Source organism: Pseudochaenichthys georgianus, chromosome 5, assembly GCF_902827115.2.
Source record: "Pseudochaenichthys georgianus chromosome 5, fPseGeo1.2, whole genome shotgun sequence".
Lineage (NCBI taxonomy): Eukaryota > Metazoa > Chordata > Actinopteri > Perciformes > Channichthyidae > Pseudochaenichthys > Pseudochaenichthys georgianus.
In genome coordinates this window covers 37,117,924-37,262,102 of record NC_047507.1, presented here as the reverse complement: position 1 = coordinate 37,262,102, position 144,179 = coordinate 37,117,924, and the positions used below count along the sequence as shown (strand labels likewise).

General features: G+C 42.7%; 1 protein-coding gene across 1 annotated transcript; it reads left to right on the top strand.

The window, feature by feature from the left end:
* Positions 1-73,859: 73,859 nt before the first annotated feature.
* LOC117446089 (gamma-glutamyl hydrolase) lies at positions 73,860-133,829 on the top strand. Its single transcript, XM_034082089.2, has 9 exons — positions 73,860-74,235; positions 80,389-80,503; positions 82,366-82,416; positions 83,385-83,469; positions 83,701-83,839; positions 122,678-122,784; positions 129,171-129,261; positions 130,903-131,040; positions 131,158-133,829. The coding sequence occupies exons 1-9, from the start codon at positions 74,124-74,126 to the stop codon at positions 131,277-131,279; spliced, it is 960 nt and encodes a 319-aa protein (XP_033937980.1). The 5' UTR covers positions 73,860-74,123; the 3' UTR covers positions 131,280-133,829.
* Positions 133,830-144,179: the final 10,350 nt, after the last annotated feature.

Sequence of the window (144,179 nt, the reverse complement as noted above, 5' to 3'; positions counted from 1 at the left end):
TATGTATATGCATGTATTTTTGTTTAGTTTTTATGTTTTTATATATGCTTGTATTTTAGTTTAGTTTTTATGTTTTTATATATGCTTTTATCATAATATAAGTATCTCTGTTGAATGTTGTTTTCCTGATTGCATTTACCTGTTATTTGAAGTGAATTTTTGTTTTTAGGATGACTTTCAACATCTTTCCAGGGACTACAGACGAAAAATAGCCTGTTGGCTAACTCTGGTGCATTTACAGAAATGTCAATCAATGTGCACTGTCCCTGTCAAATAAATATATAAATAAATAAATAAATGTCAGAAGGATTACCTTTTAACAAACGTTGTAATGCTTTTCTTTCATTTCAATTTGAATAAAACATTGAAGATATAACATTGTATTGTTTTATTTTTACACTGACTCAGATATAATTAAAAGACTACGTCAGAAGAAGCTCAGCGTTGGTAAGGAAGAGACAGGACACGCAGAGAGAAAGAGAGAGAGAGAAAGTGATGGAAGTCAAGGAGGAACTGCAGGTACAGTCACACAAAATAATGTAGGCTTAATAACCCCATCTATTTATCTATCTATCTATGTATCTATCTATAACAATAGTCTTCATTTATAATAGGCATCATTTTTAAACAACATATATCTATTACAGTTATGATGTCATAATAACATACAATTGTATAAAACACCATTTGCTTACATCTTTGTTCTCTTTTGAGAATCAAACAAAACAGATTTAAATAAAAAATGAATGCAAACAAACGAGTGAAATTAACTAAATTGCTGAATTGCTTTTAATTCACTGGCAGGAGCAACAAGTGAGGAGGAGCAAACATTTAACAACGAGGGAGAGATTTAACAAAGAGAAAGGGTAGAGGACAGAGAGAGTAGTGAACAGGAAGAAGACAGAGAGACTAAATAAGATGGAAGAGAGGGGGCAGGTTATGGAAAGGAGAGAGACATGGACAATGAGTGTTGACAATGTTTTGTGATCATTTTAGCCTCTTCTGCATGTCCAGATCATTAATAGAAACAATCAACTGATTCTTATGTATTACACTTTAAAAAATAATGTATGCACTGACATGGTTTGAAATCAATGTATTATCCAATTTGTGACAGGACTTAAAAAGCACCTAACTAGATCATGAAAATCCCAAAAATCTCGAACCCCCCTAACACCCCCCTAACACATAGCCGCGGGAAGTCATTTTGCTCAGTGGTTGCTGCCAAAAGTGGAGAGGAGGGCTGCTTAAAAAGAAAAGAAAAAGGTGGTGCCGGGACGGGCCCGGCTGTCAGCAATACGAGCCGCTTAAATTGTTTGTTAAAGGCGAGACACGGCAGGCAAAAACATCGTTTTTCATGCACTGGTCAATTTTGAGATGTTGTGCTATCTTTCAGGCTTTTGGAAGGAAAACGTACAAAATACACATTTAAGTGATTATTCTCCTATAGTTTGTCTATTTGCGTCTGTAGATTTCTCCTAAATTCACCAAAAGTTAGCATTCTAACGTAACATAAAGTACCGCGACCGCTGTGTGCACCATGTCAACAGAGATATCGTTGGAAAGCTCCGTCTCTCCTGCACAATCTCATCAGATCCAAATATGGTCATTTCCTTTGTATCAGCAACCAATCGTGAAAGCACAAAGGGGTATTAAACCAAGAAACGAAATCTCATTGGCTGGTGTCAACTTCTGACTACGTGATTCGTTCAGATGCGTCATGTGGTGTGCTAAAACACTTCCTGGTTAGCTTTCCGCTAGAAATTGAAATCTCAAAATGGCAAAAGAACGGCGAATAAAAACGTTCACAGAGAAGACGACAACAATTGTCACTTGCACGAAGCAAGATTATATAAAAAACAAATGACCCCGAACATGAAATACCTTCACGGAGTGCGTCGATGCGCAAGCTGTCATCCAGAGAACAGGAGGGTTTAGCTAGCGCCTCACTGCAATCTTTAAAGGTCGTTTTCTCAAAATGAGTTTTTTCTCCTACTCTGAGTTCGAAATGTCAACTTAAGTAGCACGTAGAGACACCAAACCTTCCTATCAATATTATGAAGGCTTTTACAGAAGGGTTTGTTCATATGTCATTCATAGCCTGAATTATACAACATTGTATACCTAAAAACATGGAGAAAATTGATATTTTAGGGCTGTTGACAGTATTTTCTGATTTATGGAGTGATAAAAAAAGATATCCAAAATCCCTTCTGTAAAAGCCTTAGATACTAATATGACTACAAAATGAAACAAGCATTTTTAACCTGGCTTTATCCAAAGTTCAGATTTCGGTTCCTGAAATGTGTTAAAAATATGTGCATATTTAATGAGATAATGACTCATTTGCATATTCAGAAAACTTGTAATAGAAGAAAAAATTGACTTATTGTAGGTAATTAACTGGAGAAATGTCTAGCTGATATGTTTAAGTAAAACAAAATTACCCTATTCACCTGGGGTGTCTTGCCTTAACTGTTAGGCTTAATAAACCATTATAGACCTACATCACTTAGCAACAGCTGCACATGCCCACATGCTAACTATGGGTCTTACAAACCTACATAACATTACAAATAGTCAGGAAATATTATTTACAATATTAATAAAACTATGAATTCAATTTTAATGAATAATGTTAATAATGTTGTTTGACAAGGCAAAACACTGCACAGCAGCAGCAGCATTAAAGGAAAAATATCGTCTTACCTTGTGTTGGGGCTTCACAAAACTCCAAATGTAGCCTTCCTCTCTGGGGTGGCACTAATGAAGACCCTTATTAGAGCAGATACATCCACATTGTCCAAAATGTTATTATGGACATGCATCAAAGTCAGATGTGTCAGTCTCTTCTGTGTCATATTACTCTAGTTGTAGAGGTGGTGGGCTGAGGAGTAGCTGGTGGTCCACTCTTTTTATTGGGTTGTTTGTTGGAGAAAAAAATCCAAAATCCTTTTTTGCGCCATTCTAGAAAGTTGTCACTCTGCAGTGTGTGCGTCGCGTCAATTATGTCACTATCCCACGACCTACGACCTAGATGACTCGGATTTTATTTATTTGGAAAATAAATTCAAGCCACCTGACTGATGCAAATATATACCATGACTATTATATGCTACTGTATACGGCTAATTTTATTTTAAGTAAAATCATAACTATTTTATGTAGTTTAATCATTTTTATTTAGGTGGTCACTCAGTTTTTCAAATGTACACCACTCGCCAACAGGGGGTGCTGCAGCACCCCCAGCACCCCTACTTCCCACGGCTATGCCCTAACATGTTTGGACCTCGGTATTTAGGAAATCCTGGATACGGCCCAGAACACAACACGAGCGTAACGTGTCATCACGTGGTGTAGTGCTGATGGAGAGCACCGGAACGCCGCTCCAGCAGCACTTCAGACATGTCAGTACCCATAAGGAGCCGTACACATGCCGCAGTTTTTGCGTGGCTGTGTCTTTAGTTGTAAGCCCAGTGGCGATCTGTTCATCTGTCATACTGATCATACAATAATGCCATCGAAGATAATATGCTACATTACAGTACAACTACTTCTGGGTCTTTGTGTGTCATTCAAGCTTGGCTCTGTGTGTGTGGCACGAGCGTATTTTGCGTGAGCGAGCAAGAGAGAGAGAGCGGTACCTGAGGATTATTGTTATTAGCATCTGGTTAACTAATAGCTAGCTATGCTAACGGATATAAAGAGCTTTTTCTACAACCAGGTGGAAGACAGCTCTCTCCTGACAGACTGAGAGGCTCTGATAACCTCAGCTCAGTGAGGTACAGGCACACCATTATATGATCATTATAGTTATAACAAAATAAGACAATACATTAAAAACAGGTATACAATACTATATGACAGTAAAACAATTAATAAACAAGAACACAGTTTGAAAGGGGAGTGATTTGTAAAATATCCATATAGAAAAAGAAAATCTGTTTACAGTTCTGTTTCATATGGATGTTGAGAGATGTTTCCATAGATCTCCTAATGTTGCTCTCAAAGTGCACCAGATTGATGCTTTCAACTTCAACATTTAAAAAATAATCTTCCCGGGGGAGCATGCCCCCGGACCCCCCTAGAGGAGGTTAGGTCCCCCCCCCACTTAAATCATGTTCACATGGATAGGAAACTAAATACATTTGCACATTTCTTGTGTCCATATCTTTCTGTTTTAGTGGTCATGTCACATGCATGCACGTGCACGGTTGTGACATGACCATGCATGTCATAGTGACTGTCTGCATTTTGGTCCTTACACCTTTTACACACTCTCCAAAGTATAACATAAAAACGTTGAAAATGAAACGGAAAGATGTCTGGATTAAGAGGTTGCTTTCTCTTTGCACAGCATGAATGGGCTGTGATTTTAGTTTTCTTTAGTTCAATAATTTGCATACGGCCCTCTGAGGATGTTGTAAAAATTGAAATGGCCCTTGAAAGGAAAAAGGTTCCCCACCCCTGCTATAAACAAACCACATCACAATAGCATGTCTGAACATCAACACTGCTAAGCTAAATGTGGGATCTTGTCAGTGTGATGACGTTTAGTAACTAGTTTACCTAGTCACAAGTGAGGTATTAACCCGACGTATTTGATGTCCGAGAACACGATACGATAATCTCTTCAGCGTGTGTTAACCACAGAACTAATTTCAGGCATCTAACGAAAAACACGCTCAAAAAACGACTTTGAGATGAGGGAACATGAAGTGGTCAAATGCTAACTCATAACCCGGGTTTTAGGACTCATTCCTGCACCACTCAATATGTGTACCAAGACTGAGAAACAAGCAAAGAAAGTGTCTGTCTTAATCTCTGCCTTTTTTACAGCTCTCCACACAGGATGAATGGTCCCATCAGAAAGTGTTTTTCTGACAAAGACAGAGCAATAAAACATGAACCCTGTTGTCTTGTGTTTACAACCCCCCCCTCCCCGCTTTCTGGGACGGGCTCATGAATTAGATAAGGTGTCTGGAATAGAGAGATAGAGCTGCTTCTGTTGTTATTAGAGAAATAGCATCAGATCCACAGGATGGATATTTTTCTTCTGTTACATTGGTGAAGAATTCTGATTTAGACCTAGCATCCTGGATGAGTGAATGTTAGGCCTAGTCTGACGGTATGGCTTTGCTAATATGTGATTTGCAAGGCTGATATATACTGTTTGGATAACTAAAGTATATATATATATATATAGTTTTCTAAATAATGTTTTGGTTTCAAAAGACTCTACAATCACTAGGAACATGAATACAATTTATATTCCGTAGCACATTTTCACAGTGTAGTTACAGTTTTACACTTTAAAGCAGTTGAATTGAAGAAGTCAAGAAAGCCTGCAGAAATATATCATCTTCAAAGCTCTAACCCCTTGAAAATAATAGATGAACATTGTCTGCAAAGAAGTAAGATGTTAAAACAGAACCTCGGGTCAAATAATTTATATATAACAATATGTGGTGAACTCTGCGGTTTTGCCCCCATTTGAAATATGAAATCACATTCGTGAGTTTTAGGCTCTTAGGGTTCGGGGACAGGAGAGAGGAGAAGAAAGGAACATACTGTAATGCAAACTGAGCAGTTACAGAAAACGTACTGAGGGGCATTTAAACACTTCAGCTCCAAAGAGAAGAAGTCTGAAATGAAATGATGAAAGAGTGACATGCTGTTCCCTCTCCCTGCTCTAAGTCACAGTCTGACCGGGACAGAACTCCGAAAAATCCGAAATCTCGTTTAACATGTGGTTTAAGACATTCCTAATCATGGCTAAATGTATGTTTCTGTCATTGCTTAGGTTACACATGTTTTTAGGAGGACTACAGAAGTCAGTTCACATGTGCTGTAATAGCTTGATACTGTATTACCTTTATATAGCATACAATTGAGCACAGCATGAAGGTTCAAATATCAAATGCCAACTGTCGTCTTTAATTCACTCGAGTTCATATACCATAAGCTCTCAGATGGTTTTGCGTTATGACTTAGACGACCTAGAATTGTATTCGAAAAATGAATTTACTTCTAGAAGAATACAATTGCTCACCAACCCTCCTGTTGTCTTCGGGTCAAATCTGACCGATTTACTACTTTCATCAATCATAACTTTTTTGTTTTACGTTCGATTGCATTAAGGTTTATGATATCCTTCACAGTAGACATTGGACATATCACATTGCTGATCCCCACTTTCATTTTGGATGATTTAGTCAACTTTGTAACACCATGCTGTTCCCGGTCAAAAATGACCGCCATAAAGAAAAGGAATTAGTAAGCATCCGGATCAGATAAAACACACACCCACACTCTAGATGTGTCCCCCCCCCCCTTATGTGCCCCCCCCCTTATGTGCCCATCCCCCCACATGTGATCACACCTGGCACACGCAATACATGTTCAGTGTCTGTTCTTTGTATATTTACTGCAGTTCTTCATGTATACCAGCAGTCTGATACAATATGTACAGTTTGAAAGGGTGTTAAATGAAATGTGGTGATGATTAATGGTGTTTGTGTTAATGTAATAGCAGTTAAAACAGGACCGGTCAAATTTTACCGCGAACACCAAAGTAAGGGGGGGGAAACGAAGACAATAGGAGGGTTAAGAAATCTTCTGAATAGACTGTAAATGAGTTGAATGATGTGAGGAACCCAGCGTCACAGTTAACAGAGAGAACCCAAGCATATTGAAGGTAATTGGGTTGATGTTATTCCTCACCTTTTATGTGCTTTATTCAAAAGTAGCACTAAAACAAAGATGTTGAAACAATTATTGCTGCACTTTTCCCAGTTAGCAATTCATATATAAATATATAGTAAAGTGGCATGTGACTTATTGAGTGTGTAGCATTACAACACGTGCGAGAAATAATAGCACTGACTTTTAAAGAGGACAGATTTGTCAGGGTTTGACAGGAAGTGGGGCCCAAGTGCAGTAACAAATGAAATGGCAGTAGATTCAATAGAAAGCAAGCCTATTAATTACAAAACAATGTACACACGTACATGTACTAACGATGAGGGAAACAATCAGGAACACAAGGTACAGGAGCACAGGGGAAACCAACAGGACCATTGAAGGGGCCTGGGACGACAAACCTCTGACGCCAACAGAGAACACTGGGAAGACTAAATACACACAAGGCACAAGGGGAAAAATAAATGTCAAAATAAAACAGGAAACTAAACATAAACACACAAATCATGACAATATTCTGCTCATTTTCAGCTTCATATTTTGTGCTTCTACTGTGACATGTCTCTTCAAAAAGCTACTCTCTGTGCTGCAGCACCTCTTTTCACCCTCTGTCTGAAACCAGAGCCCAGTCTGCTCTGATTGGTTAGAAGTAAACAAAGGAGTCCAATGGAGGTTTTTAGGCAGGGTGGCAGAGAAAGTCCCTCTGGAGGGAACACAGGGAGTGTAGCCTTTGCAGACCATGTACATGCACTACAACCTATAACACGCTACAGGAAAGAGAACATCACTGGTGTCCAGAAAGGATAAGGTCCAAACATGCGACACCATGATATGGTCAAATTAGGCTGTTCGTGCAAGGTGCTAAGATAAAGGTTCTATCATTAAGATATTCAAGGTTCAAATATGTATTTGTTCCTAAAGAGAGGTAGATGAGGAAGGAAAACTAAGTAGATCAGGCAGAATGATGATGAGAAGAACTTCATCTATTTGATATGCATACAAATCAGCCAGTTCAAACTTCCTCTCTGATGATTTAAATGCAGTACATGAGGAAGACACCGACTATTGAGTACCAATAGTTACTTGACCATGCTTCCACCAGTCACAGCAGAGCAGCTTTGATTGATTTCAAAGGAAATGGTTCCTGCCACGGCTGATGGCTGTACGGAGACTGGTGGTAAGTCGATGTGGATGAAAAACTGCAGCTAATGTTAATATAATGTAAAGAAGGATCTGAAGGTGGTCGGTGCAGGTAGAGGGGACGGACTCCTTTGAGTGGAAGTCTGAATCCCTGCTGCTCTTGGCCTTTGAAGTCTGGATGAAATGGGATTCTGTTTATCGGGCACATTGGGATATTATTCTCTCTCTCCTTCCTCTTCTCTTCTCCACCTTCTTGTTTCTAGTCCTTCATCTAAGTCTTCCCTTATTCCGCCTCTAGAGATGTTCTTTTTTGGGGTCAGGCCAAAACACCTTTTTTAATCAACAACCAATATTGTAATTGTTTTAAAAGAACAATCAGTGCTAGAATGGCACTTGGAGAGACAGACATGTTTCCAACTTTGTTGTGTTGCGCTTTAAGTTGTAATGTGGAAACAACATGGACGCTTATTAGGTGTGTTGTATTTTATTACAGAGATAAAAAAAAATGTTGTGTTAAAGTCGGTTTTGTTTTTTGTCAGTTCTTGTCTCTGACTTGAGGCGGTTTTCAAAAGAACGTTTGAAGTTGGAAACATGTTTTTCTGAGTATTTCAACACCACGTGAAAGGGCCGCAAAGCTTATTCCTCAGTTCATTTCTCAATGCCTCATCGCATTAATGTGAAATTAGCAGAGTCACTAGTGTCCAAATATAATTGGCATTAAAAAGGAAATAATGGTAATTGTCTTTGTGTTCTCTCTCTGTGTGTGTCTGTGCTTCAGTAGACGGGTAAGCTGCTAGACAGAGAGTTGAACTGGAACAGAGATGTGACACGCACACACACACACACACACACACACACACACACACACACACACACACACACACACACACACACACACACACACACACACACACACACACACACACACACACACACACACACACACACACACACACACACACACACGCATTCACTCACACATGAACAAGCAAATACAGGCAGTTACAAACACAGACAGAAACACTTCACAGTCTGTATCAGCCTTTCTTTCTCAAACACACAAACACACACTCACGCACACCTACTACAAGGGTGGATAGATGTCTGACGTGTCAGTAAAAGATTAGCATTGCAATAGACTAGGAGAAAGACCTTTCATTTGGTATTAATCGCCTGGATATGTGTTCAATTATAAAGCCACAATCAATGACTTTATCCGACAGATTACAGCTCCCAAATACAAACACCTTGTGTATCAAATCAAATCAAGTTTTATTTATATAGCACATTTATAAACGATTTTTGGTGGAGCCAAAGTGCTGTACATATAATAAAAATAGCCTACAGTAGAGACACTTTACAGCAAATACAAGAGCACAGATTGTTCAGAATATCAGTATGAGAAAAACGACACCCTCTGTCCTTGTACCAGTATCTCATGGGGAGCTGCTAGTATGTCATACCAAAAAAAGAAATCACAGTTGTCTGGTCATTATTAGTATTAAAATGCACTGTGACATTTGAAGCAAAAAGTTGAATAACTGCAAGGCTAAATTATTCCAAGAGTATGATAAATAGAGAAAGTGCATTAGAAGCCAATTATATTGGTATTCAATATGTGCATAAAGTCTATGGGTTAATTATGTTTGTATTCATCTCCTAAAATCTTAATTCTTAGCATTTGTCAGGGTCACTTTTGACATGGATTCTATAAAAAGTTGTGCTCTGCTCGCACAAAAGGCACAGCCCCACCTAGTGTCAGCAGAAAGTAATTAAAATAATAATTCCAAAAATATAAAAAAATATATCTTAAAATATATTTTAAGATCATGTGTAGTCATCTGATACGTCTGTACATTGCTGTTTTAGTCTGCGTTCTTGCAATTAGTGTCTATGCCTATTGAGCGATGTGGGGCAAGCCCCGATCGAGCCCCTCTCTCTCGCTGTAGAAGTGAATGGGTGCTGTAAAAACTACACTGCGCATGGTCAGAATTTTTTTGTATTCAATGTGTGCGGCAACAAAGTAATCACCAGTGGGGCAAAGTGCTGGAACCCCACCAAAACGTGATCTCATAATTCAGAGCTGATTGGCTGTAAGTACGTGTGCCGCGAAAAGTGTAGTTGTGAAGAAGAGACGAGAGAGAGCAGCTTATAGTGGAGAAAATGAATGAAGTTGACCGTCTACTTCTGCTGGATCGATTGATATTGTGACACGGTATTGTTAACATGGCCCACCAGTGCAGAAATACCTGGATGTTGACAAGCAAGCCTCTATCACGACTAGTGGTTCACTAGAACACACATTTTTGTGGAGAATATGAAGATTTGTTTAGTTCTTGTAAAGCAAATGTATATGTACTATGTATGTTACTAAAGAGGTTTTAGATTGGCCAGTGTCCATGTGAAGTTATTGTTTTTCTCTCGGCGTGAAAACAGTATTTCCCGTGTCTGCGTTTTCATAGTAACGTGGTTGCTAGGGACGCGGCTCTCGCTGCCGGAAATGAGTATTCTCGTCACTGTCCAACACATTCTCACTCCCAACTCGTCCTATATGTCAGGATCCCTTAGAGTCACTATCAACGCAGTGCGGAGGCCTATAGCGGCGCTTTTCAACTTTCAGGGAGTCCCATTTACTTGCATAGAGCGACACCCCCCTCCCTCTCTCTCTCCTATCGGAACCATGGATAGCCAGCTATTTGTTTACGTGTTTAAAAAATCACCAGAAGCTTATATATAAACATCTAAGTTTTTCATGCCCCACCATTTTTGTACATATAACAACGCCACTCTCTGTTTCCCGCCATAATATGTGTTTGCCAAAATCCAACATATTTAGATTGCAGTGATGTTTCTCTTGAATGTGTTCCAATGTTGAGGAGGGATCAGACATCTTAAAATATCAGATTGTGGCCAAATCTGAGGTAAGGTGTTAGGAATGAAAAGGAATAACCATTTGTGTGTAACTGCAGAGAAATACCAATTTAGCATCTTTAAAGCTTCTCAAACTAAATGTTAGGTTGCTTAATGTAAAGAGTCATAGAAGCATTCCTTCCATCTCCCAACTGAGAGGCTGTGAAGCATTGAGGACTACTGCAAATTCAAAATCAATTGATGGAGCTTAATTCTAAGATCCATGCGACGCCGCATCAGCACAAACCCTCAACATATGTGGTCATAAGAAAGGCTGGTGTATGTCTCAGGAAGATGACTCTCGAGTTGAAACATAAATATGAGATAAAACAAGACCTAGATACTTCATCTGCTGCTCGATGTTAGGACACCACCAGCAGAATGGCTTGCGTGCTCAACAATGCTGCAGGAACAATGACGGTCTGTCCCTTACCTTTGCATGTTAGGCAGCCCATAAAAGATTGAAATCTATGCATGTTATATTTCACAGAACAACCAATCAGCCAGGTGACAGCAGGAATCGAAAGGTGCCATGATCCTCTGATATTACCTATAGTCAAGTGCATTAAAATACAAGAGCACTCTGATGTGGCATTAGGCTTAGTAGTAGTCTTCCTGAAATGGAGTGTATCAATACACTTCTCTTTGCTCCATTTCATTATCTTTTCTTCCTTCCTTTTAATGTATAAATGAAGTGGGAAGTTCACTGAGAGCAGTCCTTTATCTTTGAGGATCACATTTACACCAGGGAGCAGCCCAGTACCACCAGTCTGATCGACGGGCCACTTTCACCCCCTGACTTGATCCCTGCCGGTCCTCAGATTGAACCAAACTGATCAGAAGATCCTCTACAAGCTAACTCGCTAATTTAGCCTTTATGACATAGGAAGTTATAGAACATTTGAAGGCCAAGCTTTTAGTAGGACTGTCAATTATTACGCATTCTAATATTTAAAAAGAAAACACACTCTCCATTGTTTCCACACCCATATTTACAGAAAGGTGTCAATGTAATAAGTCCAGAAACATCCCGAGGTTTTCCTGTTTGGAAAGCAGACAATACTGTTGACAACAATGTAAATACATATTTTAAATCGACTACCGAATTCTAAAAAGTTTGTCAAAAAAGTTGCAAAATACTGGATTAAAAGTCAACATGTGACCAATACTATACCTCGCCATTACACGCAACCAAAAACACCACAGTGACACAGACTGTTAAGTTGATTGAAACTACAAAATGTTAAACACTTCTTGTATAGTGTCCAACTCAATACAATATAATTGTTAATCTTGCATAAAATGTTTACATATTATACATATAACAATGAAGTTAGGGCAGATTGTTGGGATGTTCTGACCTATATGTGCTAAAGCCAGCAGATGTGACAGAGCAATGATCGTTCAGAAAAAGATGGGAGGTGTGGAGGGAAGAGCTGCCAGGGTGAAGACATGCCAGAGCTGGCAGCTGCACATGCGCACACACACACACACACACACACACACACACACACACACACACACACACACACACACACACACACACACACACACACACACACACACACACACACACACACACACACACACACACACACACACACACACACCAGGTACAGTAGAGGAGGTGTGAACATGCGTCTGCTCCCTATTGCTCTTCTTATTTAATTGTATATTATAGTCACAGCCTAGAGAATTTGATTTTCACCTGTAGCGAGCACTACTACTACTACTAGTAATACTACTACTACTAGTACTACTACTACAACTTTAGTCACATCGTAAAATGTACCAGATAGATAACAGTCACCTCCATTGGAATCCTTTGTTTACTTCAGTAACATAGTGACATCACTTTGTAACACTCTTGCTTCTATTGGCTAGTGATCCGACACATTTTATGAGATAGGCTAGGGGCGGGACATATCAAAGCGGTTGACCAATCACAACAGAGCCGGCCAGCTAATCAATCAGAACAAACTGGGCTCTGGTTTCAGACAGAGGGGGAAAAGAGGTGCTGCAGCACAGGCAGCATGAGAAAAATACTTTAAATTCTTCTTTAAAAGAATACCTTCAATACTAACAAGACCATCTGATTTGAGAGTCCCCCTGGATGAACAAACAGACAAAAAAAAAGCACAAAACACATGGTCGCATCGGTCGAGGTGGAATACGCCAACATAAGAAAACCACTCTAACGGTACGTCCACACAGCAGCTTTAAACAAATCTTCCAACGCTTCTCTGCCCATTGACTTTGAATGGGGATGACGTCACTTTGCCTCGCTTTTCGCCGAACTGCATTGTGGGGGAGCGAAGCGAAGATCTCCAGGATTTCCAGGATTTTCAGGATTCAAAAGTTGAGCAATGTTCAACTTTTGAAGCTGAGCTGGAAGCGTCAGCCAATCAATGTTGTGTAATTAACAAGCATAATCTGGTGTTTTTAGTCGATGAGTAGTGGAGATACTGTAAAATCAATCGACTGTAAGGGGAATACTTACTTCCGGGTGTACAATTCTCCGTTATCCAATGAGAATGGACGCTCAAATCCCGCCGCAGATGGGAATACATTGCAATCAGTTGAAAGCTATTTGCGTCCCTTTATGACGCTGAAGGAGCCTAGGAGCGTCACAACTGCACGCCACGGACACTGACCAAACGTCGCTCCTGGACGCTTAGGGAGTGAGAGTGTGTTGGTTATGCTGTAATCCATTAATCCACAAGCCTGAGTACACTGTGCAATTTAAAAAAGACACATGTGAAATGTAGAAGGAGGAGAGTGTATTCTGTCCTCTCATTTTTAATTGGTTAGTAACGAAGTTCATATGCAAGTAAGTGTGTTGTAGTCAAATTCTTAATATGTCGCAACAACCCAAGCAATTAAACTAGTAATTATGGTTTGCAAAGGGTGGGTTGTAGATTTGAACATCAATAGGCCACTGTTTTACTACAAATAAAGAAATAAACACACAGCACCCTATTACTCATTCAACACCATGGCAATGATTAGTTTGGCAGCGTGTGAGAGTCGAGGAGCGGCAGGCAGTGAGACATGCTGGGGAGCGGTAGAGCACATGTGTGTACTGAAGTGTGTGTTACTCATTTTCAAAGCCCACGATCAGTTTAGCCTATAATTGACTTAAAAGCTGCGTGTGGGTGTGCAATTAACTGAAACCTAATTAAGGAACTGCCTGAAATCTGCATAAGCGGTTAAGCCAGCATCTACAATGGAGCCTTCCTTTTATAGACTCTGGTTAAACAACTACACTGACATTTAAATTAGGGCTGTTATTGACGCGTTAATAACGCGTTAACGCAAACTATTTTTAACGCCACTGATTATTTTAACGTCCGATTAACACATGTGTATTTGTCCTCGGCCCGTCCCGTAGTTTCAGAGCCCAAAGGCTTGACGTTGTTGTTGTTGTTGTTAGTTGGATGGTGGGAGAAGGGTGCTAGTGAACTGTTAACGGGGGGAAGCCTCGCTGCGGGGAAACGGCGGACCTCTGTGTGTGTGTAATGTAAGAAACATCAGAGTAAACATTTTATTTTCCGTCGGGAGTTAAAAAAGTATGTCTTAATCTAAGTCTTATTCTTAAATATTATATGGACATTTAAAACGGGATTACATTACAATTCTTAAAAATTCCCAGTCACCTGATGAGTGGAAATGTTTTTTCAAGCTCATTTGAAGCTAACAGTAACTCACGTTGTACTCGTGTTCGTGGGGGTTAAACCATGGTGACAACACGTGAGCTGCAGCGGGGATTGAACATGCGACCGTGGGATGAGATATCTGCAGCCAGCAGGCCGCTGAGCGATCACAGCGCAGATACTGTCAGAATAAGAGGCTCCAATACTGATCCTGTCGATACTAGGCATCTGAGCAGGGGAAGCCAAATGGGAAACTAACTGTGCGTGGTTTGATTCTATTTGGACAAGCAGATGGCAATGCCAAATGTCAGGCTGAACATATTGTATCTTAGAATAAAGCATGTTTTTGTTATTAATAAAGTGTATATCTGAAAAAGGATAACACGCTACACAGACTTAACCACAGCCATACAAAGAGGACATGTTTGGCTTGAGATAAAGAAACACATAATAGTGAACACTGAGTGGGTCACAAACACGCACGCACGCAGAGAAAGACACTTCTAAACTGACATTTACAAAGATATCACACACAGCAAAGTCACGTGCATGGACTGTGCATTCACCAACAGACACACATTCATAAATAAACACACACAAATGAGACACAAAAGCATGTACACACTCGCACAGTCTTGCAGAAAAAGGCCATAAGGCATGACTCTCAGTGGAGGTGCCCTGTCTGTCTGTAGGTCAGCCAGCTAGAACTGCAGAGCAGAAGGGGCCACACATACATGTACACACACTCATGTAATCATGGAGCGACAAACACACACATTCACACTCTCGTCTCACACGCTCTCATCCAAAGAGAGCAACGGTCACACACATGCACACACAGAGGGGAATGCTAGTTCACAGCCACTGACAGACACAGTTTAGGATACAGGAAGCTAATCCACATGCCTGCTGCCCTGCAGACTGAACACAATGTCAAGAACCACACACACAGAACATATTTTTAGATGGATAGATGAGTCAAAATGTGGAGGAAAACAAATTAAAATCTATAAAATGTTGGTTTTTATTCTCATTGAAATAAAAATAATGTGCATTTTTGGGGGATTTGACAAAAAGTGATTTTTGTTCTCAGATTAAAATCAGAATTGCGAGATCGAATTCAGACTCTGTTTAGGATTCAGATTTTTTTGTTCAGACTTTTTTTCTCGGAATCCTGTAAATGTTGTTAATTTTTGCTCATAGAAAATGTTGTGTGGTGATAACCCTCTTCAGTATGTACGTGACTGTGGTAGTTGTGCAATGATGTAAATGTGCCAGTGGCCTCTCTCAGATGTCTGTCAGGTCCCCATTCCGGTTGTACGACCATGAGTTCGGCAATGGAACAATAAATGTGTTTCCTCCTCAGATGAAAGTAGGAATTATGGCCAATATGATCTGAATTCCAATGCAACACTCCTAGTAGTGATACATTCTTCATATGCTTCACATGTGTCTCCTTCCATGAGGGAGCCGATTTATTCTCCTGAACCTCACCTGAACTCAGTTTTATTTTGTGATATTTACTAAGTTCAGACAGTTTGATAGTTGGGTAGAGAAAGTCAATACAAGTATAGCCTCTGAATCCGTCCTTGTGGAGTTATTCTTTTGTGTTTCTTGTATCTAACAGGTGGAAACCGTGCGATAATTCCTCTTCAGGAGCTTTTCTGATCTAGACACGGTTTGGAGAGCACCAGTGTTGCTTGAATAGGACAGTTCAACTTTCTTGTTAGATGTGTGTGAATGTCAATAATACTGGTATGTATGTCAATAATAATAATAATAATAATAATAATAATAACTGGGATTTCTATAGCGCCTTTCAAGGGACCCAAGGTCGCTTTACAGGAATAGGGCAAGCACAAACAAAACAAAACAAAACAAAGGTTAGACAGACAACACAACAGATAGATTTAAGGGCCGAAAGCCTTGATGAACAGATGGGACTTGAGGGCCCTTTTGAAGGCGTCCAGTGTGGGGATGTTGCGAATCTCCGCAGGGAGAGCGTTCCAGAGGGTGGGGGCTGCCACGCTGAAGGCTCTGTCCCCGAAGGTTCTCAGTTTGGTGCGGGGGGTGGTAAGCAGGCCAGAGTCTGAAGACCGCAGGTTCCGGGGTGGGGCATGCGGGTGAAGGATGTCCGATAGGTACTGGGGGGCAAGGGCATGGAGGGACTTGTAGGTCAGGAGGAGGACTTTATAAGTTATGCGGAACTTGACCGGCAACCAGTGTAGGTGGATGAGGGTGGGAGTGATGTGCTGCCAGGGCTTTGTGTGTGTGAGGACCCGAGCTGCACAGTTTTGGACATACTGGAGCCTGTCCAGGGTTTTGTTGGGAACCCCGAACAGGACACCATTGCCGTAGTCCAAGCGGGTGGTGACAAACGCATGCACCAGGGTCTCGGCAACCGACTCCGAGAGTGACGGTCGGAGTCTGGAAATGTTCCTTAGGTGGTAAAAGGCCGATTTGGTCACAGACTTGACGTGGGAATGGAAGGAAAGGGTGGAGTCGAGGATCACACCCAGGTTGCGGGCTTCAGGAGATGGGGAGATGGAGCAGCCGTCGACCTCAAGGACGAAGTCACCAACCTTCTGGAGCAGTGCCTTGGGTGCCACAACCATGAGCTCTGTTTTATCGCTGTTCAGCTTCAGATAGTTTGATGACATCCATGTCTTGATGTCAAGCAGGCAGTTGATGAGAGACTGAGGGGGGAGCTGGGAGGATGGAGTGGTGCTGAGATACAGTTGGGTATCATCAGCGTAGCAGTGGAAGTTGAGTCCATGATGTCGGATGATCTGGCCGAGGGGGAGCATGTAAATGGTGAACAGGAGGGGGCCAAGTACAGAGCCCTGGGGTACACCGTGGTGGACTGGGGCCGGGGGTGAGTTTGAGCCACTGATGGAGACAAACTGTTTCCTGTTGTGGAGGTAGGATGTAAACCAGGACAGCGCTGTGCCAGTGACACCCAGGAGGTCTGAGAGGCGGGTGAGGAGGATGTTGTGAGAGATGGTGTCAAACGCTGCAGAGAGGTCCAGGAGGATGAGGATGCTGAGGCGGCCAGAGTCAGCAGCAATGAGGAGGTCGTTGGTGATCTTGATGAGGGCGGTCTCAGTGCTGTGTTGCTGTCTGAAGCCGGATTGGAAAGGCTCATAGAGCTCATGGTTGGACATGTACAGATGGAGTTGTACGGCGACCACTCTTTCCAATGTAGCTCTGCCAGAAGTTGAAGAGGCCCTATTAAGCCTTTTTTGGGTTTCTCCATTTCCTGTAATGTGTTACATAGGTTTTAGTGCATGTAAATGGTCTGCAAAGGTTACAATCCCTGTGTGGCCTCCAGAGGGAGTTTCTCTCCCACACACTCTGGTTTCAGACAGAGGGTGAAAAGAGATGCTGCGGCACAGGCAGTATGAGAAGAATAAAGACCTTTTTGAACATTAAAGCATGGAGCCATGTTACAGTAGAGCATAGTTCAATAACCGGCGGACCGCGGTCCGGATCCGGACCCAGACGCCGACCTATACGGACTCGGACCTATAATCAATACATTAATAGGGGATTGCAATATTGACGGGGCGATTCTATTTGAACCGCCGCCGACAGGGGGCGAAAGAGAGGAGTGAGCGATACAGGGAGAGAAACAAAGAAGAAGAGACGAGAGAGTGATACAGGGAGAGAAACAAAGAAGAAGAGACGAGAGAGCGATACAGGGAGAGAAACAAAGAAGAAGAGACGAGAGAGCGGCAGAGAGAAGCGGAGGAGGAAAGTGAGTGAAGAGAATAATTAGCGATACAGGGAGAGAAGCGGAGAGGAGAGTGAACAGGCGTGTTAGCAGCAGACAGGGAGAGACAAATAATGACACATGGCGCTCCCCAAGAAGAGGAAAGTGGACAGTGAGAACAGAGCTTTTAACCCTGAGTGGACTCATTCATTGTCAGTGTGTCTCATTTGTTCAGAGACCGTGGCGCTCATTAAAAGTGCCAAAACGCCACTATGAGAAACACAAACAAACATTCCCTCTCAAGTCAGAACTGAGGTCACAACAAATAAGCAGTCTCAGAGCTCAATATGATCAGTCAACCAGGATCAAAATTAAAACTAAATATCGTTCCAGCGCAGGCTAACCGAGGCTAACCGATGAGAACCTGCATGTGTGTATGAGAATGGCCCTGACACCATTTCAGCCCAGATTTAAACTCCTGGCAGGACAAGCTCAAGATCTATTCTCACACTGAATTAAAAAAAAAGGTGAGTGAGGGACTGCAATATAAGAGGAAAGAAAGAGAAACTTTGAAACTGTTCAATTGTTATGATGTGTAAAGACTGATATTGTTCTATAATCGTCTGAAACTGTTAAGTCATGATGTGAAACGGTTAACAAAGAAAAAGGGAAACTCAAGCTGCTGCTACACTTTATTTTATTTATCCCCTCTCTTATAAACCTTGGAGTGACCTTTAACAGCGCCTTTAAATGTGATAAGCAGGTTAGCACTAGTCAACCTGCTTTTCCAAAATACGACTATTGGCTAAGACCAAGTCGTTTTTATCTTTTAAAGACCTAGAAAGGGTTATTAAGAGCCTTTGTTACCTCGAGACTGGATTACTGCAACGCTCTGTATGTGGGTATGGACCAGGCCTCAATTAGACGTCTCCAGCTAGTTCAGAACGCAGCTGCACGTCTTCTCACTGGCCATAAAAAGCACGACCATATCACCCCAATCATGGCTTCATTGCACTGGCTTCCAGTTCGGTTCAGAATAGATTTTAAACTCCTTTATTTGTTTTCAAAGCCCTAAATGAGCTGGCTCCTGCCTATATAGCCGAACGTCTCCATCGCTACACCCCAAAATGCTGCGGCTCGTGTACTAACCAGAGTTAGGAAAAGGGACCACATTACTCCTGTTCTGGCTGCCTTACACTGGCTCCCTATAGAACACAGGATAGAATTTAAAATTCTTCTTCTCGCCTACAAAGCCCTTAATGGGCAGGCGCCATCTTACCTTAAAGAACTCATTATACCCTACTGTCCTACTAGGGCATTGCGTTCCAAGAATGCAGGGTTGTTGGTTGTTCCTAGAATCTTTAAAAGTACAATGGGAGCCAGAGCCTTTTCTTATCAAGCTCCACATTTGTGGAATCAGCTTCCAGTTTGTGTTCGGGCGGCAGACACCCTATCCGTTTTTAAGAGTGCGCTTAAGACCTTCCTTTTTGATAAAGCTTATAGTTAGGGCTGATTAGATTCAGCCCCTAGTTTTGCTGATATAGGCTTAGTTTGTCGGGGGACATCTTACTTCTTCCTTCTCTCTGTCTATACCCGTGTACACTCATGTTCCGATTAACCCAGCTTCCCCAAATGTCTTTCTTTTTGGTGTCTATATACGCTGGGATCCGGAGTCATGGATGATCCTGCGGTCCTGTGTCCTGGATCGCGAGCGCTGGATCTTGAGTCGTGGCTGTGGTCCTGGATCATAGGTCCTGGATGGATATCCTCGTGGATTCATCTTCCTATTATACACACATGCATTTCCAAACATTTGGACTACCTATGTTGCAAATGTATTATCTTTTCAATTTACACACGGCATCTATTGCACGTCTGTCCGTCCTGGGAGAGGGATCCCTCCTCTGTTGCTCTCCCTGAGGTTTCTCCCATTTTTCCCTTTAAACTGGGTTTTCTTTGGAAGTTTTTCCTTGTACGATGTGAGGGTCTAAGGACAGAGGGTGTCGTATTGTCATACTGATATTCTGTACACACTGTGAAGACCACTGAGACAAATGTAACATTTGTGATATTGGGCTATATAAATAAACATTGATTGATTGATTGATTGATTGACCCCAGGCAGAGCCTTAAGGTCAGCTGATCAGCTGCTGTTGATAGTGCCTAAGACCAGGCTTAAAACCCGAGGGCATCGAGCTTTTGCAGCGGCTGGCCCTAGGCTCTGGAATACTTTGCCCCTCCATGTGAGGTCGGCCCAGACCCTGGGGTTTTTAAATCTACACTTAAAACTCACTTTATCTCTCTGGCTTTTGTTTAATTATCTATTTATTCATTTATTTAGTTATTTATTTATTCATTTAGTTCTTTAATTTAATATTTATAACATAACATAGGATTTCATAAAGTATTTTTAAAATAGTTCATACATTATTCGAATATAGGAATAGTAGATAGGATTACTTAAAATATAGTACCTTATATTTCATCTCTTTTCCCTTTCGACACCCCCCATTTTCCCTCTGCTGGTCTATGGTCTTGTCAGTGATGTACCTGAACGCGTTCAATGAACGATCGTTCATGAACGCGTTCATATTTTGGGCGAACGTGAACTGAACGTACTGTATTTCCGCTAGATGAACGTAATTGAGAACGCGTTCATTCTCAGCGCTGTATAACGGCGTTCAAAAGTGCGTTCATTCTCAGCACTGTATTATAACGGCGTTCAAAAGTGTGCCAGATTTCATATGCCTTTCAGCCGAAAACCCAGTTAAAACACACCGTAAACAGGCTTCAAAATGCCTGTGACGCGTACGCGCCTGTCACCCCTGGCTGTCGCACTAAAATATAAATATACTAAATATATCAGACTCCTCACAACAAACAATGTGGAACCGCGGAACCGGCGAGCATTGAATGAATGAATTAGTATGGACGAAGCCGAGAGCAGCTGCAGCAGCACTCGCTCAGAGTGAGACTCTACGGCAGGGGTGGGGAACCTCCGGCCTCTGTCCGTATACGGCCCGCGAGACAATTTGGTACGGCCCTCGAGGTAATTTATAAACACACGCAAAGAATAAAAAAATGAAAGAAATCTAGACCGCAAAAAAATTAAACAAGCTAGTGCCTGTTTTTCCTGGCCAAGGTCAGGGTCCTTGAACACAACACGAGCCTAACGTGTCATCACGTGGTATATGTCTCGACTGACAGGGGTGCAGTTCTGACGGAGAGCACCAGAACGCCACTCCAGAACTTCAGAAATTGCAGTACCGATAAGTCCATACACATGCCGCAGTTTCTGCGTGTCTGTGTCTTTAGTTGAAAGCCCAGTGGCGATCTGTTCATCTGTCATACAGTCAATAACTGTGTTGTTTTCATTAGCATCTGGTTAGCTAGCTATGCTAACGAATATAAGAAGCGTTGTCTCCAACCAGGGAGGTAAAGGCACATCTTTATATGATCATTATAGTTATAAAAAAACAAGAGAATAAAGTAAACAGGTATAAAATACTATATGACAGTTATTAATAAAGAAGAATACAGTTTCAAAGGGGAGTGATTTGTCAAATATCCATAAATTAAAAGAAAATCTGCTGACAGTTGTGTTTGGGTGTTGAGAGATGTGTCCATAGATCTCCTAATGTTGCTCTCATAGTGCAAACAATCTTGCCAGGGGAGCATGCCCCCCGGACCCCCCTAGAGGAGGTTAGGTCCCCCCCACTTAAATCATGTTCACATGGATAGGAAACTAAATACATTTGCATACATCTTGTGTCCATATCTTTCTGTTTTGGTGGTCACGCCACACCCTGCACGTGCATGCATACGCGAGTCATGGTGAGATATCTGGATTAAGAGGTTGCTTTTTCTTTGCACAGAATGAAATGAATGGGCTGTGATTTTAGTTTTTTTAAGCAGAGGTCAATAACTTGTACGGCCCTCTGAGGATATTGTAAACATTTAAATGGCCCATTAACATCGTACAGGAGACAAATAATAGCTTGCAGCAACGTATTGAAAAAAGAACTATGAACTATAAATTAGTTCATTTTTGAAACCATGAACTTTAGTTCAACATTTTGAATTATGAACTATGAACTGAACTAGTTCATTTTAAAATGTGTGAACTGTGAACTGAACTAGTTCATGTAGAAAGTGAACTTTCCCAACACTGGGTCTTGTAGAGGGTAACGGGGTACAGAGTCGCTTAGATAAGCGGGGGAGTGCATCTGACGTAGGCTATTTTTATTATACAGCACTTTGGCTCGACCAAAAATCGCTTATAAATGTGCTATATAAATGTGCTATATAAATGTGCTATATAAATAAAACTTGATTTGATTTATCTAAAATTAAGCACTTTTAAGATGCACACATTTTCAAAAGCTATTTTATTTATTTTCTCTATTTTATTTGTAAATGCAGCCCGAGAGGAACATTACACATATCCACAGTATTTACTGTATATCTGTATAGTTCAATGTTAATTGACAATAAATATTGTTATTTTTGAATTGTACTTTCTTTATTTGATTGGCAGTCAGTTGTTGATTAAATGCAGACGTTGATAAAGCTACAGGTCACTTCAATATATATCACACTAATGCATAAAGCAAGTTAGACATTTTGATGTTCCGGACCTTGTGGAGATTTTCTCTAACTGGACCTCGTTGAATTTTGGTAGAATACCCCTGCAGTAGAGACACAACGTACCAATATGAACCAACAATTTTCATAATATGTGCTCTTTAAGTTGTCAAAAAACTTCAACTTTGTTTAGAAAATTCAACAAGATCTATCTTTGAATGATACTAATCCCTTTACAGTCAAATTATTGTACACAACAGTAAGCTGCCAATTGAAATCACATTGTATTTCCGGTGCCCAAAAGCAGCACCAGTGGAGATTTAGGATCAAGTTCTGCTTTTCGACACATTGAAATGCAGTTGTTCCGTTCTGCCAGTTGATCGATAAAAGTGCATTTCAAAATTCGATTGTCTTTTTTATTTCCATTTTCCCTTTTACACCCGCTTCCTTTCAGCATTCTCTCACTCCATTTCCAGCTCATTCCTTATTCCCCCATCTCTCCCTGACATTGTACTCACCCCCACCTTTATCCCACCATCACTACACACTCGCACACACTCAATGCTCTTATCCGCTGTGGTATTGCTGAGCTCTGGCTTATGTAGTGGGACTTGCAGCAGGGTTTTGGAGTGTAATGGAGAGGGTGTAGCAGGGATATGTAGCAACACTTCAAACATATATTTTACAAAATATGATACAAAAGGATGTTGTGGTTTTCACATCAATCAAGAGCGGTTGAAGGGTAATAATAAACCCCTTCAAAAAGGAAAACCAGAAGACCCGAGACTGAAGATATACATGCATACCTGTTTACATTTGCTCAAAGCAGTGTTTGCCGATCAGTTTCTTGACATTCTCGCCCACTAATTATCTGACGAGTCGCTTATTAACTTCTTATGGGCCTTTCTACAGAAGTCGAGGATTAGCATCTAGTTCATCCAACGTTGACACCATAGATCAGAGGTCTGCTGTTGATAGAGGAACTATCAAACTTTAAGTGGTAAGGTTTATTACACAGCTTAATTGAGTACTCAATTCTGATTGGTCAATTTGGACATTCCAGTGGTCTGCTATTTTTGGCAAGCAGACCACTGCTAAGGAGAGCAGACCTTGCTAAGGAGCATGTTCAGGCATATCAATCCCGAGAAAGAAGTCTGGTTCATCTAAAGTCAGCTGTGGACAACCAACACACATTTTCATCCATCAGAAAACACCATTGCATACTTAAATATTCATTTTTATATTTGTGGAGAGCACCACATGTTGGATTCATGACACTTAAGGGAACAACAGAAGAAGACAGACAGGAAGTAGACACTAACGGGAACACAGTATTGGCTCTGGTCGTGCTTAAGGACTGTTTCTTGGGAAATAAAGTGTGAACAGACCTGGACAGTTGTAGAAAACCTCCATCAGTGCTGCCGTCATTTTAAGTTACGTCCAGCAGTGGAACTGGCTATTTTTCTTACCGGAAGCAACATAATCATATTGTAATCAATATTATGGTCATTGGTTTATATAATAATTGGCCGTGTAATAGGCGGGATAATGTAGACAAAGGTGGTCATTAATGAAAAAGAACACCATGGTGGGATTTGTTCTTGTTTCATTAACGACTGTCTGGCTGCATATTATCCCTGACATAGTATTTTTCTATGTATGTTTATTAACCTGAACAAAAAGAAAGTCAAACTAAAGTGAGACAAGGTCAACTATATTATGTTTTGCTAATGTTGGCCAAAGTAAAACTGGAGGGTTTAACAATAGTTAATAGCAGACCAGAGAGGGGTATACAAGCCAATAGGCAGGTACACAGTGTTATAGCAGGACAGTTGAAAGAAGTATAGCAAGATATACATGAGGGTCGTAGATGCAGGTAGTAGATGAGGGAATGGATTTGATCAACCATTTAAAGCCATTACAGTCTTTAAAATCAGGTATAAATTACTTTCATCAACCATTATCACTCGATTGCGATTAACTAACCATATGCATTCCAGAAGCTGGGCATCTGCTTTGCAGTATTGCACAGTATTGCTGTAACAAGGATACGATGGATCATTGGGTGGGTTTTTCAAAGGTTTGACGGAATACACAAGAAGGAAGGGAGAACAATGTCAAACCAACAACAGAATAGAGGTTTTATCAGAGAATTATAGGGTGAACATGAACATGAAAGAACATTGGATGATTAGAGCAATAGGTCCCAGAGAACAGGAATCATTATAGAGGGCATTGCAGACAAACAACGTTGATGTAACAGAATGTTGCTACTGCATGGAAAGGGTATGCAGCAATTTAAGTATAGGACACTAAGGACGATTGAACGGGATTACAGATGACGCGCCCTTCTCCAGACGAATGATTGCCTCTTCCTACAGATGATAACATGAAGATAATCTAAAAAGCAAACATGTATCGGAGATGTCGGTGAGCAATATATTGGATGTGTGTGTTTGTTTGAAAAGAAGGGAGAGAAAGCATTGGATGTTTGTTTCGCATTTTCATTAGAAAAGAAAAAAAGACTGATAGATAAAGTGTGCTGAAGTACCAAAGAAAATGAAAGAGAGGAGGACGGGGCTGAGAGCAACACTGACACAGGGAGGAGATAACATCGATTGATTCATAGAGGCTCCCTGGTGACCTGGCAGTTTGCAGTGGAACAGTGTCACCCTGAGATCCTGGGTTTGAGTCCGGTCAAGAACTTTTGTCACCCCTCTTTTTCTCTGCCATTGATCGTAAACAATTCAGAAGGAATACGGCTGCACTGAGGCTGGGAACGTGAGGGAAATGAGAAGGACAGCTAATACAAAAGCAAGGGAGAACAGATGAGGTTCTGAGATTGACAAATTGATGACCTTGCTGATACGGGAAATGAGGGACTTCTACAGGCTGCAGTCGACATTAAAGACGTGAAATGTGAGTAAAACAAATGGAGTCGAGTGATAAAACCAGTCCTATCAATAAAGAACATTATTTTGTGGTACAATGCGTTACACCCTTTTAAAAACGTCCCTTCTGGGTCACACACTTACACAACTATGATTCCGTGGCTCATAAATCTCTCGTAGGCTAATCTCGGTTTGTTGAAGGAAACTACACACCTCTGCAAACATAACATGTTTCTCTGGGGATAAAGAAAATAAAACGTACCGATACCGGTGGGTTTGCGAGATTTTGACAATATGAAACAAATGGGTTTCAAAGGCCGAAGGATCATAAAACAAATCAACACAAATTGCCGTTGCTCTTTGTACAGGAGGCGATGTGCGCTGCAGCTCAGTCACACAGAGAAGTTCCCGAGAAAGCAATCAACCCAGGGCAAACACAACAGACTGTAATCAAGAGTGAGGCAGAGAGACAGGCAGCGGGTCACTTGTACTGTTGCATCACCCAAGCATGTATGTGAGGGTCTGCAAGGTGGGAAACAACCTGCAGTGGCTCTGTCTCCAATGCATCCAACTGCACTCTGTCCGTTCAGTTTATGATTCACTATCTGAGCTTCCAGACATGGTAAAGAGCAGGTGATTGACTCATCTTTAGGTAATTGTCCCCAGAGGAACGAGACATGACTGTGTTGGAGGTGCTTGTGTCTGAGTTAGATAAATGTTGATGTAACCGATGCAATGTCCTACTTGGTTTGCACTTAGTCCAGTAAGAGTGGATGACACAAAGCGACTGTCCGTAGCCTGGTTCGAGACCGGAATGAGTAAATACATACATTTGTTCAGCCATCCAACCAGCAGTCTTGTCTGGTGACTGGCCTTACGTGCCACTATGTTATGCTTAGGAACAACGAGCTGTTCTGTGTGGAGAGCATGCACCCTCAAATCAGCTGTTCTTCCCTTCCATCAGTGCTCCACCTGGTGGAGGATTTACGAGTGGGGACCCGCCACAGACCTGATGATGCTTGACGTAATGAATTACCTCTTTTCCCCCTCTGTCTGAAACCAGAGCCCAGTATGCTCTGATTGGTTAGCTGGCCAGCTATGTTGTGATAGTTCAACAGCTAAGATGTGTGTCGAAAATGTCCGTACAATGTGTTGGAGCGCTAGCCAATAGAAGCGCGAGTGTTACACAGTGATGTCATTATGTTATGGAAGTAAACAGAGGAGACAAATGGAGGCGATTCAGATGAGGGGGGAGTGTGTGGGAGAGAACTGGGGAACTTTGGGATTTGAGCCTTTGCAGACCACTTACATGCACACCATCCTATATATACATGTACATGAGAGAAAGACCCCAAAAAGCCTCATTAAAAAAAGCAAAACATATGTTTATTATTATATGGCAGCAACCTAAGGGTAGGGGACAGCATGTAGCATGGATGCCCCTCAATGCCTGCCCGAAGCACCAGATCAGCATAGGTGGAATTAAAAGTGGCATGCATTCATCTCATGAATGAAAAATAGCGGCAGAAAAAGGCAACGGTGGAGTGAGGATAATAACGTTAGTCAGACCACAGATGGATGCTGTCCACACTGGGCTAGTAAATGGCTTTATGAACAGCAGCAGGAGGGACAACAGCAGAATCAGACTGCAGCTGTTACTGAAGAGGTGAGCTGAGCAGCAGCAGTGTGGTCGCCAACAGGGAGCGCAGCCTAAATACACCACCCTATAGCAAATAGCTATGAGAGTCTGCCATGTTTCAATGTAGTTGTGTGGCTGATGGTACTTGCACACTGTGTTGTGAAGCATTTTCAATTCAATACACTGTATACGCAGTGAGCAGCAGCAAATGAGTATTTTGTGATGAGAATTAAGGATGATTTTTGTTCACATGATCCTCAGATCCATTGAATGGAGGTCGTATTTTCTCAATTCTTGCAATAATTGAATACATTTAAAAATAAAATACACAAAGCTAGCGGCATATTTTGGTTAAAAAGAATAGCTATGCAGGCAGGAACACAATTACACTTTGTGAGATTGAAGAGAATAAGAAAAGACGACAAGACATTAAAAAAGGGGAAGAGACAAGAAGAGAAAAGATAATAACAAAGACAAAATAAGCTGCCACAGGAGAGGAAATCTACTAAATAAACGTGGGACGACCAGAGTAGGCAAGACGAATACAGGAGATAGAGAAGTAAAGGGAAGTAAAGCAACTAGAGGCAAACAATGTAGACGCAAGAGGGAATGATGCATGATGAGATAGGAAAAGAGAGATGCGGCGGAGGAGGGACGATGAAAGAGAGAAGACAGTCACAGAAAAGAGAAAGGAATCAAAGGAGACTGGGACAAGAAATAAGAAAAGGGAGCCTGAGATGAGACGGTGAAGAGGAAGGGAAGAGGATAGTGTTTGTTGTTTCTGCTGTGCATGAGTCATCGTCAGATCCTATTATGACTGAAGCAGCTTTACCCCTCGCCCACTGCTAACCTACGGCTACATGGCTTCTACACGCATCACACACACATACTGTACATAGACAAACATCGCCCCTGCTATTTTGTATGGATTTTTTAAGTGTTTACTCGTCAGAAAGGTAACCACTTTCTTTTGGTCCACAAAAAGACATTAACAAGATTACAGTTTACAGATACACTACTAGGGGTGCAACAACTAATCGACTTAATCGATTAAAATCGATTACCAAATTAGTTGCCAACTAATTCAGTCGTCGATTCGTTGGTGACGTCATCACGTGTGTTTTACGCGCCGTTAAGCTCTAACTTTATTGGTCTTTTTATCGGTACTGGAGACATTTAAAACATATATGTCATGTATTATTGCTACAAAGACATTATATCGCAGTCTTAGTGTCGCCAACTCGTTTCTAATATGCAAAAAGACAAACAAATGCGTCTATGATGTATTTTCGATCTTTCTCTCCCCCGCCTGCTTGCGAGGGGGCGGGGCGGGGCAGTTTACACACGGGCAGCTGCAACATGCAGCAACACACACACGTGGGAGATGGCGGAGAGAACGTGCTCCGAGGTGGTTCAACTTTACCCGTCTCGATGTGGAGAATGCTCGTTGCCAAAAGTGGAATAAGAGTTTAGCATGTAAGGGTGGTAACACAAGCTATTTGTCTAAACATTTAGCAAAAGTGCCCCACATCCAGACGGAGGAATGCACCGGGTTCGACTGTCTTTCTAGCAGCTCTGTAGCCCCGTCCACGAGTAACGTTTTCACGTCAGGTGTTATGTATGCTAGCAGCAACACACGGAGTTAACTACATTATACAAACATGATGATTAGAGGTAACAGAGTTATTTAGTTTGTTAACGTTTCAGCTATTCTGTTCACAGTTCTGTCATCACATTATTTAATACGATTTGTTAAAACACTGTTGTTTCTTTTGATGTGAAATATTATTTATATTTATATATATTTATATTTATATATAGGGGGCGAAAGAGACGAGTGAGCGATACAGGGAGAGACACACAGAAGAAGAGACGAGAGAGAGATACAGGGAGAGAAACAAAGAAGAAGAGACGAGAGAGCGATACAGGGAGAGAAACAAAGAAGAAGAGACGAGAGAGCGATACACAGAAGAAGAGACGAGAGAGCGATACAGGGAGAGAAACAAAGAAGAAGAGACGAGAGAGCGATACAGGGAGAGAAACAAAGAAGAAGAGACGAGAGAGCGATACAGGGAGAGAAACAAAGAAGAAGAGACGAGAGTGCGATACAGGGAGAGAAACAAAGAAGAAGAGACGAGAGAGCGATACAGGGAGAGAAACAAAGAAGAAGAGACGAGAGAGCGATACAGGGAGAGAAACAAAGAAGAAGAGACAAGAGTGCAATACAGGGAGAGAAACAAAGAAGAAGAGACGAGAGTGCGATACAGGGAGAGAAACAAAGAAGAGACGAGAGAGCGATACAGGGAGAGAAACAAAGAAGAAGAGATGAGAGAGCGATACAGGGAGAGAAACAAAGAAGAAGAGACGAGAGAGCGATACAGGGAGAGAAACAAAGAAGAAGAGACGAGAGAGCGATACAGGGAGAGACACACAGAAGAAGAGACGAGAGAGCGATACAGGGAGAGAAACAAAGAAGAAGAGACGAGAGAGCGGCAGAGAGAAGCGGAGAGGAAAGTGTGAAGAGAATAATTAGCGATACAGGGAGAGAAGCGGAGAGGAGAGCGAACAGGTGTGTTAGCGGCAGACAGGGAGAGACAAATAATTACACATGGCGCTCTCCAAGAAGAGGAAAGTGGACAGTGGGAACAGAGCTTTTAACCCTGAGTGGACTCATTGATGTCCATCCTGCCCACTGGGAGCACAGAGCCAGTGTGGCTCATCTGTTCAGAGACCGTGGCGCTCATTAAAAGTGCCAAAACGCCACTATGAGAAAAAACACAAAGTGTTTGACCAAACATTCCCTCTCAACTCAGAACTGAGGTCACAACAAATAAGCAGTCTCAGAGCCCAATATATCAGTCCACCAGGATCAAAATTAAAACTAAATATGGTTCCAGGGCAGGCTAACCGAGGCTAACCAATGAGCTAACCGAGGCTAACCAATGAGCACCTGCATGTGTGGATGAGAATGGCCCTGACACAATTTCAGCCCAGATTTAAACTCCTGGCAGAACAAGCTCCAGCTCAATTCTCGCACTGAACAAAACAAAGTGAGTGAGGGACTGCAATATAAGAGGGAAAGAAAGAGAAACCTTAAAACTGTTCAGTTGTTATGATGTGTAAAGACTGATATTGTTCTATAATCGTCTGAAACTGTTAAGTCATGATGTGAAACGGTTAACAAAGAAAAAGGGAAACTCAAGCTGCTGCTGCTACACTTTATTTATTTATCTACAATTAAGCACTTTTGAGATGCACACATTTTCAAAAGCTATTTTATTTATTTTCTCTATTTTATTTTAAATGCAGCCCGAGAGGAACATTACACATATCCACAGTATCTACTGTAGAGTTCAATGTTAATTGACAAGAAATATTTTTGTTTTTGAATTGTACTTTCTTTATTTGATTGGCAGTCAGTTGTTGATTACATGCAGACGTTGATAAAGCTACAGCTACTTCAATATATATCACACTAATTCATAAAGCAACTTAGACATTTTAATGTTCCGGACCTTTGCATGGGGAGATTTTCTCTAACTGGACCTCGTTGAATTTTGGTTGATACCCCTGTGCTAGACGGACGGATGGACAGACATAGATAGATAGTATCAGTGACTCATTGATTGATTTAGCAATCGGCAGTTTTTCAAACACTTAATTGGACACTCCACCAGTGTAACCCAGCAGTATCTGTTGTTGGTTGATAATACTGAACCTGTGAGAGCACTCTGGCTGGAGAAATCAAAAGTTTGCACAAATAACCTTGGTGATATCATCAGATTAACACAAAACAAACTTTGTAATGAAAAGCCTCTTTTTATAAAAACAGGGTGTGGGCGTTTACTCGGCACCCAGAGCCTGAAAGATGGTATCAAGTTGCATTGATTTAGCCAAAGTTCATCAACTTTATGGAACTGTATAGGACATCACTGGAGCAAGACCATCTACATTTAAATGATCCTGACAAACAGCCTTCCCCGATGGTATGACACTGGAATACAGTCACAAACAAATGTAGGGGAGGAAGTCCAACTGTCACAGTCCTGGCTGCCCAACGTTGGTTTCTTTTAACAGTGATGGCAGTCAATTTGGTTCCTTATGGCCCCAGGTTAACGTAACCACTGTTTTAGTTGCCTGATCGCAATACACCGTAATCATAAAGACAGCAGTTCAGGAAAAGCTAATGTGGTCATTTTGGTCCTTTAGAAAGGCATTGATAAACATCGTGGACAACCACGGTAATATAACTCAAGTCATCTTTATGTATTGCAGTCAGACTCGGGCAGGAATGCTGCAGGGTCCATGGGATTATTCTCACTGTAGCACGGAAAGAAGAATCTCAAAATGACTGAAAAAGGGGACAAGACAAGAAAAAAGATGCAAAACGACCACAATGATACACAAAAGACCACAAAGAGAGAGACTACCACAAAAGAGACACAACACCACAGAGAAAGATGCATGATTACAAAGTCACGCACAACAACGAATCAAGAAGAAGCAAAAGTTGTCTATGACCCTGGCAATGGCGAATAGTTTACAGTGGTCGGGTAGGAGGTCCCCTAAACAGTCAACTCTTTTTGGCCATTAAACAGCACCTGTTGTAAATGAAACATAGCACTTTATAACAGAAGAATACCAAAGAAAAATGGTGGTATTCATTTGAATGATATTCAACAACTGTATGTCATGCTAAGGTAAACAGGTTTTCTTTGTTTTTAATATCAATATATGGTTTAGTATTTCTTTCCTGACCTTTACAGCAAATAGGTGCTACAGGTGGCATTTTAAGATTTCATCAACTGATGATGTGAAGTAGGAGGGGGCCGGTCTCTGTTTTGCATTGAAACCTGGGTCGAAACGTGTTCTTTCATAATCACATACAGACATTGAATTGGATCACCATGACACACAGAGTGCTATAACCAACAATTATTTTGCTTATTCATTCATTTATTAATGAGTCTATAAACTGTCAGACAATAGTTAAAAAGGAACACCACAAGCCCATTGTGCACCGCCAGACTGACTATTCCAATTGGTTGTCAGTTGAATTAATGGACTGATCAACCCCAAAGTACCAAGCTAGTACCACTACATGTTTTTAAAGCTCGGTTGGATGCTACTCACTCAGATGCTGTTGGTACCTGTACATGTGGTTAAATATGTCAATTGTAATCCCTGTACATTTTGCTGTATGATGTCCTTTTGTTGTTCTGTTGTTTATGTTGTTATGTCTTCTTGTGGAACCTACTGCTGCAGGTCTCCCTTGAAAAAGAGATCATTGATCTCAATGGGATTTGACCTGGATAAATAAAGGTTTTGAATTGAATTGAACTGATAAAAAATGCCCTGGTGTTGCAGAATAAATAGAGCTTATATTCAAAGCAATTTGCACTTAATTCATCAATTTACTCACACAGCACCTACAGAAAGCTTAAATGTGAGGTGCCGGGCCGACCACCAGGAGCAGGTTGAGGTTGAGTTGAGTGTTTTGCCAAAAGACAGTTTGGCATGTGGAGAGCCGATGATCACAGCAACAACCCTGCAACTAGTGCTCTACAGCTGTAGGCCACAGCAGAATAAATTAAACATTAAACTTTGCTTTAGCCATTACAATTTGCAAATTCTTATTATAATGTATGTATTTTTTCATGTGGTTTTAGCCTCTCATTACACTATATAAACTGTTACTTGGCTAAAACTTTATAAAAATTAGGCAACAGTTTCCAAGCATTTTAAAGTAGTTGGGTGAACTTCTGCATGTTTTGAGTTTGTTAAACTTAGCAATGTAGTTTGCCCGCACGTTAAAGCCTGTTATTAAGCTTGGCTTGCGCTCCGTAACATTGGACACGATAGGCTAAGGGGGCGGGACATCTCTAAGCGGTTGACCAATCACAACAGACCTGGTCGCTAACCAATCAGAGCAGATTGGGCTCTGGTTTCAGACAGAGGGTGAAAATTGGTGCTGCAGCACAGGCAGTATGAGAAAAATAAAGAGCTTTTTGAACATTAAAGCATGGAGACGTGTCCCAGTACAGGCACAAATACAAATATCCATCTGAACATTTGCATATGTCCTTTTTTACCAACTCAAAAGATGCAGAAGTTCTAAACTCCTAAAAATGCTTGGAAACTGTCGGGTCACTTTCAAAAAGTATTAGCTCAGTAACAGGTTTTTTTAGACGATATAGTCAAAGCTGGTACACTTTGCTTATTTCTCTCTTATAATCTAATGCCTATAAACAAACACTAATGGTGCACTGATGTTAAACGATGCCGGGAGCACCTTCAGGGCTGTGTTATGCCTTCTGACTCATGTCTTCCCTCTCCTCCTTTATCCTCTTCTGTCTCCTCCTCTCCTCCTTTTCTTGTCTTCTGCACTCCTCTCTCTTTCCATCAGCGATAACACAACTAAGCCTTATTAAAAGGGGGTTTTGGAGCTAAATCACGCTCCGTTTATTACACACCCACACATACAATCTTAGGCTTGCTCTCCACTAACCAGTACATTATTTGATCTTCTCGTCTCCTGATTAATGAGATCTCCTCCTATAACTGATAAGGACTAGAAGCCGGGCCTTCTATCTTTCTCCTTCACACTCTCCTCTGTTTTTATCCGTTGCCCTCCTTTGGCTTTCCCTCTCAGGTCCCTTTCTCTCAGTCTCTCACTTGATTTGCCTTTTCGTCCAATACTCTCTTTTCCTCCCACTTCTCGATGGCTTTCATGCAAACCATGGAGGCCATTATTATTTGTACCCTTACATTTCCCCACATCGTCTGCTTGATGGATGACTGTTGCATGCACAAACATTCTCCCTTCTCTTTTCCCTCTAAAGTATGCACAAACACACACAAACACACACTCAGGCAGGCCTGCTGATCCATAATATGTCCTGATCAAACAACTGTTACACAGCGGTGGCTACTTCTCAATGCATTACACACTGGTCATTTCCTTTGAACTGTACAAACACACAATATAATACAATACACGATGATGTATGCAGAAAGGAAACTGACTGACCTATCGACATTATTGATAATCTATCCACCTGACGTTGAACTCAATCTACTGTCAAAACAATAATTTAATTAGGACCAAAGAGGTCGCCCAATAACAACTTTGTAACTAGATTTTTCTGAAATGTTGGGAATTGTGTTAGTGCAAGAAGATCAACAGGAATGCCAAACAGCTAACATTAGCTTTTTAGAATATAAGTTATACACACTACAAACTGCTTGGATGACGGTTTCCTAAAACTGCCCTATGTTGGAGCCACATGTGAAATAAAACAAATGGCCTGTAAGTTTCAAAGAGCAGTTTTATTTTAAGGTCACAATTTGAGTCTGTTATCTATTTGATTTAAAAACCATCAGATGCAGCTCTGTTGGCTATTCAATTGTTCAGGTCTGAATTTGTGAAGATCAACAGATCATAGGATTAAAACCATCTTAAATCCGCAATCTGTTTTTAAGAATGTTCTACACCAAGTCCATATGGTCCAATTTAAGTGATACATTATTTCAAAATGTCTATTAGAAAAGCCAATCCTGATTTGGCTTCTAATGATGGAAATGAGAGGTCAATTCAATCGATATCCGATTTAGTATATACATTATCACATCTCAAATGAATACATATATATGTATGTTATTTTGTAGTAAAACATCTGAGTCACTAGTTTACTAGTGACTCCTCTAAGGCTCCACTAGTTAACTAGTGAGATAAAGTGCGTGTAACTAGTTAACTAGTAAGGTAAAAACAATTGTACTGGTTTATCTAGTGGACCTCACTAGTTAACGTGTAGACATGTTGAGCCTCACTAGTTAACTAGTGCCTACTGTTAAAAATTAAAAATATTGTCCGTGGGAACTCAGTCAGTGTGTGTTTTGCCTAAAAAATACATGTTTCTGTTTCTGCTTTGTTCCGCTTTGTGTGTGTGTTTTTGTTGGTGCAAGTGTGCGTATGCTTGTGTGTGAGAACACCGGCACTCGAGACACAAAAGTAGCGGATATGATCGTGGGACATTTTATCAGCGGTGCTCGAACACTGGACAGATCTTAAAATCAGGGTAACGATAGATCCGTATGAAGATAAACTACCTCTCCATATGCCGTAGGTCACGGCGATCTCTCAGCCTCTCAGGAAAGCTGTGATCCGAAGAGGGTTATTCCATCTTTCTATCCATCAATAATGTCCCTCTTGTTATCACAGTGCTATTCTAATCCAAGCACCTTTCAAATTGCAGCTTAATAAAATGTTTTAAACAGGATCTATATTCCTGTCTGCTGTCCTAAGGCAACTTTCTAATTTTAACAAAGTCTTCAATGTTCTTACCCAATTGGATATACAGTCATATGATCATAATTACAAAAATACTTGTGTTTTATATTTGTGTGAATATGGTCATATGACTGTATTTTAAAACAGTGTATTTGAAGAGCCTGTGACACGGTTTTCCCCCATCATCCAAACCCATCAATTTGAGTACATATTGTCCTCTTGAAAACCGTTACTGAACTAATTTAGGATATTTGTACTTTGATAACCATTAATCTGCCTTCAATGTTGACCATTTTCTGGATCTTCTCGCGGATTCTTCAAGTCCCGCCAAATGATGGGTGACGTCATTGCGGGCACAGCGCTCCAGCTGCACCGTCCAGGATCCCAGCATCTGCATGTAAACCTTTATATATATACAGTCAGATGTAAACGCACGACGGCGCACACAGCAGCAAGCTCAGACAGGTTAATGTTGAACGTGTCTGAGAGCTCATATGAGGCTGAAGGATCGGTTTATGTTGTATCGGTTAGAAGTTTAGGAATGAGGTGCGTCAATATGGGCGATCATATGGTCATGTAGCCAGTGGTGGACTGGGACTAAAAATCTGCCCGGGACTCTCGACCGGCCCACTTCGGTACCGCTAGTAAATTGTCAACGGAGGGAGTGGGGGATGTTAGGGGCGGCGGGTGCTGTAGGCTAGGGAAGGCTAAGCCTTCCCACATATTTGTGTCACTGCATCCTGGTAAAATACAAATATAATGTATAATGTCTCTGTCTTTGACATTAGCGCTGCTCGCCACCTGTGCCCTGTACTACGAAGCCAGTTCAACAGACCCTGGATATGTTTGAGTAACAAACTAACTAACAACAACAAACTAACAAACGAGATCTCGCTAAGCGGTCCTACGACACTGGTTATCAACTCGGTAAATCAAGCCATGGTTTCTCTCACCAGCTGAGAGCGCGTTCACGTGAAAGGGGCGGGGTTAGCTACATTTGACCAATCACAAACAAGTGTACTGACAGAGCAGCGTCATACTTCATTAATGAAAAGTAAACTAATATTAGACAAATATGAGCTTTAAACATCCATGACTTCAACATATAATCCAGGATACAAGCCACAGAGTTGCACCTGCAAGGTGAATACAGAACAACTGGTTAAAAAATAACTAGGCCTACCGAGTGTTTGAAAGCGTATAGTTTTATGATATCACTGCCCCATAAGACACGAGTGGATCTGACTTTAATTACATTTTACTCGAGTGTTTCGTCAACATAATGTGTTGCTTAAAATAATACTTCTGCATCCAGTCTGTGACACTGTGAGTGTTGCACGGCCAGATACGGCTGGAGAAGCTGACTCAGATAAGGAAATATATGATATATTATGATATTACATGATCGATGATCTGATTGATGATGTAATATGAATGATAAGTGCGACACGTCAGCGTCTTCTCTGCATACGGCAGTTTAAACTGTATTTCCTTTCTCCTGTAATATGACTTGAGAGATTTAAACTCCGCACACTGAGTGGATCTCTTTTCTATAGACGCCGGAGGCGGACAGCGTCAGGTAAAAGAAGTTATTTAGCCTTCCCAAACCTGAGCCTCACGCGCCGCCTATGGGGGATGTGCTGGTGACTTATCCGACCGGCCCACTTCGGTACCGGCCAATCGGGATTCGTCCCGATGGCCAGTCCGCCACTGCACCCAGCCCACGTAAACTGTCAACGGGGGGAGCCTCGCTGCGGGGAAACGGTGGACCTAGTGTCCCGATCGGAGTGGGAATAATAATAATAATAATAATAATAATCCGTGCATTTTATCCATTAATTTCCCCAACATTGTGGTAAAAAACCACACGTTTAATCCATGTTGGTGGTGTACTACTACAACTACAAAAAGCATCGGTTCGTTTTCTCATCAGGAAATGCACAAACACAAACAAACGATTTGTAATCATCATCCTCACGATCATTTAATGTAGCATATGTTGCAAAAACTCTAGCTCAGAAACATCAGGTTCAACAGATGTATCATTTCCAGCTTGGTGACCCGTTCAGTAATAAGTGCAACGTCGACAATGCCTGCCCTGTGAATATTGGGTCTCTGAAAAAAGCTGATATTATACTGGAGGGACTGAAATCAGCCCTAGATGGAAATGTCACGATGAATAGCATCATTTATGTCACACATTCGCTGACCACACAGGACTGGATCTGTGCTGCCCCTTAAAACACAGCATCAAGGGGCACTTATTTGGGGAAATTATTCAACTTATACCCCACTGCGAGGCATTTCACTCTCTCATTAGAATACTGCAAGTTCAATACTTTGATGATCATTTCTTTGCATACGTTATGCAAGAAACTGAAGACTTTTAAATGATAACATTAGGCGATGTTGCTGATGTTACACCTCTTGATCTACTTTCGGATTTTAGCACTGACAAGCTTTATCTGAATCCGAGGTATAAGATGTTTTAGGTGGGCTTTTATAAACTGATCTGTTTATTTTACAACATTCTCATGTTTAAATGACTTTCTTAATGAAATATTGTGCAAATATTTGTATAATAACAGCTGGATGGAAACACATCGCAATGTCAAAGACTTCAAATGTTTTGGCATTTTCATAATAAAAACTCTTAAAGGTGGGGTAGGTAAGTTTGAGAAACCGGCTCGAGATACACTTTTTGTTATATTCCATGGAATGCTCTTAACATCCCGATAGCAATGAATATCTTAAGTGCTTTGACAACAAATCCATAAATAAATGTCATCTGTAGAAGCCGTAATACTGTAAAAAGTACAACCAATCGTTTAGATGGCCTACCTGCCTGTCAGCCTTCCATCGGGGCACAAACTTATCTCATGCCCTCATTGGTCATGTGCGCGTTCGTGTGTGTTGGAGGAGGGGCTCTGTAAGGAAGTGGCAGATTTTCTCCGGTTGTGTATTTTCAAATTCTAGCGATCTCGAGCCGGTTTCTCAAATGTACCTACCCCACCTTTAAGTACTGTATATTTAATATCAATATTTAATAACACCAGCTTGTAGTGACTCTGTGATATTAAACATTTGACGATTATGTTCATGCAACAATAGTTTGCTGAAGATTAAGTTTGTTTTAACCAAGGTTTTTTTAGGTGTGATTTTATGAATGATCTGTTCTGTCAACATTTGATGAATTCGAAAAATATTAATGTTTTTAAATGTTAAAAATTATTTTCTTAATGAGATATTGTGCTAATGAAATCCTTGTAAATAAATGTCCAATGAATGTATTCTTGCATTTTATTTTTGAATAAAAACCATATCCACCACCTGGTACAGTAATCGTCATTGACACACAATGTGCAATTACACAATCAAATGTTAATTCTGGTTAAAGAAATATAACACAAACTGTGCAGAAATAAGAAATGAGTGTGTTCATCTTGGTTACACATTTATGACACACAATGTGTAAAATGTGCACATTGTGTGTTAGGGGCATGTAACACATTTTGTGTGTAAAATGATTTACCCATAAATTAACACAACACGTGTTGTCCCTGAGCACACTGTAGGTGTGTTGAAATTCAACACATGTTGTATCATTTTTGACACATCCCTTCTAAGAGTGTACCTGTACTGTGTAATGACAATAAGTTGAATCTATCTAAATGTTGAGCCCCACTAGTTAACTAGTAAGGTCAAAAGAGGTGTCAACTAGTGAAACTTGGCCTTTACTAGTTAACTGGTGATTGATTCTGGGTGCTACTAACTAGTGCAGAAAAAGGTATGCCACTAGTTAACAAGTGCTGCTTCTTTTTTGTAACTAGTTAACATGTCATAGCTTTTGCAGCGCACTAGTTAACATGTAAGACTTTTAGTTTCACTAGTACGGTCAGAGGGCCACTCGTTCATCAAAAAGCTTACAAGTTGGGACTTTGGTGCTACTAGTGCTGCTCCTGGCGTCACTAGTAAGGCATATGTGGTAACTAGTCAGACTAAAGTGCCACTAGTTGCTGAAAAAGAGTGACTAGTATAATGTTTTATTGAACTAGTAAAGCCGAGTGCCAAACTAGTGCGACCATATATCTAACAAGTGAAATCAAAGAGCCAACTAGTGAAGGCAGCTGCCGTCTGATACCAAGGATATGAATAAATACTCAAATGGCTTGCCATACCTGCCGATTCAACATGTTGAATCGGCAGCAGAAGGTGTCGGCTGTCGGCAAAATAAATCACTCTGATTGGCTGTTCAGCTTAGCGAATGATCAGTGCATGAGAAGCGAAACGGAAGTGAAGAAGGCACACACAGACGGCTATTATTTTTCATTTTTGCAGTACCTTACATTTTCCAGTACCTTACTAAACATGCTATGTGAAACAGTCTGTGAAACAGTCTGTGAAACAGTGATGGGTGAGAGTACAAATGGAACGCACGCTATTTGTTGTTTGTATATATCACGCAGTCTGTCTTCCTTTGCCTCTTTTGAATTAAGAATACACACTACTGCCGCTTGCTGGTAAGGAGAGTTATTGCCACTCAAGCATGCACAATGCGGACATGTTACTTGGCCGTCGGCTGAAGTCTTTGCGGTGTGTTCCAGTGCGACTTTTTGGCCAGACGCAGGAGACACAACACAACAATCGGGTACATCGGGACGTGTTCTTTGGTGTCAGGGCCTAAGACCTCGTTAACCCCTGACCTTTCAACATGCAACCAATCAGATAACAGCTGTATGAAGTGGCACAAGCGAGCAAGGGAAGGGAGGTAACCATTGAAACAAAATTGAACTGACTGTTTTCACCGCAAGGCTCTGCACCAAACCCTGCAGTGAGAAAGGAGCAAATTGTCCATCATGTGAATGCAGCTTAACAGTGTGCACACACAACAAAATATGCAATTGTAATACCTTTCATTCCAAACCCATTAAACTGCAGCTCGAAACGTTTCAAGGTTTGGTCCCTTTAAGCCACAAGACTTGGCTGGCAGTCAGCTTCCCAGTACAACCTATAACTTTTGATGGAGCTGGGGTTGGACTCTAAGCTCAGAAAACGATTTCATCATGGGCCTGGCTTTATGCCCGGGGCTTCATCATGTTGAAATAGGAAGGCAGCCTCCCAAAAACTGTTGTCACCAAGTTGTCATTTAAATGTATCCATTCACTCAAACCAACAAGACCATCCATAATAAAATGCCCAATGTGTACATTTTTTCTACAAATAGACCACATGCTACACCAACATCAGAATCCCATGTTGGTATGGTCACACAGATAGTGGGCATGTGCCACTTTTAATTGCAATAATAACACATTGTTCACATTGAACTATTGGCACAGTTCAGAAAAACTCAGCTAAATGTTAAAAGCCATTCCAATTCCCATTTCACACATGCTCTTAACCTTCAGAAACGCATAATGTCTAGAGAATAATGAATTCATGTAGAAATCTCTCTCTCTCAACACCGTTAACTCAGTTCAACATGGGACACTTTCACAGCTGCACACATTAACATATGCGCACTTTCACGCACGCACGTGCACAGTGTATATGACCAACAGCATCACTGTCTGCTTCCTCCTGTGTTCATGCTGCAGGACCAACACGCAGCATTTTTTTCTCCCCCTCTCTTATTATTTGTCACTATCACAGACGCGCACGCAAACGCACTCTGACCTGCCAGAATCAGTAGCCTCGCGCATTCTCCGCTGAAACCGCGGAACAAACCAGTGGTGACACGTGTGCGCACAGCGCGCGGATCAAGCTGACCAAGCGTGTCCACACACACACACACACACACACACACACACACACACACACACACACACACACACACACACACACACACACACACACACACACACACACACACACACACACACACACACACACACACACACACACACACACACAAGCAGCAGGTGCTTCTTAATCAGCCCCAAATACACATGCGCCAAAGACGCACGCGAGCACACTTCCAGTGATCCGGAAAAGTCTAAACACATGAAGCAGAAACTGGAAAGATTCAAAGTGTCTCCGGAAACAAACTGCTCACATTTCATCAACAAGATGAGACACAGCATAAAAAAACAAGCACACGTTCATTTGTTTTGCCTTCCTACCTTCCTCGTGCATCCGCTGCAGACAGAAAGTGAGGTTCCTCCGCCAACCCGGCATGTTCATGAGGAAGACGAGCAGAGGTCTAGAAGATGAGAGTGATGAGGAGTGATGAAGAGAGTAGATCCTGTCCGGGTTAGGTGGTGACACGCAGGCGACAGAAGCAAATGTAACAATTCCCCTGTTTCTTCTTCTTCCCCTCTGTGGTCCTCCCCCGGTGTGTCTCGCGGTAAACGCCGAGTAGACGCTGCTCGTTCCGGTTACGACCCCGCTGACAGTCCGTGTAACAGTCGGTCCCGCTGCTGCTCCAATGGTCTCTCTCCCGCTCTCTTACTCTCTGCTAACAGAGTCCAGTCACCTCTCTCTCTCCGTTTCATTCATTATGTGTCTCTCTTTATCTGCCTCTCTGTCTCTCCTCCATCCCTTGCACTGGCTGTCCGTACTTCATTTACTCTGTCTCTGCTCATCCCTTACTTCTGTCTTCCTCTCTGAGTTACTTTGTCAGTTCATGTCAAAATCGTGGCTGCAATTATTTTCTGCATTTTAAAAGGATACATTAGGTACATTATGCATATGTGGTGCCAATATGATACACATATTAATACTTGGACAAGCAGCAGCTGCATGACCGGCGCCGTGGGAGGGCCAGGCACTCCCATTTGACATGCTTGCCCTCCCCCAATAAACACGTTTTTTATTATTAAAAACAATTAAAAAAAATATATATATATTTGTTTTTTAATTATAAATAAACGGTGAACGGTATGCTTCGATGTATGTGATGTCAGATAGTAACTAAAACAAAAAATCGCAGGCTACGTCAAATAAATGCATGTGTCTGTTGTGATTTGTGATTCGTCCACATTTAGACCAATCACAGCGTCACACTCCGCCTATTCTGGATTTGTTTATTGTGCATTCTGTAGACTCCCATTTATGTTTGAATTACAAAATGGACATCAGAAATTGGCTATAAGGTCTAAGGACGAAATAGTGATGAAAGAACTGCAGCCGATGCAGCTGCTGTGACAGTGGCGCCAGCAGGGGGGGGGGGGGCAGGGGGGACCATGGCCACCCTGATATATTTGTTGGCCCCCCCACCACACACACCGCCTCGCCAGTCACGTATGCGTAGTAGTATCTGATATTTAACAACAAATACACAGCCAGCGAGTCGCTTGATTTGAGCTTCCAACGCTCATACTGCAGCCCCTCCTCTCCCACTGCTACCATGGTAAAACTCTGATACTCGGCGCACCACCCTGATACTCGTGCGCACCACTCTCTGAGATTCGCACAGACAGCAGCAGGTTGCAGCAAAACGTTTCTTTCTACTGACTGGACTGGAGTTGACAAAAATCCACCAGACTTCTAGAAGGTAAGTCATATACATTTGCAGGGCTCTCAAGTCTCACGCATTTGGCGTGAGACACACGCATTCCACTCCATTCACACGCTCACACGCCACACCTTGTATTTCTCACGCAGAGATTTCTTTCCAGGGTACCGCCCAAGTTTAGTATTCTTAAAACCAAGACTTTGTTTATTTGAAATCAGATGAAAACAAACTGTCACGGACTCTGCCGTGTTATCTATGATTACTACGCTTTTCATTCATAATTTCAGCGGGAGGGAGGGGGAGTGGCGCTGAGGAACAGCAGAGTGCGGGCTGACGGGTGTCTGTGTTGACGTTCCCCTTATTGTGGAATAAGGGGAATGCAGAGACAGACTACAAGTGTTTTAGGTTCAAGTTAGACAACTAACGTCTGGGTTAGTGTTCATGACTTCATGTGTATGTCATCTTAATGATTAATCTCAATACACACACATTTTCTGTGCTTTCCAATAGTTTAAAATTGTTTTTTTTAATAACCTGTTCAATACCAACATGCCACTTGTAAAAGTTAAATAACATTTCTGTGAACTGATATTTGTTTAGTGAGTTTATTAGAGGATGTTCCCTTTGATTGTAAAATGTCAATGAAGATGTCAGACTCAGTATATTTGTTAATAATTACATACAACACATGGAATTTTATTTTGTAGTTCCCTTTACAGAAGAGTATTTACTGCAGGAGAAATATTTAAAAAAAATCGTGGCTGCAATTATTTTCTGCATTTTAAAAGGATACATTAGGTACATTATGCATATGTGGTGCCAATATGATACACATATTAATACTTGGACAAGCAGCAGCTGCATGACCGGCGCCGTGGGAGGGCCAGGCACTCCCATTTGACATGCTTGCCCTCCCCCAATAAACACGTTTTTTATTATTAAAAACAATTAAAAAATATATATATATATTTGTTTTTTAATTATAAATAAACGGTGAACGGTATGCTTCGATGTATGTGATGTCAGATAGTAACTAAAACAAAAAATCGCAGGCTACGTCAAATAAATGCATGTGTCTGTTGTGATTTGTGATTCGTCCACATTTAGACCAATCACAGCGTCACACTCCGCCTATTCTGGATTTGTTTATTGTGCATTCTGTAGACTCCCATTTATGTTTGAATTACAAAATGGACATCAGAAATTGGCTATAAGGTCTAAGGACGAAATAGTGATGAAAGAACTGCAGCCGATGCAGCTGCTGTGACAGTGGCGCCAGCAGGGGGGGGGGGGGGCAGGGGGGACCATGGCCACCCTGATATATTTGTTGGCCCCCCCACCACACACACCGCCTCGCCAGTCACGTATGCGTAGTAGTATCTGATATTTAACAACAAATACACAGCCAGCGAGTCGCTTGATTTGAGCTTCCAACGCTCATACTGCAGCCCCTCCTCTCCCACTGCTACCATGGTAAAACTCTGATACTCGGCGCACCACCCTGATACTCGTGCGCACCACTCTCTGAGATTCGCACAGACAGCAGCAGGTTGCAGCAAAACGTTTCTTTCTACTGACTGGACTGGAGTTGACAAAAATCCACCAGACTTCTAGAAGGTAAGTCATATACATTTGCAGGGCTCTCAAGTCTCACGCATTTGGCGTGAGACACACGCATTCCACTCCATTCACACGCTCACACGCCACACCTTGTATTTCTCACGCAGAGATTTCTTTCCAGGGTACCGCCCAAGTTTAGTATTCTTAAAACCAAGACTTTGTTTATTTGAAATCAGATGAAAACAAACTGTCACGGACTCTGCCGTGTTATCTATGATTACTACGCTTTTCATTCATAATTTCAGCGGGAGGGAGGGGGAGTGGCGCTGAGGAACAGCAGAGTGCGGGCTGACGGGTGTCTGTGTTGACGTTCCCCTTATTGTGGAATAAGGGGAATGCAGAGACAGACTACAAGTGTTTTAGGTTCAAGTTAGACAACTAACGTCTGGGTTAGTGTTCATGACTTCATGTGTATGTCATCTTAATGATTAATCTCAATACACACACATTTTCTGTGCTTTCCAATAGTTTAAAATTGTTTTTTTTAATAACCTGTTCAATACCAACATGCCACTTGTAAAAGTTAAATAACATTTCTGTGAACTGATATTTGTTTAGTGAGTTTATTAGAGGATGTTCCCTTTGATTGTAAAATGTCAATGAAGATGTCAGACTCAGTATATTTGTTAATAATTACATACAACACATGGAATTTTATTTTGTAGTTCCCTTTACAGAAGAGTATTTACTGCAGGAGAAATATTTAAAAAAAATCGTGGCTGCAATTATTTTCTGCATTTTAAAAGGATACATTAGGTACATTATGCATATGTGGTGCCAATATGATACACATATTAATACTTGGACAAGCAGCAGCTGCATGACCGGCGCCGTGGGAGGGCCAGGCACTCCCATTTGACATGCTTGCCCTCCCCCAATAAACACGTTTTTTATTATTAAAAACAATTAAAAAATATATATATATATTTGTTTTTTAATTATAAATAAACGGTGAACGGTATGCTTCGATGTATGTGATGTCAGATAGTAACTAAAACAAAAAATCGCAGGCTACGTCAAATAAATGCATGTGTCTGTTGTGATTTGTGATTCGTCCACATTTAGACCAATCACAGCGTCACACTCCGCCTATTCTGGATTTGTTTATTGTGCATTCTGTAGACTCCCATTTATGTTTGAATTACAAAATGGACATCAGAAATTGGCTATAAGGTCTAAGGACGAAATAGTGATGAAAGAACTGCAGCCGATGCAGCTGCTGTGACAGTGGCGCCAGCAGGGGGGGGGGGGGGCAGGGGGGACCATGGCCACCCTGATATATTTGTTGGCCCCCCCACCACACACACCGCCTCGCCAGTCACGTATGCGTAGTAGTATCTGATATTTAACAACAAATACACAGCCAGCGAGTCGCTTGATTTGAGCTTCCAACGCTCATACTGCAGCCCCTCCTCTCCCACTGCTACCATGGTAAAACTCTGATACTCGGCGCACCACCCTGATACTCGTGCGCACCACTCTCTGAGATTCGCACAGACAGCAGCAGGTTGCAGCAAAACGTTTCTTTCTACTGACTGGACTGGAGTTGACAAAAATCCACCAGACTTCTAGAAGGTAAGTCATATACATTTGCAGGGCTCTCAAGTCTCACGCATTTGGCGTGAGACACACGCATTCCACTCCATTCACACGCTCACACGCCACACCTTGTATTTCTCACGCAGAGATTTCTTTCCAGGGTACCGCCCACCAAGTTGCGCCGCAATTTTGTAAACAAACTAGTACAGAATCACTGTAGCCACGCATCAACCAATCAAAAGAATGTAAGCTATCGAACAGCCAATTAGAAAATAACATGGCTGTATCCGGGTAGGATTTAGACATTCTGCCCTATACTTTATAGACAGTAGTGCTGTAGCGTCGACGCGTCGACTTCAAAATATCGTCGACGACATATTTCTGCGTTGACGCGTCGCTACACACACGTGGGTGTGTAAACAAAGCAACAAGCAGTTCGCAATCGCACTTCAAACACAATGGAGACTGAAACGGCTACCAACTCCTCCTCACAGGATTGCGCACGAAGCCCTCAAATGAAAACATCTCGCCCTAGGTCTTCAAAAGCATGGGAATATTTTAAAGTTAGTCCAAAACGCAAAGATATTGTCATTTGCAGTCTTTGCCAAATGGAGTTGGCATATCACACAAGCACAACGGCTATGTTGGAACATTTAAAGCGGCAGCTAGCTGTGGTGGCTACCATTAGCAGCTAGCATTTGCTCTCCGATTTTTACATAAAAATGGAATTATGGATTATAAATTCAATCATTTTTTTATACATAGACGTTAAAAACCTATGGATTAACCGATTCAGCCGTGTTTTTCTCATTTTAATGCCATTGAACACGTCTTTTGATCAGATTGACAGCTACGGTGGTGAGACGATCTCCCTAGAAGCTCTGTAAAGGTACGTGTTGTGATGACTGTATTTGCTTCCCCTGTCGCGAGTCCGGATCACTCAGTGATGATACTATATACCTACATAATCTGTGGAGTCTCAGCTTTAATCGGATATTTTATATATGCAGCTACGGTAAGTAATAAGGGTACTTTTATCTTGAGTTCTGTGCCAATGTCCGTTAGCATTTTTCGCTCATGGGTAATTTAGATCAGGGATGGGCAAATGGCGGCCCGCGGGCCGCATGCGGCCCCCACCTCCTCTTTTTGCGGCCCTCAGATTAATTTATAAACAACGTAATTAATAAAAAATATATATATATTATATATTTTTTATTTGTTGTACTTGTAGTACTGATACCGTCCACTAGACTCCTAGTTACATCGCGAGCTGCGTAGATGATAATAATCTGTGACGCATTTGTGTGTATTGTGTTTGTTTCCCGGGGAAACCCTCACAAGAAACACCGGCTGTTGTTATGTCTGAATTTGGCGAAACAAGTTTAGTATTCTTAAAACCAAGACTTTGTTTATTTGAAATCAGATGAAAACAAACTGTCACGGACCCTGCCGTGTTATCTATGATTACTACGCTTTTCATTCATAATTTCAGCGGGAGGGAGGGGGAGTGGCGCTGAGGAACAGCAGAGTGCGGGCTGACGGGTGTCTGTGTTGACGTTCCCCTTATTGTGGAATAAGGGGAATGCAGAGACAGACTACAAGTGTTTTAGGTTCAAGTTAGACAACTAACGTCTGGGTTAGTGTTCATGACTTCATGTGTATGTCATCTTAATGATTAATCTCAATACACACACATTTTCTGTGCTTTCCAATAGTTTAAAATTGTTTTTTTTAATAACCTGTTCAATACCAACATGCCACTTGTAAAAGTTAAATAACATTTCTGTGAACTGATATTTGTTTAGTGAGTTTATTAGAGGATGTTCCCTTTGATTGTAAAATGTCAATGAAGATGTCAGACTCAGTATATTTGTTAATAATTACATACAACACATGGAATGTTTGTGTGTTCCAAGTGAATCTGCGGCCCCCTGGTGGCCAGTACATCAATGATGTGGCCCCCACCACCATCAAAGTTGCCCATCCCTGATTTAGATGCTTCTTATGAGACTTGTGTTTTGTTTTGGTAAACATGGTTTGTATCGTCAGTTAGCTGAGATTATTTCCGTTAATCTGGTATAACACATTAATAGTTTGTTAAATATTAAGATCCCCTGAGACACAGTATCGTGGAAAAAAAATTGTTTACATTGCTTTTCTTACATTAGGCCTACATTTTTTATGAATTGAACAACAGAAAAATAATCGTTAGATTAGTCGACTAATCGATCAAATAATCGCCCGATCGTTTTCGAAATAATCGTTTCCCCCCAGCACTAATAGACAGGTAAGGGTTTCAACATTTTCCAGGATTTCAATACTTTGATTGAATACATTAATCAGTTCTTTACACATGGTGCTCTTTTTAGATTTCAGGAACTACTACCTTTCCATGGGCCGGAGGAACAGGACAAGGTGTGTGAGGAGTTCCTGGAATATCAGCTGATGGATATCCCCATGCCCCAAGATCCCACCACCTTTAATGTTGAGGAGTTTTGGGGGAGTATGTCCTCAATCAAGTGCAAGGTAAGAAATATTTGGCACCACATGACATACACATAATCAATTGAAATCAAAAGCAAAGCATTTGAGTAATAGAGTCTCTTGGTTCCTTTTTTTTAAAGGTGACCGGTTTGAGCCAGTTTGGGAGGCTCACTAAAATAGCTCAACTTGTTCTAGTGCTCCCTCACTCTAATGCAGACGCGGAGAGGGTTGCCACCAACACCTACAACAAAAAACACACACACACACACACACACACACACACACACACACACACACACACACACACACACACACACACACACACACACACACACACACACACACACACACACACACACACACACACACACACACACACACACACACACACACACACACACACACACACAGACACATACACACACACACACATCTCTTCACTAAGAATGAAATAAATATGTTTTTATTTGTATGAATTTATGTGTCATTTATCAGATAAGACCACCGTCCCCACCCAAAGCCCCGCCGCTGCCAAAATCTCACTCTGAACTTGAGAGCCCTGCGTTTGTTGGCTGTTAAGCCCCACAACACTTTAGGCTTTAGCGTGTTAGCTTTAGGTAGCATACAACGGAGATATGCGTACCTTTAGCTGCTATTCTGATCAAAATGTGTGTTCAATGGCATTAAAACGAGAAAAACGCTGGAAGACCTGGAAAACAGGCTCGGGGCTCAGTAAAGGCTGGCTTGACTTCAGGTATAATTCGTCTGTAAACACACTTTGGCGGCTATTCTAGTTAGCGTTAGTTTAGCTTGCTAAGCTAACGTTAGCTGATGTCGGTATGCTGGGCTGGTGTAATGCGTAGGCTACTATTAATCACTGCTGTGTGTAATGTCAATTTGCAGAAAATGAAGAGAAAGTCAACAGACATCTCTTCTTATTTTAAGAAGAAGATGAGTAAAGGAGAGACAGAGCTGGCAGGGGAGCAGCAGCATAGGGCTAGTGAGGAGATGGCCATACATGCTAGAAAGTACATGTGGAACTCTGTGTTGTAAAAGTGAAACTAAAACCTTAGTACAGTTTTATTAATGTGTTTGTGACCTTTTTAATCATTTAAGTCTTCTACACACTTACGTCTGCAGCTCCTTCAAAATGAAACGAGAAGCTATGCAGTTTTTCCTCTTCTGTGCTCTGAGGTTATGAGCCGACCATTAGTCAAGTTTGTTTTCATAATGTTCTGCATGCTAATTAAAAAAAAGGGTAACCAGTTTGTTTATAAAGTATATACATTTTCAAAACAAATGGAATACAAGCTATATGTATTACTCTCACCACAGTGGCCTAATCTAAAAAAAATAGAAATATGTCTCGTCACCTATTTTCTGTCTAATACTAAAAGGTGGTGTTTTGTATCATTTATAATTTTTTAATTAGCTATAAAGGTCAATAATAGATGGTGTTTTTGTGTTCAATCACAGTATTTATTTACCATTTTATACCCCTTGTGTTTTTGGGTCCTGTTGAAATAAAAAATAGTCATGTTTTAAAACTTGATTTAAAGAGACGGAGCAGCTCCACCTGTTGCTGCATGCGATCTGCGATTTACGGAGGCCTGCTCGTCGCGAAGAGACGGAGCGGCTCCACCTGTTGCTGCCTGCGATCTGCGATCTACGGTCTGCGATCTACGGAAGCCTGCTCCCACCTGTAGAATACGGCTGTACTGGAGAGGTTTTTACCCCGGAGTCGTCGCGGAGAGACGGAGTGGATCCACGCTTCGGGCTTGGCCTGCTTCCACCGGGCGTGTGCTGCTGTGCGGAGGAGGATTTTACCACCGCTGGGGCCTGCTTTCCACCTGTCCTGGTTCTGCTGTTGCAGAGGCCTGCTTTCACCCCGGGGATACCACGGAGGGACCGGAGCGCTTCCACGCTGCTGTTTTCGCCTGTCCTTTGCTGCTGTGCTGATTTTTCTCCAGGAACATCGCGGATATTGTGTGCTGGTCTGGAAAATTGCCCATATCGGGATTCTGCTGTGCCTGTTAACTGTTTTGGACTATGAGAAGATCTCTAGTCATTCGTTCGGATGTGTTGCTCAAACAATTACCGGTTGCCTTGTCACAGACAATCTGCTCGACAAAATATGTTTGTCTTTTTTGTTGTCCTGCGATGATGGTTTTTCAGGACTGCTTCTTAAGCTCAAATCACACTCTCGCAGACTTTTCCGGTGATTCTAAAGTAGATGACAATGTATGTGTGTCGTTTAAGAGGAAAAGATGCCTGTTTTTTTTGTTATTACTGTCAGGAAATGTACAACCTAACCCTGGTCCGCCCAGTAGTAATAGTCAGATCGCTACTCCTGCTGATTTTAAAGCTAGGTCTGGGTTGGGTTTCATCCACTTGAATGTGCGCTGTCTGTTAGGTAAACTAGATTTTGTCCGTATCTGGGCGAGCTCGACTGACGCTGACGTCATTGTTTTATCAGAAACATGGCTAAACAAATCTATTTTGGCCTCTGAAATTGCCTTAAATGGTTATAATGTGTATCATACCGACCGGCCTAATAAAAGTGGTGGCGTTGCCATTTATGTTAAGAATAAGTTCAGTGTAACCACATTAGTTTCCAAATCGATCAGTAAGCAATTCGAATTTGTAGCCATAAATATAGAAGTGGCAAAGGGGCAACAGGTCATGGTGGTGGGCTGTTACAGACCCCCCTCAGCTGGCAAAGACTCCTTGTCTTCACTAGCAAATATTTTATCACAACTAGACTACAAGGAAATAGTGCTACTTGGAGATTTTAACTGGGACTGGTTAACTGCAGTGTCAGAGGATTTTAAAAACCTTTGTATCTCTTTAAATGTTACTCAGATTGTTGACAGTCCTACTCGCCCTAACATTAAGTCCCCTAATAAATCCTCCCTAATTGATCTCATTTTAACTAATGTTCCCCATAGATATTCATCTGTGGGAGTATTTGCAAATGATCTGAGTGATCACTGTGTTGTAGCCACAATTAGGGACACTAAGGTCCAAAAGGTTAAACCTCGCATTATCATTAAGAGAGACAAAAAACATTTTGTTGAGCAGGGTTTTGTGCATGATCTGTTTGATTTTGATTGGGGTCAAATCGATCTGTGTGCTGATGTAGAAACCGCATGGTCTTATTTTTATCTTGGTTTTATGGAGATCATTGATAGACATAAACCCTGGCGTACATTTAGAGTAAAGGGACAAGACAATCCTTGGTTTTCTGCTAATCTGTCCAGTCTCCTTCATGAGAGAAACAAGGCCTGGGCAAAGGCTAGGAAATCAGGCTCAGCGAATGGCTACGTTTTAGGCAGCTAAGAAATAGCTTCACTTCACATATCAAAAGTGCTAAATCAAAGTACTATTTGTCAGTAACCACAAAGAATCTGAATAATCCTGGAACATTTTGGAAAGCCATTAAATCGTTATCCACCGGCGATATCCGTAATGAGCTACCTCCGTGCATTACCACAGCATCTGGCTCTATATCGGACAGGGCCACTATGCTCAATTGCTTTAATGAGCATTTTGTGTCCTGTGGTTCTCTATTTGAATCTGTCACTAACTCTGCTTCTGTGAACACTACAGTATGTGACTCTGAAAAACATGTGTTGGAAAACCCTTTTAGTTTTACCCCTTTTGCTGTTGATGTTGTTCGTGAAGCTTTATCCATGTTAGATCCTAAGAAACCGGCCGGCCCGGACAACGTAGAACCTTTCTTTTTAAAGATAGCTGCAGATTTTATTGCTCCACCTCTCACTACTCTTTTTAACCTCTCCCTCAGCACAAATGCAATTCCAAAATGGTGGAAGTCAGCGTATGTCCTGCCTTTGCTAAAAGGAGGGGAGGCCACCTTATTAAATAACTATAGGCCAATCTCTAAGTTGTCAGTTCTGGCTAAGGTTCTTGAACGCTTAGTGAGAGAACAGGTAAAGGTGTTTTTATGTACAAATGACATCCTGTCTAAACATCAGTCAGGCTTCAGAAAGCAACACAGCACCATCACTGCCACAATGAAAGTGGTGAATGATGTGGCGAGTATTTTAGATAATAAGCAGAGTTGTGCAGCTCTATTTATTGACCTTTCAAAAGCGTTTGACACCGTCGATCATCACATTTTAAAGCAGAGGCTAGCCAGTATAGGCATGTCCAGCCATGCAGTGGGGTGGTTTGTAAACTACCTCTCTGAAATGTCCCAATGTGTTCATTTTGATGGGCTGTCTTCGGAGTGGTTAAACATTGCATATGGTGTTCCCCAAGGTTCTGTTTTAGGTCCACTTTTATTCTCCATCTACATCAACAGTTTAGGTGAAAATGTGGATGAAGCTACTTTACATTTTTATGCGGATGATACTGTGATGTATTGTGCAGGTCCCTACATTAAGGAGGCTGTTGTTAAATTACAGGCTGTTTTTAATATTATTCAGACTCAGCTCTCTGAACTAAAGCTTCTTTTAAATGTTGAGAAACCCAAGGTAATGAAAGCTTTAGCGCAAGTTCAATAAGGAAGACCTAACACGAGTCACTTACACGTCACTCTATTGCTCCCTTCCCCCCTCATTAAATACGAGGGCGTCACCCCTCAGCAGCCAATTGCTGCACAGGCTAAATTCCTTAAATACCTGCTCTTCCTCCCTGTCAGTTGTCATTTCAGGTGACCACACACAACCTGCCTCCACCCCTCTCGCCTTTTAAATGTTGTTTGAAGTAAAATGTTAACTATCCGTATTATATTCACTTCAGATAAATAGTATCAGAAAATGTAAAATAAGAAACCAAAGTATATCAGTAGGTGATTCTCTTTGCCATTGTTTTAATCTAGTCAATACTTTTACAACAATTACATTCTTGGTTTTGGTGGGACACCCCAAGATTTTCAGTGGCCCCATTTGGCCACCCCTATGACACATTTCTGGAGGCGCCACTGGCCCCCGTCTAAAACACGAGTGGATCTGACTTGAATTACATTTGACTCGTGTGTTTCGTCAACTTAATGTGTTGCTTAAAATAATGCTTCTGCATACAGTATGTGACACTGTGAGTGTTGCACGGCCAGATACGGCTCAGCTGACTCAGATAAGGAGATATATGATACATTATGAGGTGATATGAATGATAATGGGACACATCGATGTCTGCACTCACAGTGCCGCGGACTGTACGTAATGTTACTTTGATCCGGTTACTTATTTTAACTTGTGCAGATATTTAAGTAAGCTTTCTTAACGCTAATGTTTTAATAGTCAGATTGCTCTGAAGATGGGAGGTGATATTCTATTAATTTTCACGTTCACACAGTCAGTTGATTTTTGCCGGCCGTCTTTCCTGCAACGGCAGCTTTTCTGTATTTCCTTTCTCCTGTAATATGACTTGATTGCTTTAAACTCCGCACACTGAGCTCTGATTGGTCAGCAGGCGGTGCTTTCACTGAGTTGATCTCTTATCCTGGAACCCAACCTGCTCCGGAGCAGGTTTGCCGTTCAGCATAAGCTACCATGGAGATCTAGCCCGGTAAGAAGAGAACCAGCGTCATAGGACCGGAAACCCAGAGTTTTCCCTGAAGTTAGCTCGCTAAGCGAAAATCCGGCTGCGTATTACAGGCCTCAGGAACCGTATCCAGGCACTGGATCTGAGGTTGTAAGAGTCACAAACTGGAACAAATCTGGCTCATATATACAGTGGAAGCTTACCTAAAATGGCTTTATACATTAATAAAAACAAATGCTGGATCCTATACTAAGTGAGGACCATCCAGTTAAGCTATACAGTTTGCAATGATGAGTCCTATAGGGTGCATTTGATATATCGCAGTGCAGCATGGTAGAGTGGGTCAAGTTTGGCCAAAACAGTGGGACAGGCAAATCTATAAATTATATCACCGTAGTCAAGCTAGGACAGGAATAAGCCAGAGACCAACCTTTTACGGGAAGAAGTTGAAAAACAACATTTAAGTCTGTAAAGGAAGCTGAGAGTGAATTGAAATGGCTTAGTTAGAACTTCAATGTGGTGTTTCTCGACGGAGATGCCAAAGGATACAGTTTCTCCTTTGAGGAGAAACTGTATCCTTTCCTTTCTTCATGGTTTTTGGACTGGTAGTGATTAATAAAAGTGATGTTCATACTAGTTTTTTTTCAAATGAAAAGCATTAAGTTGCATCACTTTATGAAAATATATGGGCCCTATTAGTTTTGGGGGGCCGGTTTCCCTTTCCGGTTCTGCGTTATTTAGATTGTTTTGGTTAAATGGTCTGCAAAGGCTAAAAGGCCCAAAGTTCGCTCCAGAGGGAGTTTTTCTCCCACATACTGCCTGAAACACCTCTATTGGATTTTATGTTCCACTGTAACATAGTGACATCACTATGTTGGCTAGCTAAAGTTATTATCCTCAAGCCATCATTGCCTTTTTTGTGATTATTTTTCATGAATGAGATGATTACTGTTCTTAATTTCACCTGATCTGGTGCTTTTGGAAGGGCTTTGGAGGCTTTCCCAAAGCACCAGATCTTATGTATGCAGGGCTTTTGGGGGGTTTTCCCTTCCCACTAGTGTGTTATATAGGTTTATGTGCATGTAAATGGTCTGCAAAGACTTAAATCGCAAAGTTCCCTCCAGAGTTTCTCTCCCTCCATTGCCTCCATTGGACTCTTTTATGTACTTCCGTATCATATAACATCACTGGGTAGCACTTGGGCTTCTATTGCCTAGCACTCCAACACATTGTACATGATAGGCTATGTCGTGGTAAGCGTAAAGTAATACAGACGGTTTTGGAGCATGGTGGTTACTTTATTCAGGCTTGTACTTTCCATGTCATTTCGTAGAAACATGACCCGTCGTGTCCACCTCCGGTCTCATATATCCTGTTAGCTCTATCACAATAAAAGCATAACATCTAACACCACATCTCCCTTTCTTAAGAAAACAGAACAGACTGTCACATTTATATACTGTGACTCAGAACATGCAAAATCAGGTGATAAACTGAAAACTCTGCAAGAACCTCAGAACATGTCATCACCCTTCTTTCTGCACAATCACATAGCTATTTACTCAAAAATAGAACATTGCACTCTTAAGGCTTCTCATGAAAAACAACAAAAAACAACCACTGAGTCAGGCAATATCGTTGTGAGCATTAGTGATCTAAACATCAAAACACAACATTCTTCCCTTTTCACATCGTTTTTTTCTCTTTTTTTCACATTCATTTGTCTCCCCCTCCAGTTCACAAGTCCAGTCTGTGAGGTTTTACCACCACTCTGCCATACCTAGTGGTAGGGCCGTGTGTGTGTGTACGGACAGGTGTGGGTCCCTTGGGAGTCTGTGTTGGTGACTCAGGGCGTTCTGGAGAACCCAGTGTAGGCTCACCTGGTTGGGGTGGTGTGCTGGGTGTTGGAGTGTGAGGTGTGTGTGGTACAGTCTTTGGAAAAGGGACAAGATGGTGTCTGTTCCGCCTGATGGTGCCTGAAGGCCCGTCCACTATGTAGGAACGTGGAGCTGAGTGCAACGAAACCACTGTGCCTTGAGACTTTGTATCTGTAATCCACACTGGCTGACCTGGTGTGAGCTGACTTAGATCTCTCACACGGTGCCTTTTGTTGAAATTTGCAGTGTCCTTCACCCTCCTCTCTCTTTCTTTAGCTGCCACAACAGTGCTGTCTGGAAGCTCTGGGGTGAGTAGAGAGGGATGCTGGGGCACTGGAGTGCGCAGTCTCCTGCCCATGAGGAGCTGGGCAGGACTGTAGCCATTAGCAAGTGGTGTAGCTCTATAGGCCAACAGAGCCAGATACGGATCCTTAGCTTTCTTTAGCAGCCGTTTCACAGTCTGAACGTGGTGTTCCGCCTCCCCGTTACTCTGAGCGAACCTAGGGCTACTAGTGACATGTTTGAACCCGTAGGCTACTGCAAAGTCCTTGAACTGGTGACTGGAGTACTGGGGGCCATTGTCACTAAAAAAATTCTCTGGGACCCCATGTCTAGAGAATATTGATTTGAGATGCACAATAACATCCTGAGATCGTGTGGGAGTTAGTTTGGCAATCTCTACATACCTAGAGTAGTAGTCCACTACTAGTCGGTAGTTATCCTGGTTGAGTGTGAATAAATCAGAACCTACTTTTTGCCATGGTCTCTCTGGGAGCTCACTGGACATTAATGGCTCCACAGGATTGCCACGCTCTTTGATGCATGTTTTGCAATTTCTCACCAGCTCGTTTAGTTGGCCGCTCAAGCCAGGCCACCATACCGTCTCTCTGGCCCGCTCTCTGCACCTGGTCATCCCCTGATGTCCCTCGTGTAATGCATCGAGGACAGTGTTGCGCATCGCTGTGGGAATGACTAGTCTGGAGCCCATGAGCAGGAGTCCATTATGTACAGTAAGTACAGCTCTATCAGGCCATGAGCTTTAACTGGACCTGTGAGCTGGCTGTGGTCAGGCCATCCTCTCTGACAGTGTGACATGACCTCCGAGCAAACACTGTCTTCCTGCAGTCGCTCTCTCAGTTGTGCCATGTATGTTCTGGTGGGCATGCTATTGATGATTTCATCCACATAGATGTTTGTGTCTTCCATTAAGTCGTTGTCTGTCAGTTTTGAACTTGAGTTTTGACTGACAGGTGAGCGTGAGAGAGTGTCGGCTGTAAACAGGGCTTTTCCAGGTGTGTGTGAGATTGTGTAACTGTACCTCATGAGTCTGAGTCGAAACCGCTGGATCCTGGGAGGAAGCTCAGTTAGTGCCTGGTGACCTAGCAGGCTGACAAGTGGCTTGTGGTCAGTTTCCATGGCAAAATGTCTCCCAATTAGGAAGTCTCTAAAACGCTCGCACCCCCATGTCAATCCTAGCGCCTCCTTCTCCACCTGGGCGTACCTCTGTTCTGTCTCTGTCATGGAGCGTGATGCGTACGCGACTGGTTTCCACTGCTCTCCCTCCTTCTGTAGGAGGACCGCACCCAGTCCGTAGGAAGAGGCATCCGCAGACAGTTTCAGCTCTTTGTTGGGGTCGTAAAGTATCAGCACTGGAGGTGATGTGAGATCATTTTTCAGCTGGTCAAACGCTTTCTGTTGTGCACAGCCCCAGACCCACTGGTACTTCTTTGAGAGAAGGTCTCTCAGCGGCTTGTCCTTTTCGGCTAGACCTGGAATGTATTTTCCCAGCTGGTTTAACATTCCCAGGAGACTGCGAACCTCTCCTGTGTTGGACGGCTCTCTCATGGACATGACAGCCTTTACCTTGTCTGGGTCTGGCTGCACGCCGTCAGCTGACAGAATATGACCTAGGAACTTGACTTCACGTTTGCTTAGCTCACACTTCTCCATGTTTAGTGTGACCCCGGCGTCTTGGAGCTTGTTGAGGACAGTGTGTAGTCTGATGTCGTGCTGCTGTTGATCTCTCCCCCAGATGAGGACATCATCCATGTGACATACAACCCCCTGCAGCCCGTCGATAATCATTGACATGCGCCGCTGAAAATGTTCTGGGGCTGACGCTATGCCGAAGGGCAGTCTGTTAAAGTAAAAGCGCCCAAAGGGAGTTATGAACGTTGTGTACAGTACCGACTCGGGGGACAATGGAACCTGCCAAAACCCTCTGTTGGCATCTAACTGGCTGAAGATCTGGGCTCCTGCCACAGATCCAATTGTCTGCTCAACTGAAGGCATTATGTATTTCTCTCTGCGAACTGCTTCGTTGAGGCGGGTGAGGTCGATGCAGATGCGCACTGAGCCGGTCTTTGTAGGCACCGGAACCATGCCCGAACACCAGTCGGTCGGCTCTTCAACTCTGGAGATGACCCCAATGTCCTCCATTTTTTTGAGCTCCTCTTTCACTTTGTGGAGTAGAGGGATGGGGACCCGTCTGGGTGTGGCCAGGGAATAGGGAATAGCGTCTGGCCTGAGTTTAATAGTGTATGGCTGCTGCATCATACCTAAACCCTGACACAACTTTGGGTAGGACTCTTCCATCTCTGACTTCTCTATGCTGTCTGCTCTGTAGACTAGTTTAAGCTTTACACTTGCTGGTCTGCTTAACAAGGCTACGCTTAAGTCATTGACAACGTAAACATCCTCCTGTATCACCTGCTCTCCTTTGCATAGTGACTCTCTGTATCCGCCTAAAACAGATAGAAGCATGCGACCTGGGCCAAATAATGGTCTGTCAGGCTTAGCTAACTGTGTGTTGCTCTCAGCAATGGCATAGTAGGTCTGGGCTGGAATAACTGAGACATCAGCTCCTGTGTCTATCTTAAACCTGACCTTATGGTCCCTTATAGTCAAATCAGCATACCATGGGTCTAAACCTGCATCTACTGAGCCTAGGAACAAGGGAGTGTCATCATCATCATCATCATCATAGCAACTTTCTGTTTCTACAGCATGTACTGCTTTGGTAGATTTACATACTCTACTGTAATGACCTCTCTTTCCACATGCATGACATGTCACCTCTCTGGCTGGGCACTGTGCATTTGCATGACCAGGGGACTTTCCACATCTGTAGCATGACTGGCGATCAGATGATGGCTGTGGTTTTGTTGATGGGTGCATTGGTTGATGAGGGGACTTTTGGGTGAATGGGTATTGTCTTCTGCCTTTTGTTACTGCATCAATGTCCATTCTACCCCCTCCTCTGAGGTCTGTTTGCTGCCTTTTAATCACTTCGGACTGTCTGGCCATATTGACTGCTTTTTCGAGCGTCAAATCCTTGTCTAACTGCATCCTCTCAGCTAGACTGGTGTCTCTCAACCCCACTACGAGCCGGTCTCTTATTAACTCGTCGCGGAGTGCTCCGTATTTGCAGTTTTCTGCTAGGGCATACAATGCAGTAATGAAAGCGTCTACAGCCTCGTTTGGTTGCTGCACTCTCTGATTGAATCTTGCCCTCTCATATATCACATTCTTTCTAGGCACAAAGTACGTTTGAAGTGTGGCTTTTACCGAAGTGTACTGCTGTCTCTGTGCGTCGGATAAATCATGACCCCGTAGGATGTCGTCTGCTTCATCCCCCATGCAGTAGATCAGCGTGTTCACCTGGTTAGCTTCTGTGCTAAGATGGAGGTTGCTGGCCAGTCTGAATCTCTCGAACCTGCGTATCCATCGCTCCCAGTCCTGAGGCTTTGCAAAGTCGAATGCTTCAGGTGGTTGGATGGTGAACGTAGCGCTCGGAGGAGCGTTAGCATTAGCCTGTAGCTGGGGAGGTTGTGGAGGTTGTGGAGGCTGTGCAGCCGGTGCGGCTGCAGCTCCGTCGTCGTCTAACATCTCGCCGCTTGCAGACGTTAACTTTCCACAACTCTCTTTCCAACTTCAACCTAGCTCTTTACCGCTGCCCACGTTCTGACACCATGTCGTGGTAAGCGTAAAGTAATACAGACGGTTTTAGAGCATGGTGGTTACTTTATTCAGGCTTGTACTTTCTATGTCATTTCGTAGAAACATGACCCGTCGTGTCCACCTCCGGTCTCATATATCCTGTTAGCTCTATCACAATAAAAGCATAACATCTAACACCACAGGCTAAGGGGCGGGATGTTTCTAAGCGGTTGACCAATCACAACGAGTAGGCCAGCTAACCAATCAGAGCAGACAGGGCTCTGGTTTCAGACAGAGGGTGAAAAGAGGTGCTGCAGAAGAAAATAAAGACCTTGTTGAACATTAAAGCACTGAGACATGTCACAGTAGAGCAGTGTTTCTCAAACTTTTTCATACCAAGGACCACTTAACCAATAAAAAAACTTGAGGACCACCTAACTCCACAAATATCCAAAGACACATCGTTTTTTACAAATAGCCTGAAAATGGTACAAACAAGTCGCCACATGTGTGATGAAGGTGTTTATCTGGGCTATATCATGCAATCAAAAGTGAAACTTAAGCTCGCTCCATTGCGGAAAACTTAAATGTATTTATTTATTTCAAATGTGAAATGTTACCAATATACTCACGGACCACTAGGGGGCGCTCACGGACCACCAGTGGTCCGCGGACCACACTTTGAGAAGCACTACAGTAGAGGAACAAAATACAAATATGAGCCTGAAAATGAGCATAATAGCGATCCTTTGATACAGCTAATGTCAAGGCTATTACACAGACACAGAGCAATCATAGGTTCTATTTCGTCCCTACTGACCGCCAGAGGCGGTGCTTTAGCACTGGATATGTCCATCGCGCGCATGCGCAGCTCGAGTACCAATAACAACAAAGTCACCTGTGACCCACGTGACACCGGCTACATCAGCCGGTGTCGACAGAGGATCTGTTCCTTTTCATCTTCTCGCTGCGCGAGAGTACCTTGGCTACATTTTTTGTAGCCTAAAGCGTTCGTTCGTTCGGAACATTTGTTAAGGATTCTCTGCAAACAGCTGGCTGCGTGTAGCTTCGCGACTCATCCAGTCGGGGCCGCGGGATTACCCGTCCTCCAGGAGCTGCGGCTGGCTGCGCAGAGACTTCGTTCGGACAGGTTGGTGTCGGCTTGGTTGGCGACGGCAGTGTTTCTACTCCCTCTCCCAGCCTAGTTGTCCTGATTTCTGTCTGTTTGCTGAGTCTTTTGGTGACGGAGGTGTTTTAGCTCCCTCTCCCAGGAGTATTGCTGTGCTTTTGTACTGTTTTGGCCGCGGCGCTGAGCCAAACGTCATTAGCATTGAGCTAAACGTCATTAGCATTGAGCTAAACGTCATTAGCATTGAGCTAAACTTCATTAGCATTGAGCTAAACTTCATTGGCATTGAGCTGTACTGGCTAGTTAGCAGTAGCGGCTGCAGCCACTCGGCGGACGCCGGGTTGAGCACCGGAGTTTCCCGTGCCGTTCTTTTTTCTTTAGCTACAGCTGGCATTCGCCTTTGATTTAACGCTAAAGTTGCCGTGTTTATCCTGTTAAACAAGTAGCTGGTGAAGTCTGTGTTCCCACACCCGCTCCCGGTTACGCTGCATCTGGCGTTCGTCTTCAGTTTAACCAGTGAAGGCAGTGTTTGCGCCCCCGCTCCTGGTAGGCGCTAAACGGCCTGGTTTTTTCCGTTAAGCAGGTAGCTGGTGAAGGCTGTGCTCCCGCACCCGCTCCCGGTTACGCTGCGTCTGGCATTCGTCTGTAAATTAACCAGTGAAGGCAGTGTTCTCGCCCCCGCTCCTGGTAGACGCTAAACTGCCTGGTGTTTTCTGTTAAGCAGGTAGCTGGTGAAGGCTGTGTTCCCGCACCCGCTCCCGGTTACGCTGCATCTGGCATTTGTCTGTAAATTAACCAGTGAAGGCAGTGTTCTCGCCCCCGCTCCTGGTAGACGCTAAACTGCCTTGTGTTTTCTGTTTAGCAGGTAGCTGGTGAAGGCTGTGTTCCCGCACCCGCTCCCGGTTACGCTGCATCAGGCATTCGTCTGTAAATTAACCAGTGAAGGCAGTGTTCTCGCCCCTGCTCCTGGTAGACGCTAACTGCCTTGTGTTTTGGTTTAAGCAGGTAGCTGGTGAAGGCTGCGTTCCCGCACCCGCTCCCGGTTACGCTGCATCTGGCACTCGCCTCGGCTCAGCCAGTGAAGGGCAGGTAGCTGGTGAAGGCTGTGTTCCCGCACCCGCTCCCGGCTTCTCTGCATCTGGCTACCTACAGAATGGCTCATTCATGTAGCGCCTGTATGGCTTCTCTCGAGCCCGAGGACGGCCACGACCGTTGCCCCTCTTGCCTCGGCCTCGAGCATCTAAGGGAAGCTCTCACAGTAGGGGCCTGCATGAACTGTAGCTGCATGCCCCGGGCACTCAGAGTGGCTAGAATCTCTGCAGGACGGGGAGGACGGCTCCATGGCGGCCATCATTCGTACAGCCTTGGCGCACCTGCAGATTCCGGTTCCGCAGGCCAACTTGGCTCCGGCTAGTGCCTTCTTCAGGCGTAACCCAGCCCGTGTCCCCCTCACCGTTCCTCCTTCAGAGGAGTACCTGAGGGAGCTCCAGGCATGCTGGAGGGACACCAGGGCCTTTAGCCGCACTGGTTCCGATGCCCGGACCTTGGCTGCCATGCAGGACCCGGCGAGGGCGAGGCTGGGTGGCATGCCACCCATTGAGCCTGCCATCGCCTCCCTGATTCTGGCTCCTGACGAGGCTTTAAGGCCTGAGGTCAGGTGCCCTCAGCCTCAGTGCAGGGTCACGGATGGGCTGCTCTGTAGGGCCTACGACGCAGCGGCACGCATGGGTCGTATCGGGAACTCCCTCTCCCATCTAATGCTGGCCGTCTCCGCCTCGCTGCAGCAGGCTCCGGCCGAGCCTTCTTTGCTGGGCCTCAGCGATGCATCACTGCAGGCCTTTGCCCTAATGACTAGGGAATTGGGACGAGTTATGTCTTTTCTGGTACAGACTCGTCGCCAGGTTTGGCTGGCCCAGTCACCACTGACGGAGACATGTAGGAGGGTCCTACGTAGCGTGCCAGTCGAGCCAGGGGAGCTGTTTGGGTCAGCTGCCCTGGCGACACTGGAGCGCGCTGCCCAAGCGAGGCAGACCAGGCAGCAGCTCTCGGGTCTTCGCAGTCCCGCGGCCGCTCCCGGCAGGCCCAGGGGCCGCTCTAGCAGCCGCGCTCAGCCACAGGCTTACTGGGGTGGTCGGCAGAGTTCCCAGCAGCCCACTCAACCGGCCAATGACTTTCGTGCCCCAGGTCGCCTGGCTTCCAGGCGGCCTCGCGCTTCAGAGCCTTACCGGCGCCCCCCGAGGGGCTCCAGGGGCCGGGGGGCTAGGCCCTGAAGTCCCGGGGCCGGTCGTCGGCTGGTGTTTCCCAGCAGCAGCTCAGCTACTGGGCTGCCTGTATTTCCGACCCCTGGGTGGTTTCCACACTAACCCGGGGCTACGAGTTGCAGTTCCGACGCCGGCCCCTAGCCTTCGGCCGGGTCAGAATGACAGTTGTCAAGGACCCGGCGAAGGCCTTAGCGCTAGCCCAAGAGTTGTCCGTCCTCTTGGCCAAAGGCGCAATCGAGCCAGTGGACCCCCTGCGTCAGAGCGGGGGGTTCTACTCGACGTACTTTCTTGTGAGCAAGAAAGTTGGCGGATTCCGTCCAGTTCTGGACCTCAGAGGAATCAACAGATTCCTGAGGGTACTACCCTTCCATATGCTGACCACAGCAGACACCCTTCGTGTTGTCACACAGGGGGAGTGGTTCACAACTGTGGACTTGAGGGACGCCTACTTCCACGTGCCAATTGCATCCCATCACCGGAGGTTCTTGAGGTTCGCCTTTCAGGGTCGACATTATCAGTTTCGGGTGCTTCCCTTTGGTCTCTCCCTCTCCTCAAGGGTGTTCACCAGGGTTGTTGCGGCAGCACTCGCTCCCCTGCAGGCACAGGGCATGAAGGTCCTGCCATACCTGGACGACTGGCTGGTTTGCGCGCCGTCCCGGGCCCAAGGGGCCCAGGATACGGCGCGCCTCTCATCCCACGTTGCCCGGTTGGGCCTGACAGTGAACACCGGGAAGAGTTGCCTGGACCCTTCCCAGCAGGTCACTTATCTGGGGATGGTCCTAGATTCGGTCACCATGAGGGCCTACTTGACACCTCGTCGTGTGGACGACATTTCCCACCATCTTCGCATCTTCAGACTAGGCAAGAGGGTGCCTTACATACAGTTCCTCCGGCTCTTAGGCAGACTGACAGCTGCCTCAGCCGTCGTGCCCTTGGGCCTGTTGTCACTGCGCCCCATGCAGATGTGGCTGAACAGCCGTCACTTGGACGCCAAGCGGCACAGGCACAAGAGAGTCAGGGTGTCTCAGCGGTGCCTCCACTCTATGTCCCGCTGGAGGGACAGGGCCTATCTCCTGAGGGGTGTGCCCATGGGCACCATCCCATCCCGCCGGGAGACTGTCACTGTGGATGCGTGTCTCTCGGGGTGGGGTGCGGTGTGGCAGGGCAGGACTGTGCAGGGTCAGTGGTCTGCCCAGGAAGGTGCACGCCATATCAATGTGCTGGAGCTTCGAGCGGTGTTGCTCGCACTCATGCACTTTTTACCCCAACTGGCGGGCAGGCATGTGCTCGTTCGTTCGGACAACATGTCCGCAGTTGCCCAAATCAACCACCAGGGGGGCGCCAGGTCCGCACAGCTGCTCCGCGTTTCGCAGAGCCTCTTGCCTTGGGCGCTCCCCCGCCTCACCAGTCTGCGGGCAGTTTTTCTGCCAGGGGACCTGAATCAGGTCGCAGATTTCCTCTCACGGCGCAAGCCTCCACCGGGGGAGTGGAGGCTTCACCCGGAGGTGGTGGAGATAATTTGGAGCCTCTTCGGCAGGGCCGAGGTGGACCTCTTTGCCTCGGAAGAGTCGAGGCACTGCCCCCTCTGGTTCTCCTGGTCGGAGGTGACCAGCCCATTGGGTCAGGATGCCCTGGCGCACGACTGGCCGGACACTCTCCTGTATGCCTTCCCGCCGTTGCCTCTGATACTTCAGACGCTTCAGAGGGTCCTTACCCAGGGGCACAGGCTCCTTCTAGTCGCCCCCCGCTGGCCGGGGAGAGTCTGGTTCCCACTGCTACGCAGTCTCTGCGGCAGCCCACCGTGGCGTCTCCCCGACAGGAAGGACCTCCTGTCACAGCTCAAGGGTCAGATCTGGCATCCCGACCCTCGCCGCCTTCAGCTCTGGGTTTGGCCTCTGCAGGGCCCAACCCACTGTTGAGCGGTGTCACGGCATCTGTCAGGGAAACTATCCTGAATGCCAGAGCTCCATCCACTCAGGCACAGTATGAGTGCAAATGGAGGCTCTTCTCCCACTGGTGTGTGAGTAAGGCTGAGAATCCGGGACATTGCTCCGTGGCCACCATTTTAGAGTTTCTGCAGTCCCTTCTGGATAGTGGACGTTCTCACTCCACTTTGAAGGTGTATATGGCTGCTATCTCTGCCCGACATGTCGGAGTCGATGGCGCCACAGTGGGGCGCCACAGGTTGGTGTCCCTCTTTCTAAGAGGGGCTCTACGGCAGCGCCCCCCTAGCACCCCAAGGGCCCCGGCTTGGGACCTGCCCCTAGTGTTGGATGCACTATCATCTCCTCCCTTCGAACCCTTGGCCCAGGTCGGGCTTAAATGGCTGTCCCTGAAGGCAGCATTTCTGCTTGCCATAACCTCAGGGAAGCGAGTCGGAGAGCTTCATGCCCTCTCCGTAAGCAGTACATGCCTGAGGTGGAACTCCGATGGCTCGGGTGTCACCCTCTGGCCGAATGTGGCGTTCTTGCCCAAGGTGCTTCCACTAGCCCACTCCAATCGGCCTATCCAGCTGGCACGCTTTAACATTCCACAGGAGAACGGCACACCTGAGTTGCTGTGCCCTGTGCATGCCCTGAGGGCGTATATTGATGCTACGGCCTGTATACGACAGTCAGAGCAGCTCTTCGTTTGCCATGGCGGCACTAGGAAGGGTCGTGCTCTCTCGAAGCAGCGGCTGTCCCACTGGGTGGTGGATACCATCACATGTGCCTATGGGGGCAGTGGCCGCCCCCCGCCATCAGGGGCCAGATGCCACTCTACAAGAGGCGTCTCAACATCGTGGGCTGCCCTAAGAGGGGTGCCCCTGGAGACCATCTGCGCCGCGGCGTCATGGGCGTCTTCTGGCACATTCTCCAGGTTCTACCGGGTCAATGTCGCCACTCCTCACCCCCTGGGGGTGGTCTTGTGGCCAAGCTCCGCTGCTTCCAACTAGGTGAGTAAGTGCTTGGATTCTTCATGACATGGTTGGTATAGGTCATCCAGTGCTAAAGCACCGCCTCTGGCGGTCAGTAGGGACGAAATAGAACGATAGTTACGGCTGTAACTACGGTTCTATGAGTCCCGGATGACCGCCAGAGTTTCCTGTCACTCAGAATTCTTGTGTGCTCGCGAGAAGATTCTGGGAACAGATCCTCTGTCGACACCGGCTGATGTAGCCGGTGTCACGTGGGTCACAGGTGACTTTGTTGTTATTGGTACTCGAGCTGCGCATGCGCGCGATGGACATATCCAGTGCTAAAGCACCGCCTCTGGCGGTCATCCGGGACTCATAGCACCGTAGTTACAGCCGTAACTATCGATTCATTTGAGGTCATGTTTGTGTCCATCTTTCTGGTTTCCACCAACTGCATATAAATTAGTTTTTGCTCTTTGCTAAATAAAATAGAATAGAATTGGAGGATGAGACGCTATTTAATGGTCACACACAGTGGGTGTTTCTCAATGTCGAGGAAAGCTGCTCCAGAGCCACTATTTCAAGGATACTACGTCATCGAGTCCCGCCGAAGGATTGTTCCAATGTCCAGGATACTTGGCATTCTACCGAGGCCGGCGTACTTCGTTGCGGGAAATGTTGAGGCTGCACATGTGTATCCTCCGCGGTCTTTAAATCCCCACAATCAAAATCTTTGGCAGAAAATGTAAGGCGGGGCCTCTCATATGACGCACACTTGCTAGTCTGTCCCATTCTTCATTCTCCGAATGAAAGGAAGGATTCTTGCCTCGCTTCTGAAGGAACTGACTCGGAGGGACATGTCCTACCAAGGAAGACTCCTCGACATTGAGAAACACCCAGTGAAATGTGTTCTCTGCATTTAACCCATCCTAGTATCAGGAGTACTAGGAGCTAGTGTACAGCGCCCGGGGAGCAATGTGGAGTGAGGGGATGTCCGGTGCCTTGCTCAAGGGCACCACGGCAGGGCCCAGGAGGTGAACTGGGACCTCTCCAAGTAGCAGTCCACACTCCATATCTAGATATTTTCGAGGACTTGAACCAGCGACCCTACAGCTCCCAGTCCAAGCCCCTACTGACTGAGCCATTAGCATTTTCTGACTGCTATGCAGAGTTAGCCTCTGTGGTGTTACCCTCTTTTTTATAGCACCCATGTGATCCCTTGTTAATAACAAACCTTATTGATTAGCAATGCTAATAACCTTTCTGTTCCATTTAGTATTCATTTGCAGTACTGTGAGCTCATATCCTGAGGAGAATCACCTTCTGTCGCTCCACTGTCACACTCTTTGACTGCTTGTTCCCTAATTCAGCCTCAGTGGACTTTCTCTGTACAGCGGAGTGACATCACAGATTAGGAGGTGGAACACACTCTTCTTCATGTGGTGATTGCAAAAAGGGTGTTCACCCGTACAAACTGAACTGCCCGAGGCGTAGGAAGAGCAGATTAGAATACACAGTCAGGGGCTTATTGAGTGCAATCATAGAGTAATACAAAAGCAAGTTACACACACACTCACTATTCAACATATAGAAGGTGTCCTTGCATGTATTATGTTCTCCCTCAAGCACACACACACACACACACACACACACACACACACACACACACACACACACACACACACACACACACACACACACACACACACACACACACACACACACACACACACACACACACACACACACACACACACACACTACACAAGCACTGCATTAGGTGCAGTGTTGAGAACTCAGCTCACTTCTGATGCATCATCATGAACTTTACCTGATTTTTAAACAAAACAAAGTTGAACTTGAAAACACTTTTTTTTCATTGTCTATGTTCTTCTCAGAATTAATTGTAATAACTTAGTAGCCCCTTACATTACCATTTTCATCTCATTTCCATTTGCTCAATTCTGCAAAATACTTTAAACAACATGCACACCAGCACTTCACTTTATAAAGCTTCACTTAAGTGCATATGGACAAAGTGTTCTTAAAAAAGCCTTATCGTGTTTTTTGGGCTGTAGTGTTATATACGTTGTTCTGCATGTTCCCTGCAGGGGGAGTTTCTCTCCCACACACTCCCACCCTGCCTTAAACACCTCCATTGGACTCCTTTGTTTACATCACAATGTAACACATGCACTTCTATTAGCAAGCACTCCAACACATTGTTCATGGTATGCTGAACATTTCCACAACAGAGTCAGCCAGCTAACCAATCAGAGCAGACTGGGCTCTGGTTTCAGACAGAGGGTGAAAAGAGGTGCTGCAGCACAGGCAGTATGAGAACAAAAAAATAGCTTTTTGAACATTAAAGCATGGAGACATGTCCCAGTAGAGGCACTACATACTGATATGACCCTGAAAATGAGCATAATATGTCCTTTTTAAGCAGCATTCAACTTGAAACTGTCGTTTTTACCTGTAGATTGTACCGTTGGAATGCCGCAACCCAAAATAACAAATTTCACCACTGATTCGCTGATTCAGCAGATCACTCAGGCAGGACCCACTGCAGGAAGTTTCAACCCCTCCTGACACACACACACACACACACACACACACACACACACACACACACACACACACACACACACACACACACACACACACACACACACACACACACACACACACACACACACACACACACACACACACACACACACAGTTAAAACATGTATGTTAGGTGGAGGAGTTCTGACCTCTGGTGGTTCCTCATAGTGTTGCAGTGCATGTTGTCCCTCTGCAATGTAATGTAACTAAAAATCACTGATTCGTGGGATACCTGCATTATGAAACAGCTGACATCATCAAATTACATACACTCATACACACTCACACACTCAAAAAACACCTTATCCTTACTGCAGTGTTCACTAACACATTATTTTGTGTACAGTCTCATCTACTCTCTCTGTGACACACACACACACACACACACACACACACACACACACACACACACACACACACACACACACACACACACACACACACACACACACACACACACACACACACACACACACACACACACACACACACACACACACACACACACACACACACACACACACACACACACACACACAGGTATTAAATGATACAGGATAACCTGCTGACACTATACACCACATAAGGTGAATAAAGCAAAGTGCTTTTCTTGACAAATGTCCGGTCAGCAGAAGTTCTGAAGTCTACAGAGCTACAGCAGAGTTGCAGTGTTAGCAAAAATGCATATAAATACTAATGGTACATATTTTCTTTCTCACAACTTTCCCCTACATGAAAAAAATAAAAAATAAAAGAAAGCCTAGGATTGTTTCTGCCCACAACAGCTGCAGCCCTGCGATAAGCTGGAACAGAGAGCCACCAAATCAGGAGAGTGTGTTTGGCAGTGATTTCATATTTTGCAACTGAATGGGTTTTTGGAACATGCCCCTGGGTGTGAAAAATCAGTTGGTCCCACAGTGGCTTAATACCTCTACATTCACACACATTCTCTTTATCTATATATCTATCAATCAATCAATATATCGATCTGTTGGGGAATATTTTCCAAGGCCCATAACTTTGACCCAGTGTATCAGTTCAAACTATCCTGACTGAGCACACGCACCTGTAGCCTTGGCTGCTGTGCTCTCAGTGTTCTGTCTCCCTGCTCCTGCCTGTTGGCGTCAGCTGATAGAGGTGTTATGGTTCTATGTTCCTGCCTGCTGGCGTCAGCTGATAGAGGTGTTATGGTTCTGTTCCTGCCTGTCGGCGTCAGCTGATAGAGGTGTTATGGATCTATGTTCCTGCCTGTCGGCGTCAGCTGATAGAGGTGTTATGGTTCTATGTTCCTGCATGTTGGCGTCAGCTGATAGAGGTGTTATGGTTCTGTGTTCCTGCCTGTTGGCGTCAGCTGATAGAGGTGTTATGGTTCTATGTTCCTGCCTGTTGGCGTCAGCTGATAGAGGTGTTATGGTTCTATGTTCCTGCCTGTTGGCGTCAGCTGATAGAGGTGTTATGGTTCTATGTTCCTGCCTGTTGGCATCAGCTGATAGAGGTGTTATGGTTCTATGTTCCTGCCTGCTGACGTCAGCTGATAGAGGTGTTATGGTTCTATGTTCCTGCCAGTTGGCGTCAGCTGATAGAGGTGTTATGGTTCTATGTTCCTGCCTGTTGGCGTCAGCTGATAGAGGTGTTATGGTTCTATGTTCCTGCCTGTTGGCGTCAGCTGATAGAGGTGTTATGGTTCTATGTTCCTGCCTGCTGGCGTCAGCTGATAGAGGTGTTATGGTTCTGTTCCTGCCTGTCGGCGTCAGCTGATAGAGGTGTTATGGATCTATGTTCCTGCCTGTTGGCGTCAGCTGATAGAGGTGTTATGGTTCTATGTTCCTGCATGTTGGCGTCAGCTGATAGAGGTGTTATGGTTCTATGTTCCTGCCTGTTGGCGTCAGCTGATAGAGGTGTTATGGTTCTATGTTCCTGCATGTTGGCGTCAGCTGATAGAGGTGTTATGGATCTATGTTCCTGCCTGTTGGCGTCAGCTGATAGAGGTGTTATGGTTCTATGTTCCTGCCTGTTGGCGTCAGCTGATAGAGGTGTTATGGTTCTGTGTTCCTGCCTGTTGGCGTCAGCTGATAGAGGTGTTATGGTTCTATGTTCCTGCCTGTTGGTGGCAGCTGATAGAGGTGTTATGGTTCCATGTTCCTGCCTGTTGGCGTCAGCTGATAGAGGTGTTATGGTTCCCTGTTCCTGCCTGTTGGCGTCAGCTGATAGAGGTGTTATGGTTCTATGTTCCTGCCTGTTGGCGTCAGCTGATAGAGGTGTTATGGTTCTATGTTCCTGCCTGTTGGCGTCAGCTGATAGAGGTGTTATGGATCTATGTTCCTGCCTGTTGGCGTCAGCTGATAGAGGTGTTATGGTTCCCTGTTCCTGCCTGTTGGCGTCAGCTGATAGAGGTGTTATGGATCTATGTTCCTGCCTGTTGGCGTCAGCTGATAGAGGTGTTATGGTTCTATGTTCCTGCCTGTTGGCGTCAGCTGATAGAGGTGTTATGGATCTATGTTCCTGCCTGTTGGCGTCAGCTGATAGAGGTGTTATGGTTCTATGTTCCTGCCTGTTGGTGGCAGCTGATAGAGGTGTTATGGTTCCCTGTTCCTGCCTGTTGGCGTCAGCTGATAGAGGTGTTATGGTTCTATGTTCCTGCCTGTTGGATCAGCTGATAGAGGTGTTATGGTTCTATGTTCCTGCATGTTGGCGTCAGCTGATAGAGGTGTTATGGTTCTATGTTCCTGCATGTTGGCGTCAGCTGATAGAGGTGTTATGGTTCTATGTTCCTGCCTGTTGGCGTCAGCTGATAGAGGTGTTATGGTTCTATGTTCCTGCATGTTGGCGTCAGCTGATAGAGGTGTTATGGATCTATGTTCCTGCCTGTTGGCGTCAGCTGATAGAGGTGTTATGGTTCTATGTTCCTGCCTGTTGGCGTCAGCTGATAGAGGTGTTATGGTTCTGTGTTCCTGCCTGTTGACGTCAGCTGATAGAGGTGTTATGGATCTATGTTCCTGCCTGTTGGCGTCAGCTGATAGAGGTGTTATAGTTCTATGTTCCTGCCTGTTGGTGGCAGCTGATAGAGGTGTTATGGTTCTATGTTCCTGCCTGTTGGCGTCAGCTGATAGAGGTGTTATGGTTCCCTGTTCCTGCCTGTTGGCGTCAGCTGATAGAGGTGTTATGGTTCTATGTTCCTGCCTGTTGGCGTCAGCTGATAGAGGTGTTATGGTTCTATGTTCCTGCCTGTTGGCGTCAGCTGATAGAGGTGTTATGGTTCTATGTTCCTGCCTGTTGGTGGCAGCTGATAGAGGTGTTATGGTTCCCTGTTCCTGCCTGTTGGCGTCAGCTGATAGAGGTGTTATGGTTCTATGTTCCTGCCTGTTGGCGTCAGCTGATAGAGGTGTTATGGTTCTATGTTCCTGCCTGTTGGCGTCAGCTGATAGAGGTGTTATGGTCCTATGTTCCTGCCTGTTGGCGTCAGCTGATAGAGGTGTTATGGTTCTATGTTCCTGCCTGTTGGTGTCAGCTGATAGAGGTGTTATGGTTCTATGTTCCTGCCTGTTGGCGTCAGCTGATAGAGGTGTTATGGTTCTATGTTCCTGCATGTTGGCGTCAGCTGATAGAGGTGTTATGGTTCTAAGTTCCTGCCTGTTGGCATCAGCTGATAGAGGTGTTATGGTTCTGTGTTCCTGCCTGTTGGATCAGCTGATAGAGGTGTTATGGTTCTATGTTCCTGCCTGTTGGCGTCAGCTGATAGAGGTGTTATGGTTCTATGTTCCTGCCTGTTGGTGTCAGCTGATAGAGGTGTTATGGTTCTATGTTCCTGCCTGTTGGCGTCAGCTGATAGAGGTGTTATGGTTCTATGTTCCTGCCTGTTGGCGTCAGCTGATAGAGGTGTTATGGTTCTATGTTCCTGCCTGTTGGCGTCAGCTGATAGAGGTGTTATGGTTCTATGTTCCTGCCTGTTGTCGTCAGCTGATAGAGGTGTTATGGTTCTATGTTCCTGCCTGTTGGCGTCAGCTGATAGAGGTGTTATGGTTCTATGTTCCTGCCTGTTGGCGTCAGCTGATAGAGGTGTTATGGTTCTATGTTCCTGCCTGTTGGCGTCAGCTGATAGAGGTGTTATGGTTCTATGTTCCTGCCTGTTGGCGTCAGCTGATAGAGGTGTTATGGTTCTATCTTGTTATGCAGCATGTTGATGATGCTCTCTGAACTAGCTAAACACACGGGTCTGGGGTAGAGTTCTTCAGATTTGACGTGGCAACTCTACCGTGCAGTCAGAACCTCTGGCTCTTGGACTTGTGATGTGAATTCTCCGGCCGAAGCTCCAAATAAACCATCAGTGTTTGACATCAAAGCTTTCAGAGTTATAATTCAAATTCAAATGTTGTTCCAGCCTCTAACTTTATGATTTCACAAAGCTCTTCCTTTTATACAATATGCCACTGTAGGTTAAGGTATTATTTGTATTATACGTTTCAAGGGTCATAAAACAAATGACAGGACATATTTTGGACTCAAATGTTAAACAATGCAATGCATTATGGGTCCTAATCGTATTTGCAGTGTATCTTTCAATTCTAATCTTTTACATTTTATTGTGTGTACCTTGTAAGATAAGATATACTCTTGGCATTTTCTGACGTGAAACCACTAAACAATGTCCTGATTAGCTATAGATGTCTATATTAAAGATTAATATGATTGGACAATAGACTTCTGCAGCTGTACACTATTCTACAGATCATGCAGAATTTTTTTTCTACATGTTTTATTAAAATATACTCCACCTGCTTGGACATAGCAAATGCCACATTGGAATTTTAACACTAAAAGTTGGACATTTTATTTTTCTGGGGAGGTAGGACAGTGATTTAGCTTTACATGTTTATTTGCCTTGTCTCACTGATTTATTTATATATCTTTTTCTATTTCTACCTGAGTTGACGGCTGATCTATTTCTATCAGGAGAGAACAGGAAGGGGCGTATCTATCTGACATAGATCTAGAGAGGGGAGTTCCCTAATGAATGACTTGATGCTCGTGTTCTGTTCACTGTTCAGAAGCCTTACGGAGATACAAAGACAGCCAGGGAGGAGAATCAACTTTGATCGTCATTAAGGCAGCACCTTCGCTCGGATTATTATTTAGCAGCCACAATTGTGCGCGTTTTCCTGTAATCGGCCCTGCATTTATTTACATTGAAACATTTGGACCAAAAATCCCCCATCTTTTGGTAAAAACGTATCCTGCACCCTTCATCTCCAGGATCTGTGTTTGTGTTCGTTGCCGGTGTTCTGGATGTGTCGCTCGGCTGCAGCGGTGCTCGCGGTGCTGACCGCTCTGCTGTGCGCGATGCAGCAGTGCGCGGCGGCGAGGCGGAATCAGCCGCTGAACTACCGGCCCATCATCGGTAAGATCCAGACCCAGTTTCTGTGTCAGTCCCTCCGCCTGCAGACACGGGCTGGGGGATTATTATAGCCCTGATGTCGTTTTATTCTGGAATGTTCGAGGAAAGGTGCGTGTGTGTTGGCAGTGCCACATAGAGGGAGAGAGAGAGAGCATGTATCTGCGTGGTACTATCATGTAATCATATTTGTATTGTATGTATGTTTTTTGAGGCAATACTTCATGATAATCTAATCCGTTCTATATAAACGTTAATTACATATTATTGGTTAATATCGCCATTCAATAAAACGTTTTTTTTTTTTTAAATCCGATGCCCTTATTAACTCCTGCGCTCATTCAAGTGTCAACTGTTTATAGTCCCCATATCCTCATATGTATATATTATTTCAGTATACAGTATTTATTATACTTAGAAGGAATTATTTATACATTTTGTCTAATTCTATTTTATATCAGCAGAGGTGAAAAAAGTAGATTGCTTACCCAAGTAAAAGTAGCAATACTACAGTGTCAACATACAAACGTATAAGCATGAATTCATTGATATACTGCTGGGTAACTCTAAATCAGCAAAATAACAACATTTGTAGAATAATGTAGTGGAGTAAAAAGCACCACATTTGCTTACAAAATGTAGTGGCGTAAAGGTAAAAATATAAAATGAAAATATTCACTAAAGTACAAGTACCCACATTTGTTACTTAGATACAGTACTTGAGTAAATGTACTTAGGTACATTTCACCACTATAAGTACTTTTTTCTTATTTGAACAATGTGTCTTTTGTACTATTTTACGTCAAATGTAAAAAATGATTTGTTACTTAGCAGTAATGGATTTATTTGCAACACTTTTAACTAAAGAGGTAACCTACTTGTATCACCTAAACAAGGGGTGGGGATCCTTTTACCTCTCAAGGGCCATTTAAATGTTTTCAACATCCTCCGAGGGCCATACAAATGATTGACCTCTGCTTACAAATACTAAAATCACAGCCCATTCATTTCACCTTTCTTTCATGCTGCGCAAAGAAAAAGCAACCTCTTAATCCAGATATTTTACCATGACTCACGCATGCATGCACGTGCACGGTTGTGGCATGACCACCAAACAGAAAGATATGGACAAGATGTGTGCAAATGTATTTAATTTCCTATCCATATGAACATGATTAAAGTGAGGGGGGGGCCTAACCTCCTCTAGGGGGGTCCGGGAGGCATGCTCCCCAGGAAGATTTTGTTTTAAATATTTAAGTTAAAAGCATCAATCTGGTGCACTTTGAGAGCAACACTAGGAGATCTATGGATACATCTCTCAACACCCATATTAAACAGAACTGTAAGCAGATTTTCATTTTGGATATTTTACAAATCACTCCCCTTTTAAACTGTATTCTTGTTTATTAATAACAACTTTGTTTTACTGTCATAGTATTTTATACCTGTTTACTTTATTCTCTTATTTTGTTATAACTATAATGATCATATAAAGATGTACCTTTACCTCACTGGTTGTAGAAAAAGCTTCTTATATTCGTTAGCATAGCTAGCTAACCAGATGCTAATAACAACAAAGTTATTGACTGTATGATCAGTATGACAGATGAACAGATCACCACTGGGCTTTCAACTAAAGACACAGCCACGCACAAACTGCGGCATGTGTACGGCTCCTTACGGTACGTCCACACAGCAGCTTTTCAAAAATCTTGGAGCTGGGCGTGTCCGACAGCTTGGGGATTTTTTGCGACCAACAACCAATCACATGAATCTCCCGCCCCAGACATACAAAGCAAAAAACCCCGGGGATTTTATGCGAGCAATATATATATATATATATATATATAAACTCCCCAAACAGGCAAAAACCTACCAGTTTCACCCACTGCCTCTGCCACCTCCCTCCATGCCTGGTTCCTCCGGTTTGTATCCCGTTAATAGTTCTGGTCGTAAAGAACCGGGTGATTTGCTACCGTAATTTCTCGTTTGGAATATGAGGAAATGATGGTTCTCCCTGCTTACACACGGTTTGATTGGCTAGCGCTTCTACTGTCAGATTTGCATAAACGTGTTTGATTGGCTGGCGCTTCCAGCTCAGCTTCAAAAGTTGAACATTGCTCAACTTTTGAATCCTGGAGATCCTAGACATCCTAGAAATCTTCGCTTCGCTCCCCCACAATGCAGTTCGGCGAAAAGCGAGGCAAAGTGACGTCATCCCCATTCAAAGTCAATGGGCAGAGAAGCGTTGGAAGCGGTGGAAGATTCTTCTGAAGCTGCTGTGTGGACGTACCGTTATGGGTACTGCAATTTCTGTCCGACGAGACATATACCACGTGATGACACGTTAGGCTCGTGTTGTGTTCAAGGACCCTGACCTTGGCCAGGAAAACAGATACTCGCTTGTTTAATTATTTAGATTTCTTTAATTTTTTTCTTTTTTGCGTGTGTTTATAAATTACCTCGATGGCCATACCAAATGGCCATACGGCCCGGAGGCCGGAGGTTCCCCACCCCTGACCTAAACTGATATCAGCGTAATGAAATCTGTGCAGAGGCTGTTTGTTTAACAGAACATCTACGGAATGTGTCTTTACTGATAAGATATAGAGAACTATTACAGGACACCATGTTGTGGAAAACAAACTTGTTGTTCTCATTGTGGTTAACACTGACAAGTCATGACGCCATGACTAACTGTATGGTCTCTGTTTGAGTCTAAAGGAGGAATTACAAAGACCTGGCAAGGCCTTCGTCATGCCCAGGTTTAGGTGTTACCTCATTCAGGTAGCCCTTTTCAGGTTTGTTCATATGGGAGCCTGTTTGTGCCACAGAAAATAAAAATAATATCCTTTAAGTCATAATTATGACTTACTATTTCATTATTATGACTTACTTATCTCATTATTTTTACCTTTTGTGGGTCATGCCTGGGTGATCTGCTGAATCAGGGATTCAGAGGGAAATTTGATATTTTGAGTTGCAGCGTTTGCGTCGGTACAATCTGCAGATAAAAACGGCTAAACAGTTTCAAGTTGAATGCTGCTTAAAGAGGACGTATTATGCTCATTTTTAGGTTCATATCTGTATGTTGTACCTCTCCTGTGACATGTCTCCATGCTCTAACGTTAATAATAATAATAATTCATTACATTTTTATTAGAGAGCTTTTCCAGGTGCTCAAAGCGCTTTATATTACATATCACACATATTAGACATGGAACATTTATTACTGTGGACAATACCCACAGCTAGGCCTGTCGCGATAATTAATAAATTGACTTATCGTACGATAAATAAAAATGGACTCGATAACTTTTCTGAGCTCGATAAATTGTCGTTTACATGCGTGTTTGTTTACCGGATTTTAGCCCTGTGAGGGGCGGGGCTCACACACAGCCAAGTCAGGAAACTCTGCGTGCAACAGTGTAGCAGCCAAATTAATAATATAGAGATAAGCAAGAGACAACCTGTGACTTACTCGAGGGGAATTTGAAGTTAAATGGAATTGGTTGCAAAACCTAATACCACATCTCCGGTGTGGGAATATTTTGGATTTAAGCCAAATCAACGAGGCGAACCTATGGACTTGAATGAGCCGGGCGGTGTGTCGCATTTGTTTTAAAAAGCTAGCAACAAAAGCTAGCAATACGACTAACCTTAAACTGCATCTGAAACACAACCTACCCATTCCGTTTTCCCAACTGGGAGCAAACACGGCAGCTGGAGATGGAGAGCCCCCACCTTCCCGACAGTTTACAATCAAAGATGCATTTGCCCGACAACGCAAACATGTTGGTGTTTTCCTTGCTCGAAATCTTTGAAATACAGATTTGGATATGGCCTGTTGAGGCATCTGGGTCTTTATATGGAGTTTTGTTTTGCTTGTGAGACAATGTGTGCTCATATTTATTTATATATATAATAATGCATTACATTTTATATACATATATATATATCAGGGCTGTCAGTCGATTCAAATATTTAATCGCGGTTAATCGTAAAAAAAATGTCTGTTCTAAATGTACCTTAGAGGAATATTTTTCAAGTTTTTAATACTCTTATCAACATATGAGTGGACAAATATTCTTTATGCAAATGTTTGTTTATTATCATTGGAACAATGATGAATATTCTCCTGGACAATCAACATCGGCACCTCTGTTGTTTCCCCGACTCAGACTGCAAGGAATCTGGGTGTGACCCTAGATAACAAACTGTCCTTCACTGCAAACATAGCTGCTACAACCCGCTGCTGCAGATACATGCTTTACAACATCAGGAGGATGCGTCCCCAGCTGACCCATAAAGCGACGCAGGTTCTGGTCCAGGCTCTCGTCACCTCACGCCTAGACTACTGCAACTCCCTCCTGGCTGGTCTACCTGCATGTGCCATCCGACCTGCAGCTCATCCAGAATGCAGCGGCTCGTCTGGTCTTCAACCTTCCTAAATTCTCCCACACCACGCCGCTCCTCCGCTCACTTCACTGGCTTCCGGTAACTGCTAGTTAAACCGTACACCCCAGCACGTGCACTCCGCTCTGCATCAACCAAACGGCTCGCTGCCCTGCGAGGGGGACCCAAGTTCCCATCAGCAGAAACACGTGGGTTTGCTATCCTGGCTCCAAAATGGTGGAATGAGCTCCCCATTGACATCAGGACAGCAGAAAGCTTACACACCTTCCGGCGCAGACTGAAAACTCATCTCTCTCGACTCCACTTCGAGCGATAGAACTATTAACAAAGCACTTATATACTAATAAAGGACTGGCTTACCTAAAGCCAGTTGAGTAGCACTTGAAATGTTTTTGCTCTATGAAGCCTGATGTACTTTATGATTCTGTTTTCTTCAAGTTTGTATCTTATTGGTCGAACGCACTTATTGTAAGTCGCTTTGGATAAAAGCGTCAGCTAAATGCAATGTAATGTCAAAGCATGAGACTGAAGTTCCCACCTAGGGTCAAAATAATGCGCTGTGATGTCCAGTCGACACGTTGGATGCGATCCAAATTATCTAACGCAGTCCCTCATCTTCCACAATGTTAATTGTCCTGCAAGCTGTAGCCTCCGCCACCCATTTAGCTATCGCTGTTGAAAGCTTGCTGCTCGTAGACGCCGTGTCCAGGAGTCTCCCCGGCAAACTTTCAAGCGTGGTCTGCCGCAAGCGAGCGGCAGGAGCGGGGCTGTCAGCATCAGCTGTGTGCTTGGCTTGCTGTTTAAAACACCTTTTTTTTGTATCCATATCTCTCGCTAGAATCTCCCACCATCCAACTAACTAACAACAACAACAACAACGTCAAGCCTTTGGGCTCTGAAACTACGGGGCGGGCCGAGGAAAAATACACATGCGTTAATCGCACGTTAAAATAATTAGTGGCGTTAAAAAATGTTGCGTTAACTTGACAGCCCTAATATATATATATATATATATATATATATATATTAATATATATATATATATATATATATATACAGGCCTACCCACAGCAGCAAATTAGGGTGACGTGTCAGGACACAACAGCCTGACGCAGTGGCGGCCGAGGCGGGTTAGAAAAAAAGCGGTATTGTCTTACTTTCATGTTTTATAAATGCCATTGTTATTGTCTTTAAACATATTTGAGGTAGTGATGGTTGTAACCAATGTCCAGTGGTCTCCAATCAGTGCAATACATGTAGCTTGTTCCACTTCCTCTGCTCTCTTTGCCCTTTTACTGCTTTGCATTTCAATGTTAAAATCCACGCTGAAATTACAGGAGGACTTTGGGGTCAAACTTTGTGTGATGTGATTTGTGTACAATTTCTTGACATATTAAGGGGACATGGGGAATTATTTTCAAACTGCCTTTAGTAGGTACATTTTGCTTGTAAAGTTTGTAGTGTTTTATGTTACATGTTAATAATAATGTTTTGTTTAGATATCTTATTCAGGAAAGCAAAAGGAAACACTCAAGGATTGGCAAATCTCACTTAAATTGAACAACAATTGTAGATGATTTCATTTTCAAGAGTGCACCAGTTATTTTTATTAACATTAACTTATATTCTCCTGCTCTTTGTTGTTTTTAATCTTTGTAGTTAGGATTTCTCAGCTATGCATTGTCAACTTTTCTATATCTACATAAAATCATGTGATACGTTTGCGTGTTCTTTCATCCTAAGGTGTGCTGGCTCAGGAAAATATTCCAGATGACCAGTATGCTCATGGCGTCTCTTACATCGCTGCCTCCTATGTCAAATTCCTGGAAGGAGCCGGGGCTAGGGTTGTACCTGTGAGGTAAAACAGTCTCCTATATATGTTTTGTTAAGGAACCTGTAAGAAGTCCTACGGCTAATTTATGCAGTTGTGTATTGACCCACAAACCAGACCTATTATTACCTTTTATTATTTGCACAGATACCTAGGTTACATGATTATGACCTGCTTCACGTGAAACAAGTTGTAATCCCTAAAATGTAAGTCCTGGTTCATTTGGATTGATAGCGATTACCGCGGCAAATGTAATTTAATACTCCAGCAAACATTCTTGTTTTGTAGACGCATAATTGCAGCCAGTCTACTCACATTTCATGCATTCACCTGCATTTCCTGTCGCTGTTTAGCAATACAAGCAACCGCAAGGTTTTTACTGACTCATTCAACTGCATTATGATGTAAACCAGCACCTAATCTTCCCATTGTGTCTGCTTCAATGGGCCGTTTGCTTTGAGAAACAACGAAAAAACGATTTAGGATAGAAAGCTCAGATTGCCAAATAGGTGAGTCCTCAATGAATAAGGAGAAAAGGCTATACATTAAGGTCACATTCACACCAGCCTTGTTAAGTACAGTTGAATGGAGTGTTTAACCCCTTGGTGCGGTTAGTTTGATTTGGTGTGAACGCAGTCTGAGACCTCTGAAGTGAACTAAACAACCGGACACCACCGCTGCGTCTGTAAAGCCGTTGTGTCCTTGGGCAAGACACTTCACAGGTATTTGCTCCTGTGGGTATTGTCCACAGTACATGACCATTACGTGTGTAATGTGTATCTGTAAGGCGCTTTGAGCTCTGGAAAAGCGCTATAATAAATATAAAGAATTATTATTATTAAGTGAACTAAACAACCGGACTCTGGTCTGCCTAAAAGAGGTGGTGTCGAACCGCTTGCTAGTGAACTCTGGGGTGGTTCATCGCTGATGTGAACGCAGTCCCCACCAAAACACAGGAAGCATAGTATTTACGCATCATTTCCTTGAATTTCTATCTAGGCTCTGTGTAACGTACAATAGCCTATAGGGTCATGCTTTCATTCATTCTGAAATCATTCATACATTCGCAGAGATATAAACAACTATCAACATAAGCTAGGCTATATTTGCTTTTGTGACTGCTTACCTCACTGGTCCCCTGTGTACAGCAAAAAGGCCGTGGTGCAATCTCATCAGAACCACATGTTGACGGTTAAACATCCCACAGATAGCCCACAATTTAACTTTATATTTTACTCTTGGCGCTCTAGCAGCTTTGTTTTCTGCCAAGAAAGCCAGCGGTTATCAGGGAAGATTTTGGTGTAATACCAAGACACTATGACTATTAATGCTGTGAGTAAGATGTGAATGGCGTCATTTAAAAGGTAGTCTAGAAAATTACTAAATGAGCATTAATACCCGTTTGCATCTGGTGAGAAACTGTGACAGTGATGTGACTCACAGCAGTTATCAGTCATGCTGCCTGAAGAGTTTTTAAGGGGCGTAGCCTATAGAAGGGGCAGAACTTCATTATACCAGTAGTTACAAATGTGGGTTTCTTTTTTGTAATAACAAAAATTTGATTGAAATATTTAAGACGAAATTACGAATTGGATTGAAATATGAGACAAAACTACCTAAATGTTTTCATAACACTCAATCTTTTCTCTCTTCTTCCCTGTCATACTTGGACTAGTAAAAGGCAATGGTACTAAATATCCTCTAACGTTGATACTACATTCATGGTCTATAATGTTGAAATTATTATTAATAAAAAAGGTACATTTTTCAGTGGTCGCCATACATAAAATGTTGTTTTAATGTGGAGTGGTTAATAATGTATTTGATTGTCTATGATAGTTATTGGGTTTAACAATTCTAAAATGTGTTTTGCCTTTTCTGTTCACCAGAATCAATCGCACAGAAGAAGAATATGCACATATATTTAACGTGATAAATGGGTAAGTTAACATCAACTCTTGTTTTCTCATTTGATTTGATAACCTCTCTATTTAACACACTAACTGGCTTTTGATGCTCTCTAGGTCTAATAACAACTTGTGATAGCATAGCTTGCTAGCTAAAAGATCAACAGGCTAATTGAGCAGATCAAGTCACTTCTGGCCAATACTGAAACTATTCTTAGCTTATTATAAATTAAATGATTGTTGGTGTTGAAATAAGACAATGGCAGAGATGTTGACCTTTTCTGTTGAGACAATTTTTTGCTTTAGGGTCTAATACACCACAGTTGTAGATTGTTAATGTGGTCAGAGTCTCTTAAAGCAGGTTTTAGCATAATATGCTAGCTAGAAGATCAACAGGCTAATAAACATATCAGGAAAGCAATCAAAAGAAGACGTTGGCCAATAATAAACTAGCTTCTTATACATTCAATGATAGTTGGCTGAGGTGGCAATGGCTGAGAGTTTGCCCTATTCTGTGGAGACTATTTTTGCATTAAGGTCTAATACAGCACGTGTCGATTGTTAACGTGGTTAAAGGCTCCAAACCTCAGATTTTAGCTAAAAGATCTACAGGCTGAGCAGGTCACCAAATATGTATACAGACAGAATATGTATGCCCATTACTTGGACTACTGTTAGCTTATAAGATGTGCAATGTTAGTTGGTGTTAAAACAAGGTAACACTTTTCTTTTTTTAAAACAGCTAATTACTAGACTGCAAGCTAAAGCTGTGTATGCCATCTTAATTTTGATGATGACTCGACAATGACTCATTTTTCTGTTCATGGTCTATGGCTTTGACCTGCTTATTTATTCTCTTATTGTTTTATATTAAATGCAAGCTTATACGTTACACTCACATTAAGTCATGTTTCTAAACAGGTAAAAGCTGTGGACATTTAAATCAAGTGCAAGATTTACAAGCCTGGACCCTAATTTTAAACAACAAATTGTCTTCTCAGGTTGTTGCTTCCGGGAGGAGATGTAAATATTCAGACATCACAATACAGTCGAGCAGCTAAGATCTTTTACGACTTGGCTCTAAAGGTAAAATATTTTTGACATTGTAACATTTCGATATTTGTCTAGCTCAAACTGTTTTGGTATGAATTTTGCTATATGTATTAGATTTAGACACTTAAATTATAAGTGACATTTTTATTTTCAATCATGTTGAACTGGTTACTTTCCAGTTTCACTTGATATTTTACCTGAATTACTTGCGATTGAGACACTTTGATTATAGCTCCTCATTCCTCACTCTCTTGTCCTCTGCAGGCCAATGATGCTGGGGACTACTTCCCTATCTGGGGAACCTGTCAGGGCTTCCAGCAGCTGTCTGTCCTCACTGCCAATAAAAACCTGCTGACCATCACTGATACTAAGGCAGTGGCTCTCCCTCTTACTCTCACACCAGGTAGTCTCTCCTTTCACTCTTTCAGCCGGTCTGTGCTCTTTTTGTTCACTCTTCTTCTGCAGCAACTCTTCTTGTCACTCTTCTCAGATGAGTTGTCTCAGCATCCTTTACTTTCATTTTTTAGGTTTTTACACGTGCATTGAATAACCTCTTAAGCCCTGAGCCTGTTTTTCAGGTTTCAGGCTCGAAAATGCCACTAACACAACAAAGAATATATCTTCACTTCTAAAAGGGGTAAATTAATAATCTTTTCTCTCAAAGCAAGGTTACATCTGTGAGTTGGATGTAGATGTGTCAGAATCAATATAGATGTTTTTATTTTAAAGTAAATTCAGATGGAACATAGTAAAAACATGTAAATTCTAATGTCCGCCTAAAAATAAAACATTACTTATAGTGAAAACCACCCTTGAATGATGGGTTAGTAGACTATATGCTTTGGGAATCCAAACTATAACATATAATAAGTAGCCTGTATCAAGATTGATGCAAAACAAGTGATATTTGACCTTTTTAGAGAGGTTTAGAAAAATAAAGTCCAGACGGACTCACCTCTGGGTAATTTGGGAACCATCAGTTTCATTTGACCTTTTTCACTGTAAAAATCATTTTATTACTTTGAATTATCACTACAGGTATTCATTCCATCCACATACAACTGTTGTGAAAAAATAAAAAACATACTCCGTTATCTGCTGTCCGCTCTGTGCTCCGTGCGCTCTGGGTCCTGCAATTCCTGCTTCCTTACGTAGTAAACACTGCATAGAGTCTGCTCCGTAATGTGCTCACGCTGGCTGGCATTCTTTATACTTTACGCAGGACCATATCTCTGGAACCCATTGGTCGATTTGGGTGATTTACACCTTTTTCTTAACCATTACATCCAATAGAATCGATCGGCAGTTCCATGTCCAAATCCACGTAAACATTACCATTGCGGACGTAATAGAGAAGCAAACGAAGCATATCTGAAAGTACAAGCCTGGACGGCAAAACTTTATACCCAGTATATTGCCATAAATATGATGATGGATTATCAGCAGTGTTGGGTGTAAGTACTCTAACGCATTACTTTTTAAATTCAGTAACTCAGTTACCGTTACTATATGGTGCGTTACTGCGTTAGTTTTTTTATATAGTCAACAGCCAGGTGAACAGAGATGAGAACTGTACAGTACTTGAGTAAATGTACTTAAATACTTCCTGTGTCACATGCGGAGACGGGCTGTGGGCGTGTTTGTGTTGTTTACTAACAAGACTATCATGGCGGCGGCGGAGCTCAAGTCTAGTTTCTCCACCTGGAGATATTCTCACTATTTCACTTTTGTCGAGCACAAAGAAAATAACGTTTTAGTTAAATGTAAGTTGTGTCCTGGCGGGTCAAAGAGCCTATCTACTGCCCAAACCAGTCATTCAAATCTCTTAAAACATCTGCAGAAACAACATGCTGGGACGAAGCTAGTAGCTAAGACCACAGAGACTCAGCCGACGCCACTCCACCTGCACCTAAGCAACAGCGGCTGGATTTTAACCAAGGGACTGCTAGCCAGGGGAAAGTCAATAAAGCCATTGCACGGTATGTTGTAGAACACATGCAGGCTGTTGCTACAGTGGAGTCACCCGCTTTCAGGGAGCTAGTTAGCATGATAGCATGTCCGGGCGGCACACGACATATGAAACGGAAAACTTTTTCCAACTACCTGGAGAAAGAATATACAAAAATGTAAAGCCAGTTAATATCGATGCTATCCAGATTGCATATAATGCATGTCAAGTTGATCAACAGATTGTATTATTCTCCAATGCAATAACAGTACTGAAATGAAGGCTATAAGGGTATTAATATAATGGGAGCCCTTTTTTTAAGTAACTAAAACGTTACTTTTCACAGTAACGCATTACTTTTTGGTGTAAGTAATCAGTAAAGTAACTGAGTTACTTTTGAAATGAAGTAACTAGTAATGGTAACTAGTTACTGGTTTTCAGTAACTAGCACAACACTGATTATCAGTAAAAAAAATCTACGTGACACAAAGACATTGGATTAACCTTGAGCGGCGTTTTTATTCCGTTGAACACAACTTTTGATCACAAATCAAAAAAGGTAAGACGTAATTATTGTAATATTTTTGAAACCGGATGTTGTTTACTTTCTCTTTTCTGGCTCATAGCTCCGAATTCGGGGTCGTACAGTGATGACGGAATCTGTGGAGTCTCAGCTTTAATCGGATATCTTGTTTGTGCAGTTACGATAAGTAATAAGGGCATTTCTACCGTGAGTGCTGTGCAAAAGTCCGTTAGCATTAGTTAGCATTTTTTCGCTCCATGCTAATTCAAAGGCTTGGTATTACTCTTGTGTTTCTTTTAGCTAAAAATGGTTCATATTGTCAGTTAGCGGAGTTTCTTCCCGTTAAAAGGGTATGGAACATTAATAGTTTCATAAATTGATTGGATTGGAGGACTGGTCTGGCCTAATGGACAGTCTAATGAAATCCAAGATGGCGGCGCGCTCAGTCGCTGCGGCTCACAGCTCTCTGTTTTGGTTGTGCACTGTTTGTTTTTTGTTAATGTGCGTGAACACCCTAGAACAGGCGAATTACATATACAGTCGTATGGACTTATTTGACATAGGGATGAGTTGTCGCTCTGACATCACAGCCGATTTCCACCGGACTAACAACATCCCGGAGGACATAGCGAGACCGCTCGGGTCTCCCTGGATTGTTTTCGGTCCTGTGAAGCAACGCAGGCGCCGGAGGGAGAGGAAGCAGAAGCGAGGTTGCCGTGCAGGCCTGCTTGCTAGGCTAAGGAAGCGGCCGCACCGACCACCACTACCAAGCCTCTTCCTCGCAAATGCCAGGTCCATCGTCCACAAAATTGACGAATTGGAGGTACTACTAGCTGCTAACACGAACGTACGCGACTGCTGTGTGATGATCATCACAGAATCCTGGCTACACCCGCGGATTCCGGACGCAGCAGTGCAGCTACCAGGCCGCTCTACCCACCGCTACGACAGGAACAGCGCTTCCGGTAAGAGCCGAGGGGGTGGTCTGTGTGTTTACATCCACAATGACTGGTGCATGGACAGCAGGGTTACACATACACATTGCTCTCCCGACCTGGAAGTAATGTCTATCATGTGCAGACCCTTTTACCTGCCCAGAGAGCTGACGGTGGTGATAATTAACATTGTTTATATCCCACCTGATGCTAACGCCAGCATTGCACTTGACCACCTCCAGAGCTTAATAAATAAACAACAGAGGTCCCATCCGGACGGAGTTCATATTGTTGCTGGAGACTTCAATCATGCATGTCTAAAAAATGTGCTTCCCAAATTTGTACAATATGTACGATGTACCACCAGAGGAAAGAACACACTGGACCGGGTGTATTCTAACCTGAAGCATGCTTACAGAGCGGTCCCACTCCCCCATTTAGGACTATCTGACCACCTCTCACTGCTTCTCATCCCAGCTTACACCCCCCTCAGAAGTAACACCAAGCCGGTGGTCAAATACATCAGAACCTGGCCCGAGGGGGCACTCTCACAACTGCAAGACTGCTTCGAACACACAGCATGGGACATATTTGAACAGACAGACTTGGAGGAACACACAGAGGCTGTCTTATCCTACATCAAGTTCTGCACAGACACTGTAACTGTGGAAAAACGCATTCGGGTCTACCCTAACCAAAAACCATGGATGACAAGAGCAGTGCCGTCTCTCCTGAGTTCCCGTGACACAGCCTTCACGTCGGGGGATGCAGCCCAGTACAGCTTGGCAAGGGCGAATCTGAGGAGAGGCATCAAGGCTGCAAAGGAGGACTACAAGGGAAAAGTGGAGGAGAATCTCGCTCATAACAACACACGGTGTGTTTGGCAGGGCCTTCAACAGCTAACCAACTACAAGGGCAAAACATCTGGCACTACTAGAGCTGACGCCCACCTTGCAGAGGAACTAAATCACTTCTTTGCCCGCTTTGAGGCTAGCAGACCCCCCCACTTTTCTATTCTGCCTCTGTCCCTGCAAACTACCAGCTCCATACCACCTCTCACTCTCAAAGAACATCAGGTGAAGCAGACGCTGAAGTCTGTGAATCCTGGAAAAGCCGCAGGACCCGATGGAGTACTCGGAAAAGTACTCAAAGCTTGTGCTGACCAGCTTTCAGGGGTCCTGACCAGGATATTCAACCTGTCCCTGTCACAAGCTTGCATTCCATCCTGTCTGAAGACGGCTACCATAATTCCTGTCCCCAAAAAGACACCAGTCAGAGAGCTCAACGACTACAGGCCCATAGCCCTAACATCGGCGGTGATGAAATGTTTCGAAAGACTAATAGCCGACTACATCAAAGCCAGCCTCCCACCCTCCCTCGACCCTCATCAGTTCGCCTATAGAGCCAACAGATCCACGGATGATGCCATCGCCACGGTCCTTCACACAGCTGTGAGCCACCTAGAAGGCCCAGGCAACTATATAAGGATGCTGTTTGTCGATTTTAGCTCAGCTTTTAACACCATCATACCTGACATACTAGTGGAAAAACTGTCAAGCCTAGGTTTCCCTTCCATCTTATACGCTTGGATTTATAATTTCCTTACAGACCGTCCTCAGACAGTGAAAATAGGCCCTTTTTGCTCCTCCACCCGCACCCTCAGCACTGGCTCCCCGCAGGGCTGCGTGCTGAGCCCTCTACTCTACACTCTCTACACACACGACTGCTCTCCCATTCACCCCTCTAACTCCATTATCAAATGTGCAGATGACACCACTGTGGGGAGACGACGAGTCGGCATACAGAGACGAGATCCTGAAGCTGTCTGAGTGGTGTTCATCAAATAATCTGTTTCTGAACACAAGCAAAACGAAATAAATCATCATAGACTTCAGAAAGCACCGACCAGAACCCGCCCCCCTTCACCTCAATGGAGAGAGAGTGGAGAGGGTCTCCTCCTTTAAGTTCCTGGGGGTTCACATCTCGGAGAGCCTCAGCTGGACAGCACACACCACTGCAGCAGTTACGAAGGCCCAGCAGCGACTACACTTCCTGAGGGTGCTTCGGAGAAACCGACTGAACAAGAAGCTGCTGGTGTCCTTCTACCGGGCGACCATCGAGAGCGTGCTGTCATACTCCATCTCGGGGTGGTATGCAGGATGCTCAGCTGCGGACAAGAAAGCCCTGCAGAGAGTGATCAGGATGGCAGAGAAAACCATCGGCTGCCCCCTGCCCTCTCTGGAACACATCTCCACCTCCCGCTGCCTCAGCAGAGCTAACAAAATCATTAGGGACAGCTCTCACCCAGGTCACAGACTGTTCTCTCTCCTGCCTTCTGGGAGGAGATACAGGAGCTTCAAGTCACGGACAAACAGACTCAAAAACAGTTTCTACCCCTGGGCCGTCAGGCTGCTCAACCACCACACATAATAATAACTGTAACCATTCTCACACATACACACACTTTTAATGCACTTTATATACTATTTTTTTTATGTCAATATTTGTAACTATTTATTCCCCCGTATGATTGTATGTCCTATTGCTGTGTTTTTTGGTGTTATGTATTTGTTTGTATATTTTTTGCACACCGGGACAGAGTTGCACTCTGCATCTCGTTATACCTTGTGTATAGTGACAATAAAAGGCTTTAACTTTAACTTAAATGTTAAGAAGCCCTGAGACATAGTCTCGTAAAAAAACGGTGGTAGGGGTCCACTGGGGGGACCCTCGGGCTCAAGAGGATAATAGACAATGCCTTATTAACACTAGAACCACCAATGGGTACATTTTACCCGCAGCTGTTTTTTGATTGTATGTAACTTTTTTTCAATAAAATATTCAAGTCTCCCAGTCCGTGACTTTTCCTGAAAGTGTGTTATGTAGCACCCTCTGTTGTTAAAAATGGTCAATATGAAGTCAGATTGAAAAAATGGCCATTTATACCTATATACCCCAGCGGTAGTAATATTTACCTCATATAAAATGCAGTGTACACATGACGTGCAGTGCTTGAATTGAACCGGCAAAATGCGTATTTTGTATGTATTGTGAATGCAACGCTGCGCAAATGTGGGTCTGACTCTGCCTCACAGAGGGTGACTGGCTGTCTACATGATGTGGCCAGCCGACATGGCCACTTTCATACAGATCATACTAATGCCCTCGATTGGTCTCTGTGTCATTCAAGGAGGGTGTGTGTTAGTGTATGTGTGGCGCGAGCGAGCGAGAAAGCGCGCTCACCGGTTACGTGTATTGTTGTTGTTAGCATCTGGTGCTAGCTAGCTGCGCTAACGGATATAAGGAGCTGTTTAAACAACAAGGTGGAGGGATAGTCCTCTGCTGTCAGACTGAGAGGCTGATAACTACAGCTCAGGTGAGGTAAAGGACTCTGAGTGTTTAGATAGTTAACTTAGTCTAAGTTATCTCAGTGGGTCTCAAACGGTTCAGTCACCATTTATGTAAACACATATTTCCATTTGAGGGGGTAGTGATTAGTAAAATATGCATGAATAATACAAATATAATGTTAACTAGGTGAAAAAAGGTAAGATAAACTTGTTGAGAGCTAAAACTAGTCTTTGCTGCTGCCTCAAAGAGGAGCAGGGGGAGAGGAGGGAGACTGGAGAGGCTGATTCAGGAGCACAGACACACTCACAACTATAAATGAACCAAAAACAAATAAATAAACAAGTTTCAATGTTTTTTCATATTGGATATGGTATGTTTGTTTGTAGCCTTTATTTAACCAGGTGAAAGCCCCTTGAGATCGAAAGATCTCTTTTTCAAGGGTGACCTGCAGAGTTATTGGTTATGGCCATGTACTTATGATTATTTAAATGTATACAGTTCTGTTTCATATGGGTGTAGTCTCTTTAGGTCTCCCTTGAAAAAGAGATCAATGATCTCAATGGGATTTATCTGTATAAATAAAGGTTTGAAATGAAATGAAATTAATTTCCCCCTCAAAATACACCAGATTGATGCATTTAAGTCCAACATTTAAAACAAAATCTTACCGGGGGAGCAAGCCCCCGGACCCCCCTATAGGATTTGAGGTCCACCCCCACTTACAATATGTTCACATGGATAGGTTCCTAAATAGATTTGCAAATTTTTTTAAATAGTAACCCATCTCCATATGTTTATTTTTGGGTAGTAGATTTAAACTAGAGGGCTTTCACTATGGGCAGCAACGCTGTAAATATTGACAAATAAATCCAGGAAAATGGCACAAAAAACTGGTAGTGGCCTGGCTGGGTGTATAATTCCCGGCCTGATTTATTGTCCCAGTCCCGCCCTGATTGACGCATGAGAACAAATGTGCCCAGCGTACCTATGACGCGCCGCAGCGTTAGACTAGAGCAGAAAAGACATCACATAACGTTAGCATTTCGAAAATGTTAGCGTGGCTTAATAATAGTGTGAAAAGACAGCGGTTGTCGCCGGACAAGGATTCTCTCTCTCCTTTCCTGCTGAAAGATGCTGAGTGTACTCAGGGACTAGGAGTCATTTAACCAGCGCAGAGATGTGATAGGTGGGTCGCGAATGGACGTGATGAACGGGAGATTCTTTTTTTTTTATTTAAAAAAAAAAATGTTTTGGACCTCAGGCCGGAATCGAACCTGGGTCCTCGCGGGCGGTAGTGGATTATTACAACCGGAGATTCGCAACGGTGGTGGACTTTCACAGCACCGCTGCACCGGACCTGCCGGAGCCGCCAGAGCCTCGCAACGGCGGGTGTTTGCGGCGGAGGATGGGGTACCGGCACAGCGGCGCTGTGAAAGTCCACTGCCCACTTATGCCAGAGCCAGCGGCCCGCCAGCGGCAGCGGCCCACCAACGGCAGCAGCCCAACGGGAAAAGTCCAGAATCTCCTGATGGCCAATCCGAGCCTGCTCACACACACAACTGAAACCAAAGTCATTTGCAGACATATGTAAAAATATCTCATACACACATGTGAAACGCTCTCACACACAGACACAACAGCGTTGCAGTCGGGAAGAAAAGCAATGTGGAGCGGCACCTCACCGCTTCATAAGGAGTTTAACCGTGACACTTTTCGAAATCCTGTTTGTGTCCCCCCATTTTACAAATAGGCCTATGTTTATTATTATCTTTTAACGCAAGCCATCATCGCCACGGAGGAGCACACAGCCTCTGTGAGTGAGCGAGACACAGAGACAGAGACAGAGAGAGAGAGAGAGAAAACACACCTTTATCTATTTAATATAGCCTAGTTGTACAAAATAAAGTAAGAAATCATTCCAATGTGTACTATAGGACAGTAAACAGTTTAAAAGGGGAGTGATTAGTAAAATATGCATAAATAAAAAGAAAGAATGCTAACTAGGTAACATAAGATAAGAATACACAAGTTTAAATGATTTGTTATTGGTTGTGATCATATTCTAAAGATGTTTGGATTATTGAAACGTATACAGCTCCCTTTCATAGAGTGTTGAGAGATGTATCCATACATTCATGGATGCACCAGATTGATGCATTTAACTTCAACATTTAAAAAAAATCATACATTTTCTTTTCACTGAAAACGGGTCCCACAGACCCAAACAGCACACAAAGGTTAAAGGTAAGCATATAATAATGTTAAAATGTGCTAAATATATACTAAAAGAGGAGTAAAAGTAGCTCACAACTTGTTTAATTTTTTTGAAAGTAGCTCTCATCCTAAAAAAGGTCAGAGACCCCTGTTATAGAACGATACATTTGACCATTTTAAGCTTGGCCTACCATTGTATTGGAGCGGCGAGGAACAGGTGTTGCTTGAAAAGGCCCACCTGTTCAAAGTGGGGAATGCCAGAAAAAGTTTGAGAACCACTGCCCTAGGGTGTCAGGTCCACTCCCTACTTATAAAAATAGCACTTTACCACTGCACCCCCTCTAATCTCAGATGCACCCTGAGTCTTTCTAAAATATACAGTAAAGAGACAAACCCACCAGCATTATAGGATATGACTTTGAGCCAAATACTTGTTTTTGGGCTGTATAAATAAATTGACTTGAAACAGTTGCTAATTTAGAGTACTGGCACCTTTTTTATTCCAATTCAAGTACTGATGACGTGTTGCTATAGCAACGCCTTTGTCTACTGCGGTTCCTTTATAGATAGATAGAGAGATAGTTATAGTTAGTGTAACATCTTGGAGAATACAAGATCTTGGATGACTGAGCTCACGTTGAGGACGTACTGCATGTGTGCAGGTTACGTGCCAGTTGAACAAAGATGGACACTCGGAATGAGAGAAGTAGTCCGCGTCGTCCGTTTATGTAGACAATTATATGTCCATAGAACAGAACATTACAGATAGATCGATAGTTATAGATAGAGAGATTTGTACCTTCTACAAAACACAAGTCTAACACCAAGCGTTTAAATCAGCACTGGTAGCGATATGTTATACTTCATGCTATCTGCACAAACTATATCATATGAAAAGCTGAGAGTCCAGAGATTATATTGGTATAAATGTCATCCCTGTGCAATCAAAACTCACTGTTCTATATGATAAATAAAAGAACATTGTACCTTGAAAATCAATAGCGGGTAAATTGTAACCATTGGCGGTTTTAGGTATACACAGCGACCTCTGGCGGTTCAAGTGTTAAGAGGATTTTTGGCTGGAGGTACAGAGATCATATGCATACGGTCATTTGTATATGCTTCCATGTGCACAGTAATGTCACTCTGCTGTGATCATAACTGTTTAATCTGCAGCAACACTGAACATTCCCAGTAAAATGCCTCTATACCCAACAGAGAAATATATTTTGCCTAGCCAGGGAAAAGCATGTTCTGGGTTTTGCATAAATGTAAAATGTATCAAAAGCTTTGGTGGATAGCAGGATTCACAAGGACACTTGCTGTATAGTTTCATATTGTTCATGTGTAGCTATACATGGAAATGTGTGTATTATTATCAGTCTTAAGCTTAAAAAAAGCACATGACTTTACAACAGTTCATCACAATATTGTAATATTATTTTTAAATGCATTATTTCATGCAACAAGATGTTACATACTGGGATTTTAAGAATAACTTCTCTTTTCAATCAATCAATGTTTATTTATATAGCCCAATATCACAAATGTTACATTTGTCTCAGTGGACTTCACAGTTTTTACAGAATATCAGTATGACAATACGACACCCTCTGTCCTTAGACCCTCACATCGTACAAGGAAAAACTTTCGTAGAAAACCCACAGTTTAAAGGGAAAAATGGGAGAAACCTCAGGGAGAGCAACAGAGGAGGGATCCCTCTCCCAGGACGGACAGACGTGCAATAGATGCCGTGTGTAAATCGAAGAGATAATACATTTGCAACATAGGTAGTCCAAATGTTTGGAAATGCATGTGTGTATAATAGGAAGATGAATCCACAAGAATATCCATCCAGGACCTATGATCCAGGGCTCGCGATCCAGGACACAGGACCGCAGTAACCGGATCATCCATGACTCCGGATCCCGGCGTATATAGACACCAAAAAGAAAGACATTTGGGGAAGCTGGGTTAATCGGAACATGAGAGTACACGGGTATAGACAGAAAGAAGGAAGAAGTAAGATGTCCCCCGACAAACTAAGCCTATATCAGCAAAACTAGGGGCTGAATCTAATCAGCCCTAACTATAAGCTTTATCAGAAAGGAAGGTCTTAAGCGCTCTCTTAAAAACGGATAGGGTGTCTGCCGCCCGAACACAAACTGGAAGCTGATTCCACAAATGTGGAGCTTGATAAGAAAAGGCTCTGGCTCCCATTGTACTTTAATGGTGCGTTTCCACTGCAGGCCTCGCTCAGCCTCGCTCGGTTTGGTTAGGCCTTATTAGGCCCGGCTCACTTTAATGCTGCGCTTCCATTACAGTTTAGGAACTGGGGTAGTTACTATAGTAACGCAGTATAGGCGGAGCCGTTACGTCATCTTCAATGAGAGCCCCAGAAAAAGAACACAGCCGTTAGCTGGAGCTCACAGCTCCTCATATCTGTTCAGAAACTAGACAAAAGTTAAACAAGTACAAACCACAGACTGCCTGTGTCATGGCGAATACAGTCGCTGGTTTATTTATGTCTGTATAGGCCGTTGTTGTGAGTGTGGATGGTCGGAGCATATATAACGTTAGCTTAGCCAAGCTCCGTTTAGAAAACACGCATTTTAAAAAGGGTTTTTTGCCTGCCGTCTGTCTGCAGACTTGTCAAAGCATTAATTCATGGTGTTTACTAACCGGTATCAGTATGTTGTTACTTCAGCATCATTTTGAAACGTGTATTACAATTAAATCACGGTCAAATATGTTAATCTTGTTGTAGTTGTAGCCCCCTTGCCAGCGATTCTCTCTCTAGTTTAGCATACTCAGCCCGACTCAGCCAGGTTGTTCCTGGACCTAGAACCACGATTTAGGCGGGCCAGAAAAAAGGTGAAAAAGTAGCCCCGGGCCAAAACTAGACCAAGTGGAAACTGTTGGAGTCTACCGGACCAGGTCCGTCCTCCGCGCAGATCGTTTGGATATGGCCAGAGCGGGGTCGCCGTCCGGATCCGCCGATGACCTTTCTTAGTTCTGAGGGGAAAGGAATTGTGTCCTTCGACACTATTCTCTGTTAGCTGTACAAAAACTAGACTTTGCACTCCAATGGATTGTTTCTTCAAATAAGCACTTTATTACACAGTTCAACAAAGATACATCAATCTGATACTATACCACAAAGCGCTTTGGACTCCTTCTTGAGTTCTCACCGTGACAGGCTCGTCAGTGTAAGATCCCAGTTGAAGAGAGCCCCGAATCCTGAATATATCTTGTTCTTTATAGTATTTGCTGTGAAGCCCCCACCTTTGGTGCTCTCTCTTACTGTAATCTGCCTTTTCTGCCCAGCAACACCCAGATTTAGGCCAGGGCCCTTCTCTCTCTTCCTAATTTCGATGTGTCCATTATTACCTGCTTTATCTGGTTTTCTCTCACAAGACAGTTGCGCCTTTTGAAGCGCTCACAAGACAGTTGCGCCTTTTGAAGGTCAGGGCCACACATACTCGTAACATGGTGTTCTAGTTCTTGAAGATAACAGGATGTAGCCGGCCAACTGCTGAGGCACCTCAGCAGTAAACTTTAACACATTACTTTTTCACTCAGACAGCTCAATGTTTTTAGCGTTTCCTTTACAGGATTTACTATATCTTATATTGTTACTTTTGCCTTATCTTTATCCTTCAATCCCCCATTCTAATGATTGGGGCAACATAGCATTATTAGTAGACATAGCCCATTGATTTTCAAATGTTTTACTCATGTAACTGCTCCAACCTGTGCCCGTCCTTTTCGGGTTGCTTTTTCTTATGGCTCTAAGGTTGAACATGGTATGGTCCGCCGTTGGGTACCCAGAACTTTAAACTTTCTTTTTCAGAGCCTCAGCAGCCAGAACACACAATTTTATCACATACAGGTTGGAGGAAGGTTATACATTACATTTTATTTTAATTCGTTTTAAGCAGTATAAGTGTCCATTTCCCATCGTCCATCCGATGGTGCGCTAGGTGGAGTGGGGAAGGAGTCTTCCCCAGCTAGGTCTTCCTCATTATCTTCCCCTTTTGCGTCTACTAGGGCCATTTGTTGAGTTGGTGTGGGTGACGTTATTGCGGCGCCGATCAGTCTCTCAACCAGGGGTCTTAAACAGGGAATGCAACAGCATCCGCACAGAGTGAGGATGGCTGCAAACACCGCTATGGATACTAAGGTCGAGGTCACCAATCCTTTATAGTTACCGAAAACCGACATCCATCTGTCCCACCTGCTCTCATCAATCCCAGACATTTCCTTCATTTTGTTGTTAAGGGTTTTCAGCCCGTGTAAAGCTGCTTGTAGAGACCCGTCAGCCGCGGTGTTGTTGGGGATGAAAGTTCAACATTGGTCCCCGAACATGAAACAAACCCCACCCTTCTCGGCTAACAACATATCAAGGGCCATTCGGTTCTGATAGGCCATGAGTGATGTGGCTTTCAATTGCTCACTAACTGCCTTGAGTCCGGCATGTGTGAGGTTTCCTAGGCGTTGGACATTATAATGAATGTAATTGATGCGGTCTGAGTTTTTATTGATGACACACCAGGGGCAGATGACGGATGTGAAGCCGTCCGCTACTTGATCGGCTATTTTGTAGTCACTTGGTACGCCCCGTGGTACCCCTATTGCGTCTATGTACGTTGGATCTGGGTCAATCATGGCTTCGCGTTTGACTCTGTTCGTAGTATGATAGGGGTATTGTTCTGCCAGGTTTGTTATGTCCCCTACTTTTAATTCGTAGGTTTTCACTGGTAGAAGCAAAGTGACCAGTGCACATAGACCACTGGCATTACATGGGACGCGATCGTGGAGTTGGTTGCCCCCGCAGTGGAACCATATGTCTGCTCGGATTACACCACGTCCAGAGAATTGGGGGCTTGGCGATGTCTTGGGCCATAGATAAAAGGATGCGCAAGGGGGTTCACCTTTCTTGGGTTGGGGTACCCCCGTTAAGTCTAACTGTACTATGAGGCCAGATGAGGATTTTGCTAGATGTACTCTTTGCCTTACTTTTTTCGCTGTTCCTGTTGACGATGAACTCCAATCCACCCCTGTCTCTCCCACCAAGTCGGTCCACGCTCGACCATAGCTATATCTTTCATTGGGATCGCCTTTTCCGAACCAAAAGTCTAGCGTCATGTACCATTGGTATTTGTTTCCCCACGACCCTCCTTTTTGGTTGCGTTCGTTTGACAAACTGGTGTACGGGATGAGGGTAGTGGTGCTTGAATCCGAGGGTAGGCAAAGTGTCAGCGAGATGTGTCTTAATGCATCTTTCTGGTTACATTGGGTGAAATTTGCCGTATCTACTGTGCCGGCCACATTGCGGACGTGTCTAGTTAGGCTGTTTTTTGGAGGAGAAAAGGTATCTTGTGTAGTTTCATTTTGTGGGGAATTTGGATTATTACTTTGGTCAATGATTTGCCTCCCCCTTTCACCCACTATGATAATGATTATTCCAACAATGATGAAAAAACAAAGTGTTAAGGTCAAGCAATAGAGGTGTTGGTTAGGTCCTGAGTTCTTCTTCATCTTCGTTTTTCTTGTAAAAGTTCTTTGGTGTATCAGTGTAGGTGAGTTTCTCTTGTGTGGTGTGTGTATGTGATGCGTGTGGTGTACCGCCTACTTTGGGGGAGCGGTCCCTTGTTGTGTCTCCTCGCCGGCTGTTATCTCCTGGGCTGTCGTTGGTTCTCCTGTTGTCTCCTCCTCCTCGGAAGTTGAGTCGATGTCCACACTTGGGGGTTGGGGGGCTTCGGTTGTTTGCCTGATGTTCAGTTGGCCTAGGTCCTGGATGGTGTCAGCGAGGGTCCTGGTAGGTGCTGGTGCTTCCACACACCTGCTCCAGTGGTACCACGTGTCTCCTTTTCCGTCTACTCTGACTGCATGATCTGTTCGCTGGGTTACCTTGAGTGGTTCAGAGAACCTTGGAGCACACCACTTGGGTTTGATCGTCTTCAGGCGGACGTCTTCAGGCGGACGTCTTCAGGCGGACGTATTCAGCGTCCCTGCTGCCCTCAGCTTCCTCTGTGTGTCCTTTGGCTCTGGCTGCTGTGGATTCGTCTGCGAACTCTGCAACGAGGCATTTTAGTTGTTTATAGTAGGGATCGACCGATATGGCTTTTTCAAGGCCGATACCGATACCGATTATTAGTAATCAAGGAGACCGATAACCGATATTTGTAACCGATATAAATTTGCAGTAAAATCAGAAAAACTATAGTGTCAATATGTAGAATAACACAAACTCCAACACAACTCAACACAACTTCTTTGAAATGCATTTAAGCATATATTATGTTTAATGAACTTTTAAACATCTTACAACTGGTTTCCTCTCTGTGCCCTTTTCTTTAGTGCAGCCATCTGCTATGAGTTAGAGAGAGACAAGAAGTGGAACAGCAGGCTGACATGCTTAACTAACAATAATGCTTAATTTATTATATAAAACCAATGCCTGTCTATCTAGCATAAAATCCCAATAAGCTGCTAACTGCAAAACACTAGTGCTAGCTAATGTTTTGCAAACTATTAAAAGTGAGGCTATTACAGTAGACCTAACGTTAGTCTAGTAGCCTCACTTCTAATATGTTGCTAAACATTAGCTAGATACATGTTGATTAGGTAATGAGCTTCACATATCAACCTGAAAAACTGCTAGGCTCCACTCGCAGCCCCCCCTCCGCACCACAGTTACTCTGCTACGAGACGCTGCACGCACCCCAACTCTGACTGACTTCCCGCGTCCCTGTGTAACTGGGAAGCTGATATAATTGGATCAATAGATCGTGCTGTTTTTGCAACTTCAGCATAGGGGATTGGGATGTTTATTGAACTTCGGCTTTCAACTGATTTACCTTCGAAACACATGTATGGCTCTGCCGCTCAGCGCTGCTGCTTGCCTCTGTCTGTGTCTGCGTTCTTCGCACCTGCCTGTAATCTGAGAAGGTCCCGCCTCTATGGCTGGCTCCCGCCCGGAAAATCTTCAGTGTTGATTGACACTTCAGTAATAGCCTATCAGATAGCGCTGTGGGCGGGGAATTGCTCGTGTACAGAGAGTGGTGACTGCAGACAGAGAAACGGCCGCATCAGGGCCAAAGTGTTATCGGCAATTTTATTAAAAAAAGGCCGATAATCGGTCAAATGAGGAATATCGGCCCCGATAATCGGCCAGGCCGATAATCGGTCGACCCCTAGTTTATAGTAGGCTTGGTGCCCCAGTTTGTCATACAGTTCCTTTGAAACCGTGGCTCCCGCCCCTGGGCCTGGGAACTGGTGCCCATGAGTCATCTCATATGGAGTGAACCCAGTGGTCCTGCAAATGGAACTCCTGATAGCCAATAGGGCGAGAGGTAGTGCCTCCAACCATGTCATTCCTGTTTCTTCCATCGCCTTTGCTAGTTTCTGTTTTAGATTTAAGTTCATTCTCTCAACCTTTCCCTGTGATTGTGGATGATACACTGCTCCAAATCTGTGGGTTAGCCCAAGAGAGGCTTCCACCACCGCTAAATCGTGATCTTTGAAGTGGCTGCCATTGTCACTGCGAATCTTTTTGGGGAACCCGTGTCTTGGAATGTAGGTTTGTACCAGGAAGTTGATTACAGACTGGCTGTCTTCTTTTGCACAGGGGATGGCTTCTGGCCACCCTATGTAGGCATCCACAACCATGAGTATGTACCTCTTTCCCCTATGTCTGTCTATCATGTCTGTATAGTCTATGACTATCTCCTCCCCTGCCATTGTTATTGTTACTGCAGGAAACTTTCCCTCATGTGGTTTGATGGTTGCCCTCACATTGTAGCGTCCACAAATACTGCATTCTTCAAGATGATTGGCTATTAAATCTGGTAGGTAAGGGTGCCACCAATGGGTCAGGGCCCTAACCATTTGGTTCTTTCCTACGTGTGCCATTGAGTGTGCTTCCTTCATCATAGCTCTTACCAACCCTGGTGGGATCACTGGCCTCCCGTCTGGGGATTACCAAATGTCATTTGCTCCCTTTCTTGCCCCTTTGTTTCTCCAGGCCGTTAGTTCTTGCGGGGAAGCTTTAGATTGTTCTTTAGCCAACGCCTCATCTGTTCTGGCTTCTAGTATTCCTTCTTGGGGAGCCCGTATAACCATTTGTGAGAATGTGGCTTCGTATCCGGCTGCCTGCTTGGCGGCCAGATCGGCGGCATTGTTTCCATCGGTTAGGTACCCTGTGGTTTTGGAGTGTCCTTTGCATTTGATTACAGCTACTCTGTTGGGTTTCATGATAGCCTCCTCTAACGCCTTGATTTCGTGATAGTGTTTCACTGGTGTTCCTGTACTAGTTACGAATCCTGCCCTGAGCCATCTTTTTAGGTCGTGGTGCACTACCCCGTGTACGTATGCTGAGTCTGTGTACACATTGATGTCTTGATCTATTCCTTGGTTCAAAGCGGCGATTACGCCCTTTAGTTCAGCTAGTTGAGCTGACACTTTTCCTTTGATGGGGGAGCAGTCAATGTTTTCAAAAAGTCCTGTCTCATTACTTCGTCCTACCACAGCGTAGGCCCCTTTTAGGCCGTCCTGTGGGTGTCTGTAACAACATCCGTCAGTGAACATGTCTCTTGCCCCTGTTACTGGCGTTTCCTGCATGTCTGGGCGTATTTTTACATCCTGCACTACTTTTTCCTCACACCTGTGTGGGACTCCTTCTCCTGGTAAGTAGTCTGCCATGTTGGTGCCTTCATGTGTGTAGGTTATGTGTGGCTGTGTCAGAGACTTTTCTAACCTGGTCTGTCTTGCTGATGTCATGGTGAAGGCCGCTGAGTTGACTAGGGCTACAATGCTATGGCTTGTGAGCACTGTGAGTGGGTGTCTCATCACTATGTGTTGGATTTTCCTTAGTACTCTAGCCACTCCAGCTGCATGTCTGATGCATGGGGGTTCTTTTGCCTCTGCTACATCTAGTGCTATGCTAGCATACAGCAACATGTTTCTGCCTGGACTCTGATCCCCCTTTTTCTGGAAAAGTACGCCGTTTACGGTGTTTTCTTTTTCAGAAACATCCAAGAAGAAGAGGTGTTGATAGTCTGCTGATGACAGGGCGCAGACCGTTGACATGTCCTGTTTGCTAACCAAGAATATTAAACTTTAATCTTTTCAGCATTCCAGACCATCATTTAAACAAGCAGCCTCTTATCTAAACACTAAGCATTAAGGTTTCTACACCACCAACTGGGAAACTCTTGCACAATTATGCTATAAAATCATTGCCTCATTCCTCCAGAACCATCTGAGGCAAGCATGTCTCAAGATCTTGTCCTAATGAGCACAGTCAGTGATGCAGCTGTAGTCAGTGGCAGGGTCCCCAAAAAGCTAGGACCGGCCCTGGTCAGTGGGCTCCAAGGAAACTCTCCCTGGCATTGGGATGAGGGAAGGAATCACTTGGCAGACACACATTGTCCTCTGTACAGCAGAAATCCACCAAAACCGCAGTACCTCTTCACACCACTGTTGCCTTGACAACGAGGCACAAGCATAATGTCAATATCTCCTATGCGTTCTTTGCATACTTCTTCTGTTTGCAGTGAGCAACTCTTCACCAACACACTGATTCAGAGAACCCAAAAGGTGGTGCAGAACTATCCAATGCTGCTGTAATCACATTCAGCTACTGAGAAAAACTCAATTTAAATCTCTCTCCCAACGGGTTGCAAAATAAAACGGCTGAGGTCAGGAATGCTGAAACATGTGAGTGTTAAAACAAACTAATGATAGTAGTCTGCCTATTCTTTATTACTTCAGTTCTAAGTTAATAGGCAAAACAAAGACACCCTCCAACCACTATACTAATCTTTTATCTACTTGGCTAATTCTATTCATTTTCAAATTGTTTATCTAAGTTGTGTTACAAGCATGGTGAGGTTGTAACAGAATACACAAATAACTGTATTCAATCCGCGCCGTATTTGAAAGCTGTAATGAATTTAAATCAATGTTTAAGGACGTAATATAAGTTAAATATATTGTTAATCTAATCACTGTTTTATTGTGAAGGCATCTCTGGTGAACAGTGGCCTATGGCTTTTATTTTGAAAGGCCGTTCCGGAAATATACTCCGTAATGTGAACCGTGAGTTTGAATTCTATAAACAAGGAAAGTTACGATAACAATCGTTTTAATGCATTAAATAAAGTCATGAAAGAGACAAGGAGGGGAAAAGGCGTGTGGAAGTAAGCAGTGAACTGAAAATGCCACCAATCCTCTGTTTTAACGTGAACCACTTTTTACTTTCCCTTAACGTTACTGTATGTAATATAATTTAGTACAATCCTTAGTTAATGACAAATACCATGACATTCACAATGTAATGCAATGGTACCAATCAGTTCTCAAAACCTCTCATAAAACCACAAAGTGACGTAACTGTATCCTACAAAAACTATGCTAAAAACAGCAAATTATAGTTTCTTATTTATTTCAATATCTACTACTTCAGCTCCCACATTGATCAATTAATTTTCAATGTTATTCACTCCAACTTCAGACCACTCGATTATTCACTCCTTGTTTTAAATTCAATGCTCTTTCTTCATGCATTTAAGAAGAGAGCAAACAGGAGAGAGAAAAAAGAAGGAGGGGGGGTGTGGGTACTCTCACAGACACCCCGGCTGGAACAGGCATTCCAGGAGGAGGGGGGCTTCCTTGAAACAAGAATGACTTCGTATCTATTTATCTGACTAGGTTAATATGTGTTCACTTGTATTTATTAATACACTGGACAAATCTTGTCGTTACTCTTAATGTCCTTATTCTTATTTATTTGAATGTCCGTGGAGCAACACAGAATATTGAAGAACAGAGGGCAGCTGACCACAAATGAGCTTCCCCTGTTATATAAACATTAATAGATTCCTTCTGACTGACAAGCGTTCAAAAACCCTCCTGCTTATCACTTAGGCTACTACTTTTTGTTTTATTCATAACCTAAAAATACAATTGTGATGAATAGCTTGCTCTTTTTCTGATTGAAACAAAGAGTACTCTTCTACAGAATCCGAAAGTACAAATACTGGCTCCAGCTGGAGCTCTCAGCCTTTTCAAGAGAAGGGGGGCTTCTTTCAACAACTAACAACAAACTATTGGTATACCAAAACATTTACCAACATAAAACAAGGTCTTTACGAATCAACAATGACAACCAACAGACAGAACAATCAACAAACAGATCAATACAACTCCTTTAATTTCCCAGGGAAGGTTTCACACAAATTATTAATTTCTCAGGGAAGGTTTCCCACAAACTATTCTTTCTCAAACAATCAAACATTGTACACAGATATATTAGTATCAAACATTGGCCCCAAAAAGAACCTTGAAAAGGACAGGTGTGTGCGTTTGGTAAAGAGGAAGTGTGTGTGTGTGTGTGTGTGTGTGTGTGTGTGTGTGTGTGTGTGTGTGTGTGTGTGTGTGTGTGTGTGTGTGTGTGTGTGTGTGTGTGTGTGTATGTGTATCTTGGTCAGGTAGTGTATTGTGTGTGTGTGTCAGGGTGTCTGGGAAAGTGTATGTAAGAAGGTTTATATATATATAGGATTACTTAAAAACAGTCCCAAATAATACATATACAGTTCAAGATAATACCTGTTTACTTTAATACAGTTTAGAACAATATCTGTTTGCTTTAATCCCTTTTTTGATCTCACCTTCAGAGATCAACTTATACAGTACACAGCATTTGGAACATAACCACTGTCATTCTTTTCTGCTGTCTGTTCCCCAACATTTATATAGATCCAATCAGAAGCTGGGATTTAGAACACTTTAAACCTTTAGGAACAGTCCACCATAACAACTTCTTATGACAGTGGAGGGAGACCAAAATATGTTTAAAAAATTGTCCTTGTCGGCTGATGGATTTATACAAACATGTCAAACATGTCACCGGTCCCTCCTGGGGGTCCTGGTGTTTTTACCGCCCTGTCCATCCTACTTTTATGGTTTTATGTCTGGTCAGTCTCTCCTCCACATTGTCTTGTCCCTTTTTAAACATTTCTGTTGGACTTTTTTCCCCTAATAGACGACCTAGACTATCCACCTCTTTCTCCCGGAAGGCTTTCAGCAGTCCTCTGTCTGTCATGTCTCGGTACACTCTGGCTACCCTACCTTCCCATTTTTTATGATCCTTTTCTTTCATTCCTTTCTTCCCTTCGTCTACCCATGTCATCCATACCGCCAGCCGGGTTTCTGGGATTACAATTCCCTCCTTTTTCTGTCTTTCAAATTCACTTTCCATTTTCTTTTTTCTTGGCTGCTCTCTTTTTTCCTTTTTTTTTTTTGTGATCCTTTTTCTCAACTTCCTTTTGCCCTTCTTCCACCCATTCTTTCCAAACCTCGCGGCGCACATCTGGGATTTTGAAGCCTAGTGCTTCTTCTCTCGCAAATTCGCCTTCCATTTTCTACTTTTCCTTACCTTTCTTTCTTAGATTGTCTGGTTGCTAGCGTCTTTTGCTAGTCTTCTACCTTTTCTTAGATACTAGTGCCTCGCCTAGTTTTACACTGTGCTATGGCTACGGCGACCAGTTTTACGCCTCGCCTTAGTTTTACACTGTGCTATGGCTACTGGTACAGCGACCAGGTTGACACCTTCCCTTAGATACTAGGGCCTCGCCTTAGTTTTACACTGTGCTATGGCTACTGGTACAGCGACCAGGTTGACACCTTCCCTTAGATACTAGGGCCTCGCCTTAGTTTTACACTGTGCTATGGCTACTGGTACAGCGACCAGGTTGACACCTTCCCTTAGATACTAGGTGGTGCATTGGCCGGGAATCGAACCCGGGCCTCCCGCGTGGCAGGCGAGAATTCTACCACTGAATCACGTCGGGGTCACCACCAGGTCCGTCCTCCGTGCAGATCGTTTGGATATGGCCAGAGCGGGGTCGCCGTCCGGATCCGCCGATGACCTTTCTTAGTTCTGACGGAAAAGGAATTGTGTCCTTCGACACTATTCTCTGTTAGCTGTACAAAAACTAGACTTTGCACTCCAATGGATTGTTTCTTCAAATAAGCACTTTATTACACAGTTCAACAAAGATATATCAATCTGATACTATACCACAAAGCGCTTTGGACTCCTTCTTGAGTTCTCACCGTGACAGGCTCGTCAGTGTAAGATCCCAGTTGAAGAGAGCCCCGAATCCTGAATATATCTTGTTCTTTATAGTATTTGCTGTGAAGCCCCCACCTTTGGTGCTCTCTCTTACTGTAATCTGCCTTTTCTGCCCAGCAACACCCAGATTTAGCCAAGGTCAGGGCCAGGGCCCTACTCCCTCTTCCTAATTTCGATGTGTCCATTATTACCTGCTTTATCTGGTTTTCTCTCACAAGACAGTTGCGCCTTTTGAAGCGCTCACAAGACAGTTGCGCCTTTTAAAGGTCAGGGCCACACATACTCGTAACATGGTGTTCTAGTTCTTGAAGATAACAGGATGTAGCCGGCCAACTGCTGAGGCACCTCAGCAGTAAACTTTAACACATTACTTTTTCACTCAGACAGCTCAATGTTTTTAGCGTTTCCTTTACAGGATTTACTATATCTTATATTGTTACTTTTGCCTTATCTTTATCCTTCAATACGCAACCAAAAACGGGCCCCGCACGGCTCGGCACGCTTAAAGCGAGCTACCCGCTGCAGTGGAAACGCGCCATTAGAGACTCTAGGAACAACCAACAACCCTGCATTCTTGGAACGCAATGCCCTAGTAGGACAGTAGGGTATAATGAGTTCTTTAAGGTAAGATGTCGCCTGCCCATTAAGGGCTTTGTAGGCGAGAAGAAGAATTTTAAATTCTATCCTGTGTTCTATAGGGAGCCAGTGTAAGGCAGCCAGAACAGGAGTAATGTGGTCACTTTTCCTAACTCTGGTTAGTACACGAGCTGCAGCATTTTGAATCAGCTGAAGCGACTTGACTGACTTCTTGGTACACCCTGATAATAAGGAGTTACAATAATCCAGCCTTGAAGTAACAAATGCATGGACTAGTTTCTCTGCATCGTTTTGAGGCAAGATATGCCTGATTTTTGCAATGTTACGTAGATGGTCCTTGAAATTGATTTTATGTGGGCGTTAAAGGATAAATCCTGATAAATATAAAAAATATAACACCAAGATTCCTTACAGTCTCACTGTAGGCCAAATTAATGCCATCCATAGTTAGTATATCTTTAGATAATTTGTTTCGTAGATTCTTCGGGCCAAGGACAATAACTTCAGTTTTGGTCGTGTTTAACATCAACAAGTTTAACGTCATCCACGTTTTTAAGTCCTTGAGGCAGTCTTGAATTGTATTTAGATGATTAATTTCATCAGGCTTGATGGATAAATACAGTTAAGTATCATCCGCATAACAATGAACATTTACAGAATGATTCCTTATAATATTGCCTAACTGAAGCATATATAATGTGAACAAAATAGGTCCGAGCACTGAGCCCTGTGGTACTCCATGGCTAACTTTGGTTTGCGTGGAAGATTCATCGTTGACACGTACAAACTGAGAGCGTTCAGATAGATAGGACCTAAACCAGCCTAAAGCAGTTCCATTTATGCCAACTAAGTGCTCCAGTCTTTGCAATTGGATATCATGGTCGATAGTATCAAATGCAGCACTGAGATCAAGAATAGAGACAAGTCCCTTGTCTGAGGCTATTAGAATGTCATTTGTGACTTTAACCAGAGCTGTCTCTGTGCTATGATGTGTTCTAAAGCCAGACTGAAAATCTTCAAATAAATCATTGTTTTTTAAGTAATCACACAACTATTTTGCGACTGCTTTCTCAAGAATTTTTAAGAGGACCGGAAGATTAGAAATAGGTCTATAGTTGGCTAACACCTCTGGATCGAGGTTGTGCTTTTTAATAAGCGGTTTTATCACTGCTACTTTGAATGATTGTGGAACATAGTCTGATAATAAAGACATATTCATAATATTTAATAAAGAAGTGCTAATTAATGGAAAAACGTCCTTCAATAGCTTAGTTGGAATTGGGTCTAACATACACGTTGATGGTTTAGAAGAGAGAATCATTGAATTTAATTGTTCAAGGTTTATGGCTGAAAAGCATTCTAGTTTACTATCTAGTGTAATATTAGAACTTACGTTTCCGGGAGCTGTTGATAACACTATACTGGTCAAAGGCAAGAGGTCATTAATTTTGTTTCTAAGAGTAACAATTTTATCGTTCAAAAAGCACATGACATCATTACTACTGAGTGTGATGGGAATAGAAGGCTCAATCGAGCTATGGCTCTCTGTCAGCCTGGCTACAGTGCTGAAAAGGAATCTTGCATTATTCTCATCTATTAATGAAGAGTAGTAGGCTGCTCTCGCTTTACGCAGCGCTTTCTTATATTCATTGAGAGTAATATGCCAAATTAAACGAGATTCTTCAAGTTTAGTGGAACGCCATATCCTTTCAAGTTGTCTCGAGCAACAGAGTCAAAATGTATTCGCAGCGCATCTGTAGCACTATCAACAACATGATCAATTTGGGGTGGTGTACATTTGGTATAAGTTTCCTCCCTTACATGCAGACATGCTATCGAGTTAAGTATTGGTGGAATCTCTTCCTTAAATTTGGCTATAGCACTAACAGATAGGTTTCTGCTGCAGGAGCTTTTGACTAATGCTTTAGTCAAAAGCTACTTCAAAAGTTACTAAGAAATGGTCGGATAAAGCAGGATTATGCGGTTCGACTAATAGTTGCTCAATTTCAATACCATAAGTCAGAACAAGGTCGAGTGTGTGATTATAGCAGTGGGTTGGTTTATTTACACTCTGACAGAAACCAACAGAATCTAATATAGAGTTAAATGCAACAGTAAGGCTATTTTTATCATCGTCAACATGAATATTAAAGTCACCTACGATAATTACTTTGTCTGTTTTAAGAACCAAAGTTGATAAAAACTCAGAGAATTCTGATAAGAATTCTGAATAAGGACCTGGTGCACGGTACACTGTAACACATGAGATTGGCTGCAAAGTTTTCCAGGTCGGATGCGTAAGACTAAAAACGAGGCTTTCAAAGGAGGTATAATTTAATAAGTATTGATAAGTAAACTTGAGTCAAAGATTGCTGCAACTCCACCTCCTCGGCCCGTGCCTCGGGCAATATGAGTATTGATATGGCTGGGTGGAGTGGCCTCATTTATGCTGACATATTCTTCATGTCTCAACCAAGTTTCAGTGAGACAGCATATATCAATATTATAATCTGATATTAAATCATTTACCAATATTGCTTTAGATGCTAGAGATCTTATGTTTAAGAGACCACATTTAATTTTCCTGTTTTATTGCACTGTAGTAGTTGTTACATTTACTTTTATTAGGTTATTATGTGTGACACCTATTAGGTTTTACCTTAAATTGTCCTTGGGCAGACACACACACCGCTAATATTGGGTATTTTATTTGGTTCGGGATTCCTATGGATGACTGCCTAGGAGAGAGCGCAGAGAAGCGTGTAAGACTGCGACTCCGCCTCCTGGTCTCAACTCCAGTTTGTCATGGATTAAGTCCACAAAGCCCTGAAATGTTTGCCGAAATGAGATCTGCACCGTCCAAAGTAGGATGAATGCCGTCTCTCTTAATCAGACCAGGTTTTCCCCAGAAGGCTGACCAATTATTTACGAAGCCCACATTGTTTGCTGGGCACCACCAAGACAACCAGCGCTGAAATGATGACATGCGGCTATACATGTCATCATTGATCAGATTGGGGAGGGGACCAGAGAAGATTACGGTGTCCGACATTGTTTTAGCATAACTACACACTGACTCCACATTAAGTTTGGTGCATTCTGATTGGCGTAAACGAACATCATTACCACCGACGTGACTAACAATCATACTGTATTTACGTTTATTTGTAGCCAGCAGTTTAAGATGCGCCTCAACGTCGCCCGCTCTGGCCCCTGGAATGCATGTGACTGGAGGCTTCGGTCTCTAAATTCACGTGTCTCATAATAGAGCTACCAATAACCAGAGTTGGCTTCTCAGCGGGTGTCTCGCTGAGTGGGGAATATCTATTAGATACGTGAACGGGTTGGTGGGGACCTGCGGGTTTCACGTTATGCCCCTTCTGAACAGTCACCCAGTCTCCCTGCTGCTCGGGAGTTGCCGGGGGACGGCTAATAGGAGCTACCTTTTGCTGGTCCGCACCGGCTAACATGGGCTTCACTGTAGCTGAGTTACTTTCTAAGATGAGGAGCCGGGCTTCTACAGATGTAGCACCTCATTTCAGACTCCAGCTTACAGCTTCCTGCCTACGACATGCCTAAGACCAGTATCGAGGAATGTTAAGCCCTCCCACTATTCTCCAAGAGGGCGTTGCCAGATTTTCAATTTCAGGTTTTAACCAGGAGATGGCGCTTCATTCACAAATACAGAAAGACAACTTTCAGCACTTTCAGTTGTGTTTTGAAGAGCATTTGAACACATATTTTAGATCAAATAAAGTATATCTAATCTTGTAATTCAATAATATATAGTCTTTATATATTAAATAATCATAATAATAATGTAAATGTTTACATTACACTTCTTTATTTGTTATGCTCATACTTTTACCTTTACAATCGTTTGCTTTAATATGCAGGATATTTTTTGTATATTTTTGCTTCCTCCTGCTCCCTTTCGGACACATACTGTATGATTTATTATTAATATGAAGATATTATTAAGATAAGATACTTTATTGATTGAACATTTTAGTTTAGAATGTGCAGTCCCACGGTAATTCAGAAGGCTCACAGGTCACATTCCGACCATTATTTAAAACAATACTGTAGGTGCTTTCCCACTGTCTACAGCAGAGGTGGGGAACCTCCGGCCCCCGGGCCGTATACGGCCCGCGAGACAATTTGGTACGGCCCTCGAGGTAATTTATAAGCACACGCAAAAAAGTAAGAAATCTAGACCGCAAAAGAATGAAACAAGCGAGTGCCTGTTTTTCCTGGCCCAGGCCAGGGTCCTTTAACACAACACGAGCTTAACGTGTCATCGCGGGGTATATGTCTCGTCTGACGGGTGTAGTTCTGACGGGGAGCACCAGAACGCGGCTCCGGCACTTCAAAAATTGCAGTAAGGAGCCGTACACATGCTGCAGTTTCTGCGTGGCTGTGTCTTTAGTTGTAAGCCCAGTGGCGATCTGCTCATCTGTCATACTGATCATACAGTCAATAACTTTGTTGTTATTAGCATCTGGTTAGCTAGCTATGCTAACGAATATAAGAAGCTTTTTCTACAACCAGTGAGGTAAAGGCACATCTTTATATGATCATTATAGTTATAAAAAAAATAAGAGAATAAAGTAAACTACTATATAAAATGCTATATGACAGTAAAATAAAAAAAATAAAAAATACAGTTTAAAAGGGGAGTGATTTGTAAAATATCCATAAAGAAAAAGAAATCTGCTTGCAGTTCTATTTCATCTGGGTGTGGAGAGATGTATCCATAGAGCTCCTAATGTTGCTCTCAAAGTGCACCAGATTGATGCTTTTAACTTCAACATTTAAAAATCCCCCCCCTAGAGGAGGTTAGGTCCCCCACCACTTAAATCATTTCCACATGGACATGAAACCAAATACATTTGCACATATCTTGTGTCCATATATTTCTGTTTGGTGGTCATGCCACAACCGTGCACGTGCATGCATGCGCGAGTCATGGTAAGATATCTGGACTAAGAGTTTGCTGTTTCTTTGCACAGCATGAAAGAAAGGCCAAATGAATGGGCTGTGATTTTAGTTTTTTAAGCAGAGGTCAATCATTTGTACGGCCCTCGGAGGATGATGAAAAAATTGAAATGGCCCTTGAGAGGAAAAAGGTTCCCCACCCCTGGTCTACAGTATGATTTGTATAGAGGGAGCTCTGTGGCTGATTGGACGGCGATTAGGTGTGGCGCATTTATCATTAGGTGATCAGAGCTAACTGCCTGCCGTCAGATTTCATTTAAAAAACAGGTCTGATTTTAAGCTTTTATCTTCAGTAGACTTGACTACTGTAATGGTGTCTTCACAGGTCAAAAAATCTAGAAAGCTTCAGCTATTTCAGAACGCTGCTGCTCGAGTCCTCACTAACACTAAGAAAGTGGATCACATCACTCCTGTTCTGAAGTCTTTACACTGGCTTCCTGTGTGTCAAAGAATAGATTTCAAAATACTGCTGCTGGTTTATAAAGCACTGAATGGTTTAGGCCCAAAATACATTTCTGACCTCCTGCTAAATTATGAACCATCCAGATCTCTCAGGTCTTCAGGGACTGGTCAGCTTTCTGTCCCCATAGTCAGAACTAAACATGGTAAAGCAGCGTTCAGTTATATCTCCAAATATCTGGAACAAACTCCCAGAAACCTGCAGGTCCGCTGCAACTCTGACTACTTTTAAATCCAGGCTGAAGACTTTTCTTTTTGTCGCTGCTTTTAATTGAACTATTCGTATCTTAGACTGCACTGTAACTTTTTTCCGTATTTTTTTCTTTTAATGTTTATGTTATTATCTTTTCTTTTTAATGACTGATTTTAAATGCCATTTTCTTAATGTCTTTCATTTTTTGTAAAGCACTTTGAATTGCCGTGTGTTGATTTTGTCTTTATTATTATTAATATGAAGATATTATTAAGATAAGATGTTACTTTATTGATTGAACATTTTAGTTTAGAATGTGCTGTCCCACGGTAATTCAGAAGGCTCACAGGTCACATTCCGACCATTATTTAAAACAATAGGTGCTTTCACACCGTCTGCAGTTTGAATTGTATAGAGGGAGCTCTGTGGCTGAATGGCCAGCGATTAGGTGTGTCTGATTTTAAGACTATTTCTGCGCTCATGAATAATGCGTATTGAACTGGTTTCATTAACTATTGAGTTTATTTTACACTAGAACCGCCAACTGGGTCAATTTGTGTGGTGTGTTGTGTGTGTGCAATGTAACCTTTTTCCAATAAAAATATTAAAGTCTCTTACAGTTACTTTCGTAAACCTGAAGTGAATACATTTTGGATTACTTATTGGAATTATTGGTGGAAAGATTTCCTCACAACATTTAATATTCATTACTAAAGGAACAGCCAAATCATTCTTTCACACAGTGACGTCACGAGCTACCCACAATGCAACACGCGCCATATATATATATATATATAAATACGCCATTTTCCTGGAGGTGCAAATATCCTGGAAGTGTAAATATAAACAGCTAGCTAACGTAGCCAGGCAGAGCACACTAGGTTTTTTTTCTGAATTAACGACCGAAGAAATCGCTGCATGTCTTCGGATTACATCTCTGGACTTGAGGGGTGTGCTCTCGGTCGTTACCAGCGTAAACTAGAGCTGTGTGGGTTGTCGGATTGCCTTTACAGACTGCCTGCAGATGTATGGAAAAACGACAGTGGCCTTCGTCGATTTTGGCTGCATCTACGTCTAATTTCTGGAAACACCAGGTGAATACCCCACTTGTCACAATAATATTATCATGCCATTGCATATATGTGGTATTTTAGAGTTGACTAGATATTGATTAAGGCAATAGACTATGATAAACTTTAAACTGTCAGCCCCGGTCGGACGCGGAGATTCTGAAGATGGACATTAGACATTTTGTTAATAAAAAAGACGGCAATTCTCAAGTGGTGGCTCACACAACAACCCCAGAGCCACCACCTGAGCCAGGTGAACAAGGTATGTACCTGTCAGTAAACTTACAAGTAATGCGAACATGTAAGCAAAGCATAAATTACAGCTACGTTGACGTTACTTTGAATCGCGCGGGTAAGCTAAACCGTTAGCAAGTAGCTATAGCTAGCCAGATATATAAAATAAACACGTTGTCATACAATATAAATGTTGTGTTTTTTAGCATTACTTGGTTATTTAAAAGAAAGCTCTCTGGGAAATGTTGACTTACTGTCAGTGTTCGACATGAAGCTAGAAGCTACCTTACAGTAGTAGCCTACACAGTTGATCCTGAGTCCTAGGGAAGGGACACTATGCTCCCAAATATTAAGCCTTGACCCGCATCTTAAAATTGATATGATCAAAAAATGATCTGCATTGTCGAAGGCCTTTTTTCCTCATTATCATGTCAAATTGTACAGCTTTCCTTAGTGTTGAATGCAGAAAGATGACTATATTAGAGTATTAAGTGAAAATGACTATATTAAAGTTTTAAGTAAATATATTAAGTGAATTACTCAAACTGCATTTGTATAGGAATGATTCTGTCCTATTGGCAGATACCTACTCTAACAGTGATATCTATAAGAGGTTTCCAATGTAAATTTAACTATTTTCAATTGGTTAGTATTACATTTTGTGACAGTGTGGTGACACTCATTTGAATGAAGACACATTTGTGTATCTTGAAATTAATTAATTTGATAGAGCTGGAAACTGATTGACTTAAAATACTTGTTTGTCTTTACCTACACAGTCATCACAGATGAGCCAAACAGAGTAGAGGATGAAGAAAGGAGAACAGGAGAAAGGGACACACAAGAAGGAGATACAACAGACAAGAACAACAATGAACAGGAACATCAGAACAGACAAGAGTCAATGGGTAACTGGGGAACTGATTTAGGGACTGCAGATACAGGGCCAAGGCAAGTGAGACATCACTGCTTTCCATCCGGCATGTTTGGCCAGCAAAAGAGATCATTTCAACCAAGTTGGTTTGATACTTTTAAATGGCTCGAATATTCTACAACTGCCAATGCAGCATTCTGCTTTAGTTGTAGATTATATGGCAAACCAAAGCAATCAAGGGATCAATGGGACACCCTCACCACCTCAGGATACACAAACTGGAAGCGTTCATTGGATTCTTTTCGAGAACATGAAAAGTCAAACATACACAAAGCCTCAATTATTCTCTGGAAGAGCTTTAAAGCCACCCAGGTCCACGGTGACATCACACAGCAGCTACAGTGAGATTCAGGAACGTAGGGAGTATCTGAAACGCATAGCAGCAGTGACAGCCTTACTTGGGAAGCAAGGTATTACTGTTTTGTAGTTCTACAGACATTGACTATTAGCAGTTTATAAATAAAGCTGTATTGTATATCAGTCTAAATATATATATATATATATATATATATACTGTTATTTCACACACGCTAAATGGAGGAATTATTTCTGATTTGTGTTACATTTTTGAAAGAATAAGCCAGTGAAGTAATCAAAGTAATTGTTGTTTTCACAGTGATGAAGACGAGTATCAAATGGCAGCACCAGTACTAACTCAGCCTCCCTCTGCATCTTCTGATTCAGTGGACAGACTGTCAGGAGGAAAGTGAAACGGGCTGGTGTGTGGCAGACTAACATTGTTACCGTTCCTGATGCTGTGGTGGACTACAACAGAAGCATGGGCGGCGTGGATGTGTCCGATGCTTTGATTGGGTACTACAGCGTTCACCACAAAACCATGAAATGGTACAAGACTTGTTTTTACCATTTTCTGGACAGTGGTGAACAGCTTCCTTCTCCACAAGGAGCTGCACAAGATGAGGGGTGACCCCGGCAGGACGAAGCCACACACCCAGAAGTCCTTCAGGGAGCAGCTTGCTGCAGACACGAGGGGTGAAGTCCCTGCAGCACCACCACTCCCCCCATCATCACTCGTATGCATTCCCAAGTATTATGGGGAAGATGCCACCGCGCTCAGGAGGTGCTCTGATGCTGGCAACAAACCGGTGAAGACCTATCTACTTCACTAAGTGCCTGGTGCCTCAATTCAAAAACACTAAACACATTCAGGTTGTGTACATTTTTTCTTTTTTGCCAGTGTTTACAAAAAAATGCTTGTGGTGTTATTTTGGTTTTAGTGTAGTTTTTTAGTGTTATTTTTTAAATAAATCTGCTCCTGTTGGAGACAAATGTATCCTGTTTCCTAATTGTTATTGTGTAAGTAAACCTTCCTAGAAGTGTTAGTCGGGTGATAAACATGTAAGGACTGTGGCAAAGTCCACACACAGACACACACACCATTTAAAAATAATGTTTTTTTTTATAAAAACACTTGTATTTGGATGGAATGATTACCTATAGTGATAATACAATTATTTTTACAGTATGGTACCTGAAAAAGGTCAAATGGCACTGATGGTATCCAAATGTGCCCAAAGGTCAGTCCGCCTGGACTACTTTTTGCTAAACCTCTCTAAAAAGGTCACATTTAACTTGTTTTGCCTCAATCTTGATACAGGGTACTTATTATATGTTATACTTTGGATTCCTAAAGCTTTTAGTCTACCATATCATCATTCAAGGGTGGTTTTCACTATAAGTAATGGGTTTTTTTTAGGTGGAGGTAAGAATTTACCTTTTTTTTTTACTATGTTCCATCTGAATGACACAGAAACATCTATATTGATTCACTTCTACATCCAACTCACAGATGTAACCTTGCTTTGATAAAAGAAATTATTCATATTCCTTTTAGAAGTTAAGTTATAGTCATTTGTTTTGGGCATAGCATTTTCGAGCCTGCAACCTGACAAACAGGCTCAGGGCTTAAGAGGTCCTCACATGCTTCATCTCTTTTAAAAAAGAAGTGTCCAGTCAACAACAAAATATCAGTGATCGTATATTTTTTATAAGCGATGTGAAACATTAAACTTAAGAGGGCCTAAGATATTCTACAAAATAATATTTAAAAACATTTGTTATATTTTGCATTAGTTTTACCAAAATAACTTGATTTAATTGTATTTAAAATAAATGTCCAAAGAAATAAATCCTTCGAATCTGCCTGTTCAGTTTCTGTTGGAATGTGAAGGGTTAAATGAAAGAAGCCCCTCTCTGCGAGTCTGTGAAGACAGGAGCTGTTGAACGTCCAGCTATGAATTCACAGAGGGCTAAAACTAAAACGAGAGAGTAATGTCAAATGACCAATCATATCTTCCCTCTAAATGGGTGGGTGTTATTATCGCGGACTTTATGACAAGTTCCGCCCACTGTGCAACTTTTCTTGTTTCCATAGCAACAACAACTTCCTGTCAACAGCGTTAACTCGCCTTCAAGATAAAAGCATGCCAAATTACACTTAAGACATACAACTGCAACGAAAGTAACAAACACAATGCAATATCCTTTTCAATTTCAAAGAACACAAATAAAATATATTTACAGGTGTTGTTTTGTGTGGTAGAGGGTCCCTTTCATTTATACGTTTTGCACCCCGGGCCGTTGTTTTGACAGGGTGTCCGCGGGGTCTTAAAAAGTATTAAAAGTTGATAAATCAATTTAGCGAAAATTAAGGCTATTAAAAAGTATTAAACGGCATTTTCCAAGGTATTAAGAAGGTCCACAGCAACGACAACATGAAATACCCTTTAATTTATTGAAACAACATGTCGGGAAACCCCCTCAAGGCGGCCCCATGCATAGCGTGGCATAAAATGCTGCTTCTTATTTTAGGTTTCGTTGCCTTGCTCCGCTCTGTGGGGGGGGGGGATCTGCTGGTGGACTACCTGAGAGATATACAGCAGGAGAACACGCCGTCCACCGCGGAGAATAAACAGAAGGGCAACCATGACAACCATGCTCCGGGTCTTCTTCGCTGCTTTTGGTGTATTTTGTGGCGGCAGCAGCGCCACTTACAGGCCTGGCATATGTACTACAGCGTTTCCAGCATTTCCAGCGGTCTAGTGTGAACGGACGCGTTAATGAATCGAATGCGTGTGAACGGAAGACTTTTTTGCGTATGCGTTTTACTGTATGCGTCCTCGTGGGGCCGGTGTCTAAGCCAAACTATATCCGGTCACAGAGATCTGCTATTTTAAAGTAAGGTCAACACATATCGACCCTAAATATAGTCTATATTAAGAACGAGAAAAGTCTTAACATATATATCGTTTTTTGTAAACATATGACAAATGTGTGAGGGTGATGACGTCAGAGCATCGTCCTATGTGCCGGGCTTAGCCCCGGACAGCCCCAGCCCAATTTAACCCCTGGGTATTTGTGAGGGAGCTCCTATATGGCATTACCCCGCTGAAGCTCACCAAAGTTTAATATATTTCATAGTTCAAAGTTTTGTCAATTGTTTTGTTTATTGGTCAAATACTGGTTTCTAATGGTTTCTGAGGAGTTTCACTGGAATGAAAGAGCACAGAAGCAACAAAGCAGCATACTGCATTAAACCTGACCTTCACAGAGAGGTTGAAGTTCATGTGGAGAGGAGGCTTCAGTAGTCTGTCTGCACTCTGTTTAGTTGCGCTATCTTACAATCAATATAGTACATGTGAGGTAAAGTGTGTCGCCAATGTAACCGGTTAGAACTCGAAGTTGCGATGAGGTCTTAAAAGGTATGGAAAGGGTCTTATTCAATTTGACTTCAGAATTCCTGCATATACCCTGTTTGATATTCCGCTGAAGTATACGCTGCTGTGACATAATAACTCGAGGAAAGGGGTGGGGGTCAGAGGGCCTAGGTATAAAAGTCATGGTTGCCACTGCAAATAGCCAATCACACAAAAAACATGTTGCTGTGACTGTGAGCATTAACCAATTAACCTTAAACTAAACAAACACAACAGTACGTTATTGTCCTTATAAAATAAAAACATACATTTTGTCCACCGACATAATACAGGCACCTTACCCTCAAGAGATCCTCACGTGCTATGAGAATCTCCCACAATCCATTGCCGTAACAAAGCTAATGCAGGCATACGTTTGTGACACTAGATGGCGTAATTGTGTATGTGCGTGTGGTCAGCGCCGGGATCCTGATCTGCCGACGAGGCTCCATTAAAATATAAATATTTTTAGTGAATTACTGAGTTTAGGCACGTTAATAACGTTTTAATGAAGTTGAATACAGTATATTCATATGTGTCAGTGATTTCATGTCTATTCGGCGAACGTAAACATAAATGATCGTGGTGAAGATGATGATTAAATTAGGATTACAAATCGAGAGCCGGGCTGCATTTCCTCCCGTTCGTTTTTTCGACTAAGCAACATTATTTTGTTAAATAACAACATGGTGATGTTTTGTAAATGATTACATGTCTCTTATTTAGCACAGAGTATGATATCCGTGACATATGGATCTGAACAAAGTTCCGCTGTACATCCAGCGTACTGTATACTTTATTTCACATGAGCTCCAGTGTGGAACCCCACCGCACCCCCTGGTGGATCAATGATCCATTGCAGCTGGCTTCATTATAATTACATTTATTTATCACAGGGGCGGTCTCAAGTCAAGCTGGAGGTTTTCCCTTGAGCGAGGGCAGATCACGTACCAATCACGGCCCCCGCGTTTCAAACTGTCCGAAATTAGGTGCTACATCTGTATGGCTATGATTCCCGCCTCCAACCTAACAACTATACTACATTTAACACATGTATCGGTACCAGTAAAGGAGGTAGGGAAGTAACCAAACATGAGACAGGTAGAGCAGGAAATAGCACCCGAGGGTGGGGAAAGAGCCATGGCTAGCTATCAAGCTAAAGTAGCTACCGTTAGCAAACCCGAAAAGAGTGTAGGCAACTGTCGTTAAGAGAAGGAGAGTTGTGAGTGCTTAAGCTGTAGTAACGTGTGATTACAACGTCAGGCAGTTGCCGTGATCAAGAGTTTTAAAATGATCGATTAAGTTAAGATAATAAGCTATCAGCAACAGAACAGGCACACGGGATACCCGGAGATGACAACAACCGGAAGTTACAACATGCTTACCGCAATAGTGGTTGACAACATGAAAGAGGGATCACATTAACTGGAATACTACGACAAAAGTGTCAGTCATGTGTTTTGAATAACTAAAGGTTAAATTAGGTAGCGCTACAGAAAGCAAAATCCACTTAAGTAAAAAATGATAACAATTGTCAAATGCGTGCTTATAAACAGGGGTGCACATAACTTTCTTAGTGAGTTACTCAGATGAGTACCAGGAGACAGCGTTTGGTACTCACCCCACACGAAGCATGGTGTTAAAAAGTGCAGTCTTCCTCACTGTCCTCCTCAGTGTCTCCTTCACTGTCCTCTATTTACACTTCTTGCATAGATGATAAAGATGCTGCAGATGCACCTCCCTGTCCCTGTTTAAGCCTCCGATTTGCTTTCTCCAAAACTTGTTGCCAAAACTGTGAAGTCCTTGCATTTCATGAGGCCAAGTTGAAGGATCAAATACTAAGAAATTATCACATGACTTGTCAAGTCATATCTGATTTCAGAGGTGGGAAGTAACTAAGTACACTTATTCAAGTACTGTACTTAGGTACAATTTTGAGATACTTGTACTTTACTTGAGTATTTCTATGTTATGCCACTTTGTACTTCTACTCCACTATAGTTCAGAGGTCAATGGTGTACTTTTACTCCACTACATTTATTTAATACCTTAAAACACCTTACAGATGTGGATGAATGATGTGAAATCTAACCAAGTGTTGAATCAGACTTTAGTTCCACCTGGAGTAAATCCACAAGCTACCCTGCAGTAGGGCTGTGCAATTAATAGTATTTTAATCGCGAAAACGAAAACAACGTAATCGAAATAAAAAATTTTCAGTTGAATTATACTTTAAAGTTCAGGGTAATCAACTCTTAAAAACATACGGTTCACTTATTTTTTTCAATAAATAGATGTTTTTAATAATCGTGATATCAATTATTGACCCAAAATAATCGTGATAATGATTTTTGCCATAATCGCACAGCCCTACCCTGCAGTATACAAAGTCATTCAAACTAGCTGCACCTTTACCAGCTTTGAGAACACTTTCATGATCAATCATTATAAAACATATCATATATATTATTCTGAAATGGACCAATCTGCACAATGACTACTTATATTTTGATGATATTACTTTTCTACTTTTATTTGAGTCACATTTTGAATGCAGGACTTTTACTGAAACAGAGTATTCCTACACAAGATCTGAGTACTTCTTCCACCTCTGTCTGATTTCAAACTCTTCCATTAACACCCTGAGTAATTTTGCAGCTGTATGTTTTACTCCACTTTGTTGTAAATAAAACTGGAGCAGCTTGACCACAGAGCATGAATGTTGTGATCAGCTGATTTTGCGCAGTTCTCCAGTGTGTGCGCGGGGCACAGATTGTGCACAGGGGAGTCTCCCACTGTAGCCAGTTGGCGGAGTTTTGGCACAATTCTGTTGTTCATACCGACGTTAACCCTGTCTGTGCACACGGCGACCAACTATGTTGTCCGGTGATCTAAGCCTCTGCCTCCTGTAAAGCTTCACAGATTCGTCGTGTATGGCCTGTGCAGCTCGGCCAGCACCCAGTTCAGTCAGTCACAGAAAGTCCGAAGAGTTTTTGCTGGTAGCGAAACGCCAAAGTGGCTGTTAACAGTTAATGTCTATTGTTTTTTGGACATGTCTAGTAGTAGTTTACTCCACTGAGTGTTGACAAGAAACACGTGTAGACGAAATATGTGTTTTTGTTTTGATGACCCATCAGGTACGCAAAGTAGCGTAGTGACACAAGTGACGTTACGCATTTCAGATGTTTGCCGCGCATTCGTACCAGCTATGTGCACCCCTGGATATAAACCTTCTTTTGGCAACACACAAATAATTAGCTGTGATTTAAGGTTTGGGAACAGTTTAGTCCTCGGCTCTCTGGGTAGAGGAAATATGATAACTAACTCATTGCTGTGTCCTCTGAAGCTGGCTTAGACTGCACCTGTGGTTTAGTCTGAGGTTTATCTGAGATTTAACGTGAACCCGCTGCTGACTTCCATTAGGTTTAATGTTGTACATTGCACATGTATTTCAGATAATTTTCAATTATTCTGAAGGCAACAGTATAACAATGTGCAAACAAGGAAGGAGACTGTGAACTGGTGAAGTCACTACTTTTGGACCTGTAAATTACGGGCAGTGTTGATGTTAAATTACATGGAATAAAGAAAATAATTTCCCCTCAGGTCATCTTTCTGCATTAAAACATTACACATATTATATTTTATTTGACGTTTATTGGAATATCTTTATAGAAAATCCTTCAGCAAAACTTCTAACTATTTTTCTTCTCTTTCAACTGTAATTCATACCATTATCAGTCATGGTGTCCAATGCATCCTGTTGTTATTTATATAATGCAAATCAGGGGACTCAGTTCATTTTCCTACAATTAGGCTAGTTACTCAAAAAGCTTTGATATTTGTACATTATAACTTTGTAGGTCATTAGATTAGATTAGATGTTGTCACTGCACCAGTATAACAAAATGCACTTGGCATCCAAATAAAAATTGCAAAGGCTCAATAAATGTTGCAGTATATTCATATATCAGGTTACAGTATCAAATTTGTTGAGCCAATTTTAAGTTACCAATGTCATCAGGTGGTACCTATTCTAGAGTTTTCTTTCAACATTGGTAGATTTATAAGTGTACGTTTATTTTTTATGGTTGAAGCTGACTTCCTTTAACAGGTATACTGAACTTTTGGTATCCTGACTTTCTTCTTTGTTGACTTTTAGAAGTTGGCATTCAGACTTTGCATTACCGCCTTCTACTGGATTGATAATAAAACCACATTCTCCAAACCGCTATTATAACTAACAGAAACTAATACTGTAGAAAGTACTGTATGAAAAAGAAAATAATTAAGCTTAATATTTCCCCGCTTCATCTCTAATAGTAACTCATATTCTCACTCAAGGCTCTGAGGGGGTATGAATGCCTCTCTCAACAGCCACTGCACTTCCTCCAATCTGTGCTGTTGTATTTGCTGTAAAGTGTCTCTACTGTAGGCTATTTTTATTATATGTACAGCACTTTGGCTCGACCAACAATCGTTTATAAATGTGCTATATAAATAAAACTTGATTTGATTTCCTCCACACTCCCACAATGTTCAAAAACGTTCTCAAAGCATCACCTCCAATTCTTTCAGACTTTCTTTCTGCCTCAGCAGCACAGTCTATCATCATGGCAGGTATCCTGACAGCTTTCCAAACTATAATTCATATTTTAACCACAGCGGTTGGATGGGTGGTTCCCATGCAAATGAGACCAAACAGTGCCCTCAGAAGCACAATTACATATGTGTTGGATCTGCTAAGCTTTTTGTATTAGATAGAAGATACCATGCCATGCATATCACTTTTAAGGCGAAGTAAAGTGTGAGTAACTTCCCCTTACCTATGTAAAATAACTATTTCAACGGTGATGCTGCATTAAGGGTTTTCTTCACTAAAATGTAACTTCCTCTATCTTGTGTTGTGTGAAATGTTTCTCCTCTAGCAGCCCAATCCAGCCGTCTGTTCCGGAGTTTTCCCAAGGATCTTCTGCAATCTCTGGCTGTGGAAAACATCACTGGCAACTTCCACAAATGGAGTCTGTCTCTACAGGTATTTCCTGCTCCCCTTCTCTCCTCATCAGCTGGCTTGGTTATTATTATATTTGGTGGTAATCTTGTAATTCTTGAAGGTCGGGATGTCAGTATAGTGGGGCAGATAACAGCAATGTTTCAGAAGAATCGTGCAAATGATGATACAAGCATCAAATTTGGCACACTTGTTCTCCAAGTGGTACTAATCAAATCTGCCTGATTGGCCAATTGAAAATCCAAGATGGCGGCCATTTTCCAAGATGGCCGCCAGATTAGCCGCCCGAAATCCGTAATAAATCGGCACATAAAGGGTTAATCAAATTTTAAAGGTCATAAATGGATGCGATAATTTAAGACCTTTAATTTGATACCTATTTTATGGGTCTACGACCACAGGAAATACTTTAACCCATTGGGAACCATTGTCGACTTTTGTCACCATGAGTATTAGTCTCTAGGGGATTGCAGAAAAATATATAACTAACAGTTCCACAGTTACTTGAATGTCACTGTAGCTACTCAACTGTAGTTACTTAAGTATATTATAGTATATTGAAACGCAAATTCGGTACTGCACCTTTAAGGCACCATTTTGCGCGACATGTGTGTTTTGAGTAGACACAAAATGCAGAGAGCACATGGTGGCAGCCAGTTCTATCAGCCACACATCGTTTTGGTTTAATCCGGAGTAGATATCTGTGACTGTGAGTACTTACAAACTGACTTGTGTGTGCCAAGTGATGTGTTTCAAAATGGTGTGTTATTTCAATGTGTAAGCTAAGCTAAGCTAACTATGCTATCGGAAATTAGCTAATTCATTCAATTACTTTTTACACTATCATACAGGAAAGTGTCTATTATACACGTACAGGGTGGTAAAAGGATAAACCCTCGACCCTGAACGTCATACTGACCATGGACACAAGTGCTACTGTAAAATCGTGGAACACTGACTGGACCAAGTGTTGCCTATGTCAGGAGGTTAAGAAAGAAGATCTAAAATCCCCCCAGGGCAATCCTGCCAGAAGAGGCGATGATGGATATATGAACTTGGCAACGAATATTCCTCTGTTTCACTCACTCAATGCACTACCAATCAAGCTAGACCCTGCAAGACTTGACGAAGGTGGTGGGATAAATGAAACCTTAAGACAAAAGAAGGCAAAATATCATGAGAGTTGTAGGCTTCTATTTAACAACACAAAGTTACACAGAGCTGAAAAAAGATCAACCCCTACAGGTACTAGTGATGAGGGCGGTAGAAGTAAGATCCCACGAAAGGTCCAAGAAGCTAAAACACAAGAATGTTTCTTTTGCGAAAAAGGAGGGGAGCTTAGAGAAGCAATGACAATGCAAGTGAATAACAGAATAAACGAATGTGCAAAAACACTCAGTGATAGAAAACTCCTTGCCAAACTAAGTGTAGGAGATGTCATAGCACAAGAACTGAAATATCACCCTGCTTGTTTGGTGGCATTGTATAACCGAGAACGAGCCTACCTAAAGGTGCAGGAGCAAGAGAAAGCACAGGAGCACTGGAAGGAAGCATATCCAATTGCTTTCTCCGAACTAGTCACCTACATTAGTGAGATGAAAAATTCCAGTGATAGTAGTGATCCACTCATATTGAAGCTTGCTAATTTGACCATGCTTTACAAGCAGAGGCTGGAGCAGCTTGGTGTTGAATCGCCTGATGTTCATCCTACTCGACTCAAGGACCAGCTGCTTTTTCACATTCCCAAGCTGCAAGCTCATCACCAAGGACGAGATGTTATGCTGGCTTTTGAAAATGATGTAGGCTCAATCCTCTCACAAGCATCCAAGTACGGTGAAGCGATCCACCTAGCAAAAGCTGCTGGGATAATAAGACGAGATATGCTACATCAAAAGTCAAATTTCAGCAGCACCTTTAACGACACAGACCTAGAACAGGCTGTACCACCATCACTGCTGCAATTTGTATGTATGATCGAACATGGTGCTGACATCAAGTCCCAACTCCAGCATGGAGCATCGAAATCTGACCTTTCTATATCGCAACTCCTACAGTACAACTGCTTTGCGAAATATAAGGAAGGAACGGATGTCCACAGTCATTCCAAGGACCGTGAGCCACCTTTTGCAGTCTACATGGGCCTGTATGTGTTTGCCCAGACGAGGAAGAGACAAATCATTGAAATGCTCCATGAGAATGGGCTCAGCATATCATACGACAGAGTCCTAGAAATCTCAGCACAGTTAGGAGAAGCAGTTGTTGCACAGTATGTGCAAGATGGAGTAATCTGTCCCCCAGTCTTGAGAAAGCAGTTGTTCACAACTGCAGCAGTGGACAACATAGATCATAATCCGACTGCGACCACAGCTCAAACATCATTCCATGGTACAAGTGTGTCCATTTTCCAACATCCAAGCACTGAAAATGCTGGCGATGAACGTGAGCCGCTCAAACTAGAGTCAGAAATGAAGGTTAAGAAAGTACCAGAGCTTCCAGAAGCATACACCAATATTCGACTAGCATACATCACGAAAAAACCCAATCCTCCTCCAGTAGCAAACCAATCTTTACCAGCTCCCGAGTCGATCTCGTTACACTTGAAGGAAGAATATTCTTGGTTGGAGGAAGTCTTCCTCACTGAGGATGTGGCTGATGCAGTAAGCATCACATGGTCAGCCCACCATGCAACGCAGAAAAGGAGCCATCCATTTGAAGTGAGTATTTCAGCGATGATGCCTCTGTGGCGAGATCAGGCTCACTCTGTTGCAACGATCAAGCATGCCATGGCGAAGGTCCGTGATACAGTGGCTTTTCTGAACCCAGGGCAGACACCTGTCATTGCTGCTGATCAACCGTTATATGCTCTGGCAAAACAAATACAATGGAAGTGGCCCGAATATGGAGAGGACAAGTTTGTGATCATGTTTGGTGGACTTCATATAGAAATGGCTGCACTGAGATCGATAGGAACATTACTACGGGAGAGTGGCTGGACCAGTACCATTGTGGAAGCAGAGGTGGCCTCATCTGGTACAGCAGAGTCTTACCTGTCTGCATCCAGTGTCACCAGGACAAGACAAGCACACCAGATCACTGCATGCAGCTTGTACAAACTGATGAAGAAGGCATACCATGATTACCGCTCTGAAGAGTCTTGCATATCAGATATAACCTTTGAGGATTGGTGTGAACAACGGAGGAAAGAGAGTCCGCAGTTCCAGTTATGGAGTCTGGTGCTGAACATGGAGCTCACCATATTCACCCTGATCCGCTCATTCAGAGAAGGAGACTTCAACTTGTACAGTGAAGCACTTTCAGAACTGGTGCCTTACTTCTTTGCAAATAACAATGTCAACTATGCGCGGTGGATCCCAATTCACCTCCGAGATATGATGTCACTTGAGCAACAACATTCAGATGTGGCCAGAGAGTTTCACAAAGGGAACTTTGCCACCCACAAGTCAAGAAGAGAATACTCTGGCCTGGCGATCGACCAAGCACACGAGCAAAATAATGCAGTGATCAAAGGTGACGGAGGAGCAATTGGGTTGACAGAAGACGCGTCAGCACTTCGTAGGTGGATGGTCGCTGGACCCGAAGTTATTCGTCTAGTAGCTGGATACGAGGCCATGTCTGGTATGAAAGATGCCACATATAGCAGCAGACACCACGAGCAGACAAGGAGTGCCCAGAAATCTTTCTTTGCAAAGGTGAAATCACTCTCTGCAGTGATGCAGGAGATGGGCAACCCATTCCAAGAAGAATCAGCCGACCTGCTGGTGCTAGACACGAAGAACATTGCAGACCCAACTCGAGCTGAAATGGTAGCAACACATCACCGACGGGGCAAAGAGCAGTTCCAATCATTCATGGAGGGGCTAGAGGATGAAGGTGAAAGTGCTTTTTATAATCCGATCAAGAAAAACCTTGCTTCTTTCTTCAAACAAGAGCAGGCTAAGGACATTTCTAAGGAGAAAGTCCTGAAAGACGACTGTCAGTTATTCTCGCGACTGTTCATCTCGTGCCAGAACAGGCAGTGTAACTTGCAAGAATTCTTCAAGCACGAAAATCAGTCGCACCCTGCATCTCTCAGTGATAGCGGCAAGCTTCATACGTGTCAGAAGTCACAGCTGGTTGAAATTCTTGAAGCGCAAGTGAACATCCCAGACACAGAACCAAATGGAGATGCAATCATCATTGATGGCTCAGCACTTATCAATGCCTTACCTCCACGTACTTCAAAGACATTTGATGACTATGCTAAAGAAGACATAATCCCAAAGGTTGAATCCTATGGTGCCAGGTACAAGCGGGTGGACGTAGTCTTTGATGTGTACAAGAAGTCAAGTCTGAAATCCGGGACAAGGTCGAAAAGAGGGCAAGGAATCAGAAGAAGAGTGACAGGGACGAGTAAGACACCAGGTAACTGGCAAAGCTTTCTTCGTGACGCCAGCAACAAGACTGAGCTGTTTCACTTCCTTGCGGAAAAGATGTGTGAAGCAGAGACGACAAGCACAGTAATTGTCACAAAAGGAGAAGAAGCCATTAGCAACACAGGGAAGTTGCTGGATGCTGTGTCCCCATGTTCTCATGAAGAAGCTGACAGTCGAATATTTGTGCACGCCAGGGATGCAACGACTGATGGGAGCAAGTCTATTATCATTAAGGCTAATGACACGGACGTGCTAGTCATAGCAATATCTGTACTGCCATCCTTACAGGAACTAGGTCTTGAGAAAATGTGGATTGCCTTTGGCCAAGGAGCCAAGATGCGATGGATTCCAGTCCATGAGGTAGTTTCTGCAATAGGGCTTGAGAAAGCTAGAGGGATCCCATACTATCATGCGTTCACTGGATGTGATGTCGTGTCTGCCTTCCGTGGGAAAGGGAAGAAATCTGCATGGCAGACTTGGAACGTATTCGATGATGTTTCTGAAACATTCACTAATCTCAGCCAGCATCCAACATTGATTTGTGATCTTGACCTGCAGAAGCTGGAGAGATTTGTTGTCCTCATGTACGACAGATCAAGCGCAACCACTGGTGTGGATGAAGCAAGACTAGATCTCTTTGCCCGCAAGCAGAGGCCGTACAACTCAATTCCACCAACACAGGCAGCGCTCAGAGAACATGCAAAGCGTGCGGCTTATCAGGCTGGGATCATCTGGGGCCAGGCAACCATCTCCAATCCAGACACGAGCAGTCCCGCTGAATGGGGATGGACACAGAAAGGAGAGACATGGCAGATATGTTGGACAACACTACCCCCTATTGCAGCGAGCTGTCGGGAACTGACGAAGTGTTCCTGTAAGAAAGGTTGCACAGGAAGATGCAAATGCTTTCAGTCAGAGCTCCCCTGCACATCACTCTGCAGCTGCATATGTGAACAGTAGCAGCTGGAGGACCAGTGGCATGGTATAAATAACTTTGAACATTTGCTAGCCGGGGTAAAGCTTACGTAATAAAAAACAGGCAATCTGGTGGCCATCTTGAAAAATGTGTCAGTGTGCTTTATTAAAACCCTTTGAGACCCAAAGTGCAAATAGTACTCATGGTGACAAAAGTCGACAATGGTTCCCAATGGGTTAAAGTATTTCCTGTGGTCGTAGACCCATAAATTAGGTATCAAATTAAAGGTCTTAAATTATCGCATCCATTTATGACCTTTAAAATTCGATTAACCCTTTCTGTGCCGAATTATTTCGGTTTTCGGGCGGCTAATCTGGCGGCCATCTTGGAAAATGGCCGCCATCTTGGATTTTCAATTGACCAATCAGGCAGATTTGATTAGTACCACTTGGAGAACAAGTGTGCCAAATGTGATGCTTGTATCATCATTTGCACGATTTTTCTGCAATCCCCTAGACTAGTAGGGTAAGTGCTTTCAAATTGGGGAAGCTGCGTCTTCCTAAATATTTCTAGAAACATTTTCAAATAACTTATTTAGGAAACTCAAGGATAGTATAAGGGGGAGGTTCATCGACCTGGAAAACCTACCTTGAATCCAGGCATACCTATGTATGGTTTGTATGCGACCATGCTTATAATCGATTGTCTTAGCATTAACTGTTAATGCTAGATGCTGTATTTTGGTGCCGTAGATTAATTTGTTTCAAACTTGTCATAACCATACATGCAGTCTATGGTTATAACTCACCCTTTAACTGAAATCACTATATGTCCGTTAACTTGACTAGATAAGCATGATTCATCCACTGTGTTTGTTGAATTGTCAACAGATTTTGGAATTAGGGGTCTACATTCGTCAATGTTTTGTAACCTTCTAAAAAAACGTTTTAAACCAACAATCTGATAGGCATCATCAGCTTTCAAGTGATTTCAAAATGCCCTAACAAGTATTTCCTAAAGTTAAGTAAAGTCGATATTCAATCCCTGCCTTGAACCAACAGAACTACAGCCGAAATGCCAAACTGAAAAGGTTCTACAAGGTGCTGTCCACTAACAACGATGGGAAGAAAGAATTCATCTCCACCATGGAAGGTACCATTTCTCCTGACTGCTGTATCATTCATGTTATCTCTATACCTTCCAAAAGCCAATGCAAAGTGGCAGAAATAGCAAACCCTTCATGACTGAACCCAGGGCCGGCCCTCGGCATAGGCAGTATAGGCGAATGCTAAGGGCGCATCAACCCATAGGGGGCGCCGAAAATTGGAAAAAAAAAGAAGTTAGAAATAAAAAAAAAATATTTTTTTTTTATTTCATAACAACACAATTTCCCGATTTTGGATCAACAAAGTACATCTTATTATCTTATACTAACAGAACTACGCCTATATTGCGTACAGCACCCATAAACTATGGCACACACCACCCCCCCAAAATCAAGTTGAACTGCCCCAGTCCCAGTAAAAACCAAAGGTTTATGTGAAATTGTTCTTTTTTTGAAATAATGGTTTTAGTGTGCAATTATAGGTTTTAATTTTGTATTTGTATTCATTTAAAATAAATCAAATTCCCAAAAAACGTACACAGCTTCTGTGTGCTTTTATTAACATTGGAATTTACTGTGTAAGCGGCCGCGAGGGGGAGAGCTTTAGAGAGCTCTCTCCTGAAAGACTGAGAGGCTCTGATAACCTCAGCTCAGTGAGGTAAAGGCACACCTTTATATGATCATTATAGTTATAAAAAAATAAGAGAACAGGTGAAAAACAGGTATAAAATACTGACAGTACAAAAAAGTTGTTATTAATGAACAAGAATACAGTTTGAAAGGGGAGTGATTTGTAAAATATCCATAAAGAAAAAGAAAATCTGCTTACAGTTCTGTTTCATATGGGTGTTGAGAGATGTATCCATAGATCTCCTAATGTTGCTCTCAAAGTGCACCAGATTGATGCTTTTAACTTCAATATAAAAAAAAAAAGTCTTCCTGGGGGTGCATGCCCCCGGACCCCCCTAGAGGAGCCCCCCCCCACTTAAATCATGTTCAAATGGATAGGAAACTAAATACAGTTGCACACATCTTGTGTCAATATCTTTGTTTTTGTGGTCATGCCACAACCATGCACGTGCGAATCATAGTGTCTGCATTTGGGGGGGGGGGGGGGGGTCAGGGCCGGCCCTGACTGAACCGGTGTTGTTAATGTTAATAATTATGAGATTATTCAGATTCCGATGGGATTGGAGATTATGAAATATGGATAATGATGGTCGGAAGTTTTCCAAAATGATTGATAAGAATGTTTTTTTGGAATCTTTCTTCTTCTTTTTCACTTTTTATTTATTACTTTGTTCGACCATACATGTCATTTAATAATAAATAATAATGCATTACATTTTTAATTAGAGCGCTTTTACAGGTGCTCAAAGCGCTTTACAATTACACATATTAGACATGTAAGAGTCATTACTGTGGACATTACCCACAGGAGCAGATGCGGGTAAAGTGTCTTGCCCAAGGACACAACGGCCTCACACAGTGGCGGGTTTCGAACTGGAGCTCACCAACGCCCCTTGATCTGATGATCAACGCTCTAACCATTGCGCCAACCGTCCCAATTTGTTTAAATTATTATTTAACTTATACATTAAATAAATAATAAAAAAGTATATTAATAGTTCAATTAAAGCAGTTTGCAAGAATTTTTGTCTGTTTACAATGTATCTTTTTTTCCTCAGCCCAACGATACCCATTCTATGCCGTGCAGTGGCACCCAGAGAAAACTCCCTTTGAGTGGGTGGATAAGCCGGGCATGACTCACTCCCCCACTGCCATAAGAGTCTCTTTCTACACCTCCAGCTTCTTTATCTCTGAAGGTAAAGGCTTTTTGTTGAATTATAGAAGTGTGACTAAATAAACCTGCAAAAGGAAAAGCACTCTATAACCAAGTTGTTTTTCTCTCTTTTACTCCTTGGACTCTTTCTCTCCTCCAGCCATGAAGAACCAACACCATTTCCCCAGTCTGGTGGAGGAAGAGCGAGCGCTCATCTATAACTTCTCTCCTGTCTTCAGAGGCATGAATTCCATCTTTATCCAGAACTATTACTTTGACTAATTCACAGTACCTAAGATGGAACAGACCTGGGGCTTAGTTTAGTCAGAACTCGTTATTAGGAGAAAATGAACTTTAAAACCGAGCTCACGATGATAAGCGGATTTTAAAAAAAGGGAAACATGCAAAACAAAGCTTAAAGGTCCCGTGTCATGGTCATTTCTACTGATCATAATTCCATTGTTGAGGTCTACTAGATTTATATTGTGCAATTTTCCAAACTCACACTGGTTTCTCATACAGCATCTCTGTATAGTCTGTGTATTCACTCTCTGTCCTAAACGGCTTGTTGGACCTACTGCCCCCCCCCTCCCTATGAGCCCAGTGGCCGTCTGCGAGACAGCGAGACACAGCGAAACCCAGCCCGGAACCAGGCCGAGCACACACACACCCACCCACAGCCTTGCTGGGAGTTTGTGTGTGTGCTCACACACAGACTTGCAGCCTCACCGCGTCCCGCCGTCTCAGGCTGAGAAATCGGCGGAGCTAAGCTGAGAAAAGATTGAGTGAGTGTAACGTAACGGCTCTGCGGACGTAACGTTACGTTACCCAAATACGTCACTGTACCCAGGAAGAAAAAGAGAAATGTCCAACGAGGCGTTCTGGGGCAGCACAGACCGGTCCTTTCTGTGTTAGAGTTTTACTCGCTACAGGGTGTACAGGGTGTGTGACTCTGCAGACCGTTTACATGCAGAAAAAGCTACATAACACAAGGGGACGGGTAATAACCAGAAAAGCATGACATGGGACCTTTAACATGGCATTAGGTTTTGCTTATAGTCTACTCATTTGGCAAACTGAATTTAATAAAAATAAAAATAGTGATAGTCTTGAATACCAAATACTTGAAAGACATGACCTACATTTCAAATGTTGTCAATTGTCAGGGTACTCTTTTGTTGCAGAAAGTCTAATTTACCAATAATGATATCCCCATGTTTTTAAACTACTTAATTGAATACCTTTGCTGGAGTTTGCCTCCATAATATCCATTGGTTTGCTACAGTAAATAATAGCAGGCTCAAACTGAGTGATCAGTGACAGTTTTGCAATATGTCACACATACCCACTCTGGGACCAATAATTCCCGAATCACTGCCATTTGTTTATTTCTTTGTTTTATTTCCCTGTTTACGTTTTATTCAGGGGTTTCTGAAGACAAAGTAGTCAATTAAACTCACTCACATGCGAAACAAGTGTACCTTCGGTGAGCAACAGCATCATGCTCAATCTTGTGTACATGTTTGTATGGATAATAAAAGTAGAATGTAATACCTTGGACAGATGAGATACTCTTACAGGGCATGCCCCATTATGTGATTATTATCTTGGATACCACTTTAAAACACCTGGACTGATGTTGTCAGTCTCTAAATTAGAAAAAGAACAGAATTTCAAAGGATTACTATCGCCTACGTTGCCCTCTGTAGCTCCTAAAAGTCCAGGGAAAGAGCTATACAATAATTCCACTTAAACATGGATATCCAATAAACACCTCCTAAATTGCCATGTTGTGTCGATCATCAGCTAGAGATACATGATATGATTGTCTTAAACCATTTTTATCCAGAAACAAATGTTGTCCTTTACCTTTATGTATTCCACTGTATGCACATGTTACTAAACATAAGAAATATGTGTGTATGCCTGTCAATGATAAAGGGAAATGTGATTTCCAACTTGTGTCTTTGAAGAACTACTATCATGCTATGACTTGGATAATCGTGTTGTAAACTATATAGATGAGTCTTGAGAAGAGTTCATCTTTAAATGATTGTATTCTTGTGCATCTCTGTGGGCATTCAACATAAAATAGTATTTTGTATATCACATTGTCAGAGTAGTTACAATAACTCCAAAGATCATCAGCATTTGAATGTGTACAGTGTTTACATCGAAACAATTGTTTTATTTTTACACGGGCCAAAATAATGACATTGACTTCATTATATATACTTTTTTTAATTCCCAAATTGTGATCATAAAAGTATATCTAGTCTAATCTAAACCTGAAACATTTGAGGCAGACTTGGGGTTTTAAAATGACAGAAAAAATGTTCTTTATAGGAAAAAGTGAATTGTATTGAGCAATTTACAATTGTTCAATTTTGAAATGTAACTATACGTGTGGCATGGCATCATAACATTAAGGCATGTTTTTACAAGTAACAATTCAAAATATATTATACCAAATCGATAACAGATAGTTTTATCAGGTAAATAAAAACAATTTATAAACTGAATATATATATATATACATATATATATTTCTTTTTTTGCTGTTTGGTTTACATTTTGCTTACCTCCTTTGAATCCTAATGTTTCATTTTGCAAGACAATCCCCCTGGTAAACATGCAGCCACAAGTACAAATACATATTTGCTTTGTTAAAAAAACAAATGATGAGCCCTACGAACTACCTACTTGTCCAAATGATTTGGGTCCTTTCTGTATAACATGTACCAGTTCAACACAGTGGCTTTGGCTATATTGATTGTACACATTTGTTAGTTTGACCATGTGATGATCAGACAATAAAGAGAGTCAAGTACACCTCAGTGCTTCCAATATCCTTTGTTTCCTCTGAAAAGAAGAAGCATGCAGAGTTTGTGTTTTCTGTACGCCCCTAACATCTGCACTTTATCTGACTGACAGAGAGATAATGGGATTTTGCGTCGTGTGAAATGATTACTTTTCACCACGCAGCTGTACCTGTTGAGCCCCGAGCCTGTTTTTCAGGCCTCAGGCTCGAAGATGACATTCCCAGAACAATTGACGATATCTTCACTTCTAAAAGGGGTAAATTAATTATCTTTTTTCTCAAATCAATCAATGTTTATTTATATAGCCCAATATCACAAATGTTACATTTGTCACAGTGGACTTCACAGTTTGTACAGAATATCAGAATGACAATACCTGTCCTTAGACCCTCACATCGTACAAGGAAACACTTCCAAAGAAAAACCCCACAGTTTAAAGGGGAACATGGGAGAGCAGCAGAGGAGGATCCCTCTCCCAGGACGGACAGACGTGCAATAGATGCCGTGTGTAAATCGAAGAGATAATACATTTTACAGCGTAGGTAGCCCAAATGTTTGGAAATGCATGTGTCTATAGGACGACACGGTACACTGTAACAAATAAGATTGTCTGCAAAGTTTTCAGGGTCGGATGCATAAGACTAAAAACAAGGCTTTCAAAGGAGATATAATTACATTTTGGTTTAGTATTGATAAGTAAACTTGAGTCAAAGAAGTTGACAATGATAAACCTGTGAGTTGGATGTAGAAAAGTCAGAATCAATATAGAATATTTTTATTTTAAAGTAAATTCAGATTGAACATAGTAAAAATATTTAAATTAGTGTCCGTCCAAAAAAAATACATTCCTTATAGTGAAAACCAGCCTTGAATGATGGGATAGTAGACTAAAAGCTTTAGGAATCCAAACTATAACATATAATAAGTACCCTGTATCAAGAGTGATGCAAAACACGTGAATTTTGACCTTTTTAGAGAGGTTTATAAAAGAAAACCCACTTCTGGGGTCATTTGGGTGCATTTTCCATATCTCTGGCCCCCCGTGGTCGATTTTGATGATTGACACCTCTTTTGAACCGTTAGAGCCAATAGAGTCGAGGGAAAGTTCCTAAAATACATCTAAACATTACCCATTGGTGAATGAGTGATGCATAGCCAGAATGCCCAAAACCGGAAGCTGTCATACACTCTCGTAGCAGCTAATATGAAATCTCCGTTATTGACATAAATATGAAGATGAATTATCAGTAAACATTTCAAAATGACACAGACACATTGGATTAACCTATGGATTAACCTTCAGCAGCGTTTTTTATTGTTTTAATGCCATTGAACACAACCTTTGATCAGAAACAGCAAAAGGTAAGACATATCTCCCGTGTTTGCTCCGTAATGCTAAGTGGTGTGATGTCTGGTTTTGTTTCCCATGTCGTGAGTTCTGATCGCTCAGTGATGATACTTATATGTCTGGAATCTGTGTAATCTCAGTTTGTTAATCCATATCTTGTTTGTGCAGATCCGATAAGTAATAAGGGTATTTTACCTTGAGTTCTGTGTTCTCATTTTTTCGCTCAGGGCTAATTCAGAGCCTTTGTTATTACCCTTTTGTTTCGTTTAGCTAAAGATGGTTAATATTGTCTGAAAGCTGAGTTTGTCCCGTTAAGTGAGTATGACACATTCATAGTTTATTAAATGTTAAGAAGCCCTCAGACGCTGTTTCTTGCAAGATGTTGCGTTTTGCCCCCCGCCCGCGGGGCCTTGGGGTTTAATTTCAAGGGCCCAATTATTTTGTCATCTCTGCCCTGTGAAAGCCTCAGCTCTTTGTTCTGCTTTGTGACAATGTGTTGGTTAGCTCGTTTAATTGAGGGAGTAAGATAATTGTCTCACAGTTAAATGACCAAAAAAAAGACCTTGTAACTGGATAGCAAGAACAAATACTTAAATTGTAACATCAATTTAAAAAAATTGCATTTTGTAGGAGTTTCTCATAATGTTCAGAATGTTTGTTTCCTTTTCCAAAGTCAAGATGATCTGAAATGTTAAAGCCTTTTGCTAAAATAGTTTAAAATATATTTTCCCCATCTCCATCAATCTTTGCTCAACACTCCATAATCACTAAGTAGGACAAATAAGATTTCTTTCAAATTCAATATCAGTAATAAAGTATTCAGACCCTTTGCTATATGAGATTTGAAATGTATTTATCTCAATAATAAATAAATGTATTTGATTGAAAGTGATTGAAAAACCTAACCCATTCATGACAAACCCGTCTAAAAAAGGTCTACCACTGGAAGACTTTAACAACAAAGAATTATATAAATAATCAGCTGCATTGAATGTGTCCTAGAACACATATCCCCATGATGTCTTAAGTGGAAGAAGTTGGGAAAGCACCAGGACTGACTCTAACCCTAAAGCTGGTTGGCCCGCACAACTCAGGAGAGCTTGATCTGGCCCTGCAAACGATCCAGGACCTTGGATGGGAGAAGCTCCAACTACAGCCGTAAGAACCAGTTTTTGGTATATAATAACTAAAGAAAGGAAGCCTCGACAACTACCATCACTGCAACCCTCCAATCTGAGCATTATGGCGCAATGACTAGATGGAAGCCTCACCTCAGTCAAAGACACAGACTGCCTGGAGTTGGACATGTTATGTTGCAGCCTCATGCTGAAAGTGGTCAATTCATCATTCTTGTGCTTTTTTTGCAAAGTCCATTTGGTTTTAGTACTATTTCAATTAACTATGCTTTGCAACTGTTATTTCTAAAGAGTTTAACACTTAAGAATCAGCCAGAGCTCAGAAAATACACATATAGAAAAACTCTATTCATATTTATATAACTTGGATATATTGTTTTTTAAAGAGACATATCAATTAATTTTGGAGTGAGACGCATGTCCCACATACTGTATGTATGCAGATATTTGTCTAAGAAAATGTAACAATATTTCCACTAGATGGCATCAAGATACCACAGAATGTGCTAATGTTCACAGCAGTGACAGCAACAAGACTGTTGACTCTGTGCAGACTTGTTTTACAGGATTTAAAATGAGGAATACAAATATTTCTAGATAACAAAACTATATGTTATATACTACTAATAAAGATTTCTAACACATTAAGCTCCAAGATCCCATTAATATCCACTAGTTCCAGTCCATGTTCTCATGTTTCTTTTAAAATGCCGAAAACACTTCATGTACACACCTTTCCTTTATCTAAAGCTTCAAGGATCTTCAGAAAAAAACATGCAGTTTCTTTGCAAGGTGTCTTGAGAAGAGGTGAGATGAAAAAAAGGAAGTGGAGTGATGATGAGTGGAGATAGAGATAAAATAAAATGACAGAAGAGAAAAAAAAGAGATGGAGAAGGAGTAGTGAATTGCAGTCAGGACAAATAGAAGTTGGACAGGAATGCTGGAGGATAAAATTAATGAGGCGATGTTGTAGTGGTATATAATAAAATGTGATGCAAGTAGAAAGTCATCTAAATACTTTCAGTATTGTATCTACTGTTAAAAGTACATCTAAACCAGGATTTTTTTTAAAGCATGAGGCCTAGAAAATGGCAAAGATAAGGGTGTCAGAATCAAGATAGATATTGTATCCCCCCCACCCCAGAGGTGTGCACACAGTGAAACTACCTAAGGCAGGGATGGGCAAATAGCAGCCCGCGGGCCGCATGCGGCCCCCACCTCCTCTTTTTGCGGCCCTCAGATTAATTTATAAACAACGTAATTAATTAAAAAAAAAAAGCGAGCTGCGTACATGATTTCAAATACCGCAAAATAATCTGGGACGCATTTGTGTGTATTGAGTTTGTTTCCCGGGGAAACCCTCACAAGAAACACCGGCTGTTGTTATGCCTGCTGTGACGTTAAATTGCCTCTTGTAATTATGCCTTTACAATCTTAAAAGTTGTTTTTATCATCTGAATTTGGCGAAAAAAGTTTAATATTCTTAAAAAGACTTTGTTTATTTGAAATCAGATGAAAACAAACTGTCACGGACCCTGCCGTGTTATCTATGATTACTACGCTTTTCATTCATAATTTCAGCGGGAGGGAGGGGGAGTGGCGCTGAGGAACAGCAAAGTGCGGGCGTGTTGACATTCCCCTTATTGTGGAATAAGGGGAATGCAGAGACTGGCTACAAGTGTTTTAGGTTCAAGTTAGACAACTAATGTCTGGGTTAGTGTTCATGACTTCATGTGTATGTCATCTAATGGTTAATCTCAATACACACACAATTTCCGTGCTTTCCAATAGTTTAAAATAGTTGTATTCCACTGTTTAATAACCTGTTCAATACAAACATGCCACTTGTAAAAATGAAATAACATTTCTATGAACTGATATTTGTTTAGTGAGTTTATTAGAGGATGTTCCCATTTTTTGGGGATGTTCCCTTTGATTGTAAAATGTCAATGAAGATGTCAGACTTAGTATATTTGTTAATAATTACGTACAACACATGGAATCTTTGTGTGTGTGTGTTCCAAGTGAAGCTGCGGCCCCCTGGTGGCCAGTACATCAATTATGTGGCCCCCACCACCATCAAAGTTGCCCATCCCTGACCTAAGGTATCCAGAAATGACTAGAGTCACTAGTATCATTCAAGATAGCTGGATCACGACACAATTACAAAACACGCCGAAACATTTTTTTGGAAGGAGGAACATAGTTCTCCTCCCATTTCCAACCAAGAGTGTGTTACGTTCCCACTTGGCTATAGGGGTACAAACGGGAAACGACACGACCAGATTAGTATTGGTATAATTATAGGTGATTTATTTATAAAGCAAGGTGTAACAAAATGGCAGGCAGGCAGCCTGAAACAAACAAAAGGGCCAAAAGGGCACCGGTTGACAGATAACCAAACTAAGGGAGGACTCAAAGGGAGTCTAAAGGCATACAGGGAAAATACATACGAATATACTAAATAGCAAACAAAACAACCTCACTTCAAGAGTGGTACAACTAACCAAAGGGAGTCTAGACAAAACACAAAGCTAAACTAAAGGCAACAGTCACAAAATCCTAATCTACTCTAAACACTAACTAAACTACTCTACCCTCTAACTAAGCTACTCTAGACACTCAACATTAAGCACATAAGTTGTCACTCGTCACTGAATACATATGTTGACACTCGTCACTAAACACATATGTTGCACCAAACACAGTCTGTAGTGTCCATGACACAAGAGCAAAAGGTATGAGGCGTCTGATCGCAGCAGAGCCTCCAGAGTGATGATTGTCCGCAGCCTTTGTACTCCTCCCCAGCAGGTGTGCGCCGGCTGTGCGCTGCGATTGGACGACGTCAATCCAATCCCCATCTTCAGAGGCGGACCAGGAGATGGGCAGCCAATGATGTTGGCGCAACCACACAGCTCATTTGCATAAACACACACACAGCTGAAAACACTCACAGGCAGATTAATGAGCAGACAAACAGCATCCGTAACAGAGTGAATAAGTTATATGATAAAATTACATTTTATTCAGTGGGTCTCCAGGGTCTGCTTGTGCTTGACTTGCTGTCTCTGACTAAATAAAGCTCTGATGACCTCCAGAAAATTCTTCTGAACCTGTAAATAGTTATATAACTACAAACTATAAATCAAGTTTAAGTGTTGTTGAAGAGATTCAGATTTTTCAAATGGCCCAGTCCAGGATTTTCTTTTTTGAGAGCGAGGGTGAATTAGGCTCCCAGCCAGCATGTCCATGTGGGACAAACATGTTTGATGGGCCACATTTGTCTACTAGCTGCTCTCAGGCCTGATGTGTGTCCGTCCATGTGGAGGTTAATGGGGCCGAGCTGAGTGGGACTTGTGTGAGCAATGATCCTTCTGTTCCGCAGGGGCCCCTGTTTGTGTTCAATTACAGTAGGTGGGCTAATTGATAGTGGGAAGGCATGTTGGTCAGAACTAAAGGCCCTTTACAGGAGATCTGTTGGATACTACCTGGGTTACACATGGGCTTCAATGTTATTGCAGTTACAGTTAGACATTAACCTGTTAAGCCCCGGGGGCTACATCTTGCAAGACACAGCGTCTTAGGGCTTCTTAACATTTAACAACCTATGAATGTGTCATACCCACTTAACGGGAAGAAACTCAGCTAACTGACAATATGAACCATTTTTACCAAAACAAAACACAACTCTAACGCCAAGCCTCTGAATTAGCACAAAGCGAAAGAGTGCTATCGCACTTAGCACATAACTGACGGTAGAAATATGTTATACTTCATCGGATCTGAACAGACAATATATAATCTGAACACGGAGATCCCACAGATTCGAATGGTATAAGTATCACCACTGTGCGACCAAAACCCGGCAGCAAATGCGTCTTACCTTTGCTGTTTTCTGATCTAAAGTTGTGTTCAATGGCATTAAAACGCATACAAACGCTGCTGAAGGTTAATCCATAGGTTAATCCAATGTCTCTGTGTCACTTTGAGATGATTACTGATAATTCATCATAACATTTATGTCAAAAACTGAGTTTTCAGATATAGCTGCTATGTGAACTATGAGAGCTGTAACCCAGCTTCCGGTTTTGGGCTTGCTGGCTGCGCATCACTCACTTCACCAATGCTAATGTTTATATGGATTTAGGAACTTCCCCTCGATTCTATTGGCTCTAACGGTTCAAAAGAGGTGTCAATCACCAAAATCGACCAATGGGTTCCAGAGATATTGCAAATCCATCCAAATGACCCCAGAAGTGGGTCTCTTTTTCTAAATCTCTCTAAAAAGGTCAATGTCACTCGGTTCGGTACTTATTATATGTTACAGTTTGGATTACTAAAGCTTTTAGTCTACTATCCCATCATTCAAGGGTGGTTTTCACTATAAGTAATGTTTTTTTTTTGGACGAATATTTTTACTATGTTCAATCTGAATTTACTTTAAAACAAAAACATCTATATTGATTCTGACTCTTCTACATCCACATCACAGGTTTATCATTGCTTTTGAGAAAAAAGATTATTAATGTACCGCTTGTAGAAGTGAAGATAATAGTCATTTGTTCTGGGAATGTCATTTTCGAGCCTGAGGCCTGAAAAACAGGCTTGGGGCTAAACTGGTTAAACTAAAATATTGAATTAAGTATTGATTTGTGGAACTACTTTTTTCTTCCTAGCCTACTAGGTGCCCTTAGTGCTGTCACTGTGGTAAACCTGACAGGCCGTTCTCACATTTAAAAACACAGGTGTTACTAATAACAGAAATGATAGCTTTGCTATGTTCCAGTCAGTGACCTGAAATCTAAGCAGCGAAATGGAATGCACCCAAGTCCAACATTCTACTGTAAAAATCGTCCTATTGACCTTATAATAAGTCACATGGCCTTACTCGTTACATAAGGATGTGTGATCCTGCAACTTGAAATCAGCTTTTAGCACACTGGGTACCCAATTAGTTTGCGTTACTAACATGAGTTAGGTTCTTTACGCTACAGCTTGGTTATGTTTAGACAATCCATCCTTTTTGTTAAGTTTAGGAAAAGATACATTTTTGGGTTAAAATAGGTTTGTTGTGTGATTTAAGTTTTGTATTTAAGTAAAGTACATGACGTAGGTTAGTTATATTATGTACAATAACTTACTGACATAATGTTAATATATAAAAAACTTTGATGAAGTAATCTGCTGCACCAACATCAGTTAGTTTTACACAGACTTACCTGTATGAAGGTGCTGGGATCTTTTGACACAAACTAATTATATCGCAGATTTTGTATCTAGATATTACCTCTCTTTTTACTTTAATCCTGTTATAGTTGGCCTATTAAACAACTAGGGGCAGCACTGCATTACCATCCATGAGAGAGTGGTACGTAGAGTGTCATTTCCACAGAAAGTGGAGTAGGGTGGACCTAAATCAGTGGTGTAAATTAAGTACATTTACTCAAGCACTGTACTTACAGTAAGTACAATTATGAAATACTTGTAATTGACTTGAGTATTTCCATTGTATGCTACTTTGTACTTCTACTCCACTAAAATTCAGAAGTAAATATTGTACTTTTTCTCCACTTCATGTATTTAATACCTTTTGTTACTTTAAAGATTTGGATTAATGATATGAAAATATAATAAATTCTTAAATCAGACTTATATATTATTCTGAAATGGACCAATCTGCACAATGACTACTTTTACTTTTGGTACTTTAAGTATATTTAGATTCCAATACTTTTGTACTTTTACTAGAGTGACATTTTGAATGCAGGACTTTTATTTGTAACACACTCCTCATTTCAGTGTCACCACTTCCTGCCATTGATTGAACCCCACCTGCGTAAACCATCCCTAATTAATCTCACCTGTGCCCCATTACCATCCCTCCCCTTGTGTATTTAGTCTCTGGCCGTTTCTCAATCGCGAGTATACCTGCTGCAAAGCAACTATTTCAAGTATACTACGTCATCGAGTGGCACCGAAGGACTGTTTAAATGCATGTTAAATGCCCAGCATTCTGCGCCACTATGACGTAGTATACTTGAAATAGTTGCTCTGCAGCATGTGTAATCGCGATTGAGAAACGGCCTCTGTTCACATTCCCCTCAGTTCGTCTTTGTACTTTCAAGCGTTCCAGCAATAATTTCCCTAGAGTTTAACTTCCACATGTACACAGCTTCGTTTTCTGACCCGGTTCTCGCCTTATCTTGTCTGTTGTGGTTGCCTTCCTGATTGAACTACCTTGTACCGAACCTTTGCTAAGTAAAGACCTTCTTTTTTTAAACTAAAACCTCTGTCCCTGAGTGGTGTTATTGAGTCCTCTACCTGTGTTCACTTGGTTGTTACACAAGATCTGAGTAGATATCCACCCCTGACCTAAATGGGGGAAACTTTAACTTCTAACATAAATTACATAAATCGATAGTTACGGCTGTAACTACGGTTCTATGAGTCCCGGATGACCGCCAGAGGCGGTGCTTTAGCACTGGATATGTCCATCGCGCGCATGCGCAGCTCGAGTACCAATAACAACAAAGTCACCCGTGACCCACGTGACACCGGCTATATCAGCCGGTATTGTCAGAGGATCTGTTCCCCGAATCTTCTCGCGAGCACACAAGAATTCTGAGTGACAGGGAACTCTGGCGGTCATCCGGGACTCATAGACCCGTAGTTACAGCCGTAACTATCGTTCTATTTCGTCCCTACTGACCGCCAGAGGCGGTGCTTTAGCACTGGATGACCTATACCAACAATGTCATGAAGAATCCAAGCCCTTGCTCACCACTGGAAGCAGCAGAGCTCGGCAAAAGGACCACGCCCAAAGAATGGGGAGTGGCGACATTGACCTGATGACAACTGGAGAATGTGCCAGAAGACGCCCACGACGCCGCGGCGCAGATGGTCTCCAGGTGTACCCCTCTCAGGGCAGCCCAATATGTTGAGATGCTCCTTGTAGAGTGGCATCTCAGCCTGGTGGCAGGGGGCGGCCACTGGCCCCGTAAGCCTGTGAGATGGTATCGACAACCCAGTGGGGCAGCCACTGGTTAGAGGGCCTAACCTCCTTTAGTGCCGCCAGGGCAAACTCAAGAGTTGCTCCTCCTGCCGTATACAGGCAGTAGCCTTGATATACGCCCTTTGGGCACCCCCCGGGCACAGCAACTTCGATGTGCCGTACTCCTGAATGTCAAAGCGTGCCAGCTGGGCAGGCTGATTGAAGTGAGTTTGTGGAAGGACCCCGGGCGGGAATGCCACATTTGCCCAAAGGGCAACGCCTGAGAGTCTCACCTCGGGCATGTATTGTTTATGGAGAGGACATGCAACTCCCCGACTCACTTCCCTGAGGCTATGGCAAGCAGAAATGCTGCCTTTGTGGGCAGCCACCTAAGCCCCACCTGGGCCAGGGGCTCGAAGGGAGGAGGTGATGGGGCATCCGGCAGCAAGGGCAGGTCCCAAGCCGGAGCCCTCGGGGTGCAAGGGGGACGCTGCCGTAAAGCCCCTCTCATAAAGAGGGACACCGACCTGTGGCACCCCGCCGTGGCGCCGTCGACCCGAACATGTTGGGCAGAATCGCAGCCACATAAATTCAGAGTGGAGTGAGAACGTCCACTATCTAGAAGGGACTGTTGTCTAAGCAACAATGTACATGCTGTCCCCAAGGAACACACACATTCTTGCCCCCCAGTTGGGGTAGAAAGTGCGTGAGTGCAAGCTGCCCGGCTCGAAGCTCTAGCACGTTGACCCGGCACGCACTCTGCTGGGCAGACCACTGACCCTGAACGGTCCTGCCCTGCCGCACTGCACCCCACCCTGAGAGACATGCACCTATGGTGATGGTCTCCTGGCGGGATGGGATGGCGCCCATGGGCACGCCTACCAG

What these genes read in the sequence shown, in the direction of transcription:
- LOC117446089 (XM_034082089.2), top strand. Translation starts at nt 74,124, where the DNA reads ATGTGTCGCTCGGCTGCAGCGGTGCTCGCGGTGCTGACCGCTCTGCTG. An exon ending in GCTAGGGTTGTACCTGTGAG is followed by an intron (nt 80,504 to 82,365) that starts GTAAAACAGTCT and finishes TCTGTTCACCAG; the next exon opens with AATCAATCGCACAGAAGAAG. An exon ending in TTTACGACTTGGCTCTAAAG is followed by an intron (nt 83,470 to 83,700) that starts GTAAAATATTTT and finishes TGTCCTCTGCAG; the next exon opens with GCCAATGATGCTGGGGACTA.